General features: G+C 46.8%; 1 protein-coding gene and 1 long non-coding RNA gene across 4 annotated transcripts; both read right to left on the bottom strand.

Moving 5' to 3' along the window:
* Window positions 1-51,291: 51,291 nt before the first annotated feature.
* LOC147737831 (uncharacterized) lies at window positions 51,292-56,506 on the bottom strand. Of its 2 annotated transcripts, none has more exons than XM_086947073.1 (3): window positions 55,276-56,506; window positions 55,020-55,190; window positions 51,292-52,801 (listed from the first exon to the last, which is right to left on the bottom strand). In XM_086947073.1, the coding sequence occupies exons 1-3, from the start codon at window positions 56,278-56,280 to the stop codon at window positions 52,670-52,672; spliced, it is 1,308 nt and encodes a 435-aa protein (XP_086803199.1). In that variant the 5' UTR covers window positions 56,281-56,506; the 3' UTR covers window positions 51,292-52,669. The 2 variants fall into 2 exon arrangements, with proteins under 2 accessions (XP_086803199.1, XP_086803278.1); XM_086947152.1 differs by lacking the exon at window positions 55,020-55,190 and having other exon boundaries at window positions 52,706-53,482; window positions 55,276-55,534; window positions 55,619-56,506.
* Window positions 56,507-56,714: 208 nt separating this feature from the next.
* On the bottom strand, window positions 56,715-138,336 carry LOC147737830 (uncharacterized). 2 transcript variants are annotated; one of them, XR_015302638.1, is made up of 3 exons: window positions 138,270-138,336; window positions 129,652-129,716; window positions 56,715-56,999 (listed from the first exon to the last, which is right to left on the bottom strand). It is a non-coding gene; the product is annotated as an uncharacterized LOC147737830 (long non-coding RNA). The 2 variants fall into 2 exon arrangements; XR_015302640.1 differs by lacking the exon at window positions 56,715-56,999 and adding an exon at window positions 89,211-89,338 and having other exon boundaries at window positions 138,270-138,334.
* Between the last annotated feature and the right edge of the window lie 5,843 nt (window positions 138,337-144,179).

Below are 144,179 nucleotides of genomic sequence, written 5' to 3'. Positions count from 1 at the left end.
CAGCCCTCGTGGCTAGGTAACTCGGCATTTCGGTGCCTGCATAGCCTCTTTACTCTAGGGTCCCGAGTCCCTCGCTTCCGACTTGCCTTATCGGGGCCGCCCGAGACCTTAAACTTTCCGTGTCCTCGGACACTTGTTTTAATTGTGCACTTGAAGTATTTTCCTAAGAGATTTGGTTTGTGCTAAGTACCCTGTCCTCATAAAGAGTACAGGGCTGTTGTGATTCTTAATAAATATCCTGTTTATTTTCATAACACTTGTGTGGTGTCCTTTCACTTGGTGTTCAAGGGGTACATGTGTGGTAAACAGCTGGCTTAACGCGCCCTCTCGAGTCTTTAGCCTTAGACTGCTCGTATCCACGCTACTAGGATAGCTGGTCTATAGGTTGACTTACAACCAAACACCATAAGGGTCGTTGGAACGATACATAGCGGTCGCTAGAATAGCGAACGTTGCATATCGGGCCAACTTCTCACAATTAACATTACATTTTCTTAAAAAGATTATGATAAAAAAACATTCATATTTCAATAAATATTTTAAAATACATATTAAACTTTTACCAGCTTTGTGAATTTTTAAAAAGATTCACCTAGGACTAAGAACCTCTAATAGCCTTCAATCTGATCAACCAGGCCCAACTAAGAAATGTGGCCACCCCACACACTAAGGTTGTACTAGTGTCAGCCTTGAGTATTCTGAGTGCAGAGGAGTGGTCCATGGTTCCAAGCAACAGACACACAGGTTTGAGCCATTTCTGCCTAGGTTTTGCATAGGCTGGGCATACAAAAAAGAGATGAGGGATGTTTTCAGTCACACCTTCATAGATTGGCCATACAGAAGAGGTTTGGTACGGTGGCTTCCATTTGCAGGTGTAATTGCGGAGGGGGAGTGTTCCCAGCCTGAACTGGATAAAAAGGGACCTATCTCTGGGTTTCTTGATAAAGTCCAGGTATGACTCCAGGCGAGGCTTTAGTTTATGCTGTCTGAATGCCTCCGTGAGCCTACCTTGGTTTGGGTCCCTTTGTTCTTGATCATCAACCCATGTCCAGTAGGCTCGCTTAGTTTCGGTCTTGGATAAAGAAACCCCAGGCTCCCAATCAGTTGGCAAGCCAGATTCGCGCAAGAGCTTCTTAATATTATGAATCCAGCTAATTTTATGAGCACCATAAAGATTCATAACTTCTCTCAGACCATCTAAATACCTTGAGAGCTCCGGTGTCCGCCATAACCGAGCCCAATATAAGAGAGGGCGTAATCTGGCTAATTCCTTGATAGAGCGGCGACCCAAATCACTCAATAGTGGTTTGATGGGAGTACCCTTTGGAAGCGATACCAGCTCCCTAAGAAACTTATTCTCAGAAGTAACCAGGGCATCAACACACTCAAAACCCCACATCTTTGCACCATAAAGGGCGCATCCAACAGCTTTTGCAGCGTAGATATCCAATGTGGGAGCAATGGGCTTAGAGATGGATGTACGATGTTCCCGCCCTAGAGCTCCAACAACCCTTTTATGGTTTAATACCATTTTATCAATGTGAGGTCGCCACTTTAAATTATCCGAAATTCTGATTCCCAAGTAGTCAAATTCTTTTACACGTTCCAGTGACTTCCCGTCTAAGGAGAGGGTGGATCTGGATGACTTACTAGGATTAAAATAAAGGAGCTTAGTTTTTGAGGTGTTTATAACAAGACCCCTAAGCTTGCAGAACAGGCAGAAGCGGTCCAGCAACTTCTGTAATCCTGCAAGAGTTTTTGATACCAACAGCGTATCGTCTGCAAAAAGAAGAGCGGGGACTTTATCACCCACCAGGACTGGGGCATCAGCATTTATTCCTAGCAAAAAAGAGACTACACCATTCACAAATAACGTGAAAAGTGTCGGGGCTAGCATGCAGCCCTGACGTACCCCTCGAATCACAGGTATTCTATCAGTTTTTTGCTCTTGTGATCCCCATCTAATACGTGCGTACGTATCGTCATGCATGCATGCCAGAAGATTCAACATTGGTAAAGGAATACCCATCTCCTCCAAGATCGGCCAGAGGCGGTCTCGGGGAACCAGGTCAAAGGCGGTCTTCAAGTCAATGAATGCCAAATAAAGACCGCCTTTGCCAATGCTAACCACCTTCCAGTGTAAAAGCACTAGCCTGAACACTTGATCTACCGTGCCTGTGCAAGCCCTAAAGCCTGCCTGAAAGGGTGAGATGATGTTATTGTCCCCAGCTGCCCAGCAAGTAGTGGGCAGCTGCTACGTTTAGGTATTGGCGCAGTGGCGCAACCTGGACTTTAAAAGTGATTTATGTGCTATTATGATTTCTGGGGAAACATCCTTAACAATGCGGGCATTACCCCGCGCTGCTATTACGACGCTGCCTTTACAACACAAGTCGTTACGACGACTTGCACTGGAGGGCGCTATTGGATAGGGAATAGTTAATTTTCTATTCCAACACCTTCCCTACTGTAACGTGGGCTGGAGTTGGAATAGAAAATTAAACTATTCCACAATCCAGCCCTTACAGCGCAAGTCGTTGTAACGACTTGAGTTGTAAAAACAGCGTTGTAACGGCACGCAGTGAAAAAGCCTGTGTTGTAATGCCGTACATCCTGATTTCTACGGTAACTGTGGTTTAGGTATTATTATGATCTATGTCCTATTGCTTTTGGGTGCTAGGAAATGTACTGTCTGTTGTATGTTTTGCGCACCCTGTGTTCTGGTACCTCTGAATGTGTTTTTATGCATCATGCACAAAGTTGCTTTCCTACACCGCTGAATGTGTTTTATGCATCATGTGTTCATCTACACCGCTGAATGTGTTTTATGCGTCATGTGTCTTCCTTACACCGCTGAATGTGTTCTTATGCATCATGTGTCCTCCTGACACCGCTGAATATGTTTTTATACGTCATGTGTTTTTCCTACACCGCTAAATGTTTTCTTATGCATCATGTGTCCTCCTGACACCGCTGAATGTGTTTTTATGCATCATGTGTGAAGCTTCTAATTGTTCTAAGTGTTATTCCTACAAAGTGCAAATTCTACCAAGTACTAGTTCTAAAGGTGCATTTTCCTGAAAGTCGTCCACGTGGCCCTGTCCCATGTATATAATCCCTTGTAAATTCTGCCCGTGCCTATGGCACATTGTAAAGTGTGTTTTCCCTATCTAATGTGTTTGGCATAATACAAAGGCTATTTTTGATATAACCTCGTGTGGAGTTCCTTTTGTGGCGGGCCGGGGATGTTGTTGCTGGGGGGTGCGTGCGCAAATGCTTTACACATCGCCTCTGAGATAAGCCTGACTGCTCGTGCCAAGCTACCAAGTGGGTGAGCTGGGGTTATCTTGGCGGGTGACTTCCTTGCCCTGACTTAGAATGGTGGTTTCTGCCTGGCTTTGGAGCAAACCTCAGCCAACCAGAAATCCCATTTCTAACAATATGAGCTATTGTTTCTGACTGTGTCGGGCAAAATGGACATTCCGTGCAGGAACCTGTACCCCATTTACCAGTAAATGATTTAATAGGAAGGGTACCTATCCTAAATTGGTGGTACCATTTCCTTTCACTGGGTACCGTAATAAGGTCCCAGTACCCTTCATAGTCAGATACATGTTTGGTCTCTAGAAAGTCTCTTGACAGTGAGGGACTCGTCAGAGACAAAGTGTTTCATAGTGACCAGGTTCTAGTATAGCCCCCTCAAATCCTTTCGAGATGGAAATGCACTATTTGTGGGATTTTGCCACAGCCAATTAAGGCCCATGTCAGTATAAGTGGCCTTTACCTGCCTCAACCATGAAATTTTGCCCACACTATCGCCGTCCCTGATCTCAAGTAGGGTTTGTGCATACTGGGTGAGCTTGGGGGTAACCCAGAGCCTCCTCCAGTATGCCACTTGTCTGAAGCTTGCCACATCCTCTAAAAACTGGCTTCCCAAATCATAATAGAGCGGTATTAGTGCAGTAGATTGAGGCAAACCTGATATATACCCCTCATACATTTATTTTGCGACGTTGTAAGTGCCGCTAGGTTGCTAAAACCCTATAATTCAGACCCGTACAAAACGGAAGCTGCAATTTTTGTATTACAGATTTTTAGCACAGGGGCAATCGGCTTCGTAAAGGATAAACGGTGTTCTTTCAGCAGAGCAGCAGATAGTTGTGCATGTTTAAGTAACAGCTGATCCAAGTGTAGATTCCAATTTAGCCTAGTGTGATGCCAAGATACGTAAAAACATGAGTCTGCTCAAGTATAACATCGTTCATGCTGACTCTCCCTCTTACAGTTTTTTGTTTGTGTAGCACCATGAACTTGGTCTTGTCTACGTTAATTTTGAGACCATAATCCTGACAGAACATCTCAAATCTCCCTATCGCCTTCTCAGGCCTTGTTGGGTTTTTTAAATTAACAGGGTGTCGTCGGCAAACATTAACAGGGGAATCTTCCTGCCATCTAAAGTCGGAGCATCAGTAGGATGGTCCATGAAGTACTGGGTCACCCTGTTAATATAAAGAGAAAAAAGAGTTGGTGCCAGTACACACCTGTGTCGAACCTCTCTAGCGATCGGGAATCTATCTGTCACTTGACCTTGCTGACCCCAGCGAACTTGAGCAAAGTTTGCATCGTGAAGTTTGATTAAAAAAGCCAGCAGGTCCAAGGGCATTCCCTGTTCTGCAAGGACACTCCACAACTTGGCTCGCGGTACTAGATCAAAAGCCGACTTTTAGTCTACAAAAGCGGCATATATTCTACCTCCATTAAGTATCGCCTCGCGCCAATAAATTAAAACAAATCTAAAAACCTGGTCTATTGTGCTCTGATGTGAGCGAAACCTGGCCAGTAAAGGTGAGAGGATGTCAAACTCGTCACTCCACACAAGCCTGGCTGTCACCTTCTGGATGCAGTCGATTAAACTAATAGGCCTATAATTACCAGGATCCGATCTGTCCCCCTTTTGAAAAATCTGTATAATCTCCGCACCCATCCATGACTCAGGGATTGGCGAACCCTTTGAAATGGCATTCACTAAGATCTGTATGTATGTTACCCACAGAGCCTTATTATACAAGAACAGGTCGGCAGGAACACAATCGAGTTCGGGCGCTCTGCCACTCGGTACAATATTAAGTGCAGCTTCAACTTTCTGCTTGGTAAAGTGCAGCGCAGGATTACCAACTTGGGTAACCAAAGGACCTTGGGATAATTCACATTCTCGGGCATCATTGGCAAACTGTGTCTTAAAGTGCGAAACCCAGAGTTCGGGAGCTACGTGGTTGTTTGGAGGTTGGCTCGGCTTTCCCTTACCCCACTAAACCAAGTGCCGAAATCCAACCATGTTCCTGTCTTGGCTAGTACAATACAGCTCTTTCCAATGTCCCTCGTCCCATTCCTTTTTCGCTTTGTGTTGCGCTAACTTATACTCCACCCGTGCATCGTGGATCCTGTCCCTGTTCTTGGATCTTATCGCCATAGCTAATGCTTTAAATGCCACCCTACATGTTTTCCCATACCATGAGTCAGCCGATGCCTTATGCTAGGTTTTTAGTTTTTCGTATTTTAGATGTATAAAAAGCCCTTGAGCTTATTAAAAAGTTCAATATGAGCAGAAGTAACACTGGACTTATTTTCCTGTTACTCAAGACAATTTTGGAGGTCTGTGGTCGCCTTTGTCACCAAATTATTGATGGCCTCCAACTGATCCTCTTTCTTTAGTAGGTTCGACCATTTTACTCTTCTGGTGTCGTTACTTAGATGTAATTCTACACCCGCAGGAAAACCAACTTTTATGCGATTGCCTACTGGTACAACTGCTAACAACAGGGGATTATGATCACTTTCCACCCTCTCCTGGACAATCATATCTAATAGACTAGGTCAATATTGAATAGTTTCTTACCTGTCGGTGTAGTTTTGCAGCTTGAAGATCTTTCTGGATTCACTATGCTGTGCATTATTCCGCGGTCTAGTAGTTGGGTCCGGAATCGTAGTCTTTTCTTTGTTTTTTGGGTTTTTTTTCATAGCCCAGGTGGGCGTCAACGTCCCACCTTTTGGTGTCCTTCTGTGACGTTGGCATGCTTCCTGCGGAAGCTCCCACCCTTGGGCGCCATCTTCGGATTCTTTTTTTTTCGTTTTGTGTGTTTGCGAATCCTTGGCAATGTTCAAGTAAGTTATTATTTTTTTTTATCCGCTTTTTCATTAAAGGTATCTTGTTTCAGTATTCTCCTTGTTTTTTCACCACCTTATTCTCCAGTCTCATCTTTCTGGCGGAGGTGGGTGGGTTCGCTAGTGAATCAAGAAAGATCTTCAAGCTGCAAAACGACACCGACAGGTAAGAAACTATTCATTTTGCAGCATGAATCTTTCTGGATTCACTATGCTGTGCATAGACTTTGTAGCGGTTTGTCACTTTTGTGGCGGCTGGGTTGAAGATGAGCGTTGACTGTTGAATATATGTTGAAGCACTTTCTGCCCTACTTGTGCTTCCTTGTTCATTTGTATATCCACACAGTAGTGCTTTGTGAACGTGTGCACTGAAGCCCATGTTGCCGCCAGGCATATGTCCTGAATGGGTGTGTTAGCCAGGAAGGCTATTGTTTCTCCCTTTTTCCTAGTTGAGTGGGCCCGTACCCCTTGCACTAGTTCTTGGTCTGCCTGTTTGTGGCAGAACTGGATAGTTTGTGAGATCCATCGTGCGATGGTCCCCTTCGTTACTGGTCTACCCAGGGAACTGTTTGCGAAGGATACAAAGAACTGTTTTGTTTTCCTGTGTTCCTTCGTTCTTTCCATGTAGTGCATCACTGCCCTCTCTGTGCTTGTGGTTGGTTTTTGAAAGAAGCTTGGTATTTGAACTGTTTAGTTGATGTGAAACCTAGACAACACCTTTAGCATGAAGTGTGAGTCTGTTCTCATCACCACCCTATCATTGTGAATTTGTATGTAGGGTTCTTGTAGCGTTAACGCCTGTAGTTCGCTCACCCTTCGCAGTGAGGTGATACCCACCAAGAAGGCTGTTTACATTGTTAACATTTGTAGTGAAGCCTTATGAATTGGTTCAAAGGGCGCCTTCATGAGTTCCGTTAGGACTAGGTTAAGGTTCCATGCTGGTGGTGGCATCCTCTTAGGAGGTGCGATCCTTTTTGACCCTTCCATGAATCTCTTTACTATCTGTGACGTAAAGAAGCTTGTCCCAGTCTCTCCTCTTGTGTAGGCCACAATCTCTGTTAGGTGTACTCTCAGCGAGAATGAGCTTAGCTTTGCCTTCAGCAAGTGCGTGAGGTACCTCAGTGCTTTTGACTCTTTTGTCATTTTCCTGTGCAGTTTTTTCTTGCTGCACCATTGCGTGAACCTCTTCCATTTAGCCAAATAGCACTTTTGTGTGCTAGGCCTCCTTTCCTCTCGCAGTACCCGCAGGGTGCTTTCTGGTAATCTTAGATGTGGAAACTATGTCTTCAGGGGCCATGCTGCTAGGCTGAGGCTCTCAGGTTCTGGGTGAAGTACCTCTCCGTTTTGCATGGACAGTAGATCTTTTCTTTTCCCAAACTTGTGGGGTGCACCCTGTGCCATCTCCATTATCTGAGAGTACCACGTCTGCCTGGCCCATTTCGGTGCCACCAGGATCAGAGTCATGTTGCTGGTCCTGCACTTGTTGAGTACTCTGTGTATCAAAGGTATTGGGTGGAAAAGCGTAAGCTAATGTCCTCGACCAGTCTATCCATAGGGCATTCCCCAGGGAACCCTCCCCTGGTCACCTGGATGTGAAGCTTTGGCATTTTGCATTCTGGTGTGTTGCAAATAGGTCTATTGTTGGTGTCCCCCACCTTCTGAATAGCTTTAGTGTTTCCTGTGCATTCAGCTCCCACTCGTGGGATGCCGATGTCTGTCTGGTGAGCCAGACTGCTTCCACATTGTCTTTCCCTGGTAGGTGTATGGCTAGCAGGTCTATATTTAGTGGGATGGCCCATTTCCATATCTCCTGCGCTAGGTTCGACAGTGGCGGAGATTGTGTTCCTCCCTGTTTGTTGATGTAGAACATCGTCGTTGTGTTGTCCGTCTGGATTAAAACTCTCCGGTTGTACAGTTTCGTCTGGAAGGCTTTCAGGGCGAGGAACACGGTCTTTATTTCTAGTTAGTTGATGTGTTTGACCGCATCCGCTGGAGTCCACAGACCCCTCACTCTGAGCTTGCTCATGTGTGTCCCCCATCCTTTCTGCGATGCGTCTGTGGTGATGGTCACTGTTGGGGTTAGTGGTGTTAGAGGCTTCCCCTTTGTTATGTTCTCCAAGTTCCACCACGACATTTCTTCCTGCACTGTGTGCGTTACAACCACTAGATCTTCCCAACTCCCTGTAGCTTGTGACCATTGTTCTTGCAGCCATTCTTGGAATAGTCTCATGTGGAGGCGTACGTTTGGTACCAAATGTATGCATGAGGCTATCATGCCCATGACTTTGCTCGCTGTCCTCACTGTCAGAGCTCGCCCCTTCTGGTAGAGGTGCATCTCCTTGATTAGCGCCTGCGTCCTTTTGTCGCTGGGGAACACCTTGCACTGTATGAGGTTGATCTGTGAGAATCCCAGGTCCATCAGAGTGTTTGTCACGCGCTGGGCATGTTCCTTGCATGTCTTGTGATAACTTGCTTTTATTATCCAGTCGTCTAGGTAAGAGTATACATGGATCCCTTCCCTTTTTAGGTGCACTGCCACTGCTGCGAGGCACTTTGTGAACACCCTTGGTGCGGATTTTAGGCTGAACGCTAGGGCTGTGAATTGGTAGTGATGCTTGTTGATGGTATGTCTGAGCAGGTGTTTGTGTCTCCTGTTCATTGGTATGTGCAGGTAGGCGTCCTTTAGGTCTATGTTGGCTATGAAGTCTCCGAATCCTGTTTGTGGAATGACCTCTTGTAGAGATGTCATTTTGAACTTTTGTGTCTTTATGTATTTGTTTAGGAATCTGAGGTCCAGGATGGGCCTTAGTGTTCCGTCCACTTTTGGTACTAAGAAGTAAGTGGAGTACACCCCCTCGTTCCTTTCCTGGTATGGTACCGGTTCGATGGCCTCCTTTTGGAGCAGTTCCTCCACTGCCTTTTGAAGCAGTTCGATTTCTTTTCCTGACTGCATCCTCTTTTTTGGTCTTCTGTTTGGTGGAGTCCTTTCTAGTTCTATACAGTATCCGAACTGTATGATGTTCAGGATCCACTTGTCTGTTGTTATCTTCTTCCACTCTCTGAAGAAGAGACTTAGCCTACCTCCTACTGGTGTTACATGTTCTGTGATCTTTTGTCTGTATAACCCATCTTTTGTTTTCTTGTGCTCCACCCCGGGAGGTCTCGAGCGGGTGGACACGTGCTGTGTGACGGCGTCACTTAGAGGTCGCTTGGTGGCCCCCTCTTTTATTCTGACCACGTCCGTTTCCTCTCCCGTGAAAGGAGTGGCCTCTTTGCTGGTTGTGCCAGTTTTGTTTTTGGTGTCCCTGCTGTGTCTGGTTGTCACCCTGGCCGGACTGCTGGAAGGTCTGGTGTGATGTTCCCGGCTGGTTTCCCCCTCTGCCGTTCGGTCTCCGTGACGGGGTACCTTTTTTTCATCCCTTTGAATAGCAGGGCTCCCATGGACCTTGCAGTGTCATTCTCTTTTTTAAGCTGGGTGAGCATGTCATCTACCGGTGCTCCAAAAAGTGTCTCTCCAATAAAAGGGGTGCTAAGGATGTTGTGCTGAACTTCCTACTTGAATCCTGAGATTCTGAGCCAGGATTGCCTTCTTCCAGTGATTCTCATCATCAGCCTGCTGGATGTATCTGCTCCGTCTAAGGCAGTAAGGCATGCGTTCGCCACATTCTTCCCCTCTTCCACGGGGTGCGTTGCCCTCTACTGGTACTTCTCTGGGAGGTTCTTCACCAGCTGCCCAATTTGCCCCAGGATTTGGTACTGGTGCCTATTTAGTAGGGCGTTTGAATTTGCCATGCGCCAATGCATTGCTGCGGTCCTTTCAATTTTCCTCCCCCTCAGGTCCATCCTCCTGCTTTCCTTGTCTGGTGGTGGCCCTGATGTTGTCGGCACATTTGCCCTTTTCCTTGCAGTTGCAATGATAATGGAATCTGCTAGGACAGTCCCCTTGATGTAGGGGGGATCTTTTGTGGAGTGTTTGTATTTTTTCTCGGTTCTTGGCTTAACGGACCTGCATGTTGCTATGAAGGTGGATACCGGACTATGGTTACCCCCCAACTTTTTGCCTAGTGTTTAGCTGGTTTTTGACTTAGTTGGCCTGGGATCCTGCTTATCAGGACCCCAGGCTATCTGCTCTCTCTGTAAAATGGACACCATGTACTGTAGGTACATACCAAATTGGATATTGGGTCACCCTTTTGAGTCCCTGTATAGTGTACCCTAGGTACCCAGGGCATAGGTGCACCCAAGGCCTACCAGGGGCTGCAGCATATATTATGCTACCCATGGCTGGCCACCTAAATTGACACAACTGGCTGATCACTCAGCTGGGGCAAGGTCGTGTAATCACCCCTTGCTTAGGTATAGTATCCCTATACCTACCATATATATAGACACATAGTAACCTATAAGTCACTCCTATGGCAGGCCTTAACAATCCGGGAGGCAGAGTGCTTGGTTACGTGTGAGATGGCACTCTAGCATGAGCTGAGCCTGTCTGCAGCTTTCGGAACCATGTCCTTATAGCTGTTCTATGATATTGCCATACCATATACTTTTAAGTGCATTATAATCCTCGCGGTTAATGCTAACTTCGGTTTAGCTTTATCCAAACATGTTGTGTAAGGTGTCATACGCTTTGGAATACTACCCCCTCGTCAATTCTGGCGACGGGGGTAGCATTCCAACTTCTAGAGGGAGAAGACATGTTAAAACTACTGTACCCGGTTAAAGTTAACCAGAGCCACAGCATCACAAAATGGATGCTGCTGCCACAGACTGTAACTACTTATGGCCCGGCAAGTAACAAACTGAACAAAAATTGGGGAATCCTCACTTCAGCTAACATTAAGTGGCCAAAACCCAGATTTGCGAATAGAAGAACTCGCAACCTGAAGGACATACTGGTCCACACAAGACCGCCACCAAAAAACCATTAGCTGTTACCAATTCACTGTGGGATTCACGCCCGGTGGTTGGACATTACCCCCGTGGGTCATGTTCCGTGTGTCCTCTTACCAAAGTCACCAAAGAAATACAGTTATTGCCTGATTTCAGATGGAAACTCTCAAACCACACGAATTGCAATACAAGCCATGTGATCTACATGATCACATGCCCATGTGGAAAACGCTACATAGGCATGACGTGCAGAAAAGTTAAGCAGCGCCTGTGTGAACACCGTAGCAACGTCAAATGCAAGAAAATGACAACTAAAATGTCTAACCATTATCTAGAAGCAGGCCATACAATCAATGACCTCAATTGGGTAATTCTGGAGACTCTGAGTAACATAAACCACAATGCAGAAAGAATTCTCTATGAGAAAGAACAAAGGTGGGTGCACAGACTCAGAACTGACCAAGATGGACTCAATGACAACATTCAGTGGGGAAATATTTACAAATAAAGAGTCATTTGAATAGAACTTGCTAACCAACCAACAGTGAACAACTGTAACCTACCAATGATACGATTGAGAGAATTGTACTGTTAGTTGTCACAGAAAAACTGTAACACAAATGGATCCAAGAATTAAGACTACTTATTGTAGTGTTATGGCCTACTTTATTGATAGATCGAAATGGATTAATTTTCAAGAAGCCCTCTCAGAACAGGACTTATTCTGAAAATCTAAGAGATAAGTTAAGTCTCTATGAGAATTATGCACTTCATCTTAATTTAAACTTAATGCGAGGCTCTTACAGATTACGAATATATAATATATGTGCATAATTATTGTCAACTAAAAAACAGACTGCTAACAATCTCCGCAAGTCGGTTCACACTGGTAACTTAATTACATAAATGTGTGATCCCCTACTCATTGACCTTTTTCAAGACCCGTACATTTCTGAAATCTTAGTAGCATCCGGCTTTTACTATTAATATTTGATCACTGAAATTTAATAATTTAGAAAACAGACCGCCAATTCCAACAATAGTCTGTTCACACTCGCGTATTTCACCACATATATGCGTGAACTCGGAACAAGACGCGCTTCCGGGACCAACAGTGGCAGAGTCAGAACAAGTCGGAAGACGGAGTGCCGCAGCAGGCCTCCCTGACCCACTTGGATCCTGATGAGGTTTATTAAAGCCGCTAACTGAGGTATGTGAAATGCGCCATTTATGTGTTTGCCTCGGCGTGTAATGATCACAAAACTTGTAAGAGGGTTGAGATATACGAGCATTTTCTTTTTGTTAACACAAGGTGAATCGGGCGCCTGGGTTCCTTGCTGTTGTCTATAAGGGCGATACTAGAGGGACATAAGACTAAAGATGCCACGTATAAGTTCAATTGAGTTAGCCATATGCACATAGAACAGCCGCCATAACGACTAACAAACAGTTTAAAATACAAGTAATATAAAATCGATCTTGTCTAAATAAACAACGTTATGAGCCTGTGATATACAATTCCACTGAGAAGGAAAACGTATGTTTACATAATATTATGCGGGAGTCACGCTAGTTGTCACGCAACTTGACAAGGAATAGAGAAAACTTGCCATTCCTGATAACAACAAGGTATTGTACCTGAAATTTGCCATTAATGAGGAAGTTGAACCTGACCATGAGTTAGGGAGGTCAGTTTGGAAGTATTGCTATTTTCCAGTTGCTACGCCATTGTGCGTTTTATATGTTCCTGGTATTTGAAAACCAGTTGACTAGTCTTGTGTTAACCCAAAACACCAGTCCCTTTGTCTAGTTTGTCTTTTCTTTTCACAGGTACCCATTGACCTCATGAGAACACCACAGATTGATGTTCTTTTCAACACAGATACATTAGGTAATACCTAGATGTACTATTCACATATAGAGATATTAGAAGTCTCTATACACTTCACACCCTGGTCCTGAAGAAAGCCCACCTGACCGTTTGGCGATTAAGGGCTGAAACATGTCGACCTAGAGCACACCTAAGTGTGAGAGAGTCATTACCACTCTCAGTCACCTATATAGTTTTTACTGCCTCCAGAAACCAGAACTATTAAAATACTTCTCTGGCTTTGAGAGACTTTTAACAACCTTCACTAAACCCCATCACTGACCACTACTGTTTTTAACAAAGGGTATTACCTCCTGGTGGAGGCTGCATAACAACAAAACCCTATGATTATGCAGACACGTGTGAGGGCTAGCGGAGAATCAAGATATACCGCTTGACGTTACCATCCATTAACACGTGCTTGAGTTTTTTTAATTGGGACTAGAAAGAACAAATCCCGCATACCCAATGTTGTGCAGGACAAGTGATCCTTCCCATTTGATTAGATGATGGCCACCTAAATTGACACATCTGGCTGATCACTCAGCTGGGGCAAGGTCGTGTAATCACCCCTTGCTTAGGTATAGTATCCCTATACCTACTTTATATATAGACACATAGTAACCTATAAGTTACTCCTATGGCAGGCCTTAACAATCCTGGAGGCAGAGTGCTTGGTTACGTGTGAGATGGTGCTCTAGCATGAGCTGAGCCTGCTGCAGCTTTTGGAACCATGTCCTTATAGCTGTTCTATGATATTGCCATGCCATATACTTCTAAGTGCATTATAATCCTCGCGGATAATGCTAACTTTGGTTTGGCTTTATCCAAACATGTCGTGTAAGGTGTCATACACTTTGGAATACTACCCCCTCGCCAATTCTGGAGACGAGGTAGCATTCCACCCTTCTAGAGGGAGAAGACATGTTAAAACTACTGTACCCGGTTAAAGTTAACCAGAGCCACAGCATCACAAAATGGATGCTACTGCCACAGACACAAGTCTGACCTCCTGCTGCTGGGAGTCCTTCCAGTCAGGGAGGCTTGGACAATAGGTTTCCTGCCTGGGGAGGTGCGAGCACCACCCCAGACAGGACTTTGTGTATTGGGACAGGGAGGGCTGAATAGTTTGAGACACTGCCTGAGGCACACTAGGTGCTTCATGCACACCCCAGTTCAAACCGGTTGCTGGGGCACTCCAGCCCTAGCTCTGGCGCGAAACTGGACAAAGGAGAGGGGGTGTAACCACCCCCCTTCATGGTATATTTTTGTATATTTCTAAAGCGCAAACAATCGCTCCGAAAGGAGCATCCTGGCGCTGACTAAACAGTGTGCAAAGGATCGGAAACAGAGAGGAGACTATATGAAGGACATTACGTAATCGTCAGAAAGAGAATAAATCCACGTTTTGAGTTGTTTTCTAAATTGGTTTTCCTGGGTTAGGGATCTAAGATGGTTGGGAATAGAATTCCACGCTTTACCAGATAAAAAAGACAAAGACTTGCCTCCTTTAGTCTTAAGTTTGAATTTTAACGGCGTGATCAGGTTCTGACCTGAGGATCTTAAGGTCCTTGCGGGATTGTAGTGTGGTAACCATTTGATGAGATAAATCGGGCCAGTGCCATTGAATGCACGGAATGCTATAATTAAGATTTTAAACAGTATTCTTTTAGGGAGTGGTAACCAATGAAGGGTTTTAAGAGCGGCCGAGGCAGATGATCTCCTAGGTAACTTGAGAACAAGTCTAGCCGCTGCGTGCTGCACGCCTTAGAGTTTTCTGAGGGTGTTTTTCTTTTTAACCACTGTCATCAGACCGTTGCAATAAACAAGACGTGCAAGAATTAAGGCCACTGCCACTGCCTTTCTTGAGTCTATGGGAAGAAAGTCGAAGAACTTTTTCAGTGACTTAATGATATTAAAGCAGCTTCCTGCAACATTCCTGACATGTTGGTCGAAGGATAATTCGGCGTCAAATAGATTCCAAGATTCCTCGCTGATGCAACTACTTGCGGTGGCGCAGGGATGTCCTCAGGCCACCATTTGCTGGGACAGAATTGGGGATTTTTACCCATGGGCAGAATTTCCGTCTTACTGGTGTTGCATTTAAGATGGTTTTGATCCATCCAGCAGAAGACATCTCTTAAACACTTCTTAAAATTCAACTCAGCATCTGTAGAGTTGTTCTCCAAGGGAACAATAAGCTGAGTGTCATCGGCATATGATGTTACTAATATGCCGTATGACTCAATTAAAGAGATGAGAGGGACCATATATATATTGAACAATAAAGAGCTCAATATTGAGCCCTGAGGGACTCCAGAATGAACCTTTTTCTCTTTAGAAAGAAAAGTGCCCAGAGAGATGGTCTGGGACCTGTCTGCCAGGAAGGAGCTTATCCAATCCAGTGCAACATCCGTGATTCCTATATCCCTAAGTCTATTAATCAGTAGGGAATGGAAGATGGTATCGAACGCCGCCGTAAGATCTAATAAGATCAGGACGGCGTTCTTCCCCTGATTTTGTAATAGCTTTATTGAGTCAGTGAGTTCAATCAGGGCAGATTCCGTAGAATGGTGTGAACGGAAACTCGGTTGCTGAGGATGAAGGATATGATGTGTGTCTACATAATTAGGTCTCGTAGCGATACAGCGCGTCAGCGCTGTACTCGCCGAGATCTTATGTCAGGGAGCATGCTTCCCAGGAGACAGTCTGGGTCGCGCGCTTTGCCTTTTCCGCCGGCCGCGCGCGCGCGAACGCGCTCGCCGTGTCTGTCTCCTGGGAAGCATACATACACAGGCACCCTCTGCACGCATGCGCACACACAGACACACACACAAGCACACATCCACGCACGCACACATACAGAGACCCCCGTCGCGCACACACACACACGCTCCTCCGTTGCACACACACACACGCTCGCACACACAAGCGCACCGCCCCCCATCCCACTTACCGCCAGTCCGGTCTTTCCCCTCATCTCGTGCACAAGCTGCGCAGGACACCAGTTTATGCATCCCCTCTCCTCGCGCGCCACAGTCCACGTCATCACGTCATCACTTCGCCCGACAGAAAACGTGCCACGTGACGTCGCTGGTGGTGTTGTTATTCTGTCCCAATATGGCGTCTATCATGGAAGGTCCGCTAAGCAAATGGACGAACGTTATGAAAAGTTGGCAGTACCGCTGGTTCGTGCTGGATTACAACGCGGGTCTCTTGTCGTACTACACGGTAAGGGAGCGGCAAGTTCTACGTGACTTACTTTTTGGGGGTGTCTAATGCATGTGGGCGGGGCATCTAATTTACAGAGGATGACTTTTGGAGAGAAGCAGAGTGGAGGTCATGTGCGATAAAGTGCCTGGCAGCAGCAGAGAGCGCTGTGCTGACATCAGTGACAGTTCTGCCTTCGTAGCACCCTCACGCAGGCCCCGTGGTATGGACAGCGCCTTGCAGTAATGGCAGATGCACTCTCGGCGCTGCACAAAGCGTCACTACCTCAGTGTGCATTGGAAGCCGCAACACACACTAGACCGCGCCTAGAGGTAGTAATTAAGTGCAGTGTGCCCTGCCAGCTTACAAACACACTGCCGCCATCAAGGAGAGTCACCAGGCACTGCGCTGCTGCTCGCTTCAAGGCACCTAGGCGTGTGCACACAGCGTCACTCAGTCACGCTCTTCCTCTCATCCCATTCTTTGCCCAGTTGTCTTCTCTTCTTCTCCATTTCAACCTCTTCTTTCTCTATGCCTCCTGTCTCATGTGCTCCTCCCGTGTTTGTGTGGTTTCTCGTTTGTTTTTTTCCTCTCTCTCCACAGTGCTTGTATCCGTGTTCCACCTTTCTGCTCCTTCAGTGTTCTCCCTTTTCTGTTCTACTTTCCCCTCACCCCACCTTCTCTTTGCCCCTTACCACACCTAACCTTCTCTTCGCGGTCTTTCCACATCTTCCTTTTACATACTTTTCCCTTCTCCCCTGTCCCCAAGCTTAAGACAGTCAAGGGGGGTTGTAAATCCTGTATTTGTAAAGCACGAACAGTTACCCGGAGGCATCCCGGCGTTGGGGGCCGTCAGGAATATTACGCAATTTATTGCCCAGAGTCACATGGTGCTGGGCTGACTTGTTTCCGTTTCCCACCCGCTCCTACATTACGACCGCTCTACCTCACACCAGCTTTTTTATTTATTTATTTTAATTGGAGCTTTTGTGCTAAAAAATATTTATTTTTCTATTTGCCGTCTTCCAAACTGAATTGGAAAAAAAAGAAAACTGGAGCAAAACACACCTATGTAATGTCAGCGAAGTGCGCATACATTCTGATGCATGCTTTTGACAGTGGAATAACTGCACAGCCATTGTGTGGGCATTTTGTTATACATTTTTATTTTGATGATTGTGGGCAGCATCTCAATGCTTTGCAGCCCCACCAAAGGCAATTGGCAAAGCTAATACAGGCTTGAGCAAACTGGGAAACACCCAAGGCACAGGCAGAAGAGTCGATCAAATCCTCAAAACCCCCTGCTTCTGCTCCCACCCCAGCCTCTCTCCATGGAAAGTTCTGTCCTGACGTCCCTTTCCCCTTCAGATACAACTGCCCTCAGCCTGGTCTCCTGAGCCTCCATCTCTGCTCACCACCCATACTTCAATGGTACATTCTTAGACTTTGGTACATCAACAGATGTTAGATTTTTGCCTCACTCTTTAGGGTCTTGAACCTCAGTGACATCATCCAAAAGAATATAGCATCTCAGGGGCCACAAACACAAGCACAAAAACAAAGCAGGGAAAGAGGACTTCCGACCATTTATTGAGGGCCTCACCCTTACCCACCACTATCCGGTCCTACCCTCTTCAAGGGAAACTCACCTGATTTCCAAATCTCCTCAACAAAGACATTCTTTTGAAACCATATTAACGTATAATACTGATTGGCCCAATCCTTCTGCTATTAGTAACACCAATACAGACTTTGCTAAAAATTTAATGCAACCCATTGTCATATACAATGCCAAAAACTCAAACTTTAATGCTGCGAGACCTATTGCATTGCAAATGCTTGTTTTTTAATTCTTTATGGACCATTTGTTCAGTGATCTTACCCAGAACGGGGAGGAGTGAAATCGGGCGCAAATTAGCAAGGTCTGTAGGGGACTTATTTGCTTTTTTCATAAGAGGTCTCACGATTGCATGCTTCCATTCACCAGGCACAACGCCTGTCCTCAGGGAAGCATTAACAATCTTATTTATGATGGGATTGACAACCTCAATTAATTGATGGAGGATTCTAGGTGGATATGAATCCGAGGGGCACCCGATTTACATGACATGATTGCCTCCCGGGTCTGGAGAAGCGTGACCGGGGTGAAAGTTCTAAGACAGCCCTTCAGGTTCTTTCCACAGTCCGGTGGAGTAGCAAACAAGACTTGACAAGGAGCTTGGAAGTCCTTTTGTATTAGTGAGATTTTTTCTTCAAAGAAATCCGCAATCTGATTGCAGAATTCTAAGGAAGGTGGGATTTCTGGTTGTAGGGCTCTAGGATGGGTAAAAGACTGGTGGGTCACCCACCCATAGGAGGGGCCTAGAAAGTAATCAAGCCCCTTTTGGTTGTATAAAGGAAGGAGCGGAGTCCTTAGACTTTAGATTAATCCTGAACTGAAACTTGAAACGAAACTCTGGACCTTCGACATTCTGCTGAAACAGAAGACTGAAGAATCACCCTTGGGGCCAAGGAGTGACCACCCTGGGCAACCAGGCACCATCCAGCAAATTAACGGCTTGCTTTGTCGACGTTCCCGCCGGAACCCGAGCACACAGCCTGACAAGACCCAGACTTCCAGACCTCTCTGAGACCTCTCTTCACGACTGCAGCACAGCTGAGCTCCATGGAGGCGACGAGACACGTGGGACCGGACATCTTGAAAAGCCTGCAACTTGCTAACAGCGCAGCTCCTGAGGCATCCTCGAAGCTGTGCACTGGGGATTGAGAAACCCCGAAACCGATCTCCACCTGCACCGAAGACCAGCCCTCCACACTCCACGAGTTCTGCGTGTGGCCCTTCTGCTTGTGTTCTGCTCGACGCGTTGTCCGGTTGCTGGCCCGTTGGCTAGTGACCTCTGTGACGACAATCCTTTTTATCTACATCGCTAGTCTGGTTGCTCCAGACTGACCCTTGCTTACCTGCAAAGGTGATGTTCCTCAGACCTTGCTGGTCTGCACCAGAAGCCTTTTGTGTATCCTGTGTGGGTTGCCTTTGCCAAGGCTTGTTGACTCCAATCCGGCAGTCGACCCCTCCATCTGCGAGAACCTATGTGGGACAGCTCCTCTCCAGCACCTGGTCATCCTCGACGCCTCCTGGTCCGCGTGGCTGCAAAGACAAGCTTCAAGACAGCACCTGATTGCTCCTCGACATCGTCTGGTTCCTTCCTGGTTCAACCCGGTCACTGGCTAGTGACCTAGACTCTGTCCCCTCTGCTTTCAGGTCTTCTACATCTTTGATCCACCCGGACATCTTCCTCCTGGTCGCCTGCAGCATCTTTCTTCAAGGCCCCATAGGAATCAACGACGAAACCAGACACATCTTCACACCTATGCACCCGCCGTCCGTGGGTGAGGTAACGCGAGTACTTCGGTGCTCCCAAGGGTATTGATTATCCAAGTGTCTAGGTTTTTAGTTGTTTCCTCCTATCTAGACCGGAAGTGTCCTAAATCCTTTTAAATCTAACTTCGAGATTCCCATTGACTTTGTATTTACTCCCGCGTGTGTGTAAAGACACTGCACGCGCCGCCTGTGGGCCTCCTACTTCTAAACTAAGGTTCAGATAGTGTAGCCCCAGCGATTCCCTAGGCCCTAGGCCTTTCCTTTTCTTGTGACGTGGTACTTATACCACTTTCTTAATATATGGTTTCACGTGCCCCTAGGGCCTAGCTGTAAATTGTGCTATTTAAAGTATTTCTTCTAAGTAACTTGTTATGTGCTTTGACCTCTGATCTCAAAGAGTTCAGAGGAGTGTGTTAGTAAATAAATACATATATATTTAATATATATATCCTGTGTGGTGTCATTTAATTTGGTATTCAAGGGGTTACATATGATAAAACAGATGGCTTTACACGCCCTCAAGAGTCTTTTAGCCTAAGACTGTTCTGTCTACACTACCACTAGGATAGCTGGTCTATAAGGTTGACTTACAACCATCACCATAATGGTTGTTTGGACTGGTGCAAGGTGATCACTAGAATAGTGAACATCAGTGTTTCCCAAACTGGGGTCCGTGACACATTCCCAGGGGGTCTGTGGGAAGCAGTTTTAAAAGCACAGAAACGTTTCTTGTATAATTAGCAGCTTTCGAACAACAATAAAAGTGTCAAGATAATGCCAGTGATTAATGTGCCTGCTGGAGAGAGATGAGAGTTTTGTTCAGTGGCAGCTTTGATTTAACTAATGTAGCACCGAGGGTTAATGTGCCTACTGCAAGGAACGTGAAAAATGCATTTTAAAAAGAAGTATTTTATGTGCATAGGTCTGTGGTTACTGCTTTTGTCACAGAGATTCTTTTGTTACTATGCGCTTCATAAGTGACAATCGTAATCTAGCAGAGGGGCCTATAAACTGTCATCAAAGAGCTGCTTACAAACTGCATGGTACCAGTTAGTAACTTATGTTGTTCCCAGTCATTCATTATCGTGATGCTGCTAAATATATTTATTTGGTTGGAAATACATTTGTAATACTAAAGTCAGTGCTAGCCACTGTGTTATTTTCTGCATCCTGAGTTTGTGCTTCTCCAGACCAAGCACTATTTAAAAATGCCTACCAGTATGAATGACATGTGAATACTACACCTTGTAGTACCCTTTACCTTATGTAAATTTTCTATACACTGTATGATTCATTGTCTCTATATATGTGTGATGTAAATTGCTCTGACATCCTACAATGGTATGAGAGATGCTATAAAACAAATGAAATACATGTGACAGAGGGGCTATTCCTTCAAAATAAAATACTAAGGGCCAGATGTTCGACCCATTTTATATGCGCAACGGGTTGCCGAACCCGTTTGAGCATGCAAAAACCTATTGGGTCATGTACATAGCCTATAGCGCGAGTCGCAATTTTTTTGTGACTCGCTAAATAAGTTTCGCAACTTGCTACTTGCAAGGGGCATTCCCTTCCAAATAGCGAGTCTCAAAACCACTTACACATTTTTTGCAACTACAACTGCGGTAGCAAAACACTTTCAATTACCACACACTTCAAGTAGATGGTAATGCATTCACAAATGGGAAGGGGTCCCCAGGGAACCCCCTTCCCCTTTGCAAATGCATGCAAAATTATTTTTTAAGGGCAGGAAGTGGTCCCAGGAACCACTGCCTGCCCTTAAAAAATGAAACAAAAACATTTAATTTTCTTTTTAAATGCATGCATGCATGGAAAAGAGCTGCAATTTTAAAAAGAAAACTGCTTTATTTAAAAGCAGTCCCAGACATGGTGGTCTGTTGAGCCTAGCAAGCCACCATCCCTGGGAGGGCTGGCATTCCCAATGGGCTCGCAAATTGCAAGGGATTCAATAATATTTATGAGCCTCGCAATTTGCGACCCCATTGGAAATCCCAAACAGTGTTAAACACACTGTTGTACATTTCATTAAGCGACTCGCAATTTACCACTCGCAATGTGTCGCCAATTGCGAGGCGTTAAATGAAATGGTCGTACATCTGGCCCCAAAATCCTTAGTACTTTGAGTATTTGTTTTGTGAGCACACATGTTTTTTTCGAATTACTGTTTTAATATTTGAAATTTAACTTGTACAAATTGCCTGGGGGTCCCCGGCTTCCAGGTGTGACTCAATGGGGTCACAAAAAAGATAGGGAGATAGAGGGGAAATGCTTAGGCTCACCCTCCAAGGTCAGATAAGTCACAAAAAATCTCTAGGACAGAGATCAGGAGCCTAGCTGTTAATAGTTGTCCTATTCACAACGCTCACTGGGGTTGGAATAGTGTATACAATGAGAGAAAAAGAGAAAATGCTTTTTTTCTTAGTTTATACACTATTCCAACCCCAGTGAGCGTTGTGAATAGGACAACAGTTAACAGCTAGGTTCCTGATCTCTGTCCTAGAGATTTTTTGTTACTCAATGGGGGTCCTCAGGAGTCAAAAGTTTGGGAACCACTGGTGAACATCATATACCAGGCCAACTTCTCACATTGGTGTGCAGCGGTTGGGATTAGAGCTTGCTGCTGTTTTACCACTTGTAATCTTGAGATATCATTTGAAAGATCACATGGGTACCTGTAGGTACATATAAAAACAAGTCTTAGTATACTTAAGTTCTACTGAACTTAGCTGTTGTAGAGCAAAGAGCCTAGCACACCCTGACTACAACTCCTAGATAGGTTCTGTAAGAAAACATATAGTGTAGGTAGGTGCAACACCACACCTCACTAGAAACCATGTCTCAGACATTGAACCCCAGTGGTTCTCTGGCTGTAGAGGTAGATCCCTTAGGGACTCCATCGAGATATGAAGCCATAGCCTTCCAAGAATTGAGAGAATTGTGCACTTCTAGAAGGCTAAAACGGGGTTCAAACCCTACCCTCAAATTCCTGATTAAGCTATTAGAAGAGAATGATGCTCAACAAGCACCTAAGTCGGGTGATTCAGGTAGCACAGATGAAGTCCAACCCTCAGCAGAAGATTCCACTGATACTTTTGGTACCAGAGGATGAAGATGAGGGAGAAGAGGTAGATTCTGATATTGAGGTAGGCAGCCAGGTCCCAGTCAGAAGACTTAGCCAGGCTAACCTAAGCATGCATGGGAGTCAGTATGGGCTGCCCCCATACAGACCCCCAAGTGGGCTTAACGAAAGGCTGAGAAGAGGAAGATCCCACTCCAGGGAATCTCTCCAATCTCATGCCTCAAATGGCTCTCATGGCCCTGCTCAGAGAGAGATGACCTCTCCTCAGACTTGAATTTGACCTAATCAAGCAGGACATTGGGAGAAAATATGCGATAATTAAAACTTGGTATAAACTATGGCAAAATAGATCCAATCTGCTAAATGATGCCCTGTGGCAAGCCCAGGAGGATCCAAATTCAAGTTACGGTAAATACTTAAAAAAGGCATTAGATGATACTAAGATGAAGGAGTTGTGGTCTAAGAACCCGTCATTTCAAATCTTCCGTGGCTTAGCAAACAAGGCGTCAAAACTGCAATCATTATTGGCAGACAAAGCCACCTTAGCAAAAAGATCGCACGGATGGATGGTTCTCCAATCATATACTACACTTCGACCGGCGGAATACCTCGGCGCAACATACTCGCCGCACTTAAAACTCAAATGAATGCATCTAGATTTGGGGTATTGCCAAGCACAGTGGAACAACCATTATGGAAATATAGTGGCATCAAATCTAGTTGTTTATGTGGGGAAGCCTGGCAAGACATCATCCATCTAATATGCGTTTGTCCTAATTTAAAAATGCAACGTATGCGATTACTGAAAAAGGCATTTAATGACAGAGGTATTCGAACATGTAGAGGGGCAATAATTAAAGGACTCAGCACGACTGACCCTCAGCTGGCTTGTAAAATAATGACATTTTTGCTGTATTATGAGACAAATTTTAAATTGGCATAATGAGAAAGACATTGCTGTTGTTTACTAAGATAATGTTTAATTCATAAGTGGGTTCATGCTTTAAAAAATATATATATATATAATTCTTTTAAATAATATTTTATATTGACCTTATATTTGTATTATGACATTGTTATGGTTTTAACTAACTTAAACAACAAAGATACTCATTCATTCATTCATTCACTCTCTTCAGAGAAGGGAACATGAGGCAAGAATGAGAGAGGCTAATCTGAGGATTGAGAGGCAAGAACTTGAAGTTGCCTTGGCCAAAGAGAAGCTTGCTCGTGCCAGAGGGCACAGAGAGAGTGGGTTAGAACCCACTGGTGGCAGCAATATCCCTAAGGATAAAGACAGGTCCTATGATACTAGAAACCTGAGTAAAATTGTGCCCCCCTACAAGTGTGGGGATGACATCCACAAATGGATAACTGCTTTGGAGAGAGCCTGCAAAGTGCAGCAGGAACCCCAAAGTCAGTGGGCAGCTATCTTGTGGCTCTCATTTTCTGAAAAAGGTAGAGATAAGCTCCTCACAGTTAGTGATGAGGATGCTAACAACTACTCTGTCCTGAAGAGTGCTCTGATTGATGGGTCTGGCGTAACCACTGAGCAATACAGGTTGTTGTTCAGGGATACCCTGAAGACACAGACTCAGGACTGGACTGATTTTGTAGATTGTGCTACTAAGGCTCTGGAGGGCTAGTTATTGGGCAGCAAAGTACATGACTATACAGGATTGTATAATTTGATTATGAGGGAGCAGATCCTTAGTAATTGTCAAAACCAGCTTCTACACCAGCACCTGGTGGGCTCTGACCTGACCTCTCCACAAGAATTGGGTAAGAAGGCAGACAAATGGGTCAGAACCAGGATTAGGCCTAAAAATCAGGGTGGTGGCCAGAAGAAAGATTCTACCAAGCCTCAAGAGAAGGGTAGGGATACATCTAAAGACAAATCCACTACAGGGCCCCAAAAATCCTTTTAGGGGTGGTGGGTCCCAAAATCCTTCCTCTACAGTTAAGAAACCTTATTGCCATGCCTGTAAACAGCCAGGCCATTGGAAAACTGACAGCAGTTGCCCCAAGGCCAGCAATAAGGAAAATGTTCCTCCAGGTAATACTCCAATGCCTCCTGATACTACTAGTAGTAATGCCCCAGGTGGTGGGAGTGCCCCCAAGAATTTGGCTGGGTTTTCTTGGAGAACTCAGGTGGACTCTGGCCTAACCAGGTCCCCTACCACAGCTACTCTTGTCTGTGAAAATGGCATGGGGTTTGCCAACTTCACTGCTTTTCCCAACACTTTGGGAAAGTACAGACAAGAGCCCCTCATCAATGGCCAGAAAGTTGTAGACTATAGCGACACAGGGGCTAGCATCACTATGGTGACTAACAGTCTAGTCCCCTCAGGACAACTTTTACCTGGGTTCACCTATCAGGTGACCAATATTGATGGAGTGCAGACAGATCATCCCATAGCAGTAGTAAATCTCAGCTGGGGAGGTGTCACTGGCCCCAAGAGAGTGGCAGTGTCTACAAACTTGTCTGTAGATTGTCTACTGGGAAATGATCTAGAGATCTCAGCCTGGGATGAGGTAGAACAGGAAACCCATTCCAAAATGGTAGGCCTTCCCCAAAAGGTTAGTGGGGCTGTGATAGTCGCTGCCCCTGCTCAAGCAGATTTCCTCACTGAAAAGGTTGGAAGGGCTGTGATGGCCACAGCCCACACCCAGACAGAGTTCCTTCCTGAAAAGATTGGTATGGCTGTGATGGCCACAGTTCAAACTCAAACAGATTTCAGTGTTGTGAAGCCTGAAACTATGGATCACTCCACTCAGACAGAGAGCATTGGGGAGGAAGAAAAGTCTCCCTGCCACCAGCCATTAGGTGAGAGTCAGCCTAATCAGGGAACTGACCCTACCCCTTGTGAAGGAACTGCCCCAGAGGTAGTCAGGCCTAGCCTGGCAGAGCCCCTGATGTCAGTGGACCCTTCCAAAGTGGGACCCAGTCTGAAGCAGGTAACCTGCCCATCTCTACCCTGCCTCAGTCAGCCCAGGGCTGTAGAGGTCAGGGAGGCCAGTGGACCCCAAAGGGCCCCCTGTCCACAGGAACCCCCCATCAGCAGATAGGGGCACCAAAGCTAGAAACCCTAGCCAGGTGAAAATTCCAAGAACTCCTGAGGGATCTCCATTACACCTAGTTAGGAACCTTCCCCAGATGGACTCTGTTGGGCACAGCCAAACCTGGGACCTAAGGGCCCCAAACCTGACCTGTCCCTCCAGTGAGCCAACAGAAGGGACACAGCCTCCAGCTGTAGGTAGCCAGAGGTTGACCCTGAGAACACAGTGCAACTCAGTCATAGAAAGGCATGGTGGATAGTGATTGGAGTAAGTTGAGCCCAACATTAGTGGACCCTCACTTCAGTACTCCAACCCAGCACCAGCCTTTTACTTTGCCAAAACACCCCACAGGTAGAGATTCCTTATGGTGGAGACCCTCTGATACCCGTAGGGTGAGGGATTGCTTAGTGGACCATGAGACAGGGGGTAACCATGCCAGTGCAGGTACTTCCTTATAGGGCCACTTAGGCAATATAGGCTTACCTGGTCAAAGATAGCCTTATCTCCTTTTGTTTGGGGAGGGGGGGCGGGGGGGTTGCGTCGGAAGGTGGATACCCGACTATGGTTACCCCCAACTTTTTGCCTAGTGTTTAGCTGGTTTTCGACTTAGTTGGCCTGGGATCCTGCTATTCAGGACCCCAGGCTATCTGCTCTCTCTGTAAAATGGACTCCATGTACTGTAGGTACATACCAAATTGGATATTGGGTCACCCCTGCGAGTCCCTGTATAGTGTACCATAGGTACCCAGGGCATAGGTGCACCCAAGGCCTACCAGGGGCTGCAGCATATATTATTCCACCCCTGGCAGGCCACCTAAATTGACACAACTGGCTGATCACTCAGCTGGGGCAAGGTCGTGTAATCACCCCTTGCTTAGGTATAGTATCCCTATACCTACCTTATATATAGACACATAGTAACCTATAAGTCACTCCTATGGCAGGCCTTAACAATCCTGGAGGCAGAGTGCTTGGTTACGTGTGAGATGGTGCTCTAGCATGAGCTGAGCCTGTGTGCAGCTTTCGGAACCATGTCCTTATAGCGGTTTTATGATATTGCCATACCATATACTTTTAAGTGCATTATAATCTTCGCGGTTAATGCTAACTTCGGTTTGGATTTATCCAAACATGTCGTGTAAGGTGTCATACGCTTTGGAATACTACCCCCTCGTCAATTCTGGCGACGGGGGTAGCATTCCAACCTTCTAGAGGGAGAAGACATGTTAAAACTACTGTACCCGGTTAAAGTTAACCAGAGACACAGCATCACAAAATGGATGCTGCTGCCACAGACACAAGTCTGACCTCCTGTTGCTGGAAGTCCTTCCAGTCAGGGAGGCTTGGACAATAGGTTTCCTGCCTGGGGAGGTGCGAGATTGAAGAACACTGCCCTAGGCGCTAGGCCTTTCCTTTTCTCATGACGTGGTACTTATACCACTTTCTTAATATATGGTTTCACGTGCCCCTAGGGCCTAGCTGTAAATTGTGCTATTTAAAGTATTTCTTCTAAGTAACTTGTTGTGTGCTTTGACCTCTGATCTCATAAAGAGTTCAGAGGAGTGTGTTAGTAAATAAATACATATATATTTTATATATATCCTGTGTGGTGTCCTTTCATTTGGTATTCAAGGGGTTATATATGGTAAAACAGCTGGCTTTACACGCCCTCAAGAGTCTTTTAGCCTAAGACTGTTCTGTCCACGCTACCACTAGGATAGCTGGTCTATAAGGTTGACTTACCACCATCACCATAAGGGTTGTTTGGACTGGTGCAAGGTGATCACTAGAATAGTGAACATCATATACCAGGCCAACTTTTCACACTGGCTCCATCCCCTGAGTCATGACACTCTCTAGCATTGGGAGATACTGGCTCCTAGTCTGTGTGGGGAGTAGTTTCTCGAATAAAAAGTCAGATTTCTGTTTTTCCTGGTCCAGCTTGACCCCAAATGCTGTTGCCGCGTTCTTCACGACTATATTGTATGCCCCAATGTCGTCTGGCGGCGAAGGCCTCGAAGGGTACGTGTCTACGCCCTCTTCTGGACTTTCAGTGTCGAGGTCCTGCCATTCCAGGTCCTGTGTCCCGAGGATGCTGACCCAAGGATTGTCCGTTGGTCGTCGTCACCCTCCTCCTCATAGTAGAACTCCTCATCCTCCTGGTGTTCTTGAGCTTCAGGGCTTTTCGGCGGCTCTTCTGCCTCGAAATCCTCCTCCTCTTATTCCACTTCGATGATTACTGTTGGTGTTTTCGACGGAATCGTGAATTGTTTGAGCCTTTCGTCGAACTCCCTTTTCCTTTGTAGGATGTTATCCATTTCATCACAACAAATAATACCTGGGGGTCAAAAAATAGTTAGTCAAACAGAATGGATCACAACACCAATACTACGCAAAAAACACCAGTGAGAACGTCGTGCATGCTAGTAAATGCAGGCCAAGTCAAGGCTCAGGAGCATATGGAGAAATAGTTCCCATCAGAAGCCACACTGTATCGCCCTCTTTCTCATCATTTGGGTTCTCCTTACCCAGGAGACAAAACGGCCGGTCAGATGTTACCGTGACCGATAGATGTGGTAAGTGGGTGGTGTATTATGTATAAAGATTAAAGTGGCTACTGAAAAAGCAGTGTTAAGGTGGTAGGAGTGAAAGAGTGAGGGAATTAGAATAAAATTAGGTGAATCGGGTGGACAAACAAAATTTATTAGTGTCTCCCAATCCCTAAGGTTAAAAAGCAAGTGCAAGTGCGGGTTTTAAATAATAACCGTACTTGATAGTGGTCGACATGTTTCTGCATTACATAGAACAGAGTTTCAAATGCATTCTTCAGGACCTTTTTATAAAAACACTGCTGCTTGTAGTAATGAAAAATTAAGAAAAATATCATCTGAACTTCCAGGTACGTACTCAACCGTATACTGTTAATGCGTTGCATCGCACGGTATTGGATCCACACAGAGAGACAAACAAACAAATAAAGAACATGAAGATATCATATTCCCGTGGTTTACATACTGTAATGAGTACACATTCACATGTATTAGGACAAACTATCCAATATGCAGACTCACCCATATATGATGGTTGAGAGGCTCCACCCCACCTGGCTGCAGCGCAGGTATGAGGAGCACCGCTCTAAAAACAATTCACAAATAATTTTTAGAGCTGAAAATTAAAATTAAAAGGGAGTTCACATGGAGGCAGATTACTTAATTATTCCTTCAGAATCTACGTAGGTATTATGCGAGTCACCCCGCCTGTACTGTACCCCATCGGTCCGACTAGGACGCGGAAAATAGTCCGCTGATCATGTTTTAGATATATAGCCAAACTAAGATGGAAGAATTGGCATCAATAATGAAAAGCGGAATAGCTTTGAAGGCTGCGCATTACAGCGCGCTAGTCCGCTGATCGTGTTTTAAATATATAGCCAAACTCGGGTAGAAGCATTGCCATCAGTAATGGAAGCGGGATCGCTTTCAAGGCAGCGCGTTTGTATTGTCAAGTTTCAGCGCGCTTGTGTATATCAGACTGCCAGCGTGCGCGTTAGGAAGCGAACGCTCGCTTACCTGTCCGTCGGTGTCTCCTGGCAGTCATCCGTACTGTCTGGGGGGGCACCGGCGCTCCTAAGAGGGAACTGTTTTGTACGTTCGCGTTCAGCACGGCAGAGTAGAAGTCACGTGATGTGATTCGGTCACGTGATGCCGGGCATGCTGGGACATGTAGTCCCAAACGGATATTAACGAACGATGTGCTGTCAACAAGGCGCATTAATCTATGGGCAGGTTGCGCATACAAGTGAGGGCAGTATATTAGATAGAGGAACGTGTAGTTCCAGACAGATGTCAACAAGGCATATTGTCAGTCAGATAATGCCTGCAATGGCAAAAACCATTGGTGGTATTTCAGGGGTACTGAGAGGTGGGTCAGAGAAACTAGCGAAAACCCATGCAATTAGTTGCATTAAAGCGTCTTATCTGCCAGGTAAGGGTTCATAGTATCAGTCATATGGCATATAGTGAAATTGATTAGAGGGACATCCAAGGTATTGGCTCATTGAGTCCCTCTTTGTCGCTGTTCAAGCGGTAAACCCACTTTTGTTCAATTTTGAACAAGAAACGGCTGATGTCAGTACAAGAATCAGGGATCTGTGGTTGTTCCAGGACTGTCCAACAAAAGTCATCAGGGCCATGTCCCTTCTCCAAAAAATGTGCGGTGAGACGGGTGGCCTGTTTTCGGCATCGCACTGTACTTTTATGTTCTTGTATCCGCGTCCTAATTTTCCGGGTCGTCATGCCAACATATCGTAGTGGGCATGGGCACGTTATCAGATATATGAGATTACTGCTGTTGCAGTTTGTAAATCTGTTTTGTGTCCAAGGGCGGTTAGTCCCTATGTCGACCACAGTGGATTTACAGGTTTGGGGACAAACAGTGCAAGCCCCACAAGGGTGATGTCCGACGACAGGAGGTAAGTCCCACAGCGTGCCCACTTGTCTTGGTTCTTTATTGCGTGGGCGTGTGTGGACCAACTGGTCTTTTAAATTTTGTCCTCTTTTAAAGGCAAAGATGGGTAAAGCGATGTCGTCATTGCCAGTCTTTAAGATCAACCAATGTTTCTTTATAATTTTCTGCACTTGATTTGATCGGCTGTTAAATGTGTTAACAAAGGCAATGCGGTTGGTCTTATCTTTGGGTGGGTGTATCTCTAGTAGGGACTCTCTGTTATTGTTAGACGCCCTCTTTTTTGACTGGCGAATAATTTTCTTCGGATAGTTTTTTTCACTCAGTTGGGTTTCCAGATTCTTCGAATGGGTTTTGAAGGCTTCTTTGCTGGAGCAGTTTCTTTGTACCCTAAGAAATTGGCCGAAAGGCAAATTGTCCCTCAGGGCTCGCGGATGACAACTGTCGTACCTCAATGGTGCGTTTCTAGCCATCGGCTTCCGATAGAGCTCCGATTCAATACCATTAGTGGTTGCATGTAACCTCAGGTCAAGGAAAGCTAAAGATGTTCTGCTATATTCGATGGTAAATTTGAGGTAAGCATTCTTACTATTCAACCAACCATGAAATGACACTAGGTCTTCTTCCGTGCCTCGCCACACCACCAGAATATCGTCAATATAACGTTTCGATACATGTAGTGATGGTAAGTATGGGTTGGCGGGCGTTAGGACTTCCTGCTGTTCAAAATTATGGACGTAAAGATTCGCCAGACTCGGCGCGAAAACACTGCCCATACTGGTCCCGGATGTTTGCAGGTAAATGGTGTCCTCAAAGCGAAAGTAGTTTTCTTTCATGGTAATTTCAGCTAAATGCATAATGAAGCTCGTTGGCGTGATGGATTGGGGATTGCTCTGCTCTAGCAAAACACCTACTACCTCCAGGGGTACAGTTTGCGGGATTGACGTATATAAAGACTCTACGTCAAATGATACAAGGATATCCGTATCGATGTCGTATTGTACTTTAGGAAGGAGTCTTAGGACATCTTTCGTATCCTGCAGGAACGTGGTCATTGCCTTGACCATAGGGTTTAAGAAATGGTCAACAAAGGTCGATAGAGGTTCTAGGACCGAACCAATACCTGAAATGATCGGCCTACTGGGTGGCGGCCTCTGAGGTTTGTGCACTTTAGGAAGGCAGTAGAAGTACGGGATTGTAGGATGTTTTGTAATTAGATATTGTCCTTCTTGTGGCATTATCCAACCCTCAGTGGTTGCTTCCTCTACCTAATTACTGATTTTAGTTTGCAATTTCTCTGTTGGATCTTCTTTCAGCGGGAGGTATGATTTCCGGTCACTCAATTGCCGAAGGCACTCATTTCGGTATGTCTCAGTGTCTAAGATGACTGTAGCACCGCCTTTATCAGCAGGCTTGATAATGATCCTGTCATTAGATGATAATGAACATAGGGCCAGCTGTTCGTCTCTCGAGTGATTCATGAACGGTCTAGTCTCTGTTTCATAGAGGCGTGTAATGTCATTTTCCACTGCCGCTTCGAAAGTCAGAACCTTTGGAGGTAGAACAGCAATCGGTGGATTGAAAGTGGAAGGCTTTTTCAGTCCAGTATTTTTATCTTCAGCGACAGTGCCGATGTGTTCTGGTTTAGAAAAGAAATAGTGTAGTCTTATTTTTCTGAATAGCTTAGCTAATTCAATTTGTGCTATAAAGGGATCCCCTTTCTGGGTTGCCACAAAACCCAGGCCTTTGTTCAAAAGTCGCTCTTCAGTGGGAGAGAGTGTGTGTGAACTAAGGTTCATCACGAGGCAGGCTGGTTGCTGGTCCCTGCAGTGTCTTGTGGGACTTTCTTCCCGCTGCGGAGATCCATTCTCGATTGTTGCGGAGTATTCGTGTTCCAGTGGACCTGCGGTGTTGTGGTTCCTTGTCTCCTCCTGCCCCTGCCTCGTCTCGGGCCAAATCCTAAAAAAGGAAAAGATCCTGGACCCTGTTGCATTGGAGGGGGACCAAAAGGACCCATTTGAGGGGGACAGTTGGGTCCAAACATCCAAGGGTTAGCCGGCCACCAAGGTTGAAAGTTGTTGAAGTTCTGTGGTTGGTGTCCATTTCTCCAATTTCTTCTGTTTCCTCGGCCTCTGGAAGTTTGATCAGCAGACCCATTTTGTGAGGTGTCTGAATCACTGGAAGCTCCATCCGAACTTGATGTGCCATACGTAGAGCCACCTTTTTTGCCACTTCGGTTGAATGTTGGTGCTGTGTATGTATCGCTCGTGTATGGATATACTCTTTCCATAGAGAATTTAGCTAAGTCTTTTTTAAACTTTTCTAATTTGGTGAAAAGAATAGATTCTTTAAAGTCTTTATTGTTCTTATCACTGTCTTCCTGTCCCTTTTTAAACAATCCACTTTTTAGTGTAGTTTTAATCTGGCCCTCTAGAACCTGAATCTCAATTAGTATCTTGTCCGCTACTCTTTTTGCGGTTTTGATGATAAGAACTAGCCAGTCCCTTGTACACCTCCAGGCTATCATCGTCCAGTCTTTAAGGAAATCTTTATCATCAAGAAATAGACGTGGTGCATTGTTAACAATGAGGCCTGAGGGTGCACAGTTGTCTCGGAGGTATTGTGCCATAATTATTCCATGGACAGATGTCCTGGAATGGGATTTTTTAAGGACTAGAATCTTTGCCCATCCATCATCGTTGTTTACTGTTTGGGCCGAGACTGGAATACTGTCTAAAAGACTAGGGTTTTCGTCTAGAATACTCTGAACCTCTGCACTCTCAAAAGTTAAACCCCAGTTGGTAGCCATGTCGGGGACGAAGGGGAGAAGTACAGAATAAGGGACCCACTATGATGGAGGAAAATTAATGAAGAGAAGCCTCACAGTAAACTCAGTTGTGCTGGAGACCTAGTGGTCAACCAGTATTTAAAAAGACCCACAGCCTAAGCTGTACTGTTCACACACACAACAAACAATGGGAGGAGGGTCTAAGGGCGAGTTTACCGACCAACCAGGTACATGCCCCGGAACACAATCTTATCACAACAAATAATACCTAGGGGTCAAAAAATAGTTAGTCAAACAGAATGGATCACAACACCAATACTACGCAAAAAACACCAGTGAGAACGTCGTGCATGCTAGTAAATGCAGGCCAAGTCAAGGCTCAGGAGCATATGGAGAAATAGTTCCCATCAGAAGCCACACTGTACCGCCCTCTTTCTCATCATTTGGGTTCTCCTTACCCAGGAGACAAAACGGCCGGTCAGATGTTACCGTGACCGATAGATGTGGTAAGTGGGTGGTGTATTATGTATAAAGATTAAAGTGGCTACTGAAAAAGCAGTGTTAAGGTGGTAGGAGTGAAAGAGTGAGGGAATTAGAATAAAATTAGGTGAATCGGGTGGACAAACAAAATTTATTAGTGTCTCCCAATCCCTAAGGTTAAAAAGCAAGTGCAAGTGCGGGTTTTAAATAATAACCGTACTTGATAGTGGTCGACATGTTTCTGCATTACATAGAACAGAGTTTCAAATGCATTCTTCAGGACCTTTTTATAAAAACACTGCTGCTTGTAGTAATGAAAAATTAAGAAAAATATCACCTGAACTTCCAGGTACATACTCAACCGTATACTGTTAATGCGTTGCATCGCACGGTATTGGATCCACACAGAGAGACAAACAAACAAATAAAGAACATGAAGATATCATATTCCCGTGGTTTACATACTGTAATGAGTACACATTCACATGTATTAGGACAAACTATCCAATATGCAGACTCACCCATATATGATGGTTGAGAGGCTTCACCCCACCTGGCTGCAGCGCAGGTATGAGGAGCACCGCTCTAAAAACAAATCACAAATAATTTTTAGAGCTGAAAATTAAAATTAAAAGGGAGTTCACATGGAGGCAGATTACTTAATTATTCCTTCAGAATCTACGTAGGTATTATGCGAGTCACCCCGCCTGTACTGTACCCCATCGGTCCGACTAGGACGCGGAAAATAGTCCGCTGATCATGTTTTAGATATATAGCCAAACTAAGATGGAAGAATTGGCATCAATAATGAAAAGCGGAATAGCTTTGAAGGCTGCGCATTTCAGCGCGCTAGTCCGCTGATCGTGTTTTAAATATATAGCCAAACTCGGGTAGAAGCATTGCCATCAGTAATGGAAGCGGGATCGCTTTCAAGGCAGCGCGTTTGTATTGTCAAGTTTCAGCGCGCTTATGTATATCAGACTGCCAGCGTGCACGTTAGGAAGCGAACGCTCGCTTACCTGTCCGTCGGTGTCTCCTGGCAGTCATCCGTACTGTCTGGGGGGGCACCGGCGCTCCTAAGAGGGAACTGTTTTGTACGTTCACGTTCAGCACGGCAGAGTAGAAGTCACGTGGTGTGATTCGGTCACGTGATGCCGGGCATGCTGGGACATGTAGTCCCAAACGGATATTAACGAACAATGTGCTGTCAACAAGGCGCATTAATCTATGGGCAGGTTGCGCATACAAGTGAGGGCAGTATATTAGATAGAGGAACGTGTAGTTCCAGACAGATGTCAACAAGGCATATTGTCAGTCAGATAATGCCTGCAATGGCAAAAACCATTCGTGGTATTTCAGGGGTACTGAGAGGTGGGTCAGAGAAACTAGCGAAAACCCATGCAATTAGTTGCATTAAAGCGTCTTATCTGCCAGGTAAGGGTTCATAGTATCAGTCATATGGCATATAGTGAAATTGATTAGAGGGACATCCAAGGTATTGGCTCATTGAGTCCCTCTTTGTCGCTGTTCAAGCGGTAAACCCACTTTTGTTCAATTTTGAACAAGAAACGGCTGATGTCAGTACAAGAATCAGGGATCTGTGGTTGTTCCAGGACTGTCCAACAAAAGTCATCAGGGCCATGTCCCTTCTCCAAAAAATGTGCGGTGAGACGGGTGGCCTGTTTTCGGCATCGCACTGTACTTTTATGTTCTTGTATCCGCGTCCTAATTTTCCGGGTCGTCATGCCAACATATCGTAGTGGGCATGGGCACGTTATCAGATATATGAGATTACTGCTGTTGCAGTTTGTAAATCTGTTTTGTGTCCAAGGGCGGTTAGTCCCTATGTCGACCACAGTGGATTTACAGGTTTGGGGACAAACAGTGCAAGCCCCACAAGGGTGATGTCCGACGACAGGAGGTAAGTCCCACAGCGTGCCCACTTGTCTTGGTTCTTTATTGCGTGGGCGTGTGTGGACCAACTGGTCTTTTAAATTTTGTCCTCTTTTAAAGGCAAAGATGGGTAAAGCGATGTCGTCATTGCCAGTCTTTAAGATCGACCAATGTTTCTTTATAATTTTCTGCACTTGATTTGATCGGCTGTTAAATGTGTTAACAAAGGCAATGCGGTTGGTCTTATCTTTGGGTGGGTGTATCTCTAGTAGGGACTCTCTGTTATTGTTAGACTCCCTCTTTTTTGACTGGCGAATAATTTTCTTCGGATAGTTTTTTTCACTCAGTTGGGTTTCCAGATTGCAACGCATTAACAGTATACGGTGGAGTACGTACCTGGAAGTCCAGGTGATATTTTTCTTAATTTTTCATTACTACAAGCAGCAGTTTTTTTATAAAAAGGTCCTGAAGAATGCATTTGAAACTCTGTTCTATGTAATGCAGAAACATGTCGACCACTATCAAGTACGGTTATTATTTAAAACCCGCACTTGCACTTGCTTTTTAACCTTAGGGATTGGGAGACACTAATAAATTTTGTTTGTCCACCCGATTCACCTAATTTTATTCTAATTCCCTCACTCTTTCACTCCTACCACCTTAACACTGCTTTTTCAGTAGCCACTTTAATCTTTATACATAATACACCACCCACTTACCACATCTATCGGTCACGGTAACATCTGACCGGCCGTTTTGTCTCCTGGGTAAGGAGAACCCAAATGATGAAAGAGGGCGGTACAGTGTGGCTTCTGATGGGAACTATTTCTCCATATGCTCCTGAGCCTTGACTTGGCCTGCATTTACTAGCATGCACGACGTTCTCACTGGTGTTTTTTGCGTAGTATTGGTGTTGTGATCCATTCTGTTTGACTAACTATTTTTTGACCCCCAGGTATTATTTGTTGTGATAAGATTGTGTTCCGGGGCATGTACCTGGTTGGTCGGTAAACTCGCCCTTAGACCCTCCTCCCATTGTTTGTTGTGTGTGTGAACAGTACAGTTTAGGCTGTGGGTCTTTTTAAATACTGGTTGACCACTAGGTCTCCAGCACAACTGAGTTTACTGTGAGGCTTCTCTTCATTAATTTTCCTCCATCATAGTGGGTCCCTTATTCTGTACTTCTCCCCTTCGTCCCCGACATGGCTACCAACTGGGGTTTAGCTTTTGAGAGTGCAGAGGTTCAGAGTATTCTAGACGAAAACCCTAGTCTTTTAGACAGTATTCCAGTCTCGGCCCAAACAGTAAACAACGATGATGGATGGGCAAAGATTCTAGTCCTTAAAAAATCCCATTCCAGGACATCTGTCCATGGAATAATTATGGCACAATACCTCCGAGACAACTGTGCACCCTCAGGCCTCATTGTTAACAATGCACCACGTCTATTTCTTGATGATAAAGATTTCCTTAAAGACTGGTCGATGATAGCCTGGAGGTGTACAAGGGACTGGCTAGTTCTTATCATCAAAACCGCAAAAAGAGTAGCGGACAAGATACTAATTGAGATTCAGGTTCTAGAGGGCCAGATTAAAACTACACTAAAAAGTGGATTGTTTAAAAAGGGACAGGAAGACAGTGATAAGAACAATAAAGACTTTAAAGAATCTATTCTTTTCACCAAATTAGAAAAGTTTAAAAAAGACTTAGCTAAATTCTCTATGGAAAGAGTATATCCATACACGAGCGATACATACACAGCACCAACATTCAACCGAAGTGGCAAAAAAGGTGGCTCTACGTATGGCACATCAAGTTCGGATGGAGCTTCCAGTGATTCAGACACCTCACAAAATGGGTCTGCTGATCAAACTTCCAGAGGCCGAGGAAACAGAAGAAATTGGAGAAATGGACACCAACCACAGAACTTCAACAACTTTCAACCTTGGTGGCCGGCTAACCCTTGGATGTTTGGACCCAACTGTCCCCCTCAAATGGGTCCTTTTGGTCCCCCTCCAATGCAACAGGTTCCAGGATCTTTTCCTTTTTTAGGATTTGGCCCGAGACGAGGCAGGGGCAGGAGGAGACAAGGAACCACGACACCGCAGGTCCACTGGAACACGAATACTCCGCAACAATCGAGAATGGATCTCCGCAGCGGGAAGAAAGTCCCACAAGACACTGCAGGGACCAGCAACCAGCCAGCCTCGTGATGAACCTTAGTTCACACACACTCTCTCCCACTGAAGAGCGACTTTTGAACAAAGGCCTGGGTTTTGTGGCAACCCAGAAAGGGGATCCCTTTATAGCACAAATTGAATTAGCTAAGCTATTCAGAAAAATAAGACTACACTATTTCTTTTCTAAACCAGAACACATCGGCACTGTCGCTGAAGATAAAAATACTGGACTGAAAAAGCCTTCCACTTTCAATCCACCGATTGCTGTTCTACCTCCAAAGGTTCTGACTTTCGAAGCGGCAGTGGAAAATGACATTACACGCCTCTATGAAACAGAGACTAGACCGTTCATGAATCGCTCGAGAGACGAACAGCTGGCCCTACGTTCATTATCATCTAATGACAGGATCATTATCAAGCCTGCTGATAAAGGCGGTGCTACAGTCATCTTAGACACTGAGACATACCGAAATGAGTGCCTTCGGCAATTGAGTGACCGGAAATCATACCTCCCGCTGAAAGAAGATCCAACAGAGAAATTGCAAACTAAAATCAGTAATTTGGTAGAGGAAGCAACCACTGAGGGTTGGATAACGCCACAAGAAGGACAATATCTAATTACAAAACATCCTACAATCCCGTACTTCTACTGCCTTCCTAAAGTGCACAAACCTCAGAGGCCGCCACCCGGTAGGCCGATCATTTCAGGTATTGGTTCGGTCCTAGAACCTCTATCGACCTTTGTTGACCATTTCTTAAACCCTATGGTCAAGGCAATGCCCACGTTCCTGCAGGATACGAAAGATGTCCTAAGACTCCTTCCTACAGTACAATATGACATCGATACGGATATCCTTGTATCATTTGACGTAGAGTCTTTATATACGTCAATCCCGCAAACTGAAACCCTGGAGGTAGTAGGTGTTTTGCTAGAGCAGAGCAATCCCCAATCCATCACGCCAACGAGCTTCATTATGCATTTAGCTGAAATTGCCATGAAAGAAAACTACTTTCGCTTTGAGGACACCATTTACCTGCAAACATCCGGGACCAGTATGGGCAGTGTTTTCGCGCCGAGTCTGGCGAATCTTTACGTCCATAACTTTGAACAGCAGGAAGTCCTAACGCCTGCCAACCCATACTTACCATCACTACATGTATGGAAACGTTATATTGACGATATTCTGGTGGTGTGGCGAGGCACGGAAGAAGACCTAGTGTCATTTCATGGTTGGTTGAATAGTAAGAATGCTTACCTCAAATTTACCATCGAATATAGCAGAACATCTTTAGCTTTCCTTGACCTGAGGTTACATGCAACCACTAATGGTAGTGAATCGGAGCTCTATCGGAAGCCGATGGCTAGAAACGCACTATTGAGGTACGACAGTTGTCATCCGCGAGCCCTGAGGGACAATTTGCCTTTCGGCCAATTTCTTAGGGTACAAAGAAACTGCTCCAGCAAAGAAGCCTTCAAAACCCATTCGAAGAATCTGGAAACCCAACTGAGTGAAAAAAACTATCCGAAGAAAATTATTCGCCAGTCAAAAAAGAGGGAGTCTAACAATAACAGAGAGTCCCTACAAGAGATACACCCACCCAAAGATAAGACCAACCGCATTGCCTTTGTTAACACATTTAACAGCCGATCAAATCAAGTGCAGAAAATTATAAAGAAACATTGGTCGATCTTAAAGACTGGCAATGACGACATCGCTTTACCCATCTTTGCTTTTAAAAGAGGACAAAATTTAAAAGACCAGTTGGTCCACACACGCCCACGCAATAAAGAACCAAGACAAGTGGGCACGCTGTGGGACTTACCTCCTGTCGTCGGACATCACCCTTGTGGGGCTTGCACTGTTTGTCCCCAAACCTGTAAATCCACTGTGGTCGACATAGGGACTAACCGCCCTTGGACACAAAACAGATTTACAAACTGCAACAGCAGTAATCTCATATATCTGATAACGTGCCCATGCCCACTACGATATGTTGGCATGACGACCCGGAAAATTAGGACGCGGATAGAAGAACATAAAAGTACAGTGCAATGCCGAAAACAGGCCACCCGTCTCACCGCACATTTTTTGGAGAAGGGACATGGCCCTGATGACTTTTGTTGGACAGTCCTGGAACAACCACAGATCCCTGATTCTTGTACTGACATCAGCCGTTTCTTGTTCAAAATTGAACAAAAGTGGGTTTACCGCTTGAACAGCGACAAAGAGGGACTCAATGAGCCAATACCTTGGATGTCCCTCTAATCAATTTCACTATATGCCATATGACTGATACTATGAACCCTTACCTGGCAGATAAGACGCTTTAATGCAACTAATTGCATGGGTTTTCGCTAGTTTCTCTGACCCACCTCTCAGTACCCCTGAAATACCACCAATGGTTTTTGCCATTGCAGGCATTATCTGACTGACAATATGCCTTGTTGACATCTGTCTGGAACTACACGTTCCTCTATCTAATATACTGCCCTCACTTGTATGCGCAACCTGCCCATAGATTAATGCGCCTTGTTGACAGCACATCGTTCGTTAATATCCGTTTGGGACTACATGTCCCAGCATGCCCGGCATCACGTGACCGAATCACATCACGTGACTTCTACTCTGCCGTGCTGAACGCGAACGTACAAAACAGTTCCCTCTTAGGAGCGCCGGTGCCCCCCCAGACAGTACGGATGACTGCCAGGAGACACCGACGGACAGGTAAGCGAGCGTTCGCTTCCTAACGCGCACGCTGGCAGTCTGATATACACAAGCGCGCTGAAACTTGACAATACAAACGCGCTGCCTTGAAAGCGATCCCGCTTCCATTACTGATGGCAATGCTTCTACCCGAGTTTGGCTATATATTTAAAACACGATCAGCGGACTAGCGCGCTGAAATGCGCAACCTTCAAAGCTATTCCGCTTTTCATTATTGATGCCAATTCTTCCATCTTAGTTTGGCTATATATCTAAAACATGATCAGCGGACTATTTTCCGCGTCCTAGTCGGACCGATGGGGTACAGTACAGACGGGGTGACTCGCATAATACCTACGTAGATTCTGAAGGAATAATTAAGTAATCTGCCTCCATGTGAACTCCCTTTTAATTTTAATTTTCAGCTCTAAAAATTATTTGTGAATTGTTTTTAGAGCGGTGCTCCTCATACCTGCGCTGCAGCCAGGTGGGGTGAAGCCTCTCAACCATCATATATGGGTGAGTCTGCATATTGGATAGTTTGTCCTAATACATGTGAATGTGTACTCATTACAGTATGTAAACCACGGGAATATGATATCTTCATGTTCTTTATTTGTTTGTTTGTCTCTCTGTGTGGATCCAATACCGTGCGATGCAACGCATTAACAGTATACGGTTGAGTACGTACCTGGAAGTTCAGGTGATATTTTTCTTAATTTTTCATTACTACAAGCAGCAGTGTTTTTATAAAAAGGTCCTGAAGAATGCATTTGAAACTCTGTTCTATGTAATGCAGAAACATGTCGACCACTATCAAGTACGGTTATTATTTAAAACCCGCACTTGCACTTGCTTTTTAACCTTAGGGATTGGGAGACACTAATAAATTTTGTTTGTCCACCCGATTCACCTAATTTTATTCTAATTCCCTCACTCTTTCACTCCTACCACCTTAACACTGCTTTTTCAGTAGCCACTTTAATCTTTATACATAATACACCACCCACTTACCACATCTATCGGTCATGGTAACATCTGACCGGCCGTTTTGTCTCCTGGGTAAGGAGAACCCAAATGATGAAAGAGGGCGGTACAGTGTGGCTTCTGATGGGAACTATTTCTCCATATGCTCCTGAGCCTTGACTTGGCCTGCATTTACTAGCATGCACGACGTTCTCACTGGTGTTTTTTGCGTAGTATTGGTGTTGTGATCCATTCTGTTTGACTAACTATTTTTTGACCCCCAGGTATTATTTGTTGTGATAAGATTGTGTTCCGGGGCATGTACCTGGTTGGTCGGTAAACTCGCCCTTAGACCCTCCTCCCATTGTTTGTTGTGTGTGTGAACAGTACAGCTTAGGCTGTGGGTCTTTTTAAATACTGGTTGACCACTAGGTCTCCAGCACAACTGAGTTTACTGTGAGGCTTCTCTTCATTAATTTTCCTCCATCATAGTGGGTCCCTTATTCTGTACTTCTCCCCTTCGTCCCCGACATGGCTACCAACTGGGGTTTAGCTTTTGAGAGTGCAGAGGTTCAGAGTATTCTAGACGAAAACCCTAGTCTTTTAGACAGTATTCCAGTCTCGGCCCAAACAGTAAACAACGATGATGGATGGGCAAAGATTCTAGTCCTTAAAAAATCCCATTCCAGGACATCTGTCCATGGAATAATTATGGCACAATACCTCCGAGACAACTGTGCACCCTCAGGCCTCATTGTTAACAATGCACCACGTCTATTTCTTGATGATAAAGATTTCCTTAAAGACTGGTCGATGATAGCCTGGAGGTGTACAAGGGACTGGCTAGTTCTTATCATCAAAACCGCAAAAAGAGTAGCGGACAAGATACTAATTGAGATTCAGGTTCTAGAGGGCCAGATTAAAACTACACTAAAAAGTGGATTGTTTAAAAAGGGACAGGAAGACAGTGATAAGAACAATAAAGACTTTAAAGAATCTATTCTTTTCACCAAATTAGAAAAGTTTAAAAAAGACTTAGCTAAATTCTCTATGGAAAGAGTATATCCATACACGAGCGATACATACACAGCACCAACATTCAACCGAAGTGGCAAAAAAGGTGGCTCTACGTATGGCACATCAAGTTCGGATGGAGCTTCCAGTGATTCAGACACCTCACAAAATGGGTCTGCTGATCAAACTTCCAGAGGCCGAGGAAACAGAAGAAATTGGAGAAATGGACACCAACCACAGAACTTCAACAACTTTCAACCTTGGTGGCCGGCTAACCCTTGGATGTTTGGACCCAACTGTCCCCCTCAAATGGGTCCTTTTGGTCCCCCTCCAATGCAACAGGGTCCAGGATCTTTTCCTTTTTTAGGATTTGGCCCGAGACGAGGCAGGGGCAGGAGGAGACAAGGAACCACGACACCGCAGGTCCACTGGAACACGAATACTCCGCAACAATCGAGAATGGATCTCCGCAGCGGGAAGAAAGTCCCACAAGACACTGCAGGGACCAGCAACCAGCCAGCCTCGTGATGAACCTTAGTTCACACACACTCTCTCCCACTGAAGAGCGACTTTTGAACAAAGGCCTGGGTTTTGTGGCAACCCAGAAAGGGGATCCCTTTATAGCACAAATTGAATTAGCTAAGCTATTCAGAAAAATAAGACTACACTATTTCTTTTCTAAACCAGAACACATCGGCACTGTCGCTGAAGATAAAAATACTGGACTGAAAAAGCCTTCCACTTTCAATCCACCGATTGCTGTTCTACCTCCAAAGGTTCTGACTTTCGAAGCGGCAGTGGAAAATGACATTACACGCCTCTATGAAACAGAGACTAGACCGTTCATGAATCGCTCGAGAGACGAACAGCTGGCCCTACGTTCATTATCATCTAATGACAGGATCATTATCAAGCCTGCTGATAAAGGCGGTGCTACAGTCATCTTAGACACTGAGACATACCGAAATGAGTGCCTTCGGCAATTGAGTGACCGGAAATCATACCTCCCGCTGAAAGAAGATCCAACAGAGAAATTGCAAACTAAAATCAGTAATTTGGTAGAGGAAGCAACCACTGAGGGTTGGATAACGCCACAAGAAGGACAATATCTAATTACAAAACATCCTACAATCCCGTACTTCTACTGCCTTCCTAAAGTGCACAAACCTCAGAGGCCGCCACCCGGTAGGCCGATCATTTCAGGTATTGGTTCGGTCCTAGAACCTCTATCGACCTTTGTTGACCATTTCTTAAACCCTATGGTCAAGGCAATGCCCACGTTCCTGCAGGATACGAAAGATGTCCTAAGACTCCTTCCTACAGTACAATACGACATCGATACGGATATCCTTGTATCATTTGACGTAGAGTCTTTATATACGTCAATCCCGCAAACTGAAACCCTGGAGGTAGTAGGTGTTTTGCTAGAGCAGAGCAATCCCCAATCCATCACGCCAACGAGCTTCATTATGCATTTAGCTGAAATTGCCATGAAAGAAAACTACTTTCGCTTTGAGGACACCATTTACCTGCAAACATCCGGGACCAGTATGGGCAGTGTTTTCGCGCCGAGTCTAGCGAATCTTTACGTCCATTACTTTGAACAGCAGGAAGTCCTAACGCCCGCCAACCCATACTTACCATCACTACATGTATGCAAACGTTATATTGACGATATTCTGGTGGTGTGGCGAGGCACGGAAGAAGACCTAGTGTCATTTCATGGTTGGTTGAATAGTAAGAATCCTTACCTCAAATTTACCATCGAATATAGCAGAACATCTTTAGCTTTCCTTGACCTGAGGTTACATGCAACCACTAATGGTAGTGAATCGGAGCTCTATCGGAAGCCGATGGCTAGAAACGCACTATTGAGGTACGACAGTTGTCATCCGCGAGCCCTGAGGGACAATTTGCCTTTCGGCCAATTTCTTAGGGTACAAAGAAACTGCTCCAGCAAAGAAGCCTTCAAAACCCATTCGAAGAATCTGGAAACCCAACTGAGTGAAAAAAACTATCCGAAGAAAATTATTCGCCAGTCAAAAAAGAGGGCGTCTAACAATAACAGAGAGTCCCTACTAGAGATACACCCACCCAAAGATAAGACCAACCGCATTGCCTTTGTTAACACATTTAACAGCCGATCCAATCAAGTGCAGAAAATTATAAAGAAACATTGGTCGATCTTAAAGACTGGCAATGACGACATCGCTTTACCCATCTTTGCTTTTAAAAGAGGACAAAATTTAAAAGACCAGTTGGTCCACACACGCCCACGCAATAAAGAACCAAGACAAGTGGGCACGCTGTGGGACTTACCTCCTGTCGTCGGACATCACCCTTGTGGGGCTTGCACTGTTTGTCCCCAAACCTGTAAATCCACTGTGGTCGACATAGGGACTAACCGCCCTTGGACACAAAACAGATTTACAAACTGCAACAGCAGTAATCTCATATATCTGATAACGTGCCCATGCCCACTACGATATGTTGGCATGACGACCCGGAAAATTAGGACGCGGATACAAGAACATAAAAGTACAGTGCGATGCCGAAAACAGGCCACCCGTCTCACCGCACTTTTTTTGGAGAAGGGACATGGCCCTGATGACTTTTGTTGGACAGTCCTGGAACAACCACAGATCCCTGATTCTTGTACTGACATCAGCCGTTTCTTGTTCAAAATTGAACAAAAGTGGGTTTACCGCTTGAACAGCGACAAAGAGGGACTCAATGAGCCAATACCTTGGATGTCCCTCTAATCAATTTCACTATATGCCATATGACTGATACTATGAACCCTTACCTGGCAGATAAGACGCTTTAATGCAACTAATTGCATGGGTTTTCGCTAGTTTCTCTGACCCACCTCTCAGTACCCCTTAAATACCACCAATGGTTTTTGCCATTGCAGGCATTATCTGACTGACAATATGCCTTGTTGACATCTGTCTGGAACTACACGTTCCTCTATCTAATATACTGCCCTCACTTGTATGCGCAACCTGCCCATAGATTAATGCGCCTTGTTGACAGCACATTGTTCGTTAATATCCGTTTGGGACTACATGTCCCAGCATGCCCGGCATCACGTGACCGAATCACATCACGTGACTTCTACTCTGCCGTGCTGAACGCGAACGTACAAAACAGTTCCCTCTTAGGAGCGCCGGTGCCCCCCAGACAGTACGGATGACTGCCAGGAGACACCGACGGACAGGTAAGCGAGCGTTCGCTTCCTAACGCGCACGCTGGCAGTCTGATATACACAAGCGCGCTGAAACTTGACAATACAAACGCGCTGCCTTGAAAGCGATCCCGCTTCCATTACTGATGGCAATGCTTCTACCCGAGTTTGGCTATATATTTAAAACACGATCAGCGGACTAGCGCGCTGAAATGCGCAGCCTTCAAAGCTATTCCGCTTTTCATTATTGATGCCAATTCTTCCATCTTAGTTTGGCTATATATCTAAAACATGATCAGCGGACTATTTTCCGCGTCCTAGTCGGACCGATGGGGTACAGTACAGGCGGGGTGACTCGCATAATACCTACGTAGATTCTGAAGGAATAATTAAGTAATCTGCCTCCATGTGAACTCCCTTTTAATTTTAATTTTCAGCTCTAAAAATTATTTGTGAATTGTTTTTAGAGCGGTGCTCCTCATACCTGCGCTGCAGCCAGGTGGGGTGAAGCCTCTCAACCATCATATATGGGTGAGTCTGCATATTGGATAGTTTGTCCTAATACATGTGAATGTGTACTCATTACAGTATGTAAACCACGGAAATATGATATCTTCATGTTCTTTATTTGTTTGTTTGTCTCTCTGTGTGGATCCAATACCGTGCGATGCAACGCATTAACAGTATACGGTTGAGTACGTACCTGGAAGTTCAGGTGATATTTTTCTTAATTTTTCATTACTACAAGCAGCAGTGTTTTTATAAAAAGGTCCTGAAGAATGCATTTGAAACTCTGTTCTATGTAATGCAGAAACATGTCGACCACTATCAAGTACGGTTATTATTTAAAACCCGCACTTGCACTTGCTTTTTAACCTTAGGGATTGGGAGACACTAATAAATTTTGTTTGTCCACCCGATTCACCTAATTTTATTCTAATTCCCTCACTCTTTCACTCCTACCACCGTAACACTGCTTTTTCAGTAGCCACTTTAATCTTTATACATAATACACCACCCACTTACCACATCTATCGGTCACGGTAACATCTGACCGGCCGTTTTGTCTCCTGGGTAAGGAGAACCCAAATGATGAGAAAGAGGGCGATACAGTGTGGCTTCTGATGGGAACTATTTCTCCATATGCTCCTGAGCCTTGACTTGGCCTGCATTTACTAGCATGCACGACGTTCTCACTGGTGTTTTTTGCGTAGTATTGGTGTTGTGATCCATTCTGTTTGACTAACTATTTTTTGACCCCCAGGTATTATTTGTTGTGATAAGATTGTGTTCCGGGGCATGTACCTGGTTGGTCGGTAAACTCGCCCTTAGACCCTCCTCCCATTGTTTGTTGTGTGTGTTATCCATTTCAGCCTTGAGCCTTCTCTTCTTTCTTTCCAGTTCGGCGGCCTGTTCGGTGTCGGAGTGTTCGGCTGGTCTTTTCGTCGAAAATTTCAACGCCGACGTCGAAATGGGCTTCGGGTCCTGTGTCGATGCCGAGGTAGTCTTTGGGCCCTTTCTTTCAAAATCGAACGTTCCTTCTCGGGGACGTGCTTCGGCGACCTTGGCTTTTCGCTGGTCTTCGCCGACTGGGAGTCCTTCTCGAAGGATCCGCTGGGCTCTTTGTCCTTGGATGCAGCTGCGGCCGTGGAGGTTTTCGGCGCCAGTGCTCCCTCCGAGGACTTTGACTAATTTTTTCGAGAGTCTGATGCAGACCTTCGATGGTCTGTCGGGGTTTAGGGGTCGACGACTCCTACCTCTTTAGAAGTTTTCTTATCGTTCTCTACGACCATGTAGTCGGAGTCTTCTACGGTGACATTATCTTCTTCGTCGGTCGATAGTCCGAGGTCTCAAAGGGACGGAGGTTGGCCCTTCCCCTGCATGGTGTAGTTGGCCCTTCTCTGTCGTTCTCTGACGTGGAGGGTCTTCGGTGTGAAGGCAGAGCAAGCTTTACAATCCTTGCTCTCGTTGTCGACCGGTAGGCAGAGGTTGCAAACCGGGTGCTGGTCCTTCTGCGCGTACTTGTGGTGGCAGTTACAGCAGAATTTAAAAGGTGTGTTGTCCATTTCTTGCGTTCAGGGGGCCCCCTGAGTGCGCATTCTCCGTTGGACGTCAAAGTTTTCGAAGTTCTCCTTCCTCTTCGTCGTTCCGGCTTAAATTTGTTCGTTCCTCGTGGTCTTCTCAGTCTTTTCCTGCAAGTTCGACTCTTCTCTCGTCTTTTCCCGTCCAAAACTCTGGGGCCTCTCGGGAACGATCCAGACCCAACAGCGGAAAAAAGAATCTGAAGATGGCGCCCAAGGGTGGGAGCTTCCACAGGAAGCATGCCGAAGTCACGGAAGGACACCAAAAGGTGGGACGTCGACGCCCACCTGGGCTACGAAAGAAAAAAAAAAATTTTAAAAAGAAAAGACTACCATTCTGCACCCAACCACTAGACTGCGGAATAATGCACAGCATAGTGAATCCAGAAAGAGTCACGCTGCATAATCCTTGTTAATGAGTATGTAGTGTATGGGACTACACCTCAACCCGCTTCTATAAGTGGGGGAGCCATGCTTGTCAGATTTCGCCCTCCCATGGACCGCCCTTAATCCATGCTCCAAGCAGAGCACGGATTCGGACCGAGTAAGGAAGGCATCCAAAGTCCCTGCCACTCCCACCCCCTCTTTGCGTGTGTTCTTACTCATTTCCAAACTGAATATGTAGTGCCAATTATATTAAAAGAGTCTGCTTGTTTGCAAATATTGATGTTCTTTGACAAGTTATCACTCCCACTTAAGTGCAAAAACTCCTTAACAAATGCTTACTTAAAGTCCCGGAGTAAATGTTGGAGGGGTAGCTCAGCCCAGCCTCATCCGGTCGTGGACGGGCCCACCCTTGGCCCGGCCTTTGCCCGGCCAGCGCCCAGGCACGCCTGCGCGCGTCCCATGCTGGGGGAGGCACGAAGGTCTTTTAAACGCCTCCTGGCACTTTGTGGTGACGCTGGTGGCGTGCGCCACTGAGGGATGCCGGGAGATGTAGTTCTCGGCCGACCGCGTCTGGGCCAGCAGGGCCAGCGGTCTAGCCGCCAGGGGTGAGTGCCAAGTAAGTCAAGACCCAACAGTAATATGGCCAACAAGTGAAAAACACGTCCCGCGCTGCGGGAGGCACGAAGGTCTTTTAAACGCCTCCTGGCGCTTTGTAGTGAAGCTGGTGGCGTGCGCCACTGAGGGATGCTGGGAGACGTAGTTCTCGGCCGTCCTTGTCTTGGCCAGCAGTACAGCCGTCAGGTCCGGGTGATACAGGCAGCAGTACAGGATCCAGGGGTGAATGCCAAGTAAGTCAAGACCCAACAGTAATATGGCCAACAAGTGAAAAACACGCCCGTGCTGCGGGTGGCACGAACGTCTTTTAAACGCCTCCTGGCGCTTTGTAGTGACGCTGGTGGCGTGCGCCACTGAGGGATGCTGGGAGATGTAGTTCTCAACCGTCCGCGTCTGGGCCAGCAGGGCCAGCCGTACGGCCGCCAGGTCCAGGTGATACAGGCAGCAGTACGGGATCCAGGGGTGAGTGGCAAGTAAGTCAAGACCCATCAGTATTATGACCAACAAGTGAAAAAGACGTCCCGATATTTGTTTACATACAATATCATATATGTCTGATTTATTATTCCTATTACAGCGCCTTCTACCTTGAGAAGACCCATCCTAGACCAGTGTGTGGACAAAACCCATGCCGACAAATCAAGGACAAAGGGATTGGGACATGGTCTAGGTAAACTAACACAAATCCTACATCAAACCTCACATTTAACAGATGGAGAGCTATGAGCGACCTGAAGTGTAATACTGAGAAAAAAGTAACCTGTAGAATTGCTGCAAATTAAAGTAAATAAAAAAAAAGTAATAAAGAACTACATATCCACCGCTGTGTGACATGGAAGCCGATTATTTCTCAATACAGCCCTTGTTTGTGATTACCTTACAGTGCTCACATTATCATCCGCGCTGGAAGAGATGGGAGCCTGGGATGTCTGGTCACAGAAGCTCATTTACATACAAAGGGGGGGTGACAGCCTGTTCACAACGTACAGCACAACTTGTTTACGTAAAGTGCTTGTACACAGAACAGCGTAAAGTCTTGTGTCTCTTTTTTCATTTTCTTTAATATATCCTGCACCCCGCTCTCTTCTTCGCATTCTCTCATTTCAATTCATCATAAATTACTCAAATTCACTAGTGCTTTATCAGCACGGCACAAGTCGGGGGGTAGCCACAGTTTGAAGGGGTCCCCCCACTATTATCTAGAAACAGGACTCAGTTCCACCTAGCTCCTTAGCCTGCGACTGATAATTGTTACTTTGTGCCACAGCACTGCAGACACAGGCATATGAGTGTTTGTTTGGGTGAGTGATGCAAGAGAGGAACAGAGAACATGACAAAATTAGCCCTTCTATTGCTTAATACATTGTAAATGTGAAACAATCAAAACAGTATCTCTCTGAGCTCCACTAAATTAATCTTTAGGTTACAATTCACCAATCCGGTACAATGTCCAATAATATTTAGTGCAGAGGTGATATCTTCCTTGCCAAGTAAAGTCTTTAGTTAATGAAAATTCCACAATTCCAGTATTCCAATCTCCTTTATTGGTTTTTCTTTACTCCAATTCACAGTTTTGTCCTTAATTGACTTTCAGCCAACACGTGTTTCGTCTGATGCTAATCCTTGCATCAACAGACTTCATCAGGGCTGAAACCCAAACATATTTACATTATTAGTTGTACCAACTAATAGAGATATTATGTTACCCATAACCAATTCCACCAAGAAAAGTGTAAAAGAGCCAAACACGTCAATTCAAGAGGCTACCAAAATTAACCCATAAGCTTAAGAAAAGAAAGGAAAAATTATTCCAGTGAAACCAAGTATATCATACACTTGGTGCTCACAAGGCAGATTAGTCCCAAACGCACCATTCCATTAATAAAGATAGCAGAGTATTACCTCAGTCGTAATTAAGTCTTGCCAAAAACAAAGTTTCACAAATGCTTTTGTAATCTGTAGAAATCAGTTAGAAGAGCCTGGAACAAAGGTATACTTTCATAGTAAGTTTAATTAAAAATGTATATATGTGAGAGCTATTATTTTTAAACAAAGGTGCTTCCTATTCACAGTATTATCGATTTCTTAAGCTTATGGGTTAATTTTGGTAGCCTCTTGAATTGACGTGTTTGGCTCTTTTACACTTTTCTTGGTGGAATTGGTTATGGGTAACATAATATCTCTATTAGTTGGTACAACTAATAATGTAAATATGTTTGGGTTTCAGCCCTGATGAAGTCTGTTGATGCAAGGATTAGCATCAGACGAAACACGTGTTGGCTGAAAGTCAATTAAGGACAAAACTGTGAATTGGAGTAAAGAAAAACCAATAAAGGAGATTGGAATACTGGAATTGTGGAATTTTCATTAACTAAAGACTTTACTTGGCAAGGAAGATATCACCTCTGCACTAAATATTATTGGACATTGTACCGGATTGGTGAATTGTAACCTAAAGATTAATTTTGTGGAGCTCAGAGAGATACTGTTTTGATTGTTTAACTCCCTGGAGTTCCGGGGTTTCTTGGGTCACTGTTGGTAACCAGTACCTTTCTCTCTTGGAGTTCACTTTTCTGATTTTGTTGAATTTGTAATATATTCCTATACTTAGAGCTGTGCGCCTGATCTTTGACTTGGTTGCCAAATTAGCTTTAGTAAATGTGAAACACTTTGGGGCTTAGGGGCTGGATAAAGAATAACGTCAGGAAACAAACGCAAATTAAAAGCATATTTTATTTATTCGCTGAAAACCGTCTAAAAATTTAATTTATAAGTTCCACATATCTATTTAAAAATATTTATACTTTCAATCATTTCCGAGTTTAGTTACAAACTAATAGTGGGAAAACACATGATGTATAAAAACTGAAACCAAAAACTTATTTTTACATTATTTTATTTTTCTTGTTTTTAAAACAGTCCTCAACCTTTCACGTGAAAATTATTATAAGGGCCTGACATCACTTCTTGTGATATCACTACATGTGACGTCAATGTGATTTGCATATGATAATGGCCTCCTTCACTATTTTCCTTACTTGTGCCCTTTTATTGGCATAAAATGGGTCTATAGGTATTAAAAATAAACATATAAATTCATAGGTGTTCAGCCCATTTCTCTGGTGATGTCACACATTGACATGTATTCGGCTTCTTCTATTTTTAGGTAAGTACAAATAACGTGCCGTTCCCCCTCCTTACATTTCTCTCTTTTTCTCCCCCTTTCTTTGTCTATCTCGCTCTCTTTATCTCTCCCCCTCTCCATCTCAGACACACTCCTGTTAGCATTAGCTTCATGAATCTCACTGCCACTTCTGGCATTCATACGACAAATCCTTCAGAACATTTGAGAACAAGGGACAATCAGTGTGGAAGACGAGTTGCTGGGAGTGCAAATGATTGTCCTGGCACATATATTCTTTTGATGTGGGATTATTCTATTTCACCACCTTCTTCAAACAGTCTACTGCTTACAATGGCTCAATTCTGGTAAAAAGTAGAGTTTGGCAAGTCACATAATGAATAGGGATAGCCAAGTCGGGGAGGAGCCACGGGTTAATGTTTTATATCGAATAAAAGAAAAGAAAAATATATAATAAACACTAATAAAATAGAAATAAAAATGAAAACTTGTTTTTTATATTTCTGTCACTTGTTTTGAAGTAATAGGATGTACATCACTTTTGGATAATTAGGGCAATTGTTGGAACAACCTTCCTACTACACTTAGCTATAAGGCCCGAGGCACGAGCTGATCCAACAACCGATAACAGTGTGTAAAAGATGCAGCAAAAACAAGGTTTATGCTTTTATATCTAAAAATAGGTTATTTCTTGAACACTTGCGCTTCACTTTAGTTCATTATATATGCTGCTGTGGCATTTGTTAATAGTAATACATGCATTTTACCAATTAAGCTTCCCATCGCCAGAGCCCTGACGACATGTCCACTCTGGGTGTGTTGCGTTTATAGGTTTTATCACTAATCCGACAGGTTAGCTGAAAATACAGTTGTTAGTCCCAGTATTGTTCAGTGTTGCTTTTACAGGTAGTGTGGTCAGGTGTGATTGAATGTTTTTCTTTGTATCTCTTCTTCACCAAATAAAAATCAACAATATTTATTTTCTTTTAATCCACATTGTGCTTGTTTTCCACTGTGTATCCTGGTACATAATGTCACTTTGCTATGCTGTACAGAAGTGAACAATCACTGGACACAAATACTTTTATAATTCTGCAAATACTGTTATCTGTTTCTCTTTACTGCTATTAGGGTCTTCTATCATCTGGCATTTCAATGTCCCACATAGTTTGAATTTTATCTTTTTCCGTAATTCATTCGTCTCACAATAACTGCACTGTTTAGCTCGTCTATGTCCTCAGATGGGTCAATATCATTTTTGATGTTCTTAAATTCTTTCCGGAATCTCTGCATCTCTAGGATTATTTCCATGTGAGTTAAATGAAGGAGTGTATTCACTGAGGGCTGTGTGGGATTGAAAATTGACAAAAGCCTTTCTCACTTTCAGTGCCCTTCTATGTTTTCCCCGTGTGTTCGCTGATGACTTTGTAGCTCTAATCGTCGACTAAAGCTCTTCCCACATTCATTGCACTGGAGTGACTTTCCCCCTGTGTGTGTTTGTTGATGTTTTCGTAAGGTTGATAACTGACTAAAGCTCTTCAAACATTCACAGCAATCATATGGTTTTTCCCGTGTGTATTCGCTGATGTCTTTGTAGGTCTGATAATTGGTCTGATAATTGACTAAAGCCCTTCCCACGTTCATTGCACTTGAATGGTTTTTCTATTGTGTGTGTTCCCGGATGATAACAATGCTGAAGAGCTGCAAAAACTACTGTCATGTTCACTACAATGATAGGGTTTTTCCCCCGTTTGTGTTTGCTGATGACTTTTTAGGTCTGATAACTGACTAAAGCTCTTTACACATTAATTGCACTTGAATGGTTTTCCCCCGTGTGTGTTCGCCGATGTCTTTGAAGGTGTGATAACCGGCTAAAACACTTTGCACATTCACTGTTCTTGATTGGTTTTTCCACCGTCTGTGTTCAATGACATTGAAGGTGTGATAACCGACTAAAGCACTTTGCACATTCACTGTAATGAAACTCAGTGTGACACTGTGGCCAAATTTATTATTCAGAAGTTAGAAAAAATGTATACAGAACTTTCAATTAATAAGCGGGAACTCAAAATGAACACCGGAGTCTCTAACTTTGAAGATAAGAAAGCAGAGGAGACGTCTGATCTTGCGCCCTGCCATAAAATTATGAACTGGCTACCACTTGACTTGATGTCTTTTAATGAAATTCTGAACGGCCTTAAATCGAGCTCGCCGAAAGACCCACTACCTGTTCAGATTCTTAAAAAAATAAAGCATAGTTCCCTACAGCCCATGATGGAACTACTTAATGCCTCATTGAAAGAAGCTGTTCTGCCAGCAGAGTGGAAACATGCGATGGTAGTTCCCCTACTGAAAAAATCCAATGCAGATCCAGCAGAACCATCTAATTTCCGACCAATCTCTCTTCCCCCCGTTTTTTCTAAAATATTAGAAAAACATGTGAATTGACAGTTCAATTTGTGGAAACAAATGAGATCTTACATGGATCTCAATCAGGTTTCAGAGCCAAGTACTCGACAGAAACAACTCTTTTGGGGGTGACAGAAACTATCCGTCGACTACTGGATAAAGGAGAAACAGCTGCCCTTATTTTATTAGACCAAAGTGCGGCCTGTGATACAGTGTCCCACCATACTCTCCTTAAAAGTTCTAAATCACGAGGTATTGTGGGCCTTGTGCAGGATTTTATTGAGAACTTTCTTACTGGAAGAACCTTCCAGGTTTTCTCCACTTCAGCTTGCTCTAAGATTTATGAATCCCCTTTTGGTGTACCACAGGGATCCGTTCTGAGCCCCATGTTATTCAATCTCTATGTTGGCCCACTAGCCACTACAGCGGAGGAGCTGGGTTGTCTATTTTTTCGTACGCTGACGACACCCAGCTTCTTTTCTCTCTATCTGCCAATAAGACTTCTAAAACCTCCACCCTACAGACTGGACTATCCAAAATAGCCAGTTGGATGAATACCAATTGGCTAAAATTAAATAGTGAGAAAACAAAAGTCCTGATAATAGGAAAAAATAAAGATCTGTGGGGCCCCTGCCATTGGCCCCCAGAAATGGGTACAGTTCCCCAGCCTGTTCAATCCGCCCGTATTTGGGGATAATGATTTATGACCAACTTCCCATGAGGCAAAAAGCTAAAAAAAACGCTTCCACATGTTTTACCACATGCTTTACCATCCTGAGGTGGGATAATACTCAGTTCCAAGATTTAAATCTGTCCGCATGGGGGGCCACTCTTCTCTTATCTGGCACCCGTACTGTAGAACTCCCTCCTTATCTCTCTTCGTCATGAAACTAATCATGTTAGCGTCCGTAAAAGCCTTAAGACCTGGCTACTTAATCAGTAATTATTGACGCATCTGTCCTTGGCGCTGGGAAACCTCCGGGTAGCTGTGCGCCTTATAAGTCTAATTTAATAATAATAATAACTGCACATGAATGGTTTTCCCCTGTGTGTGTTTGTTGATGTTTTTGGAGATTTGATAAGTGACTGAAGCACTTTGCACGTTCGCTGCACTTGAATGGCTTTTCTCCTGTGTGTGTTCGCTGCTGTCTTTGTAGTTCTGATAACCTACTAAAGCTCTTGACACATTCAGTGCACTTGAATGTTTTTTCTCCTGTGCGAGTTTGCGGATGACTTTTTAGGTCTGATAACCAACTAAAGCTCTTTACACATTCATTGCACTTGGAATGGTTTTTCTCCTGTGTGTGTTCGCTGATGTCTTTGAAGGTGTGATAACTGACTAAAGCACTTTGCACATTCACTGCACTTGAATGGTTTTTCCCCTGTGTGTGTTCGCTGATGTCTTTGAAGGTGTGATAACTGACTAAAGCACTTTGCACATTCACTGCACTTGAATGGTTTTTCCCCTGTGTGTGTTTGTTGATGCTTTTGGAGGGTTGATAAGTGACTAAAGCACTTTGCACATTCACTGCACTTGAATGTTTTTTCTCCTGTGCGAGCTTGCTGATGACTTTTTAGGTCTGATAACCAACTAAAGCTCTTTAAACATTCATTGCACTTGAATGGTTTTTCTCCTGTGTGTGTTCGCTGATGTCTTTGAAGTTGTGATAACTGACTAAAGCACTTTGCACATTCACTGCACTTGAATGGTTTTTCCCCTGTGTGTGTTCGCTGATGACTTCTTAGGTTTGATAACTCACTAAAGCTCTTTTCACATTCACTGCACTTGAATGGTTTTTCTCCTGTGTGTGTTCGCTGATGACTTTTTAGGTGTGATAACTGACTAAAGCTCTTGACACATTCACTGCACTTGAATGGATTTTCCCCTGTGTGTGTTCGCTGATGTCTTTGAAGGCTTGATAACCGATTAAAGCACTTTTCACATTCACTGCACTTGAATGGTTTTTCCCCTGTGTGTATTCGCTTATGTTTTTGGAGGTTTGATAAGTGACTAAAGCACTTTGCACATTCAATGCAATGATATAGCTTTTCCCCTGTGTGTGTTCGCTGATGACTTTGAAGGCTTGATAAGTGACTAAAGCTCTTTACACATTCACTGCACTTGAATGGTTTTTCTCCTGTGTACATGTGCTGATGAAGCTTGAGTAGTGATGACAAACTAAAGCTCTTGCTGCATGTGTATGATTCTTTTTTCTTGGTTAGTGTCTGTGGGTCGGGTATATATTTGCCTACATCCCATGACTGCATTTCCTGATGGGCCAACATGGCTGATAAAGCGCTTGTGTTTTTTCTCACACACTTTATATGTGTGCAGTATTTTGCACGTTTGATTTCTGTTTTAACAACAAAATTCGATAGCCATCAAATATTTGCCACACTCCTAATATGTAGAAGGTGTCTATGTAGGCGATTGTGCCTTTAGATTGGATTATGGCAATGCACACTTGTGGGTAAAGATGTATCTTCCTTCTGGCCGGTGCAAATAGGGACAGTCTGTTGTATTTTAGATAGAAGAACTCCTCTTTCATTTACCTGTGAATTGTCTGGCTCCGCTCTGTTGTGCTTTTCTCTGGTTGCTGTGGTTTGGCCAGAAAGAGTTTAAAATACACCTAGAGCCCTGAATGATGGCTTGTCGTCATTTTAGAAAACAGAGCACTACGATAATCACACTATACCGATCCTGTGATCAAATCTGGCGTTGGACACTTGTTTATACAGGATCCGGTTTGGTATTGTTGTTGCCTTAATTTTCCGAAGGTCATTTCTTCATCTTGTGGCGTGGAGGTGCACAGCTCAGCCTCTTGCAATCACTGAACTGCCCTTGATGCTTCATCCGAGATCTGTCCGTTTGTGTGCAGGTTCCTCTGTCGCCCACTGCGCTGATGTTTTCCTTAATACTGTAGCTCAATATTTCTGCTATTATTGAAGATTTACAGCATTAGCTTTGTTATTGATGGTCATTTCATACATTCAAGGCTTGTTTTCTGTTGGATGTAAAGATATTGAAAATTACTAAATTGAAACATAATGGAACGAGAATTCACAATGTTTAACTGGGTATAAAAGACATTTCAGGGGAGATTTACCAAATCTCCACACAATGCAGCGCAGCCCTCCCCCCGCGAGGCTGCACTGCGCAACAAAGAGGGAACAGAAGAGCACCATATTTTCAAAGATATGGCTTTCTCCTTTCCTTTCCCTTGAGCCGGCACTGATTACAGTGGGCCTGGGCCATGCACACACCTTAGCACCAGAGCGCTAGGGTGTGTGTGTGTGAGTCCAGCATAGGTTTTGTACAGGAAGGACACCCTTCCTGTACAAATTACTATGCCTAGACACGAGGGAAAGCTTTTACCATATTGTACATGTGTTGCATAGTGCAGCACGCATGCAAAGCCAGAAAGGGAAGGAGAAATGAAAGCATTTCTCCTTCCTTACACCTAGTTTTGTGGTTGCACGGGAGCGCCCTTGCACCGCCCTTGGCAGGCACCCATGGCACAAAGTAATGCGAAACAATGCTATGCGCAGTGTCACATTACTTTAACGTTATTTTCAGCACTAAACAAGTTTAGCGCTGGAAAGTAAATTAGGAAAAAAAGATTTTGCGCCATTTTGTGCCACTTTTGTGCCGCAAATACAGCGCAAATTCTTAGTAAATCTCCCCCTTCTTCTTTATCGCTTTTGAAACTTAGCAAGGAATATTTCATCATACAAAGATATTTAACTAAAAGTTCGGTTGATCAGGTGACATCTTATTACATTTACAGAGTAAGGGCGATCACAGAGCACCCAAGTGCTTGAGGTATAGAGGTATAGCTTAAGATAGAGGCATATGGTGAAGATTTCATTTAAACAACAATAGAGTTTAGAAAAAGAGATGGATCAGGCTGGGCAGCAAAATATTCTGTAACTCTTCACGAAGTATACAACAAAAGTAACTCCATTCACACACTTCTTCTTGTTCTTCCCTATTCACTTAAGATCATCTCAAATACCAACTCCTGTCTTTACCTCACTTATTCTAACCTGGAAGATTGGAACATTATTGTGGGTTGAGGGGGGTTTCCAATCGCCATAACATCTGTCCATCGTCCTGAAACTAGTGCAGCTTACAGCACCCGGTTCTGGCCCTGAAAGATAACTCTAAAAAGCAAGTCTTTAGTTCTTCCTAAGGTGGATAAAGTTCTGTAAGATGCACCTCCTTCCAGAGCTTTTGTGTAAAACAGAGCGAGGGGTTCACTGTAAGGCCCGTCCTTTACATTATAAGCACAGATAAGGTAAACAAATATTGATTCATATAATTTAATATTCAACAATAGCAGTCATTGAGTAATTATAGAGAATCCATCACAACCAATAATTTACCGAACATATCCCTGCAGCAGATGTGCGCCTATTACTCTTTTCCCCCTTTTTCCAACATTACATGGCATCTGGCATGATGTTGTCCTTTTGGGGCCCAGGATGCCATTTGTGACCGGATGGGCATTTGGAAGAGTGGGAGGAGGTGTTAGTTATCCAAAGGTGATGCGGCATTTCTACCTTTCCATATTTCTCATATTCAAGTTTACCTAATTTCATGGCCTTCAGCCCCCCTACTGCCCTCTGGTTGTACACTCTGTGGGGTTCATCAGAAGTCAGATAACTGCCTCATGCTCACAAGGCCAAGGATCTCACTTCTTCTACAACACTTATTGCAGACATATGGTCTAGTTAGGAGTTTGTCCAACAGATTTTTGCCTCAAAACTAGGGGTGGGTGAAGAATTCCGCTCTGCCGGCGGAGTTTGTGAAGTTTTGCCCACTCTGGTCCAAAAAACTTTATGCAGAACGGAGTTTTTTTCTCCAGCGGTTCACCAACGGTAAAGTGGCGAGCACTTGTGAGAAAATATAACACGCTAGACCTCCTACTGGCGAGATTTCTCATTGCAGGAAATCACAGCAAGTTGCGACCACTCGGGTGTTAAAATCTGCCATTCTCGTTGATGAAGCTACCATTCGATTCGAATATCAATTAGAGCGGCAGAAAGCAGCATCGCCCTCTGACACAACGCGTAGTGCTGTTCGTGCTGATTTTACAGTGGGGGTTAAACTCCTGGCACTAAAAATCAGTGAGTGCAGTGCAACTTAAACTCTGCCACTTGTGGAAGTCTGCAGAGTGCGGCGGAGTTTCCCTGGCGCTTTGTGGAGTTCAGCCGAGTAAAACTCTGCAAACAGCACCAAGGCATTATCAAAACGTGACAGATATCCTGTCTGCTTTATTATAATTGCTATAGGATGCAATGCATTTTTAATGGGGCAGGCAGGATACCTGTCACATTTGTGATGGAATAAACCATCCGCTGAAATCTAAATTAGGCGTTTGGTGTACATTGCGTCCAGTGTGGCTAGCTGGGCTTGACGGATCTTGTGGTTTGTGGGTCTCTCACTGCTTTGAGGTCACCGCCAGGCAGACCTTCTGTCAGCTGTGCCCTGTGCAGATCTTCCTTCCAGGCAGGACCTCTGTCAGCTGCACCTTGTGCAGATCTTCCTTCCAGGCAGGGGCTTCAGTTAGCTGTGCCCTGTGAAGATCTTCCTTCCAGCAGGACCTCTGTCAGCTGCACCTTATGCAGTTCTTCCTTTCAGGCTGCGGCTTCTGCCCGCCGTGCCTTGTGCAGATCTTACTTCCAGGCAGGGGCTTCTTTCAGCTGCGCCTTGTGCAGATCTTCCTGCCCAGCTGAACTTCTGTCAGCTGTACATTGTGCTGATCTTCTTTCCAGGATGGACTTCTGTCAGAGGTGCCCTGTGCAGATCTTCCTTCGAGGCAGGACTTCTGTCAGCTGCACCTTGTGTAGATCTGCTTTCCTCAATGATCAGTTCAAAGGTCAGGAGAGGTAGAACTGGTCTAGGTCACCTTCTTTATTGCAGTTCTACTAGTCAAGCCACAGACCTCGTGCTCTGAGAGGACGGCGAGTCTGGATTTTCTGAGCTCCGTGAAACATGAATACAGTTCTACCGCATCCAGCACATACTACAAGACTCCAAGAGTCAACGCTACAAGTGCTGCTCCAAGGTTTAATTCAACCACTGTATCTGAACATGCCCTGGCAAATGCCAACTAGAGAATAAACATCCTTCCTGCACCAGCAGAGTGCAGAAAGCTTTTCAAGAATATCGATGTACCTTGACTTTCTCTGACAGTCATAACTGAAGATGTTAAATCTTGGTAACATCAATCCCCTTTGGACAAGGTCCTCCATTTTGCTATCAGAATGTAACTCATCCTGCGCAGACACAAATCCTCTTGTCCGTATTGCATGAAGCTGGGTGGTTCTCACCCAAAAGAAGGCCCTCCACAAATCGCTGACATTTCTTACACCCCCTGGACAGCCGTGGCAACACACATACTAACTACACCCCCTCAGGGAGCACCAGTCCATCTGCCAGGATCAAGACTCAGATCTTTCAACCTTCTCTGTTACCGTCTTTGGAACGGCCTGTCTCTGGGATTCGTGGAAGCTCCACACTCTGAGCTCAGAGTTGCCTTATAAAACCATCTCATGAGAGTGGAAGAAAAGAACATTAAGTGACAAGCTCTGCACAGAAGTGTAAATAAATCTACTATTATCGTTCCATGTACCGTTGTCCTACTGCTGTTTTGACATGGATGTTTTGCCATCTATCACAGCAGCTTCTTCGTTTAAAATCTTACTCAGTTTATTTTGCATCATACCTACTTACCTATGTACTGTTTCTGACCCTATGACATCTCTGGCTGACATGCTGTGCTGTCTGTTGCTACATAAATAGGAAGTAGATTGCTACTGCAGGGAGAGTGCAGTGTCCTTTCAGTCAGATGCACTTGATTGGGATAAAAGGTACCATGTTTGTTAGAAGAGCTGCAACTATTAGAAAAATAACATATCAAAAGCAGCACATATAATGCAATAACAGACCTGGTACTAGAAAAACGTGACGCAAACAATGCAATAACACAGGCCAGGCATTAGGAGAATCTGGTGCAAACAATGCAATAACACGGGCCAGACACTAGGAGAATCTGATGTAAACAATGCAATAACACCGGCCAGGCACGAGGAGAATCTGACGCAAACAATGCAATAACACGGGCAAGACACTAGGAGAATCTGATGTAAACAATGCAATAACACAGGCCAGGCACGAGGAGAATCTGACGCAAACAATGCAATAACACAAGCCGGGCACGAGGAGAACCTGATGTAAACAATGCAATTACAAAGGCGGGCGGAGCTAGCTTGCTACCAAGATGGCTGCTTGAGTCGTGAGCTCCCCCGTCTCGTGTAACTATCCTACATCAATCCTTCGTGCTATTCCACTATCAGCTGCCCTGACTAGACCGACCAAGCCCCAGGACTTCTGTGGTCCACGAACTGCGTGCGTCCGGATCCCGGCTTCCCCCCCTCCACGCTGAGCAAGCCGCGTGGGCTCGGCTCGCCGGCTGCGGCGGGAGCTGCAGGGCAGAATTAACTGCAAGGGGCGGATGCTCTGACTGGGCCGCTGTCCTGGCAGCTGTACAGCGGCGGTGGTCGATCCCGCGTTTGGCGGGAAACATGAGGAGCGATATCCCTCGCCTCTTGAGATCATGAGTCAGCGCGGGTGTTGTGTGGACTGAGGAGCGGTGCAGGAGGCGGCGCTACCAGGCGGGGAGGTGAGCACGCACCAGTGAGGCCTTCAGAGCGGCCACTGGCGCGGAGGCTGAGCCCGGGGCCGCGAGCGCCAACACCGTGACTGCGGGTGGCAGAGTGTGTTGTGTAGCGGCGGAGGTTGATTCCGCGGTCGGCAGGAAAAGTGAGGAGCGAGTGCCCCCCTTGCCGCTGGAGACCGCAAGTCTGCCCGGGTAGAGCGTGGTCCCGAGGAGCGGCGAGAGACAGCGGAACCAGGCAGGCAGGCAGGCAGGGAGGGAGGTGAGGATGGCCCAGTGGGGCCTAAAGAGCGGCCCCCGGCGGGGACTGGGCCCGGGCCGTGAGAGCCAACACAGAGACTGAGGGGGGCAGAGTGTGCTGTGCAGCGGCAGAGGTCAATTCCGCGGTCGGCAGGAAAAGTGAGGAGCGAGTGCCCCCCTTGCCGCTGGAGACCGCGCGTCTGCCCATGTAGAGCGTGGTCCCGAGGAGCGGCGCGGGAGACGGCGGAACCAGGCGGGGAGGTGATCACGGCCCAGTGGGGCCTAAAGCGCGGCCCCCGGTGGGGACTGGGCCCGGGCCGTGAGAGCCAACACAGAGACTGAGGGGGGCAGAGTGTGCTGTGTAGCGGCGGAGGTCAATTCCGCGGTCGGCAGGAAAAGTGAGGAGCGAGTGCCCCCCTTGCCGCTGGAGACCGCGCGTCTTCCTGGGTAGATCGTGGTCCCGAGGAGCGGCGGAGGAGACGGCGGAACCAGGCGGGGAGGTGAGCACGGCCCAGTGGGGCCTAAAGAGCGGCCCCCGGTGGGGACGGGGACTGGGCCCGGGCCGTGAGAGCCAACACAGAGACGGAGGGGGCGGTGCGTGCGGCCGGGAGAGGCCCCCGCGGTGTGCTGTGCCCCTGTGACGGGCTGGACTGGGATCCCCTTGTGGGGGGCTCCTCGGCCCCTTTCCCCCAACGGCAAATAGGAGCAGAGGTGCCCGCTGCAGGAGAGGAGGTGCGGCGGGGAGGTGGCCATAGAGCACTACGGCGGAGAAGGACAGCAGCTACGCGTGGAGGCAGGACTACATTGGGATGCAGAGGCCCCTCTAGACCCTAATCGGCTCCCCCAGCCTCCAGAGTGAAGTACTGCCAGCAGGGTTGAGGCGCGTAGGGGTGCGACAGCTGGGGCTACACATTGCGGGAAGCTGGTCGCCTCTCCTCACGGGCACAGAGGCGCCCAGGGGCCCTGCACTGCTGCCTTTGAGAGCATCCTAGCAGAGACTGAAGAGGGTCTAGAGCAGTGCTTTCCAAACTGTGTGGCGTGACACGTTACTGTGTCGCGCCCCACACGGAGGTGTGTCGCGAGATGCGAAGCAATGACGTCGTCCCGCCGGCCGATATTAGGCCGGGGAATGAGACTTGAGCCCTCTCACTCAAGTATTGTGAAGTGCACGCAACACAGGGGAAGGCGGAAGGCAGAGCAGCTGCAGAGTCTCGTGATCTATACAGCAGATAAGCTCCTTAGTCTGCCTGAAAGTAGTGACATCACCAGTACAAACTACAGAGCGCGCTCACATACCAATACAACCCCACCCCCCTCCAAACACACACGCACGTGAGGACACAGCATTACACGCTTCCTAGCACACATGTCGCCTGCTCGCAGCAGACCGATTCCATTTCCTCACCTTGGACCTTTGCATATGCGGTGAAACTAGCCTTTTTCTGCTCTCCTACCCCCACCCCCCTCCCCCCCCACATTGCTATATCTTCTCTCGCCCTTTAGTGCTGTGAGTATATTGTAAACATTTTTTTTTTATAGTGGTAGTTATATTTTTATTTGCATACGGAGGTTCCTGGTGACGTGGTAAATAATGAAAGTGGAGATAGTACTTTTTATGATGTTACTTGGATATTGTTTTCGAAATACTGAAGCACTACATTATCGTGACGTTTTCGTGGCAAGACCTGTAAACCTCCTGTGATGTTTGTATGTTTATTTTTTGTTGGAACCGGGCTTCCTCTTTCTGTTTGTAATTGATGTCGTATGGAAATCTGCGTAAACTGGAGTGACACGACCTTTAAATTGAAACTCGTGGGCAGATTATAGTGTCTTGAGGAAACACATGGAGATCGGCATGTTAAGGAAATCAGGCTTCGCGTGGGTCATTTTAGGAAGCAATTATAGTCATACCATTGAATGTTATTTCCTGATGCTGATTGTTAAACTTTTGTGTGGTCCTGCACTGTACTGAAATTAACTGGCACGGTTCGTTTTTAAAACCTACTAAACGAAACTGTGCAATTACTGCGTTGATATTTTTCATTTTTGATACTGCTAGTTAAAATAGTGAGGGCTGCATCATAGTTCAAATATAAATGCCCATTTGTACAACTTACATTGTGCGATATAAGACTAATGGAAGTGTTCATTTAATTAGTCTTTCCTATAATTGTTTGTTGAGCTTAAAATTAATTATAAACCCTTGAATTTTTGATGTGGTCAGTACCTAGCAAATGTTGTGGAAAGTACAGCAATTGTAAACAGGCTATCGTTCAGAGCTGCGTGCCGTGGAGCAGGCTGTGCCCGCACCGCAGCAGGACAGGCCATCTGCCAGCATGCCGCGGCTAGTGCCTGCTGCGTGTGGTGGAGCTCAGCCCATACTAACACATTTATCCAGCACACATAACGTTACCAGCCTACGTATACACACACATACAGAAACGTGAGCCCCGCCAGGAAAACGAAACATGCAGAGACGAGTACAGAGTTATGTTACGCTAGTTGACGCCATGGGGGTGGTGATACCGGGTATTACCAGTAGGGCAGCGCCCATAATGCACCAGTGTGGGGTCAGTCACTCGAAACAAGGAAAGCGGAGCCCAAATACGATCACCAACCGTCCGCTACTTAGGCGAATCAACCATGTATTTATCCACTCGTTATAGCTAATCTTCAACGGATGTCATTTGTCTGTAATTTTAGCAATTCCGGGTCACGTTTAACAGCAAATCTCAAGGCTCAACGTATTCCAGTAGTCGCCTGGGAGTGGGCGGTACTACTAATGTATAAAGTCATCTAGCATTGGAGTATTAGGAGCACCCCAGCTAATCCTAGTGCGTCGCACAGAATTCCTACCTGCTGATTGGCTCCTGAGTCCGAACGTGTTGTCTGCGTCCACCCTTCCTGGAGTGACTGGGGCTAACTAAGGCTTAGTTGGAATCTCAGCTGATCCGAGTTAATTAGTTAATTTACCGGTGCTGCAGGTGATAGAAGTAGCTGGACCCTCACTTGCCTACTTAACAACTCTCAACCGGGTATGTCCCTTACGCCTTTTTTGTGTGGCTCAAGCGGAGCGTGAGAGCCTTGCATTGTATGCCGCCGGGGTACGGGAGAGCGCGAGAGGTTGCTAAGTCAATGCACGATATAGAGTGAGAAAAGTTGTCCATTTGAAACTGTTTGGTCACGCTTAATATGGTTATGTCAGACCTGTTTTAATGGACATGGCAATGTTTTTATTCTACGGTCCGAGATCTTTTAAAAAAGGGCAAAAAGTAAGTGGTTTTATTTCTAACAAAGCAGCGTAGGAGTTTAGAACAAGCGGTACTTCAAACGATCGCAAAAGCGATCGAATTGTAAAAACAAGCATTAAGCACGGGCACACGGACAGCGGGAGGGGGGGGCCGGGAACGGGCAAACAGACAGCGGGATGGGGCGGGTTAACGGGCACACGGACAGCGGGAGGGGGGGCGGGAACGGCCACACGGACAGCTGGAGGGGGGGGGGCGGGAACGGGATAAAAAAAATTGTGAAAATGCAGATTACCTGCAAGGAAGTGAAATCGCGCAGCCCACCCCTGCTCGGAGTAGGGAGCGGGTCGGGTCTGCGTCCTCACAGGGAGAGCGAGCAGGCTGGTGTGACGAAGGATGCCGAGACAAAAAAAGAAAAAGCAACGCCCACCGCCGCATGACGTGGGCAAAAAGCAAAAAATTCTCGGGAACGCCCACGAATCTGCTCCTGCAATGTCGGACAGATGTCTGTTTCAAAGGCTAGCCTCCATTCATGGAGCTAGCCAATGGAACAGAGAGGCGGAACAAAGCCACACAGTGTAAAGACATAAGATTTCGCCTGCGACAGGCGAAACCTAAAAAGAAGTGAAATCACTCCTCTTAGCTAAACTCACCTGATTATAGACTAAAAAAATCTTGTGACTCATTTTTTTTCCTCGCATGACTATATCCAGCCTGACCACCTATGCACCGTTACTACCTTGCCTTGACTCTATTGTTAACCATTTGCTCATCTTTGCACTAATTGACTTGTTTAAGTATTATTCCTCAGTTCTTGGTATCCCATCTGTATGTAAAGCGCTCTGATATCCGTAAGGATCTTGTTCGCGCTCTATACAACTTTGCAAATAAATAAATAAAATAAATAAACAATGCAATAACAGGCCAGGAGTTGGGAGAATCTGACGCAAACAATGCAATAACAGGTCAGACACTAGCTGAATCTGATGCAAACAATGCAATAACACAGACCAGGCGTTGGGAGAATCTGACGCAAACAACGCAATAACACGGGCCAGATACTAGGAGATTCTGATGTAAACAATGCAATAACACAGGCCAGGAACGAGGAGAATCTGACGCAAACAATGCAATAACATAGGCCGGGCACAAGGAGAATCTTTTGTAAACAATGCAATTACATAGGCCAGGCTTTGGGAGAATCTGACGCAAGCAATGCTAATAACACAGGCCAGGTACAAGGAGAATCTGACGCAAACAATGCAATAACATAGGCCGGGCACGAGGAGAATCTGATGTAAACAATGCAATTACACAGGCCAGGCTTTGGGAGTATCTGACACAAGCAATGCTAATAACACAGGCCAGGTACAAAGACAATCTGACGCAAACAATGCAATAACGCAGGCAAGGCACTAGGAGAATCTGACACAAACAATACAAGAACACAGGCCAGGCACGAGGAGAATCTGATGCAAACAATGCATTAACACAGACCAGGCACAAAAAGAATCTGATGAAAAAAATGCAATACCAGAGACCAGGTACGAGGAGAATCTGATGCAAACAATGCAGTAACACAGGCCAGGCACTAGGAGAATCTGATGCAATCAATGCAAGAACGCACGAAAGGTGAGAATCTTGGACAAGGGCAAAGGTGCTCCTTGGTTCAATGATGCTCTTAGGTTACTGAAACGATCTCTCCACCAGAGCGAGAGCCTGGCGTAAAGATTATGAACCTAGCACCCAGACTGCCTACGCAATAGCGTTCAGCGTAGCGTTCACCGCCTATAAAAAGGCCATCATGTTACGGAAGGCTGAATTCTATGAGGACAGAATTGCTGCTGCTAGCAAACCCTAGAAAGAAACTTTTAAGGTCCTGAATGAGTTAAGGAAAAATAAGGGTCAAAAACCCTCCTTTACCCAGGAAGACTGCCACACATTTCAGTCTTTTTTGCTAAGAAAATAAAGGATCTCCTGTTGGAAGTTCATCCCACACACACACAACCCCACACACACACACAACCCCACACACACACACAACCCCACACACACAACCACACACACACACAACCCCACACACACACACAACCCCACACACACACACAACCCCCCCACACACACAACCCCCCCACACACACACACAATCCCACACACACACACAACCCCACACACACACACACACACCACCCACACACACACACACCCACACACACACACACACACCCACACACACACACCCCACCCAAACACACACACAACCCCACACACACACAACCACCCACACAACGTACACACCCAACACACACAAATCCCCACTCACACAACCCCCCCACACACACCACCCCCCACACACACAACCCCACACAACCCCACACACACAACCCCCCACACACACAACCCCCCACACACACAACCACACACAACCCCACACACACAACCCCACACACACACAACCCCAGACACACAACCCCACACACACACAACCCCACACACACACAACCCCACACACACATACAACCCCACACACACATCCACACACATATCCACAACCCACACACAATCCCACACACACACACAACCCCACACACACACAACCCCACACACACACACACACAACCCACACACAATCCCACACTCACACACACAACCCCACACACCCCCACCCCTACACACACCACCCACACAACCCCACACACACAAAACCACCCACACACACACAACGCACACACCCCACACACACAAATCCCCACTCACACACACAACCATCTACCTACACATCCCACAACCCACACACAATCCCACACACACACACAATCCCACACACAATCCCACACACACACACAAAACCCCCCCCACACACACAACCCCCCACACACACACACACAACCCCACACACACACACACACACAACCCCACACACACACACACAACCCCACACACACACACACACAACCCCACACACACACACAACTCCACACACACACACACACAACCCCACACCCACACACACACAACCCCACACACACACACACACACACACACCCAACCCCACACACACACACACACACACACACACACACACACAACCCCATAGGTTGCTAATTCTACCCACTATGCGTCTGAGATGCCACGGGGTGCTAATGCTACCCGTTATGCATAGCGGAAGTCAGGCAGCCTTCGTTGGGATGTGGGCGGACCCTGCAAAGAAACAGGAAGGAACTGCCGGGAGAACGTCCTGGAACCCTGCACGCTGAATGCTGACTGCCGAGGTACACGCGGAAAGAGCCCGGTGAGTGGGGGTGGGTGGGGGTGGTGTACACGAGTGTGTCTGTGTGTGTTTGAGTGTGTCTGTGTGTGCTCGAGTGTGTCTGTGTGTGCTCGAGTGTGTCTGTGTGTGCTCGAGTGTGTGTGTGTGTGTGCTCGAGTGTGTGTGTGTGTGTGCTCGAGTGTGTGTGTGTGTGTGCTCGAGTGTGTGTGTGTGTGTGCTCGAGTGTGTGTGTCTGTGCTCAAGAGTGTCTGTCTGTGCTCAAGTGTGTCTGTCTGTGCTCAAGTGTGTCTGTCTGTGCTCAAGTGTGTCTGTGTGTGCTCAAGTGTGTCTGTGTGTGCGTGTGTGTGTGTGTGTGTGTGTGTGCGCGCGTGTGTGTCTGTTTAAGGGGGTGTGTGTGTGTATGCAGTGTGTGTGTGTGTGTGTGTGCGTGCGTGTGTGCATGCCTGCGTGTGTGCATGTGTTTGCGCACTTCAGGGAATCTGAGGCAGGAGATGTGCACGGCGCTGGCCTGGACGTGCGAGTTCACAGATACCAATCGCTGCACGTGCCCGACCCCGGTCTCAGATTACCAGGAGGCGGGCAACATTAGATACTTCGCTGGACGCAATGCTTCGCATTGCTTTCTCCAGCTCGACCTAAAAAAACAAGATGGACGCTCGCCACACCCCTGCTATGCGATCTCCATTGACTCCTAATCAGGCAGAGACTTAAATTTAAGGGTCTCTGCATTACACACAAAACCCTGTACGGCAAAGCCCCAAGTTATATCAAGGACCGCATTGTCCCCTAGATCCCCAGTAGGACACTGCGGTCAGCAGAGGCCACCCTTCTGGTCTGCCCCCGCTTCAAACTGTCCTCCGTGGGAGGGCGAGCGTTCTCAACCGCAATCCCCCTGTCCTGGGATAGCCTTCCAGTGAGCCTACACAAGGAAGTGAATCTCCTTCCCTTCAGGAAGAAGCTCAAAACCGTGCTCTTCCTGGAAGCATGGGGTACTACTTAGCAGCCTTACCTCCCCTCTCTCCACCTAGTCCCTGTGTGCCCTCTGACAGCACTTCGAGACCTCTGGGTGATAATGCGCGTTACAAATTTAAATTACAATTACAATAACACAGGCCAGGCACAAGGAGAATCTGAGGCAAACACTGCAACAACACAGGCCAGGCACAAGGAGAATCTGAGGCAAACAATGCAATAACACAATGCATGCAAAAGGAGAATATGATGTAAACAATGCAATAACACAGGCCAGGCACTTGGATTGAAGCAAATAATGCAATAACACAGGCCAGGCATGAGGAGAATCTTATGCAAACAATGCAATAACACAGGCCAGGCACAAAAAGAATCTTATGCAAACAATGCAATAACACAGGCTAGGCACGAGGAGAATCTTATGCAAACAATGCAATAACACAGGCCAGGCACAAGGAAAATCTGACGCAAACAATGCAATAACACAGGCCAGGCACGAGGAGAATCTGACGCAAACAATGCAATAACACAGGCCGGGCACAAGGAGAATCTGAGGCAAACACTGCAACAACACAGGCCAGGCACAAGGAGAATCTGAGGCAAACAATGCAATAACACAATGCATGCAAAAGGAGAATATGATGTAAACAATGCAATAACACAGGCCAGGCACTTGGATTGAAGCAAATAATGCAATAACACAGGCCAGGCATGAGGAGAATCTTATGCAAACAATGCAATAACACAGGCCAGGCACAAAAAGAATCTTATGCAAACAATGCAATAACATAGGCCAGGCACTAAAAGAATCTTATGCAAACAATGCAATAAGACATGCCAGGTACTAAGAGAGTCTGACGAAACACTGCAATAACACAAGCCAGGCAAAAGGAGAATCTGATGCAAACAATGCAATAACACAGGTTAGGCACAAGGAGGAACTGATGAAAACAATGCAATAACACGAGCCAGGCACTGGGAGAATCTGATGCAAACAATGCAATAACACGAGCCAGGCACTGGGAGAATCTGATGCAAACAATGCAATAACACAGGCCAGGCACAAGGAAAATCTGACGCAAACAATGCAATAACACAGGCCAGGCACGAGGAGAATCTGACGCAAACAATGCAATAACACAGGCCAGGTACGAGGAGAATCTGTTGCAAACAATGCATTAACACAGGCCTGGCACAAGGAGAATCTGATGCAAACAATGCAATAACACAAGCCAGGCAAAAGGAGAATCTGATGCAAACAATGCAATAACACGAGCCAGGCACTGGGAGAATCTGATGCAAACAATGCAATAACACAGGCCAGGCACGAGGAAAATCTGACGCAAACAATGCAATAACACAGGCCAGGCACGAGGAGAATCGGACGCAAACAATGCAATAACACAGGCCAGGCATGAGGAGAATCTGTTGCAAACAATGCATTAACACAGGCCTGGCACAAGGAGAATCGGATGAAAACAATGCAATAATGCAGAGCAGGTACTAGGAGAGTCTGACGAAACACTGCAATAACACAGGCCAGGCACAGGAGAATCTGATGCAAACAATGCAATAACACAAGCCAGGCAAAAGGAGAATCTGATGCAAACAATGCATTAACACGGGCCAGGCACGGGGAGAATCTGATGCAAACAATTAAATAACTCAGGCCAGGCACTAGGAGAATCTGATGTAAACAATGCAATAACACGGGCCAGGCACGAGGAGAATCTGATGCAAACTATGCAATAACACAGGCCAGGCACGAGGAGACTGTTGCAAACAATGCAATAACACAGTCCAGGCGCAGGAGAATCTAAGTCGAGCAATGCAATAACACAGACCAGGCACAAGGAGAATCTGATGCAAACAATGCAATAACATAGGACAGGCACCAATGGGTTTGCACCCAGTGGAGTTACTAACAGAAAGTGTTCAGTGTCTACTAGCAGAAAAACTTCTATTCTGTCTGTAAGTCCTCTTGACAGGTGAGCTTCAACAGCTGGCGGGTTCCAAGGTACTGTGTGGACAAGAGGGTGGCAGGGCAAATACTAGTTTCATATGGACTGAAGCATGGGCAAAATTAGAAATATTCCAAGGAAGTATTACCATATAGTAAATCATGCAGTCATTTGTTTTTTTGGGGGTCCAAGTTTGGGATATTACGTACCAAGGAGTGTCAGAGAGATTACAATCTTCCCTACAAGGGTCATCGGCTTTACAAAGAATTTCAATATGAGGAGAGACTCTAAAAAGCAGCGGCGGGACATGCAGTGAGAGGAGAGAACGCAGATTGTCACTAACATTATGGAACAGCACACAACTTTAGAGGCTACGTAGATACAAGGGAGACACCTGAAATGGGCTCTGCACCTCACATGAATCCAGTACACGAAAGCACCTTTACACACAGACCAATCATCCTTGGTGGGTCCGAGGGGAGGAGGAGGGGCTCAGAACACAAACATAGAAGGAAGAGATAGTAGGCATTCAGGGACATGTTACTGGAAACTGACTACTCTAGTTAGTAGTGTCATGGACTGGTTGTGGAGACAGTATTCCTCTACAACAAGCAGCTTTGCTCCACGACGAAAGGAAAAGGTCTCAACCTTCTTACATGAAAATATTGGTAGACAGTCACTTATAAATATGCTCAATACATCTACCAAATGCTGTAAAAAAAAACCTTGACAACCCTTGTAATTGTAATTGTATGTGTCTTGTAAAGCGCACTGTTGCCCTGAGGCGTCGTGGCACTGTAGACCGCTGGGGAACCTGTCCTGGCTATCCCTGTGAGATGGTCCCTACTGGGTATCTCCAAGGTGAAACCAGGCATCCCCGGCGAATGTGGGGGGCCGTTGCAGAGATGAGGCAAGCTAATGCCCAGAGTTGCCGAGTGTGATCCCTGGTTAGAGTAGGCACCGAGGTGAGAATTATCGAGTCCGCTGACCCTGGTCCACGACCCTGCCGCGTCGGGAATTGAACCCTGGTCCCGGGCCGTTCTCTGCTTCCGGGTCTGCCACCTCCAACCAGTGAGCCACACCACTCTATGAGGTAGACAATTCACTGGTGTGTGCTTACACCACCACTAGACATAACATCTAATCCCGGCTTTACCACTTTACCTAAAGATGCTGGGAATAAAAATCAAATGGTACTTCTCAATAGGGCCACTGTACAGGCCATTATCCTGGGATAGTAGTCCCTCAGCTGCTCCCTCACAACCTTCACCACCCCACGTGTGGTTTACTGCACTAGGAAACTGTGCAACCAGGAGACTGTGTTTAAACCTGACCTACCATTTTGTGAAATAGTGCCCTTCGGGAATCACTAAGTAAATTTATGCTTCTCTTCACATTTTTGTCCAAGATCGGGGGTATTTACAACCATCCTAAAGTTGTAAGTAAAACTGTGCTTTTAAAAATGGACCCAGACTGTGGTGATGCATCTTTAACTAAAGATTCATTCCTGCGGCTCCTGGCTGTTGTCGATGCATTGCCAGGAGTGTTGTTGATGCGCTGCCAGGAGTGTTCCCGACAGTTATGTTCCTGGTGCAGTTGAGTGAGTGGTGAATAAATCTTACCCTTAGCCTACCTATTACACGAGTTTGATTACCACATAGACATTGCCTAGGGTGGGAGAGGGGGGGGGGTTGGGTACACATCGCCCACTCTCATGGACTATTCACCAGAATGTAACGTGTCCAAGTAATAACCTTTGGAAAAAGTAGTTCTGTGTTCATCCAACTTAAACTGTTTGGTACTAGGTGAATCCTACTCTCTGTGCCTCTGTCCCCTTAGCTGGATGGAAGAAAAACATGAAAGGCACGTTCCCAGCACAAACCACCAGCATGGATTTCATTCACTCATTCAGTGCTGCTTAACTGCAGGTCTCCACACTCCATATCAGCATCTCTAAAGGCAAACACTGTTGAAGCAAAGGGAGGGAGGGAGCCCGTATGATCCTATAGAGCCTACGCCGCTCACTAGAAAACGACGACGAAGGACAGGCCAACAGGATAAACCAATCCAACTCAAGTATGAGGTCAACGTATTATTTATCGCCTTAATGGTGCAAAAATCACTCTGGAATTAAATCAATACTATTCGAATAATCAAGGTTCGATTTAGAATAGAGACTTGGCTGTGCTGCATTAAAAGAAATCAGCGGCAACAATAGCTATTCTCACAACTAAGTGTACTAATTTCAAGTTTGGTTTGCATATTTTACAAGAAGGGGATAAAGTGACAACTGATAGACCACATTATAAAGCTTACCGACTTGCATCATAAAGGTTACTGGTACTTTTAGAACAACACAAAGGTTAAGGAAAAGCAGAAGTATCAATGTAGACAGTGTATCCACAATGACGACTTGACTGGACTGGACAGCATTCAAAGAACGACTGGACAACAACACCCACAACAGCAAGGAGTTTTTCAGCATCTTTAAAGAGCTCTCCAACCCCAGCGCCTGCAACACCGACATCACCCCCTCGCAAGACCTCTGCGACTCTCTCGCCTCATTCTTCCACCGCAAGATCGCAGACATACACAACAGCTTCGGCGCACTGACCACGCACCCAACCACCGAACCAGCGCCCCCCACCACCACCCTCTGCACCTGGACCCCTGTCAGCACCGAAGACACCACCCGCCTGATGAACACCATCCACTCCGGCTCCCCAACCGACCCCTGCCCACACTGTAGTGTAGTTCCTATATTCCCAATAGGCTCTGCGCATTGGAATAACATAAACATCAGTGTAGACGTAGGACTGAGGTCATCTAGGTCTCTACTGACTAGGTTAGACTTAATTAGGTTTGCCAACTAGCTCAGAGGTCACTAGAAACTTTCTCGAGTGAACAGGAATGAGTTAACTTTCCTGAATAGACAAGAAGGGATTAGTTTCTGACAACCGCATAAACATGACAACTTTGCTCCCTCAGAATAAAGAGTATATCTCTAGAGTTGTGTGAAAACAATAGACAGCTATTTCACTCAGTCAATCGTGCATGCTTAATTTCACCAGAGTGCAGAGAAATAGAGACGGGCGTTTTCAATAAAAGGTGTTATTTATTGAGCAGTCTTCTTTCTCATGCAAGAGAAATGAATTGCCACAATTGCAATACTTATCATAAAGTAAAGTGTGTACAGTAAAAGGAGTATTATGAAATAATACTGTAAAAACATTGATATGGTTTCTTAGCCATATGATACTTTAAAACGGATCAAATATATACATACATAAAAACATTGACTAACGTACTCAACTGGTGCTTCTAAGATACGCCTACCCTTGTGTACCTGACCTAAGCCTAATACGTGGGAAGGAGTAAGTAGGTTGCAGTTTTTAAGTTAAGTTGGTTTTTTGCCAAGAATCTGAATCAAGAATTCTCTTACGGTTTTAATCAGCTCCGTACCTTGGTTCTAAAATGAAGGAGGTCTTGTATCTCTCTCTCAGAACTTGATCTCCCAGCAAACCGCAAGGGTGACTGGAAACACCGGAGCTGGAATTTCTCGGCAGGAGAAAAGACAGCGTCTCTCTCAGTGCGTCAAATGGGAGGGTCGGCTTCCTTCGGCACTCCAGCTGGGCGTCGGGCAAGTAGATAGCCACTCTGCTCCAAACCACTGTGTGTTTGCTTAAGGCAACATTGGCATATTTATACCTGAAAGGTGCCGGGTTTGACGTAAGGTTTGACATAAGACGTCAATAAAAGATGTAACTAAGAACTGGCCGTTCTTTCAGTGCTCGCAGGAGTTCTAGGACAAATCAAAACAAAAGCATGGGGAATTCCCAGGTTGCTGGAGGTTTGGTTTGTTTAAAGAACGCATTGTACTTTCTAGGAGTAGCCTTGCCTTATTTGGACTGCATGGGCTATGACTAAATATGGATGTGATTCTTATGCTTTTATAAGGATATGTTTCGTTATAACCACATAAGGGCATGAATCGGGAATATTTAATTAGGGTCCTAGATAGAAACACAACAACACCACATCTTCAACAAGCCGACTCCATCATCGCACCTCAGCTCCGGCACATCATCAACAGCTCCTTCGCAACCACCACCTTCCCGGAGAGTTGGAAACATGCCGAGCTGAGCGCCCTCCTGAAGAAACTCACCGGGGACCCCACGGATCTCAAGAACTTCCGCCCCATCTTGCTCCTCCCCTTTCCATCCAAAGTCATCGAGAAGACCGTCAACAGACAACTCTCGGCCTTCCTCGAGACCAACGGATCCCTCGACCCCTCACAGTCCGGCTACCGAGCAAACCACAGCACCGAGACCGCCCTCATCGCAGCCACCGACGACATCAGGTCCCTGCTCGACAACGGGGAGATGGCTGCCCTCATACTCCTGGACCTCTCAGCAGCCTTCAACACCATATGCCACCGCACCCTGATACAACGCCTCCGCAACACCGGAATCCAAGGAGCGGCACAGGAGTGGATCATCTCGTTCCTCGCCGGAAGAACCCAGAGAGCCCGCCTCCCCCCGTTCCGCTCCGCGACCACCGAAGTCATCTGCGGCGTCCCGCAAGGGTCCTCACTCAGCCCCACCCTCTTCAACATCTACATGAGCCCTCTCGCATCCATCGCCCGCCAACACAACCTCAACATCATCTCCTACGCCGACGACACCCAGCTGATCCTCTCCCTCACCTACGACCCCGCCACCGCTAAAACCAACCTCCAGGAAGGAATGAGAGACATCGCAGAATGGATGAAGATCAGCCGTCTGAAACTGAACTCAGACAAGACGGAAGTCCTCATCCTCGGACCATCTCCCTCCGCCTGGGACGACTCCTGGTGGCCCCCTGCCCTGGGCAGCGCACCCAAACCAACGGACCACGCACGCAACCTGGGCTTCATCCTGGACTCCTCCCTCACGATGACCAAGCAAGTGAACGCCGTCTCATCATCCTGTTTCAACACCCTGCGCATGCTCCGAAAGATCTTCCGATGGATCCCCACCGAAACCAGGAAGACGGTCACACAGGCCGTCTGGACTACGGGAACACCCTCTACGCTGGAACCACAGCCAAACTTCAGAAAAGACTCCGGCGCATTCAGAACGCCTCAGCACGACTCATCCTGGACATCCCTCGCTGCAGCCACATCTCTGCCCACCTGAAAGACCTTCACTGGCTCCCCGTCAACAAGAGGATCACGTTCAGACTCCTCACCCACGCACACAAGGCTCTCCACGACATGGGCCCGAAGTACCTCAACAGCCGCCTCACATTCTACACACCCGCCCGCCAGCTCCGATCCGCCAGCCTCGCCCTCGAGTTCGGAAATCCACCGTCGGAGGAAGATCCTTCTACTACCTGGCAGCCTAGACATGGAACTCCCTCCCCACTCACCTACAGCTGACCCAGGACCACCTCTCCTTCAGGAAACAACTCAAGGCCTGGCTGTTCGAACAGTAGCGACCCCCCCCTCAGCGCCTTGAGACTCTCATGGGTGAGTAGCGCGCTATACAAATTTTGGTGATTGATTGATTGATTGAATGACTTACAATAAACCCTTATTAATAGTGACCACATAACAACCGTCTCCAGGTAGGAGAGCCTAATTACAAAAGACCTGATAATACGGTGAACGACTACAGCGTATCAAACTGTGACTATGACATTGGTCTATCAAAACATTTGAGTTCTGCGTTTGTTCTTCTCGTTAGGTGTTGATCCTGGAAGATATAGGTTGATGGGTTTCGGGCTTGTGCTTTACGCACGCTTCAGGAATTTGCTGAACGAATTTCACACAAACATCGCACCATTTGAGGAGGCCATTGGGGTGAGAGTTAGTTGCGTAAAATGGAGCGCTACGATAAAAACTGTTCGAAGAAGCACAGGGGTTACTAGCTTCTCAAAAGGGCATGTCCTCTGTTTAGATAGCTGTCCAGAGGGCCAGAGACCTGGGTGGGGCCATCAATGTAAGCAATGGCCCGGAGCCGCTGTTGCGTGTTTATCTAGGTTCCTGATCGATACTGTGACCTTATGCCCCTAGTCGGCTATAAATCCATTTATTCCCTATATTGGCATAACCGTTCAAGTGCGATTTTCTGAAAAGTCATCTCTGGCCTCACACGAACAGAGCCACATTCCAGCATAGTTCTCTCTGCCACTTCCTTTGCGACCAATTAGTGCAATGACAGAGCAGTAGTCACTATCTGATATTCCTAGATAACACTCCGAGTTCTTCAACAAGATAAAAACTCAGCAAACCTGGAAATCCCCGCTTGCTATGTTTTGATTAGTAATGGAACTATAATGAGCAACTGATAACGATCACTTCCTAGTGACATCTTTAATTGACGTCTTATGTCCAGCAAACTTGCGTCAAACCCGGCACCTGTCAGGTATAAATATTACCAACGTTGCCTTAAGCAATGCGAGCTACTGTTGCTGATGCCAGCTGCCTGCAAGACCCCGTGTTGGTAAATCTAGCACTCTGTCGCTGCAGCCTGCTGTCCCTGTGGTGGTGAAGCTGCTGATACCATTATCGCTGCTAAAGCGCGAACTATGGTGCAGTACGCTTAAGGAGCTGAACAGCCGTCCTCTGCGAAGACATCCAGCAGATTCCAGCTGCCCGCGGACGCTGTCCCCCATCCTTCCTCGACACGCTGAAGAGACCCGCTGCCTTTCTCGTGCAGAGAAATCCAGCTCCGGCGTTTCCGGTCTACCCTCGCGGGTGACTGGGATATCGAGAGAGACCCCTGAAGGAGATACCAATCCTCCATCATTCTATTCAGAGGTATGGTGTTGACTAAACCCTTAGACGAGAATTCTTGAAACAAACCTTGGCAAAACCAACTTAACTTAAAGCTACTTACTTGCTCCCCTTTCACGTGTTAGGCTTAGGTCAGGCACACTGGGGTAGGCTTAGTCAGAAGCACCAGTTGAGTATGTTAGCCTAATGTATATATGACTGTATATATGTTTTATTACTTTTAAACCATTGTATGGCTAAGAAACCATATCAATGCTTTTACAGTTCTATTTCGCAATACTTATCTTACTGTATGTACTTTTTATAATAACAATTATTGCAATTGTGGCAATACATTTCTCTTGTACGAGAAGAAAGACTGTTCAATAAATGTTAAACCTTTATTGACAAACGCCCGTCTCTCTATTCTCTACATCTCGTGAAAGTAAACTGCACTAGACTGACTGAGTGAAATACATGTCTATTGTTTCACACGACCCTAGAGATTGACTCTTGATCTGAGGAGCAAAGTTGTCATGTTGCACGGTTGTTGGAAAACTGAATCCCTTCTTGTCTGTGCCAAGGAAGCTGATCACTTCCTATGCAGAGAAGAAAGTTTCCAGTGACCTCTGAGCTAGTTGGTAACACAACCCAATTAAGTTTAGCATAGTCAGTGGAGGCCTGGAATATCCGCAGTTCCACGTCGATACTACTGTTTATGTTATTCCAATGCGCAGGGCCTAGTGGGAAACTAGGAACTACACTACATGGCGCCCTAACGTTTGGTAAGGCGATAAACTAACGCAAGACTTGTAGAGTAACTCAGTCGTGCATATTTCACACCCCTTTCTCCCGTAAATACTCCAATAGACGTCTGGAGTGGGTGAAAGGTTAAAATCCGCCCGACCTTAGTAGGAAGAGATTCCTATGTAAAGCTCTGGTTTATTCAACGTTGAAGGATACAGTGTTCCAAAATATTGTGCACCTAATCTTTGTCTCCTTCTTGGAGACCTACTCTGCAAACCTTGCATTTTCATAATGCCAGAAAACGGAACCCCTGGGGCCGCAGCAGATGCGACTCAGCAAGGTCCCGAATACACAGACCCGGATGCTATTATCATCCCGGTCCACTTAAGAAGATCTATAACTTTAAAACTTATAGAGAACGGACTGACACCTCAAGGTGGTACAGTAATTTTCGTGATAGAGGCTCACGAGTATCGGCAGACAGAGGTATTCTATTCATGGATAAACTTTCCAGCGGTAAACGCTAGAACAAAAGAGTTTCACTATTACAAAATAGAGAAACCTCCGGAAGAGTACGCTCCTTTCGAGGAGATTGAAATTCCACTTAAATTTCAAGAGCACCTGCTCTGGTTTAATGGCGCCCTAAAACATACTGATCACATTACCAGGCTCGGTCCACTAGGTAGACCAGGAGCCACGTGGCCGGTTCTAGCCAGCTACACACCACATCCTGACATTGCAAAAATGTCAAAAGAAGATCTCTTAGTTAACATAGGAGAGTTAACAAAAGCATATAGAGAGTTAGTAAAATTATTTAAAAATAATTTAAATACTCCTAAAAAGAGCTGGGATGGAAATAAACAATCCACTCCCAAGGAAAAAGTTTTCCAGTCCAGAGGAAGATCTCCTCGACGGAGGGAAAGAACTCCGACTCGAGAACGCCAGTCTCCCCAGAGGGAGCCCTCTGAGAAAAGATATAACCTTAGAAATAGGGATAATCTGAAAAAACCTGATAGATATCAAAGTATTGATACACGTCCCTCTCGATCTCTTCCACAGAATTCGGAAAGAAGAGGACGGTCAGACCCAGGAGAGCACACCAAGTCCAAAGACAAGGAACCTGCTCAAAATAAGAAATCTCAATTTCAGAAAAAGAAGGTAGCCAGTATTAGAGTAATCAACCATGCCGAGAATACTGAGGACACAGTTGAAAAACGGGGAGTGGGCATTGACAATGTTGGACAGTGCAGCAGAAATCAGTATAGCACGCAAGATCTTGATGAGTCATCTGGAGACAGTGGACACGAATGAATACATTCAAGTTGAAACTGCCGACGCCAGACTTAGCGAGCCCCATAAAATATACGAAATAACATTGCGTATAGAGGGTGATACCACTAGGAAAATTAAGGGTCTATTTTGGGATAAGCTCTCAAATGGCTATGATATTCTGTTAGCTGAAAAAGATTGGCCCCCAGAGTTTGTCAGGGAGTGCCCTCGTGGCGAAGAAGTGATTATGCCTGCCTTCTCGAATCACATACCGATTCACAAAAAATATACATATGCAAGGAAATGGGCAGTAGCCCAGGCACCTGCATTATATAAAAATCATGTAGGATGGGATGAGGATTCACCTCCTCACAAAATCCAATTAAAAAGTGAACCAACTGCCCAACGGTCGTATCCCATAAAGCAAGAAGCTAAAAAACAAGTCAGGGAGATCTTAGATCAACTTGAATACCAGGGGGTGATTGAAACATGCACCTCTCAAATGAACAATCCTTTGTTTCCTGTCTCCACGCCAGACAATTCATATCATCTAGTTTTGGACTACAGACACCTTAATACATGTTGCAAAACTTTTGCAGTACAAAACTCGCATAGTGCAGCCCTAATGAATAATATAGTTAGGAAAAAATATAAAACGACATTAGACATTTCTAATGGTTTCTTTTGTCAGAACATTGCACCAGAAAGCAGATATTTGACCGCTTTCTCTGCATTTGGGTCACAGAAAAAATTCTGTCGACTCCCACAGGGGTTCAAGAACAGCCCAGGACTATTCTCAGCTAGGGTAACAGAGTTACTACAAATCTATGATGATGAAGCATTATCTTGCGTAGATGATATTTATCTCACAGACGACGACTTGGATACTCACTTGAAAAGAGTGAACACCATTATACTTGGGTTCGCAGCAGAGGGTTACAAATTCAACTTTAAAAAGTCCTGAATTGCCCATCTGACAGTACTGTTTTTAGGGTACGAATTATCAAGTGAAGGGAAAAGCCTAGCAGACAACTTCTTAGAGAAGTGCGCTGTACTCCAAGCTCCAAAAACGCTGAAGAATTTACAATCCATACTAGGTTTTCTGAATTTCGGAAGAACTTACATTCTACATTACGCAGAGAAGGTTAAACCTCTCTACGAACTAATTAAACCTGATTTTAAACAAATCAATTGGACTCAAAAACACACAGAAATTTTGAGATCACTGCAAACAGACATGTTAGCAAAAACAAAATTAGATACACGTGACAACACACGTGATCTTGTAATCCGAGTCATCCCAGGAAGATGCGGATTCACGTACCTAACCTCTAATGAGGGAGAAAAGGTACCAATTTCAATTAAATCTCACTTGTACACACAAGCAGAAAAAGCATTCAGTCACACAGAAAGAACTGTGAAAGCAGTGCAAATCGCATTAGCAAATGAACGAGAACTAGCACACGGCAAACGGATTAATATCCTTACAGCGGAATCCGCCTTCGAGGCGCTATTCAGCCCAGTAAACTTGCCTACAGTGTCACTGGATCCGAAATGGATACAGTGCATAGATTCTCTAGGAGCGGAAGACGTGAAATACTATTTCGCCCCGCAATTTGAAGAACTGAATGATTTAGAATATGAAGAAGAATATCCTCTGCCAATCGAAATTCTGCCTCTCCCACAATACGCCTGTATAATCTATACAGATAGCTTTGTACAGCATTTCAACGTAGAGAGAAAATCCTACGATGCAGCATGTGCGATTATAAAAGGTCGTTGGCTGTGCGGTAAATTCAGACCGAAAGTAACAAAAACTGAATCTGTAAGAAACTGTTCGGTTCAGAGAACTGAAATCAGATCTTTAAAGATGGCGCTCGAAAATGCAGAACGTGAATTCCCGACACTTATAGTGTGCGATTCTCATTTTTGCGTCAACTCTTACAATAACAAACTGCAGAGTTGGATCGAAAACGACTACAAAGATGACACAGGTGCCACAATAAAGCATAAATTGCTCTGGAACGAGGTAGCTCTTTTACACAAAGAACTACAAAAGACTCACGTGATTCACGCACAGAGTCTTCAACGTGATGGCGTTCACGTTGCAGGGAATTCATTGGCTAATACAGCCACAGCGGAAGCAACTAACCCGGCTTCCGTAGCCACAAAAAAGCGTACAGATAGGTACATAGACGGGGAAACCATGCTGGCAGTAAAAACGACCGTAAAAGGCGACTGTGCAGCACTACCCGTGAACTATCCACTCAATTATGCATACATTATCGATGCAAACTCCGTTCCTTTTGCTCGAATCCCTGGAGTGGGGGACAGAGTAATTCCAAACAGGAGCAGGAGGGGCTTCCTCTTACTGGAAGCACACATGTGGTTGGGTCTGAAACACCAAACAATCAAAGCCTCTCTGAAAGAATTACAATCAGAGTACTGGTGGCCAGGAATGAGTATAGATATTCAATATTTTGCTCAAAATTGTGAAGACTGCAACAGAGATCGCAGTAATGAACAGGCCAGTGTAGTTTCAGGATCCCTTCTAGACAGCATAAGGCGGTCTATCTGCGCAATCAAAGAAGAGAAGCGCGTCCCAGTGTACACCATTAAGACGAAAAGCACTTAAAAAATGAGACCTCCAGCGCTCGGCTGACGCTAGAACGGTTATAAAAGATTTGCGAGTCAACATCGGCACATACGCAATTACCACGTTCCATTCTGACCAGGGTCCTGCTTTCAGCTCTCGAGCCTATAAGGAGGCCATGGCCAGCATGGGAATTGGGTTGCGGTATTCTTGTCCGTCGCACCCCGAAGGGAACAGTGTGGTAGAAAGAAAAAACCGTGACATAAAGCAATCTATAACAGCGAAGGTATTAGGTTCAGGCGCTGGGTGGGTCAAACATTTAATAAGTGTCCAGACTAGTCTTAACAACATGCCAAGAAATTCTCTAAAAGGTTTCAGCCCATACGAACTATTGTTCGGAATTAGAATGCGAGTTCAGGACCTCGATAGTCAGATGTCAGTGGTACAAGAAGAAACAACGCACTTTGATGGAAAAGATCGTTTGGCTGTTTTACAGGAACTGAATGAAACAAGAAAATCATTAAGCAACTGACGAGGCACCACCCGCAACAGCCCCAGCAAGGCCTGTCTGGATTCCAAAGATTGGGGATCTAGTCAGAGAAAAGATCGCGGTGAAGAAGGAATTTGGGCCTTCTTACAGAAAAGCAGTACCTGTCTTAGCAGTCACCGGAACAAGATCAGTTGTGCTACCGCCCCTTGCTGGTAAAAAGGAGAACAGAGTCGTGTCTATCGATCTGGTAAAACCACAAGCAGGTGGCCTATAATAAACAGTAGGCCCAGTGGACTCCCAAGAAACAACAGAATACCCAAACTTGCAACAATCCAAGAGGTTCAAACTGAAAGACTAATCACATTCGATCAGCCTGCAGTGCACAATGAAGGACTATGCAATAATGCCATGGAACTCGTGCCTCTTGAAACACAGATTGAAACAGTTCGTCAAGAAACAACACCAGTCTACACTAATGTGGCATCAGAAAGTGCTACGGAGAGACAGATTGAAAGAACAATCCCATCAATTGACAGAACTACCTCTGGTTATTTCATCAACTTCGACAACTTCTCTGAAGATTTAAATGACCTCGAAGTGATGCCAGAAACTAAAAAGATTTCTAAAGAAAATACAACAGGACTCCTTCAACAAATCAAAGAACTGTATCTGGATTCACCGTTGATTGAGCATTGGATTATCTCAGGGGTATTCATACTCCTACTATGCCTAATTTTAGTTTTAATTTTAGGAAAGTTTATTACAATTGAATGGACACAGCAAGTCGGAACATCAACCTAGTCCTGAAACCACACAGATCATCCCACGTGAAGAAAAGAGAACTGTCAACAGTAAATGTCACAGCAATTCCAATACCTGGTGGGGTAGTATGGGAGAAAACAGACTATGAGATATATGGTCCGGTCGAAATCCTGAAGTATCCTCATCAACTGAAGGTTTCCTTAAGTGACTTTGTGACACCAAGTACATTCTCTGATGATTGGGACTTTAACAGTATTAATGACATGATGTCTGATTTAGTAATGTCAGCTAGATTCACAGATCATGATTATTTACAAGGTTCATCTAGTTATGAGCAGCTATTCTGTTACACCCACTATGGGGATCACTACTTGCATAAATCTGCACAGCCTAGAAATGTTTTTATGTATAATCAATGGGAACATTGTTCTACACCACCTAAAAGCAGTTCGAAAGCATTTTTTGAGAAATTCAAATACTTCTCAGGGTTTAACACCAGTGATGCAGAAACGTTTTATTACAAACTGTTAGATAAAACAGGAATGAAAACAATGCTGACAAATTCTAAATTGATATATTCAGAAGCATTTTATGACAAAATGACGACATTTGGTTTTGATTATTGGAAAAATAATATTGAAACGAAAACAATTTGGGGTACAAAAGATTGGCAGGTGCAAGGCATAGAAGCACTATTTAGAACCTGCATGATACCAGAACAAATGTTATTTTTAAATGACACAATACACCAAACATCCTGTCTTGGCCTAGCTAAGATCAAATACCTTAAACAACCGTCTATACCAAAGCCAATACCTGAGAATACAACCACAGATATTGAGTTAGACGTGTCACAAATTTTACATTTCAACAGAACAAATCCTGATTGGAAAAAGTGGTTAATCCGGCCTACAGACACAAATAGCTGTCAAGATAGATTCCTGAATAAAACACAGGGGTTAAAAATGACCAGATTAGACCCTAGATACTCCCAGAGACAACATCCAGGGATTATAACAACATAAAGTGTAGGGAAACTCTGCCTTGAATGGCTAACTTCGTCCACACTGGCTGAAATTAAGCAACACTTGTCTTTACTAAAAGATGGTGCTGATTTGCGCGACTTCATTCTTGGACCACGCAAACAGCGTCAAAAGCGTTTCATAGCGACCAGTATCTATGCTGCTTACAACGAGGCTTGGAAAGTAAAGCAAATTGAAACTGCTGAAAAAATACGAGAAATTGATCGTATTAATTTGGAGAAATCACTTTCTGTAGTAGACAATGGGTTAACGACTCTGTCTTCCAGAATATATTCTTTGGACAATATTGTATCCTCTGCCTTTGATGTGATAGACAGAGATTTGCTAATGTTACAACATGGCCAGTCTCAATTACGCTCTATTATAGAATTAGGCTGGACGCTGCAAAATCTTCGTTCAGGCTATGTGCCTTGGCGTTTAATCAACACAACGTCATTATTTTCCAGTTTTAACCTTACTGATAAACAGATCAGTTTGGCACAGAAAGGAGCAGACTATACAATCCTGAGCATCGAAAAACTCGAGAGATTACCATTGACAATGTCAGAGAGTCCTGTCATTGAATGGATAATACACGGAATTATCACAATTCCGATAACAACTTTCCGATTTAAAAAGTGCCTTGAGTACATACCTGCTGGCCAGTATGAACAATTGGGTAAAGGATATGTAAAATCTGAATGGAAATTACCATACACTCATTCTTGCTATAGTGACAGCGACAAAAATGTATTTCTTAGTGGTGAAAATTGTAAACATTCACTAAGCGGTATACTTTTGTGTCAGGGTATTAATTTACACGGAGCATGTGATGGAAATTCAAACAACCTTTCATGCCACCAGCTAGTCACACCTGCAACTCAGATAGAGCCCTTCTTTATGCAACTCGCGAACGGGAGTTACATTCTTAGAACGGATCACAGATGTTGTGGCCTCGTGCCAGGGAAAAGTTATCTAGTAGAAGTAACATCCATGGTCAAATGCTGTATGCAAGCATTGTTTCCGAGTGGGCCTCCAGACATAGTGACTCCCATCTGGCCTCGTCTGAATCTCTATTCTATACGAATTGATACATTAAGCAAAATGAAATCTGTACTTTTACAGACAACAGTGCCTATAACGTCATCTAAAGAGACGTATGATCTTCTAGTTGCAAGGACAGCTACTGAAGTTCATGACCTTTTATCAACAAATTGCCCCGTGCATTTTGTAGAAATGTTCAGCCAACTCCTTAACATGTCTAGTGCAACAAGCATCCCAGGCATATTTAAGACAGTCTTTACGGGACTGCTAACACCCTTCCAGGCAATTTTGGGAATCTTTCCTAATTTTGTGCACTCCATTTTTGGCGGCATACCATTATTTTTGGGACTCGTCGCAGGGATTCTATTTTTGACCCTCCTGCTTCGTTATGGCAAGCCTCGGCTCAGACATAGCTCCCATGGGAATGGAAGAGACAATCCTAGCAATGCGCTACCGGGACAGGATAACTAACGTCCTTGGATTGGCCAGGCTGAGAGATCTAAACATGACCTGGTTCGTTTCATTCAGACCGATATGGCAAAATTGCATTTTACCTGTGCTACGGTGTATGCTTTGCGGCGATGAATGCGTGTTGGACATCTGTCTTTCACTTCCATCAGCAGTACCAATGGACGTCGATACTTTGCTCAGTCCAATAACGGCTCACGCATTGTGTTGTCCCCAGCGGCTACCAATCCTGATGACGGCATTCGTGGAGACTCCTGTACTACAGCCAAGTGGTAACAGTGGAGCGAGTGACAAAAGCAACATCATCCAGGTACAACATTCTGTGAACATTGCTGGTCCCGACTATGATGACAGCAATCATTCTCACACCTGCCAAGTTACAGCGCTATCTAATTTGGTTGAACTGTCACCTGAATTTGTAGACCAATTCTTTGAGAGCCTGTCTGATACGATGTTCTCACCCATAGAGAAACAATAACTTTTTGAGAAGTTTTCCGACACACAGTGTTCCCATGAACTGTGAATTCGGCCTTCAGTTTTGATCAACAAAAACTGCCAAGAGCTTTGGAAATCTATTTTCTTTGAATTGGACAATTTTTCTAATATTGACCTTTTTTGGCACGAACAATTCTTTGCTTAACGTAAAAACTATTCTTAGAGAACAGAAGCTTCACACTTCTATTTCTAAACACATCTAGAGACATAACAATATTACACCAGCCTCTAGCACACATGTTATTACAATGCATTTTTATGTGATGATTTATCTCGCTTTTCTTCTGTCAGAGATACTTCATGTGTAATTCCTTTTGCATAATCATTCATTGATTTCATATGCAATAATTTTTTGAATGATTTCTATGCTTTAAAAAACGTACAGTACCTTAATTCATGTATTAGAAGTACGCCTATTTCGAATGCATTTATGTATTTTGGGGTGGGCAATGTTACACATGCATCTAATTGCTTAGTTTTAGTAATTTTGATGGACATTAACCCGTGGAGTGGGTGTTGCGTGTTTATCTAGGTTCCTGATCGATACTGTGACCTTATGCCCCTATTCGGCTATAAATCCATTTATTCCCTATATTGGCATAACCGTACAAGTGCGATTTTCTGAAAAGTCATCTCTGGCCTCACACGAACAGAGCCACATTCCAGCATAGTTCTCTCTGCCACTTCCTTTGCGACCAATTAGTGCAATGACAGAGCAGTAGTCACTATCTGATATTCCTAGATAACACTCCGAGTTCTTCAACAAGATAAAAACTCAGCAAACCTGGAAATCCCCGCTTGCTATGTTTTGATTAGTAATGGAACTATAATGAGCAACTGATAACTATCACTTCCTAGTGACATCTTTAATTGACGTCTTATGTCCAGCAAACTTGCGTCAAACCCGGCACCTGTCAGGTATAAATATTACCAACGTTGCCTTAAGCAATGCGAGCTACTGTTGCTGATGCCAGCTGCCTGCAAGACCCCGTGTTGGTAAATCTAGCACTCTGTCGCTGCAGCCTGCTGTTCCTGTGGTGGTGAAGCTGCTGATACCATTATCGCTGCTAAAGCGCGAACTATGGTGCAGTACGCTTAAGGAGCTGAACAGCCGTCCTCTGCGAAGACATCCAGCAGATTCCAGCTGCCCGCGGACGCTGTCCCCCCTCCTTCCTCGACGCGCTGAAGAGACCCGCTGCCTTTCTCGTGCAGAGAAATCCAGCTCTGGCGTTTCCGGTCTACCCTCGCGGGTGACTGGGATATCGAGAGAGACCCCAGAAGGAGATACCAATCCTCCATCATTCTATTCAGAGGTATGGTGTTGACTAAACCCTTAGACGAGAATTCTTGAAACAAACCTTGGCAAAACCAACTTAACTTAAAGCTACTTACTTGCTCCCCTTTCACGTGTTAGGCTTAGGTCAGGCACACTGGGGTAGGCTTAGTCAGAAGCACCAGTTGAGTATGTTAGCCTAATGTATATATGACTGTATATATGTTTTATTACTTTTAAACCATTGTATGGCTAAGAAACCATATCAATGCTTTTACAGTTCTATTTCGCAATACTTATCTTACTGTACGTACTTTTTATAATAACAATTATTGCAATTGTGGCAATACATTTCTCTTGTACGAGAAGAAAGACTGTTCAATAAATGTTAAACCTTTATTGACAAACGCCCGTCTCTCTATTCTCTACATCTCCTGAAAGTAAACTGCACTAGACTGACTGAGTGAAATACATGTCTATTGTTTCACACGACCCTAGAGATTGACTCTTGATCTGAGGAGCAAAGTTGTCATGTTGCACGGTTGTTGGAAAACTGAATCCCTTCTTGTCTGTGCCAAGGAAGCTGATCACTTCCTATGCAGAGAAGAAAGTTTCCAGTGACCTCTGAGCTAGTTGGTAACACAACCCAATTAAGTTTAGCATAGTCAGTGGAGGCCTGGAATATCCGCAGTTCCACGTCGATACTACTGTTTATGTTATTCCAATGCGCAGGGCCTAGTGGGAAACTAGGAACTACACTACACCGCCATGGCTAACTTGTAACTCCTGGGTCAGTTTGTCTGTTTGGTGGCTGCAAAGAATCGTAGTATGCTGATATGAGGGGGTTGCTAACACAATCCACAAAACTGGCATGTGGACACTCACTACAGGATACTTACTGCCTGGCAGCTCCTGCCACCCAGCACCAAACAAGCAGGACTTGTATAGCTGAGCTGTGTGCGCCCTCCAGGCTGTTCCAGTTGTGCGCATCACTGAGCTGCACTAAATGAGTGCGGGCAATGGAGCAGACCACCCAAGGGCGCGACAAACCTGAAGAATCACAATAACAAAGAGTAATTATTTTTAAGATTAATATGAGGGTGTTCCCCGTACTTCTTTAATGCAGTATTTTCATGGAAACCTTAAAAAAAGGTTAACACTAGCTACAGTATGATTGTGTTTACTACAAATGTTACATCTAATAGCACAGTAAGCATTTACACATTCTCTCTTTTTACAAATTATGCTCGACTGATCTTATACTCTGTACAGCTCATCCTATAATTTGTGTAGCGTATTGTATATTTTGTTTAATTCTTTCTTTAAACTATTGGCATAATGCTCAGCCCAATGCCAACTGAAGGCCTCAGCCCACAGATTCCCAACATTCTCTTGCGCATCATAGCTGCAGCATTCCGCAGGCTTGGTTAGTGGTGGAGAAAGAATGTATATTATATAAACAAGGTACAAGGATACTACACTTTCATATTCAAAGTGCTGTCTCCCACGGGCAGGGACGTCATAGCACTGTAAATATACAAGTCACTATTCCCTAGTGCACCAACTAGGATTCAAATTAGAGAACCTCCAGTTGGAGACGAAGACATCAGAAATTATAACACTAAGTCCAGTGCCCCAGGCGATCTGAACGGCATCGGAGTTGAGCCCCTTTACGTAACGCAGGCCACAGGCTGTGTGTCCAGCAGCTTCATACGAGATCTCAAACTCCCAGGCGATCTGAACGGCATCGGAGTTGAGCCCATTTACGTAACGCAGGCCACAGGCTGTGTGTCCAGCAGCTTTATACGTGATCTCAAACTCCCAGGCGATCTGAACGGCATCGGAGTTGAGCCCATTTACGTAAACGCAGGCCACAGGCTGTGTGTCCAGCAGCTTCACACGAGATCTCAAACTCCCAGGCGATCTGAACGGCATGTGAGTTGAGCCCATTTAGGTGAATGCAGGCCACGGGCTGTGTGTCCACGAAAACATCAGAAATTATAACACTAAGTCCAGTGCCCCAGGCGATCTGAACGGCATCGGAGTTGAGCCCATTTACGTAAACGCAGGCCACAGGCTGTGTGTCCAGCAGCTTCATACGAGATCTCAACCTCCTAGGCGATCTGAACGGCATCGGAGTTGAGCCCATTTACGTAAACGCAGGCCACAGGCTGTGTGTCCAGCAGCTTCATACGAGATCTCAAACTCCCAGGCGATCTGAACGGCATCGGAGTTGAGCCCATTTACGTAAACGCAGGCCACAGGCTGTGTGTCCAGCAGCTTCATACGAGATCTCAAACTCCTAGGCGATCTGAACAGCATCGGAGTTGAGCCCATTTACGTAAACGCAGGCCACAGGCTGTGTGTCCAGCAGCTTCTTACGAGATCTCAAACTCCCAGGCGATCTGAACGGCATCGGAGTTGAGCCCATTTACGTGAATGCAGGCCACAGGCTGTGTGTCCAGCAGCGTCATACGAGATCTCAAACTCCTAGGCGATCTGAACGGCATCGGAGTTGAGCCCATTTACGTAAACGCAGGCCACAGGCTGTGTGTCCAGCAGCTTCATACGTGATCTCAAACTCCCTGACATAGCAAGCGGCCTAAACGTCTCGATCATAAAAGGCTACTCCAGGGAGTAAAACGCCTTATCGGCATCAGCTGACTTCATGTCTGGGTTTACCCGATGCAGCACTGCGAATACTGCAAATACGGTCTGTAGATGAACCGCTGTAGATCTACATCGGACAAATCCCGACTGTACAGGGGAGACTATTTTCTCTAGTAGGGGGGATAGCCGAGTCGCATCACCTCAGGCAGAAATTTACTGTCATTGTTACCCAATGGCAGAGGGCAATAAGATAATCACTTAAAGGGTCTTTTCCAGGCTTAGGGGGGACTGATATGACTGCATCACTTATAGGCATCAGCGACACACCGCCCTTCAATGCCTCGGCATACACCTCCAGCAGGTATGCGGCTGGTATTTGTTTGTAAAACTCTACACCAAACCTTCAGATCTTGGACACCCTGTTGCACCCCTGAGATATGTATATGTACACATGTGACGCACATACATGCCCCAAGGGCATGTATGTGCGCCACATGGCACTTTCAAAATTCAAAAAAGTGAATTTTTCAAAGAAATCGCAAATTACCACCAACTTGAAGTTGGTGGTAATTTGCGATTTCTTAAGGCCAAATTGCACTTTTACCATGCTTCATACATTGCATTTAAGGAATCGCAATTTGAGATTCCTTAAATGCAATTGCAAAATAGAGAATCGCAAATTTTGCAATTCTCTCATTTGCGATGCCCTTTTGGGATGATTGTGAGAAGTTGGCCTGATATGTAGTGTTTCCAATTCTGGAACCACTGGGTATCAGTCCAAACAAACCCCAAAGATGTCTGGTTGTAAGTCAACCTTGTTAGACAAGCTATCCTAGTGGTAGCATGGACTAAGCAGCCTAAAGGCTAAACTTAAGAGGTCGTGTTAAGCGAGCTGTTTTACCACATACAATCCTGTAATCAAATGAAAGGACACCACACAAGTATGTATTGTAAAAATATATGTATTTATTTCTAAATTACTCCCCAGTACTCTTTATGAGGAAAGGGGCACAAGCGTTAAATCAAAAAGCACTGTTAAACATATAAAGTTGCACAATTATGGATGAGGGCGGGTGGCCACTCAGACCATATACTAAAAAAGTGGTATAAGTAACACTTATCGAACAATGGTTAGGCCTAGGGCCTAGAGATTCGCTGGGAGCAGTCAGGACTAGCAATGATGAAGTCGGGAGTAGCCCACAGGAGACGGGTGCAGCACGGAAAGTGCGGCGCGCACCAATGCAAAGTCAATGGTGCGTAAAAGTCAGTTAAAGTGAATTAAAAGATACTTCCGCTGAACCTAGGAACACAAAACTTTAGACACAGACCCTAGAGGTGTGTACCAGTGTAAAGACACCGGCGTTGCAAAGTTACCTCACCCACAGGCCGTGGGTGCACAGGGTCGAAGTGGCGTCGGGTTCTGACACGCAGGTTCTTGGTGCTTGAAGCTGTTGCAGCTGCAGGCGCTGTGAAGCAGAAGTGTCCGGTGCGATCCAAGGGTGGATCGAAGTAGAAAAGTACCTGAAAGCAGAGGGGACAGAGTCTGGGTCACTCAGCAGTGACCAGGGTGGAACCAGGACGGAACCAGGCAATGTCGGGCGCAATCAGGCGGTTGTCGATAGGCTTCTCTCCGCTGTCACGTGGGCTCTGGGGCATCTGCGACGTCCAGGAGCAGGTCACGATCTGTCCCACGTAGGCTCTCGCCGTCAGCACCGTCGGCTTCAAGATTGCAGCAAACAGCACTTGGCAAAAGCAATCCACGCGGAACCGGGAGATTGCTTATCACTCGAACCAGGAGGGTCAGAGTGGGGGCTCCTTTTCACAGGAGCTGGTGCAGATCTGGAGCAACCAGAAAAGCAAGTCGTATTTCAAGTTTCGTCGGCACAGGGGCCACAAGCCAGCTGGCAAGTGACCGGGCCAACGCGTCGAGCACACACAGGCAGAAGGGCCCCACGCAGCACTCGTCGAGTGTGGAGGGATGAGCTTTGGTGCAAGTGGAGCTCGGGGCTGGGGCTTCTCAAACCCCGGTGCACAGCTTCGAGGGTCACTCGTGGGCTGCACGGTCAGCGTCTCGTGGCCTTTTCAAGATGGCGTGCCCCACGCTTCCGGTCGCCTCCACGGGTCTCAGCTCTGCAGGGACTGTGGATCGGGCAGGTAGAAGGCAGGCAGGCTTGATCTCGTCGATCTCTGTCGCTCGAGTTCCGGCGGGAACTGCAACAAAGCAAGGGTCGAGGGCTGGATGGTACCTGTTTGCACAGGGTGGTCACTCCTTGACCACAAGGGAGATTCTTCAGTCTTCTAGCGTCGTGCAGAAAGTCGAAGGGTCCAGATTTCGTTTCTTATGTTTCTTCAGGATGATCTGAGGTCCGTTGGGACTGCTCCCCCTCTTATTCGAATCTAGGGGGTTGGACATCCTGCTAGGTCCCCTCCTATGGGTGGGACCCAGGAAGGGGGTGGTTACACCCCTCTCCTTTGATCCTGGCCGCGCTGGGACAGGGGCTGGGAGGCCCCAGAACCGGTTTGGCCGGATCCTGCAAGGGGCAGCCTTGTGCTCCCCAGGCAGTGTCTGGTTTCTTTGAAACCTCCCTACTCCAATCCACTATCTCCTGTCTGGGGTGGTTTGACACCGCCCTGTGACAGGAAACTCTTTGTCCAGGCCTCCTCTGCCGGGTTTCGGTCAGCAGCAGGAGGCCAGACCCGTGTCTGTGGCAGGGGCATCCATTTTGTGGATCTGAGGCTCATTTTAAATCAACCGCGTTTCAGTAAAGTAACATGTCTTCTCCCTCTAGAAGGGTGGAATGCTACCCCCGTCGCCAGAACTGGCGAGGGGGTAGTATTCCAATTCGTATGACACCTTACACGACATGTTTTGATAAAGCCAAACCAAAGTTGCTATATAACCGCGAGGATTATAAGGCGCTTAAGAGTATATGGTATGGCATTATCCCGGATCAGCTTAGGGAGTTGTTCCCGACAGCTGCAGACAGGCTCAGCTCATGCCAGAGCACCATCTCACATAAAACCACGCACTCTGCCTCCAGGATTGATGAGGCCTTCCATAGGAGTGGCTTACAGGCTATATATGTGTCCAGATATAGGTTTAGACATAGGTATACTATATCTAAGCAAGGGGTGATTACACCTACTTGCCCCAGCTGAGTGATCAGCCAGTTGTGTCAATTTAAGAACCAGCCAGGGGTGGCAAAAGCTATGCTTCAGCCCCTGGTAGGCCTTGGTGGCACCTATGCCCTGAGCACCTATAGTGCATGGTACAGGGGCTGACAAGGAGTCCATTTCCAATTGTGGTATGTACCTATAGCACATGTATCATAAATTTAGAGAGAGAACAGCAGGCTGGGGGTCTGATTAGCAGGCCCACAGCCTCAGTAAGTCGAAAACCAGTGAAGCAAAAAGCAAAAATTGGGGTGACCATAGGATAGCAGACCCTACTCTCCTACATAACCCCCCCCCCCAAACGCAGGGACATTAAACTTAACCTTGACCAGATAAGTCTTCATGTTCTAAGTGGAAGTACCTGGAGAGACCATCTGCATTACCATGGTCAGTCCCTGGGCGGTGCTCCACTGTAAAGTCCATCCCCTGTAGGGAAATGGACCACCTGAGCAGTTTGGGATTTTCACCCTTCATCTGATTTAGCCACAAGAGGGGCTTATGGTCTGTCTGAATTAGGAAGTGAGTACCAAACAAGTATGGCCTCAACTTCTTCAGGGCCCAAACCACAGCAAAGGCCTCCCTCTCAATAGCTGACCAACGTTTCTCCCTGGGGGTCAGCCTTCTGCTAATAAAAGCAATGGGCTGGTCTTGACCATCTTGATTAAGTTGTGAAAGCACAGCCCCCACCCCCAACTCAGAAGCATCTGTCTGTACAATGAACTGTTTGGAGTAGTCAGGACTCTTCAGGATAGGTGCAGAGCACATGGCCTTCTTCAGGTCATCAAATGCCTTTTGACAGCTAACTGTCCACTGAACCTTTTTGGGCATCTTCTTGGATGTCAAGTCATTCAATGGTGTCACAATGGACCCATAGTTCTTTACAAATTTTCTGTAGTACCCAGTCAGGCCCAAGAAGGCTCTGACTTGTGTCTGGGTAGTTGGAGGAGCCCAGTCCTGTATGGTCTGGATCTTGCTCTCCAGTGGTTGAACTTGACCCCCACCTACTAGGTGGCCCAAGTACACAACCTTGCTCTGCCCTATCTGGCACTTAGTAGCCTTGATAGTCAGGCCTGCCTTTTGCAGGGCCTCCAGAACCTTCTTCAGGTGGATCAGGTGATCCTCCCAGGTGGAGCTAAAGACAGCAATATCATCTAGATATGCTGCACAAAAGTCATCCAACCCAGCAAGGACTTGGTTCACCAACCGTTGGAAAGTGGCAGGTGCATTCTTCAAGCCAAAGGGCATTACCACAAACTGATAATGTCCACTAGGGGTAGAGAATGCTGTTTTGGCTTTTGACTCTTCAGCTAGTCTGATTTGCCAGTAGCCAGCTGTCAAATCAAATGTGCTCAGAAACTTGGCAGAAGCCAATTTATCAATGAGCTCATCTGCTCTTGGAATGGGATGAGCATCTGTCCTAGTGACAGCATTGAGACCTCTGTAGTCCACACAAAACCTCATTTCTCTCTTCCCATCTTTGGTATGAGGTTTTGGCACAAGGACCACTGGGCTAGCCCATGGGCTCTCTGATGGCTCAATCACTCCAAGCTCCAACATCTTTTGCACCTCAGCCTTTATACAATCCCTGACATGGTCAGGTTGCCTGTAGATCTTATTCTTCACAGGCAGATTGTCACCAGTGTCCACCTCATGGGTGCACCAGTTAGTCTGACTGGGTGTGAGTGAAAACAAATGTCTGTGGGCCTGCAACACCTGTCTGCAGTCCACCTGTTGCTGCTCAGTGAGGCTGCCTGCCAAGGCTACTCCATCAACTGAACCATCATCAGGGTTCTGGGAAAGCAGGTCTGGGAGAGGATCACTCTCTTCCTCCTGTTCCCCATCTGTGGCCATGAGGAGACTCATGTCCTCCCTGTCAACAAATGCTTTCAATCTGTTCACATGGAGCACCCTGTGGGGGCTCCTAGGGGTCCCAAAGTCAACCAAGTAGGTGACTTCTCCCTTCTTTTCAATGATAGGGTAGGGTCCAGTCCATTGGTCCTGGAGAGCTGCTGGCCCCACTGGGTCCAACACCCACACCTTCTGCCCTGGCTGGTACTCAACCAGAACAGCCTTTTGGTCATGCCAAGCTTTCTGTAATTCTTGACTTGCCTCAAGGTTTTTGGATGCTCTCTCCATGTATTCAGCCATCCTGGAGCGGAGACCAAGTACATAGTCCACAATGTCTAGCTTAGGCTTTTTGAGAGGTAACTCCCATCCTTCCTTCACCAAACTCAATGGACCTCTTACAGGGTGGCCAAACAAAAGTTCAAAAGGGCTGCAGCCAACCCCCTTCTGTGGGACCTCTCTGTAAGCAAAGAGCAAGCAGGGTAAAAGGATGTCCCATTTCCGCCTAAGCTTCTCTGGTAAACCTTTTATCATTCCCTTTAGGGTCTTGTTGAACCTTTCCACAAGCCCATTGCACTGTGGATGGTAGGGTGTGGTAAACTTATAGTTTACTCCACACTCTTTCCACATTGCTTTTAAGTATCCAGACATAAAGTTAGTACCTCTGTCTGAAAGAACCTCCTTTGGAAAGCCCACTCTTGAGAAAACTGCAATGAGGGCTTTTGCCACCACAGGAGCTGTGGTGGTCCTCAGGGGAATTGCCTCTGGATACCTGGTGGCATGATCCACTACCACCAGTATAAATCTGTGCCCAGATGCTGTTGGAGGATCCATGGGACCCACAATGTCTATTCCAACTCTTTCAAAGGGTACCCCCACCACAGGTAGTGGTATCAGGGGGGCCTTTGTTGTGCCACCTGACTTACCACTGGCTTGGCAAGTGACACAGGAGCGACAAAACTCCTTGACATTTTCTGACATGTGAGGCCAGTGAAAGTGTGGAACAAGCCTGTCCCAAGTCTTATTCTGGCCTAAGTGTCCTGCAAGGGGAATATCATGGGCCAAGGTAAGAAGGAAGCCCCTAAACTTCAAAGGTATAACCAACCTCCTGGTTGTGCCAGGCTTGGGGTCTCTAGCCTCTGAATAAAGGAGTCCTTCATCCCAATACACTTTATGGGTACCTTGAGCATTCCCTGCAGCCTCAGCAGCAGCTTGCTGTCTGAGGGGTTCAAGTGAAGGGCAATCTAATTGGGCCTGCCCCAGGTCTGCCCTTGAGGGTCCCCCTGTCCCCAGAAACTCAACCTGATCAGGTTCAAGCTCCTCTGAGACAGTCTCCTCTTGGACTGCAGAATCAGTTTCCTGTGAAACTTGATCCTCAACCTGGGGCAAGTGGGAAGGCACAGCCTTAACCCTCTTGCTCCTTCTCTTGGGTTGTGGTTGGTCTATTGTTTCAAGATCCACCACTGGTTCAGGAAGGCACTTCTTAGCCTGAGACCTTGTCACTGCAAGGACATGAGCTGAAATCCCTAGCATTTCTGCATGAGTCCTGTACTCCACTTCTGACCAAACTGAGCTTTCAAGATCATTGCCTAACAGACAGTCTACTGGGAGGTCTGCACTCACAACAACTTTCTTTAGGCCATCTACCCCTCCCCAGGAGAAGTTCACAACAGCCACACTATGGGAAGTAGTGGAGTTGCTTGCATTGGTCACTAGGTAACTTTCACCTAGTACAATCTGACCAGGGTCCACAAAGCCAGGTGTCACCATAGTGACACTGGCACAAGTGTCCCTGTAGACCTGAGCCAGTTTCTCATTGATTAAGGGAGTCTGCCTATATTTGCCCAGGTTACTGGGGCTTACTGCAGTGGGCAAAGGTAAGTCCACATCATATAGGAGAACTGCCTGTGTGGGGATTCTGACTAGGCCAGATTCCACCTCAGTACCCAGGGTCAACCCTACTAAACCCTTTGGCTGTGTACCACCACTGTTAACTGTACTAGGGGGTGCAGGTGCTTTAGGAGCTGCAGTGGTGGGGACTGGATTTTTCTTAGTGCATTCACTGCCCCAGTGTGAAACTGATTTGCAGGTATTACACCAAGGTTTCTTTGGGCCATCATTCTTCTTTTTCTTGTTTCCATTTTGGGAACCCCCCTCCTTATTACTAGTTTGGGGGCCTGAAGACTTCTGGTCCTTTTCTTTATCTTTCTGATTCCCACCCTTCTGGTCCGTTTTCTTCTGGTCACCTTGGTTCTGGTTTTTCTGCTTAATCCTTGTTCTGACCCATTTGTCTGCCTTCTTTCCCAATTCTTGGGGAGAGGTCAAATCAGAGTCAACAAGGTATTGATGCAACAGCTGGTTCTGACAGTTATTAAGGATCTGCTCTCTCATCATAAGATTGTACAATCCTGTATAGTCTAAAACTTTACTTCCCTGCAGCCAACCCTCCAGAGCCTTAGTGGCACAATCTACAAAATCAGTCCAGTCCTGAGTCTGTGCTTTTTGGGTGTCTCTGAACAACAACCTGTATTGCTCAGTGGTTAGGCCAAACCCTTCAATAAGAGCACTCTTCAGAACAGTGTAGTTTTTGGCATCCTCAGGTCTAACAGTGAGGAGCCTGTCCCTCCCTTTCTCAGAAAAGGAGTATCATAAAATTGCTGCCCACTGATCCTCAGGGACCTGCTGTACCATGCAGGCCCTCTCAAGAGCAGTCATCCATTTGTGGATATCATCCCCTTCCTTGTAGGGGGGCACAATTTTTGTCAGGTTTCTATTGTCATAGGCCCTGTCTTTTTCTTTAGGAACTTTGCTGCCACCAGTGGCATCTAAGCCACTTAATTTCTGTTCCCTAGCCAAGGTAAGTTTAGCTTGAGCCAGGGTCAGTTTAGCTTGAGCCAGAGCTACCTCCTCCCTCTCTATCTGGAGTTGGACAGCCCTCATTCTGGCCCTATGCTCTTTCCTCTGGGAGGGAGTCATCCCTCTCTGAGATTCTCTTGAGGCACTAGAAAGGTGAGAGTCCCCTGATAGAGATCTCTCCCTTCTATTACCTGGGAGAATGTGGTTATGAGATCTGGGGAGGTGCTGGCCCCCTCCATTCCCATGTAGGTCTAGGTTGGCCTGGTTAAGGCTGGCAACCTGTACCTGGTTCACCCTCTGATCCTGATCTTCAGGCTCTTCTACATCAGAGCCCTCCTCTTCCTCTTCCTCCTCCTCTTCTTCTGGAAGATCCTCATTCTCAGGGGAGTTCATCCCTTCACCTGATTCTAAGGGAGCCTGACTCACCTTATCTAGGTCATCCTTTTCTAGGAGAGCTATTAGGGAAGGAATGGTAGGGCCTCTGCCCTTTTTTAGCCTCCTGGTGGTGCACAAGGCACTCAGGTCTTTGTGGCTAAGGTTGTCATATCTGGATGTTGTCCCTATAGGATCAACTTCTACAGGAGCAGAGCCTGAGGCTCTATCTGCATCAGACATGACTGCTAGTGAGGTGTAAGTGGTGCACTTACCTACACTAAGTGTTTTCCTACTGTACCTTGCTAGTGAGTTGTAGTCAGGGTGTGCTAGTCCCTTTTATCTACAACTACTAAGTTCAGTAGAACTTAATATGCTAAGCTTTTGATTTATATGTACCTAGAGGTACTTGATGTGATCTTTCAATTTGATAAAGATTGCAATGGTAAAACAAACAGCAAGCTCAAATCCGCACCGCTGCACACCAATGTGAGAAGTTGGCCTGATATGTAGTGTTTCCAATTCTGGAACCACTGGGTATCAGTCCAAACAAACCCCAAAGATGTCTGGTTGTAAGTCAACCTTGTTAGACAAGCTATCCTAGTGGTAGCATGGACTAAGCAGCCTAAAGGCTAAACTTAAGAGGTCGTGTTAAGCGAGCTGTTTTACCACATACAATCCTGTAATCAAATGAAAGGACACCACACAAGTATATATTGTAAAAATATATGTATTTATTTCTAAATTACTCCCCAGTACTCTTTATGAGGAAAGGGGCACAAGCGTTAAATCAAAAAGCACTGTTAAACATATAAAGTTGCACAATTATGGATGAGGGCGGGTGGCCACTCAGACCATATACTAAAAAAATGGTATAAGTAACACTTATCGAACAATGGTTAGGCCTAGGGCCTAGAGATTCGCTGGGAGCAGTCAGGACTAGCAATGATGAAGTCGGGAGTAGCCCACAGGAGACGGGTGCAGCACGGAAAGTGCGGCGCGCACCAATGCAAAGTCAATGGTGCGTAAAAGTCAGTTAAAGTGAATTAAAAGATACTTCCGCTGAACCTAGGAACACAAAACTTTAGACACAGACCCTAGAGGTGTGTACCAGTGTAAAGACACCGGCGTTGCAAAGTTACCTCACCCACAGGCCGTGGGTGCACAGGGTCGAAGTGGCGTCGGGTTCTGACACGCAGGTTCTTGGTGCTTGAAGCTGTTGCAGCTGCAGGCGCTGTGAAGCAGAAGTGTCCGGTGCGATCCAAGGGTGGATCGAAGTAGAAAAGTACCTGAAAGCAGAGGGGACAGAGTCTGGGTCACTCAGCAGTGACCAGGGTGGAACCAGGACGGAACCAGGCAATGTCGGGCGCAATCAGGCGGTTGTCGATAGGCTTCTCTCTGCTGTCACGTGGGCTCTGGGGCATCTGCGACGTCCAGGAGCAGGTCACGATCTGTCCCACGTAGGCTCTCGCCGTCAGCACCGTCGGCTTCAAGATTGCAGCAAACAGCACTTGGCAAAAGCAATCCACGCGGAACCGGGAGATTGCTTATCACTCGAACCAGGAGGGTCAGAGTGGGGGCTCCTTTTCACAGGAGCTGGTGCAGATCTGGAGCAACCAGAAAAGCAAGTCGTATTTCAAGTTTCGTCGGCACAGGGGCCACAAGCCAGCTGGCAAGTGACCGGGCCAACGCGTCGAGCACACACAGGCAGAAGGGCCCCACGCAGCACTCGTCGAGTGTGGAGGGATGAGCTTTGGTGCAAGTGGAGCTCGGGGCTGGGGCTTCTCAAACCCCGGTGCACAGCTTCGAGGGTCACTCGTGGGCTGCACGGTCAGCGTCTCGTGGCCTTTTCAAGATGGCGTGCCCCACGCTTCCGGTCGCCTCCACGGGTCTCAGCTCTGCAGGGACTGTGGATCGGGCAGGTAGAAGGCAGGCAGGCTTGATCTCGTCGATCTCTGTCGCTCGAGTTCCGGCGGGAACTGCAACAAAGCAAGGGTCGAGGGCTGGATGGTACCTGTTTGCACAGGGTGGTCACTCCTTGACCACAAGGGAGATTCTTCAGTCTTCTAGCGTCGTGCAGAAAGTCGAAGGGTCCAGATTTCGTTTCTTATGTTTCTTCAGGATGATCTGAGGTCCGTTGGGACTGCTCCCCCTCTTATTCGAATCTAGGGGGTTGGACATCCTGCTAGGTCCCCTCCTATGGGTGGGACCCAGGAAGGGGGTGGTTACACCCCTCTCCTTTGATCCTGGCCGCGCTGGGACAGGGGCTGGGAGGCCCCAGAACCGGTTTGGCCGGATCCTGCAAGGGGCAGCCTTGTGCTCCCCAGGCAGTGTCTGGTTTCTTTGAAACCTCCCTACTCCAATCCACTATCTCCTGTCTGGGGTGGTTTGACACCGCCCTGTGACAGGAAACTCTTTGTCCAGGCCTCCTCTGCCGGGTTTCGGTCAGCAGCAGGAGGCCAGACCCGTGTCTGTGGCAGGGGCATCCATTTTGTGGATCTGAGGCTCATTTTAAATCAACCGCGTTTCAGTAAAGTAACATGTCTTCTCCCTCTAGAAGGGTGGAATGCTACCCCCGTCGCCAGAACTGGCGAGGGGGTAGTATTCCAATTCGTATGACACCTTACACGACATGTTTTGATAAAGCCAAACCAAAGTTGCTATATAACCGCGAGGATTATAAGGCGCTTAAGAGTATATGGTATGGCATTATCCCGGATCAGCTTAGGGAGTTGTTCCCGACAGCTGCAGACAGGCTCAGCTCATGCCAGAGCACCATCTCACATAAAACCACGCACTCTGCCTCCAGGATTGATGAGGCCTTCCATAGGAGTGGCTTACAGGCTATATATGTGTCCAGATATAGGTTTAGACATAGGTATACTATATCTAAGCAAGGGGTGATTACACCTACTTGCCCCAGCTGAGTGATCAGCCAGTTGTGTCAATTTAAGAACCAGCCAGGGGTGGCAAAAGCTATGCTTCAGCCCCTGGTAGGCCTTGGTGGCACCTATGCCCTGAGCACCTATAGTGCATGGTACAGGGGCTGACAAGGAGTCCATTTCCAATTGTGGTATGTACCTATAGCACATGTATCATAAATTTAGAGAGAGAACAGCAGGCTGGGGGTCTGATTAGCAGGCCCACAGCCTCAGTAAGTCGAAAACCAGTGAAGCAAAAAGCAAAAATTGGGGTGACCATAGGATAGCAGACCCTACTCTCCTACAATGATACATCCCAAAAGGCCTTTTCCCGTTCACAAACGGGCCGGGAAAAGGCGAACGGGAAAAGGGCTTGATACATATGCCCCAAAGTGCTTTAAATTGACTTCTTTTCAGGACAGGAAGTCAGTACAATTTGACCAGTTTGTTGGAGATCGACGTTGATTTTTTTTACCTCAGAACCAGCCCAGCTGCTGTATTTGTAGCAGCAGCAATCTATGAAGGCGATATTTAGAAATGCCTACTTATAAAGAGATGCAGAAATTCCTTCTCAATAGAATCAGAACCAGGTCCTTTCTAGATGAAGCAGGGATGAACAGAAGTGTTTTTCTGATAACTTTCAGCATTCCGAAGCCTGTAGAGCAGGTGCATTTAATGTATCTTTTTAAGGACAGATGCGAATTCACCCAAACTCCCAGTTGCTGACCTGATAGAATGGGGTGGACAGAGCTCCCAACGACAACGGCCTCCACCCTTGTGCCATGAAGCTCTGGACCCAAATACCACTATGTCCATTTTTTTCACTGTTCAGCGCCAGGGATTTGAGCTCATCCAATCAGCGACTTCCTGGCGGCAGCTCCTGAAATTACTGGACATTTTATCTGTATTTAATTCTAATCTATTGATTTGTGTATCATCGAGTAGAGGTGATATCGAATGACTCGATCAGGCTGGCCAAGTGGGCCATGTAAAGATTCAAAAGATTGTGGCTCAGAACAAGTCCCTGGGGGGCTCCTGTGGTGATCGTCTGAAGTGAGCTGATGCCACCCCTTGGGTCAGATCTATCAAAAAGGATAAGAACCTAGCAGGCACTTTCCCCTAAGACCCACCATCTGTAATCTCTGTAGTAAAGTGGAGTGGGAGAATGTGTCAAAGGCTGCTGACAGATCTAATCAGATCAGAGCCCCACCTTCCCACCCCCATACATGAGGTCTCTAATATCCCATGTGGCTTTAGCTCTTTTGGAGCCCTGGGGGGGACTTTGTGCAGAAGTTGGTGGGACTTAAGGTATTTGGTGAGCTGCTTGTTCACAGTGGCCTCAGTTAGTTTGGTGAACATCAAGGAACAGAGAGACAGGCCAATCCTTAGAGTTAGAACTGCTGCGACTACTGGAGCAGACATCTGGAAGTAATGTTGGGTGAAAAGCTATAAATGGCTGCACGCTGAGGTGCGACGGAGGGCAGGAACAAGTAGGTTGGGCTGGGATGTGTCCAAGAGTAATACCAGAGCCTGGGATGAACTCAAACATTCCACCCATCATTTTGCTTATTCCTAAACACGACAGGTGTGCCCAGATGTGGGTCCCGTGCTGGCTGCATCGCTGAAATCAAGCCGCACCTTAGAGTCAAGGCCCAGATGTGGGTCCTGTGCTTGCTGCACCGTTGAAATCAAGCCGAACCCTACAGTCAGGGTCCAGAAGTGAGTCCCGAGCTCGCTGCACCACTGGACTCAGGCGGCACCCTACAGTTAGGGCCCAGATGTGGGTCCCGTGCGTGCTGCACCGCTGGAATAAAGTCGCACCCTACAGTCAAAGCCCAAATAGGCTAAAACCAGTCTTGGGTTGCTTCTGTTCCGGTTCAGAAAGAATCTGGGTGGACTGCTCCTATTGGGAGTAGTCTAAAGCTGATTTGCAAATGTCTCCTTCCTGTTTGAGGTGGTATTGTGGTTCAAAAACCAGTTGATCTCCCTCTCCGGCTTGGCCTGGTTGGGACCAGGATGTGAGCCGGAGTCTAGTGAGGACTAGCATGTGGGCAGGGCTTGTTATAGACCAGGATTTGAGCCAGAGTCTAGTGAGGACCAGGACGTGAGCCGGGGCCTGGTGGGGACCAGGACGTGAGCCGGGGCCTGGTGGGGACCAGGACGTGAGCCGGGGCCTGGTGGGGACCAGGACGTGAGCCGGGGCCTGGTGGGGACCAGGACGTGAGCCGGGGCCTGGTGGGGACCAGGACGTGAGCCAGGGCCTGGTGGACCAGGCCATGAGCCAGGGTCTTGTGAGGACCAGGACGTGAGCTCCGGCCTGGGGGACTAGGCCATGAGCCAGGGCCTTGTGAGGACCAGGACGTGAGCCAGGGCCTTGTGCGGACCAGGATGTGAGTCTGGGCCTTGTGAGGACCAGAATTTGAGCCGGGACTCGAGAGGACCAGGACGTGAGCCACGGCCTTGTGAGGACCAGAATTTGAGCCGGGGCCTTGTGAGGACCAGGACGTGAGCCGGGGCCTGGTGGACTAGGACGTGACATGGGGCCTTGTGAGGACCAGGATGTGAGCCAGGTGCTTGTGAGGACCAGGATGTGAGCTGGGGCCTTGTGATGACCAGGACGTGAGCCGGGGCCTGGTGGAACAGGATGGGAGCCAGGGGCTTGGTGGACCAGGACATGAGCCAGGGCCTTGTGAGGACCACGACGTGAGCCGGGGTCTGGTGGACCAGGATGTGAGCCGGGGTATGGTGAAGACAAGGATCGTAGCCGGGACCTTGTGAGGACCAGGACATGGGCCGGGGCCTTGTGAGGACTAGGACGTGAGCCAGAGTCAGGTGAGGACCAGGACATGAGCCGGAGTATGGTGAGGACCAGGATGCTGAGCTGGGGCTTGGTGGACCAGGATACTGAGCCCACTCTCGTTCTCTTTTGTTCAAATCTGTTTTTATTGTGAACACAGCGATAAGCCTACAACCCCATGTCGGGGCCGGCCGCGCATAAAGGAGTGCGTGTGCTTGTGTAACCAGGGGAGGATGAGGCATTAACTCAGCGCCCTGCCTACAACCCCTGGGAGGGGCCGGCCGCGTGGCTTAAGGGAAATGATGGTAAGAGGCGGTCGTGTGCTGGCGATGAATCGTTGTGCGGGGGAGGTGCGTATAAGAGGGAAAGCGGTGGTGTCACTTTTTCAAAAGGCCCAACGGGGCCCAAACTGCCCCATAGATGGGCGGAAGCCAGAGAGGCAAGTAGGAAAGAAGAAAAAGTCGGAAAAGGAGTGAGCAGTAGCGAGGTGGAGAGGAGTCTGGGGGGAGAGATCGCAGTCGCTGGACGGGAGTAAGAGGCGCAAGCCTATACCAGGGGAAGTGGCTAAGAGCCTAGTCTGCTCGGGTCGGCAGGGACGAGGGCGTCCTCAAATAGCTGCAGGGCGCGGAGTCTGGGAGGCATATGGCGGGCATAGCTGATGGAACACAGGTGGCGCACAAGAGGTTCCCACACTGCCTTGAAGCGCACCCCCCTCGATTGTATCCGCGCCGTGAGCAGTTCCATAGTCAGGACCTGCCAGAGGCGCACAAACCAGGAGGCTATCGGCGGCGCCTCAGCCCGCTTCCAGTACAGAGCAATGAGTTGCTTGGCAGCGCCTAACATGTGAAGGGTGAGGATCCAGTCGCTGCGCGTGAGGGCCCTAAGTGTGGGGGTCTAATGCCCAGCAGGAGTGTGCAAACCTCTTCAGGGAGGGGGAAACCCAGTACCCTCTTGATGTGACTAAGGACCTCCTTCCAAAAGACAGCTAGGGTAGGGCACGACCACAAGATGTGTACGAAGTCGCCAGTCGCAGTGCCACACCTCCAGCACAGCGGTGAGGAAGTGGGGAACATTTTGCTGAGTCGCAGGGGGGTGTAGTACCATTGTGTAAGCATCTTGTATGCGTTCTCCCTCTGCGGGGTGCTGCGATAGGCTTTGGGGATGTCAGTCCACAGCCGAGCCCATTGAGAAGGCCTTATGTCGGCGCCAGTCGCCGACTGCCACTGCCTTTGGTAGGGGTGTGCGGGCGGGGTGGTGGGATGTTGCAGGATGTTGTAGATCTGGGAGATTAGCCGCTTCAGTCCCCCTAGGGAGCGCGCCAACTTCTCGAATGGGGTGTATGCCCTGGTGGCAGCCCGGTATATGTCGTCACCCGAACTCCAGTGGCGCAATTGCGCATACTGTAAACTGGCGGTTAGAGGGAGGTTGAATTCTTCCCTGCAGTCTGGCCAAGACTTAGGCGACCCTCCAAGAAAGAGGTCTCCCACAACCCTGCAGTCCCCTTGTGTCCAGCTCTCAAAAGCCCGGGTCCGGGCAGCAGGTGGGAAATGCGGGTTACCTGCGATGGGGGTGTGTGGAGAAGGGAACGTGGTTAGACCCTTGGATACCGCCACTCTGTCCCACACGTCAAGAACCGTCTTCGTGGGGACCGCCATGTATGCACTCCTGGAGCGCGGCAGCCAGGGTAGATCCCATATGGTGCGCCCCGTGACTACTCGGTCCATGTGGAACCAGTGTTTGTCGCTTTCGCGTGCACCCCATTCTATCACGAACCGAAGATGCGCCGCCCAGTAGTAGTGGAGGAGATTCGGGCAGGCAAGACCGCCCCTGTCTCTTGGTTCCATGAGAACCTTCTGCGAGAACCGGGGTCGCTTGCCACCCCATATGAAGGACGTAAGGTCACGTTGGAGACTCTTGATGCAGTGGAGCGGGATCGGAGTGGGTAGGCACTGGAAGACATATAGAATACGGGGGAGGATCGACATCTTGACCGCATTGAGCCGCCCCAGCCAAGAGATCATCAAGGGCTTCCACTTCCGCAGGTCCGCCAGAACTTCCTTGCGGCAAGAGGCCCAGTTCCTCGAAGACCATGAGTCAAGGTGGGGCGTGAGGTCTAGACCCAGGTATTTAATGTGATCCTCCGCCCAGCGGTAGGGCGTGACCCCCTTCAGGAAAGAGACCTCCCCCTCGGGGATGGTAAGGTTAAGCGCCCAAGATTTGGAGTGGTTAATCTTGAGACCGGACGCCTGCTCGAACAGTGTGAGGGCGTTATGCACCGCTGGGAGGGAGTCCCGAGGGCGCGTAAGAGTAAGGATCAAGTCGTCCGCGAACAGTGCTACCTTGTTGGGGCGCCCCCCATGTGGGATCCCGTGAATGTCAGGTGTGCGCCTAATCAGCTCCGCCAGTGGTTCCACCGCTAGGGCGAACAGGAGCGGTGAAAGCGGACATCCTTGCCTCGTGCCCCTGTGGATCGAGATCGGCGATGTCAGTTGGCCGTTGACCCGAATCCTGGCCTGCGGCCCGAGGTATGGGGCCATGCACCTAGAGATCATGTTAGGGCCCAGACCTAGCTTCCGAAGAACCGTCCGCAGGAAGGACCAATCAACCCGGTCAAAGGCCTTCTCCGCGTCTAGGGAGAGGAGGCAGGCCGGGATATCCCAATGCCGCACCTTCCCCACCAAGTGTGCCAACCTGCGAACATTGTCAGCCCCCTGACGATCTCGTATAAAGCCCACCTGGTCCGGGTTTACCAACCCCGGCATGTACGGGTCCAGCCGTTTGGCCAGGATCTTGGTGTAGACCTTAAGATCAGTGTTCAGGAGGGCGATGGGGCGATAGGAGGCACATAGAGTGGGGTCCTTCCCAGGCTTGGGGATCAGGGCAATTTCTGCCAGGCCCATGTCAGGGGATGGGCCGGTGGTGTCAGAGAAGGAGCCGTATAGCCGCAGCAGGTGTGGGCGGAGCTGGGTCAGGAACAGGCGGTAGAAAGCCAACGGCAGGCCGTCCGGTCCCGGGGTTTTCCCAGTGGGAAGATCTTTAACAGCCTCTGTTATTTACTCCTCCTGCAGGGGACCCTCTAGTGCAGCTGCACACGCCGGAGACAGCGGAGACCCCTCGAAATCCGCAAGTACGGCCTCCTGTGCTCTCGTTCTCTTTGAGAGGCCTGACTAAACACCCGGTTCGTCCTCTCTTGCAGGACCAGGCAAGGGCCAGTACAGTGATCCAAGGACACCAGAGACTGGGGCGCTGGACTTGCACACCCTGTTTTTCATTGCATTTCTCCATGAAATTGATAAAACTGTGAAATCTCCTTGAGAGAGATTCAGATTATGCCAGATCTCACTGGACTCACAATCTGCAGAAAGAGGCTGAAAACTGAAAGTCCTTGCATATTAACTGTTCTACTCTTCTCTGCCACAATACCCTGGGAGGTACCAAATATTTCCGTAGAGTGATCCCCCGAATATTCATGCCTGTACTTTCATGTAATACGTAAATGCATTCTGGGAGTTGTAGTCTCCGTTACTTCACTAAAAAAAGTGGTTCAAAAAATAAACTCCTTGCTTGGAGGAGATGTGTGCCTTTGTCATGAGCCATCTGGGGCTCAATGGTAACTCCGGATACTTTTCAAAAACTCAGATTATGAGTGTTAGATTTGGGGGTCTCTAGTTGGCACAGGTAGGTACTAGTGACAAATAGGGACCCTCTCCTCTAGTCAGGATAAGGGGATTACACTCGCAAAATAACCCTTGCTCACCCACTTGGTAGCTTGGCACGAGCAGAAGGGCTTTACTTCAGAGGCGTTGTAAGTTAAGCAGTTGAGACCACATACAGTAACGCAGTGACAACACTTCAAATGGACACCACACAGGTTTTCTATCAAACATAAGTAGACTTTATATAGAGTTACCACAAGACCATCAATGACAAAAAAATACACACTATGATTGCTTTAAGATGGTAGATTTTAGACCTGGCACCTTGGCGTGAGTCTCCCTTCCACTTTTTGTTGCTGTGCCTCATGTGTTTTGCTATTGTTAGCTGCTCAGAGCACTGTACCACTGCCAACCAGTGCCACAGTACAAGTGCTCCCTGTATAAAATGTAGATATTGATTGGCTTATTTGGTTTACTGTCAGACCCTAGTACAGTGCACCAGGAGTGCCGAGGGCTTGTAAATCCAAATGCTGCTTGTGGGCTTGCTGCACGGGTGTGCCACCCACAGAAGCAGCCTTGTAAAATGTGTCTAAGGTTTGCCATTGCAGAACCTGCGTGCAGTCTGGTACTGTCAGGCTGACTGGGCAAGTGCACCCACTTGCCAGTCCCTAAACCTTTCCTTTGCTTCATATCAGTCACCCCTATGATAGGCCCAAGGGCAGGGTGCATTGTAAGAATAAGGTGGGACAAGCCCTGATGTGTGTGGCATGTCCTAATAGTGAATTACAGCCATTTTCGGGTTTCACTATTGCAAGGGTACCTGTTCTCATAGGCCAGAATGGGCTGTTGGAATTGTTACATTATATGATCCTAACAGACTCCGGGAACACGGTAGAAATTAGAGTTTAGTATGCCTGAACTCAGAATAATAAAATACATCTTTTAGTAAAGTTTATTTTGATATTCTGTGTTTGCAAATACCACTTTTAGAAAGTAGGTATTTGCTTGCCTAACCATTTCAGCCCGCCTCTGCTAGGATGTGTATCTGCTGTCTGGTTTCTGTGAGTGACAGGGCTGGGGGATTCCAGGAGACAGGCTGGGGCAGCCCGGTGGTGAATAGAGAGATTTACATCCAGATGGGTGGGAGGAGTGCACCTGGACTCTGAATAGGACTGTGCCTTTCCACCACAATGTTGGCTCCACCTCCTGTGGAGCGTCTAATGTCTCAGCCCTGCTCCGTGAATGAAAAGTCAGAGTCATGTCAACAAAGTGCTCAAGAACTGGTTCTGGCTAGGCAAAGGCCCCTCAACCCCAGAGGAACAAAGGAATTAGGGATATAAGTATTGGGACCCTGCTCCCAAGAAATTAGATCCTGCTTTGACAAAAAGAAACCTCTGCCCGACGAGAAGGAACTGGGAAACTGAAGGAGTACTGTCCCTGACCTGGGGGGTTGGCCTGCAGTGGTTGCCTTGCTGCTGAAGGAGAGGAGAAAGACTACAAAGACTTTATTTTCCAACTTGTGCAAAAGATCTCCAAGGGCTTGTGAGTGAGATTGCCCCCTGAACGAAGTCCCAGGACCATTGGACTTCATCCACCTCGCAAACCACCACTGGAAACGCTGTTTTCAGTCGCCGCCGAGGCCGGGACCTGTGTACGCCTCGTACGATCGAGTCGAAGCCTGACCGCAACGTACAAAGCATCGCCAACCACAAGCAACGCAACTCTGTGTTCACCGACCCGCACAAGCGCAGTCAACGAGCCGCCGCTCGCTCCGTGACTGGGAAGCACTGCTGCGTACAACACTCCACGCATCGACTCGCAACAGGTCAGGACGACGCGCACACTACTGCTGAGGTAGAGTCCGAGGATCGCACAGAGTTGGGTACGCATCGCAAGGCCCGACTCACACCGCTTTCAAGGACTGTACGACTCCAGCTCCCAAAGTACGGCTCGTACGTCGCAACGGAATAGTTCGCACCGCACAAGGCACCGCCCCCTCAAGCAACGCAACTCTGCGTTCACTGGCCTGCACAGGCGCCGTCAACGAGCCGCAACTCACACTGCGACAGGAGGACATCGCCGTGCAAAACGCTTTCTTTTTCAACTCATCGTCCGTGACAAACTCATCAAAGCAAGGTACTATGTACGACTCGCACCGCATTTTGATATGCATCGGACCGGAGTGTCCCTCCCATCTAGATGCAGATCTCTCTATGCACCACTGGGTGACTCAGCCTGTCTCATGGAATTCCCCAGCCCTGTCACTCACAAAACCAGACATAGGAATACACAACCTAGCAGAGGCAGGTTTGAATGGTTAGACAAGCAAACACCTACTTTCTAAAAGTGGTATTTGCAAACCAGAATATTAAAATAAACTTCACAAAAATATGTATTTTATTATTCTGAGTTCAGGCATACCAAACTCAAATTTCTACCATGTTCTCTGAGTCTGTTAGGATTATAAAATGTAATGACTCTAACAGCCCATTCTGGCCTATGGAGAACAGATAGCCTTGCAATTGTGAAAAACGAAAATGGCTGTAATTCACTATTAGGACATGCCATACACATCAAGGCTTGTCCTACCTTATACTTACAATGCACTCTGATCTTGGGCCTACCATAGGGGTGACTGAAATGAAGAAATGGGAAGGTTTAGGGACTGGGAAGTGGGTGCACTTGCCCAGTCAGCATGACAGTGCCAGACGGCACGCAGGCTCTGCAATGGCAGACATTAGACACATTTTACAAGGCTGCTTCTGTGGGTGGCACAACCAGTGCTGCAAGCCCACCAGCAGCATTTGAATGTACACTCCCTGGGCACACTCAGTGCACTAGATTAGGGTCTGACAAATAAACCAAATAGCCAAACATGGAACCACTGATTCATACATCAATTTACAATAGGGAGCACTTGCACTGTGGCACTGGACAGCAGTGGTACAGTGCCCAAAGCATCTAACACCAGCAAAAATACATGAGGCAACAGCAAAAATGGAAGGGAGACCAACACCAATGGTTCCAGGTCTGACAATGAACTCTTAAAATAAAATTATATGCCTCTAAAAGGAGCATCTCTGGGTGGTGAGAGCAGCGGCTGAGGTGGTCCACACTCCTCATGTTGTGGTGAGCCTCAGCTAGGCCTACCATTCCTAGGGGTTTGCCCTTCTCTGCACAAGTCCTCAAACCAATAGAATAGAAGTTGGCACGGAAACTGGAATATAAAACAAAAGCTTTATTAACCTCATGAGGTGGAACTACATTCACACAACACCCTTTGGTAGTGTTTGAAGTAGCACAAGGAGTAGAATGACCATGGGTCTTTTATACCCACACAAGGGCTCAAAAGGAGGCGGTAAACGTTCACAGTGGAGAGTTCACATACATAAATGGTCATACAGATATGCAAAGTCAACAGTAAGGAGGAGCTAGCAGTTTGCTGACTCCAGTAAAAATAACCAGACAGTTACAGACTAGAACATGTGTATGAACAGGTATAGTTTCTTCTGCGCATGTGCAGAGTAGCAAAGCTTAAATATAGCCAGTCCATAAGGAGAGTACAAGGGTCAATGACAGTAAAGAGGGACAGAGCACATGGTAAGAACATGGCAGATAAGATGAATGCCGGAAATAAGATGGCTTCAGCTAAATGCTAACATCGATTGCTGTTAAATTATAACACTCATACCCAGAGGACAAGCCTGGACAGGCATCTCCTCCGACCCCACCATGGCAGGTTTCATAACAGCACAGGTCAGGCCTCACCTCCTTTGCATCACCCCACCAAGACACGACAGGCATCTCCTCCTACCCGCGCAGGACAGGCTTCACCTCCTCTGCATTCCCCTGGACAAGCCTCACCGCCTCTGCACCCCTGGACAGGATTCACCTCCTCTGCACCCCTGGACAGGCTTCATCTCCTCTGCGCCCCCTGGACAGGCCTCACCTCCTCTGCACCCCCTTGGACAGGCCTTACCTCCACTGTAACCCCTGGACAGGCCTCACCTTATGTGCACCCCTGAACAGGCCTCACCTCATGTGCACCCCTGGACAGACCTCACCTCCTCTGCATCCCTTGGACAGGCCTCACCTCCACTGTATCCCCTGGACAGGCCTCACCTCCACTGTAACCCCAGGATAGGCCTCACCTCCTTTGCATCACCCCCAGCCTGTTCTGCACTCCCCCCCCCCACCCCGAACAGGCTTTACCTACTATGTACCCCCTGGACATGCCTCACCTTCTCTGCACCCACTGGAAGGCCTCACTTCCTCTGACCACCTCAGTACAGGCCTCACTTCCTTGCACACACCCTGTCAGGCCTCCCCTCCTCAGCACCCCCCTACATAACATAACATAACATGTGTATTTGTAAAGCGCACATTCACCAATAGGTCTCTTGGCGCTGAAACAGATGTTCATTGTTACCCAACTCAATGGTACTCATTTTATCGACTTCAGATGTATGAAAGGCTGAGTGGACCCGCCGAGATTTGAACCTGTGATCATGAGGTCGAACACAGACCCCTGCAATGGACGCATTAGTCACCTGAGCCACCAGACCCCTGGGCAGGCCTCACCTGCTCTGCACCCCTTGGACAGACCTCATTTCAACTGCACCCCCTATATACACCTCATCTCCTCTACAACCCCCTGGACAGGCCTGAACTCCTCTGCACACCCTGGATAGACCTCACCTCTGCACCCCTTGTACAGGTCTCACCTCCTCAGCACAGTACAGGCCTTACCTCTTCTGCATCCCCTGGACAGGCCTCACCTCTTCTGCACTCCCTGGACAGGCCTCACCTCCTCTGCACCCCTCCTGGTGTTGTAATTTGACAGCGATTAGATTAAGCATTAGCAGAAGACATGCTCTATTTGGCAACTATCGTAACAATTCAGTCGACTCCATTTTGTATTTGCGGCAGCCATTTTGTCTGTCTTATGCTGCCATGTGCTCACCGTGTGTTTTGTCCTACTTCCTTGTTAACTGTGCTCGAAATCTGCCCAGCAACAGGCTATATTTAGTATCTCCTGTTTTAACGTTAGTAATTAGTTCCACATAGGAATGTGTTTTCGAAGGTCTCAAGAACCGTTAACTTCGCCCACTCATCGATTGTGCTTCTAAAATGTCCTTATATGTACATAAAACTCATTCTTGCATTTTGTACCTGTTGGACGTGGCCCATCTGGCAGGTCCGCCCCTGAAGTTTTTATGGTATATGTAACCTGGGGAGGGTGATTTCCCCTCTGAGTGAGTGTGAGGAGAGAGCGACCTACCCTTCCATAGGAATGCATGGGGAATGGATGAGTCCTCGGTAGTTCCCGGTGCGTAGGGTGTGCAGGGTCAAGTCTGGTATGTATGAACTCGTGAGATTGAATGCTGCGCAACGGTATATGAGGTATGAGTGTGTCTAGTGTAGAAGTCCCCCTTTTGGAAGTTGGCATATTTGTGGAATATGTGCCTGGCGTATGATTGGCCGGGGCTGGCTGGTGAGCCTGGCTCCCAGGATCTGGGAGGGTCTGCCCCGGTGGTGAATGGAGTGTTTAGCATGCTGATGTGAGGGGAGGAGTGAGCCTGGGTCTGCTTGTGGATTGACTGTCTGGTTTGAGTGTCATGAATGAGGCTGGGTTTTCCCCAGACAATGCTGGCTCCACCCCCTGGGGTGCGGCTGATGTTCCTAGCCTGGCCAGTGTAAAGAATCCCCCCATAACCAGTTCCAGCTGGTTCTCCCCCTGCCTACCCCTTCAGACCAAGAATGTGTGTATAAAAAGGGTGCTGTGACACTCTGGACTTGTTCTTGTTCTCAACTTGAATCTACCCGGAGCTGTTGCTGCTGGGGCTCAGGGGTGGCGTGCCTCCCTGGGCCCTGCCCTACTCCTGGACTGAGGATGGCCCTTTCCCCCTTCTTGGCGCTGCTGGGCCCCCCCTGAGGTCCTGGACTACCGATGGACTTTGATAACCCGCATCTAGCGCTGGGGGAGCGCTGTCCCTTCTGCCCAGCGCCTGGAAGCGCTGTTCCCTGCCCCCTACCGCTTTGGGGTGCTTCCCTCCTGCACGATCGCTGGTAGCGCTATATTCAACAAGCCAGGCTCACCCGGCGTCTGCACCGCGCTACCAGGATTCGACACCCCCCAGCGAGTGCCTACCTCGCTTTATTCTCTGCCCTTGTGCCTTACGAGGGAGCCCACTCCTCGTCGATTTCCCCCGAGTTCACCGCCGCCGCCCGGGACTCTAGTGATGTCATCCCCGGGCCGCGCTGGTATTGGCTGCCGGCCCGGGATTCCCCACTAGCGTCATCCCCCAGGCCGCGCCGTGATTGGCTGCCGGCCCGAGAGAAGGAGAGAGGCCGGCCGAAGAAGGACGACGAAGCAGGAGCGGCGGGAGCCCACTCCGCGCTCCTGCGATACCCCCGTAAAGCTGCTGACCTCCCCCGGGGCCCCCGAGAGAGAGAGAGCCCCGGAGCACAAGGAGAAGGCTGGCGCAGCAAAGGAGACCGGCGCACCTGACCCGGTGAGTGCTGCGGCCAGCAATGGAGAGGAGGGGCGTCGGGACACGTTGTCGGTGTCCGCCCCTCCCCTCGAGTGAATCCCTGGGTGTGCCCTGAGGCCCGTGGGGCCTCCCACGAAGCCGAATCCCCCGAGGGGGGACTCCACCTGCCCTACTAATGGCCTGAGCCCGGCGAGGCTCCCCCTGGGGCCCCCCTTACCTCTGAGCCCGGCGAGGCTCCCCCTTGGGCCCCCCTTTCCTCTGAGCCCGGCGAGGCTCCCCCTTGGGCCCCCCCTTTCCTCTGAGCCCGGCGAGGCTCCCCCTCTGGCCCCCTTTACTCCCGAGCCCGGCGAGGCTCCGCCTTGGGCCCCCTTCCTCTCTCAAGCCCTGCGGGGCTCCACCGTGCCAATGCCCCCCTCGTTCTCGAGCCCGAGTGGCTCCTCCAGTTGGCACTCCTTGTCCCCAGGGTCGGCGAGGCCCACACGACGTCCCTCAGTTGCCCAGCACTTAGTGGGCAACTGCTACGTTTAGGTTTGCCCTGGGCTCCCTGCCATGAACATTGAGACTCTGGGCCCCTTGCCCTAGAAAGGCCCGCTGGCCTGTAGATGGCTATGGACTCAGACTAGAGTGATCCCTACAAGTATTCTATGTTGCACCTCTACCGGTGCTCCTGTATGTTGTGTACCTTGACCTCCTTCGCCCCCCTCTGAATACCAGATGCCCCCTGTATGTGATTCCTAGCAGTGGTCCCTTGGCCCTGCGCTGTACCTTCTTCCCTGCAGCCCCTGCCCGTGCCCCTGGCACCTTGTACAATGTATGTTCCTATGTGTCCTGCTTAATACAGAAACTATTTTTATATATATATGGTGTGGAGTTCCTTTTGTGGGAGGCCGGGGATGTTGTTGTTGGTGGGTGCGTGCGCAAATGCTTCACATGTCCTCCGAGTTAGGCCTGGCTGCCCGCGCCGCGTTACCTAGAGGGCGAGCAGGGGTCGATTTTACATAGGAGTGGTGGTCTCTGACTGGCTGGGGTGCAAGTCCTGGCCGGCCGGGGGTCTCATTTCCTACACTGGTGGCTAGCGGTGGGATCCGGACTTGTGTTTGCGCAGTACCACAATGATAACTGGCCTCCCTACAAAACTCTGTATTGTAAATGGTCGCAAAGAAAAGAGATTATTGTTTTAAGAGTTTACGAAAATGTCCGTCCTATGAAAGATGTGTTCTGGTTAGATGGCCCTAGCTAGGGAGGGTAGATCAACTCCCTAGTACAATGTGTTTTCTGGACTCACCGGAAGGGTGGGATCCAGTGGTGGCAGCATAATTATGTTCAATGTATATGGTCCCTGTCCATTCCTTAGAATAATGATACCTGTGCCACATAGGGTCAGGTCAGGTTGCTAAAAAATGTCTGTGAAAAATGTTAAAGATTGTTAGAAATACCCGTCCTGTTGAAAGTTTTAAGGGTTACTTAAATATCTGTTCTGTAGAAAAAAATGTACATGTATGCTGAGAGTTAGGTGTCCCTAGCTTGGAAGGGTAAATCATCTCCCTAGTGTAATATGGTTTTCTGGATTCACCAGAAGGGTGGGATCCAGTGGTGGTTGCAAAATTGAGTTCAAATATGTATGGTCCTTGTCCCTGCCCTAGAGTAATGGTACCTGTGCCCCGAGGGTCAGGCTGAGGAATCAGGGGCGGTGGAAAACTGTCCTACCAGTCTAGGGAACGGTATGTGCATGAATGTTGAGGTATGCTGAGTAATGGAGTATAAGTTCTCTGGGATGGGGAGCTTGCTGAATCAACGTTAATCTTGTCCTTCCTTATCCTGATGAATGTGTTGGAGGCAGCATGTGTTCCGTGCACCGCTGAATGTGGTTGATGCGTCAGGTGTCCCCCCCCCTTTTTGCCCTGCTAATTGTGTTTGATGCATCATGCGTTCCGTACCCCACTGAATGTGGTTTAGGCGTCAGGTGTCGCCCTGGCTGAATTTATGTTAAGTTGTATCCCGGACAAGGAAGACCTGCTGGCTCGGCCGCGGCTTGCCTTGGGGAGAGCTGAACCTTGAGACCTGCTGGCACTGCTGCAGCTCGTTTTGTTAAAGTTATGGTAGTTGTATCCCGGACAAGGAAGACCTGCTGGCTCGGCCGCGGCTTGCCTTGGGGAGAGCTGAACCTCGAGACCTGCTGGCACGGCCGCGGCTCGTTTTGTTGAATTCATGTTAGTTGTATCCCAGACAAGGAAGACCTGCTGGCTCGGCCGCGGCTTGCCTTGGGGAGAGCTGAACCTTGAGACCGGCTAGTACTGCCGCGGCTCGTTTTGTCGAATTTATGTTGAGTTGTATCCCGGACAAGGAAGACCTGCTGGCTCGGCCGCGGCTTGCCTTGGGGAGAGCTGAACGCTTAGTTCCCAGGTGGAAGGCCAGTGGAGGAAGGAAGTTCCAAGACTGTTAGGAAAGTGTGTTCTGAGGGTGTTTCTCCTGGGAGAACGCGGAACCTCAGAAGTAGAGGTAGGGTGGGGCATTCTTGCCCGTGACCTCTGGCAAGCCTGAGGGTGTGGACCCTAGGTGGAAGGAACAGTGGTAGTCATGGCTACCCTGAGAAAGGGAGTGGAGAAGGGCTATTGTGGGCCCGGGGTTACCACCCCCCACTTCGGATTTGCAGGGACCAGTGGTATCTGGGTGGCCTAGGGCCTGGTCCTAGTCACGGACAACTAAGGCGTGCCAGGGGGGTGGCCTGGTTGGACCTATGTCTTTCTTATTTTTTTTTTATTTATTTTTTTTTTTATTTATTTTATTTTTCTTGATTTTTAGCCTGTGTGTGTCTATCGGCCCAGGTAGGCGTCGAACTGGAGGGTGTCTCGGTAGCGCGAGCCACGTCCATGTTCTACCGCCCTGCAGCAGGGAAGTCCATCACGGTAGTGATTGGTCTACCCGGCGTTTGGGCTGGGAGGGGCATGTGTTGGACGTGGCCCATCTGGCAGGTCCGCCCCTGAAGTTTTTATGGTATATGTAACCTGGGGAGGGTGATTTCCCCTCTGAGTGAGTGTGAGGAGAGAGCGACCTACCCTTCCATAGGAATGCATGGGGAATGGATGAGTCCTCGGTAGTTCCCGGTGCGTAGGGTGTGCAGGGTCAAGTCTGGTATGTATGAACTCGTGAGATTGAATGCTGCGCAACGGTATATGAGGTATGAGTGTGTCTAGTGTAGAAGTCCCCCTTTTGGAAGTTGGCATATTTGTGGAATATGTGCCTGGCGTATGATTGGCCGGGGCTGGCTGGTGAGCCTGGCTCCCAGGATCTGGGAGGGTCTGCCCCGGTGGTGAATGGAGTGTTTAGCATGCTGATGTGAGGGGAGGAGTGAGCCTGGGTCTGCTTGTGGATTGACTGTCTGGTTTGAGTGTCATGAATGAGGCTGGGTTTTCCCCAGACAATGCTGGCTCCACCCCCTGGGGTGCGGCTGATGTTCCTAGCCTGGCCAGTGTAAAGAATCCCCCCATAACCAGTTCCAGCTGGTTCTCCCCCTGCCTACCCCTTCAGACCAAGAATGTGTGTATAAAAAGGGTGCTGTGACACTCTGGACTTGTTCTTGTTCTCAACTTGAATCTACCCGGAGCTGTTGCTGCTGGGGCTCAGGGGTGGCGTGCCTCCCTGGGCCCTGCCCTACTCCTGGACTGAGGATGGCCCTTTCCCCCTTCTTGGCGCTGCTGGGCCCCCCCTGAGGTCCTGGACTACCGATGGACTTTGATAACCCGCATCTAGCGCTGGGGGAGCGCTGTCCCTTCTGCCCAGCGCCTGGAAGCGCTGTTCCCTGCCCCCTACCGCTTTGGGGTGCTTCCCTCCTGCACGATCGCTGGTAGCGCTATATTCAACAAGCCGGGCTCACCCGGCGTCTGCACCGCGCTACCAGGATTCGACACCCCCCAGCGAGTGCCTACCTCGCTTTATTCTCTGCCCTTGTGCCTTACGAGGGAGCCCACTCCTCGTCGATTTCCCCCGAGTTCACCGCCGCCGCCCGGGACTCTAGTGATGTCATCCCCGGGCCGCGCTGGTATTGGCTGCCGGCCCGGGATTCCCCACTAGCGTCATCCCCCAGGCCGCGCCGTGATTGGCTGCCGGCCCGAGAGAAGGAGAGAGGCCGGCCGAAGAAGGACGACGAAGCAGGAGCGGCGGGAGCCCACTCCGCGCTCCTGCGATACCCCCGTAAAGCTGCTGACCTCCCCCGGGGCCCCCGAGAGAGAGAGAGCCCCGGAGCACAAGGAGAAGGCTGGCGCAGCAAAGGAGACCGGCGCACCTGACCCGGTGAGTGCTGCGGCCAGCAATGGAGAGGAGGGGCGTCGGGACACGTTGTCGGTGTCCGCCCCTCCCCTCGAGTGAATCCCTGGGTGTGCCCTGAGGCCCGTGGGGCCTCCCACGAAGCCGAATCCCCCGAGGGGGGACTCCACCTGCCCTACTAATGGCCTGAGCCCGGCGAGGCTCCCCCTGGGGCCCCCCTTACCTCTGAGCCCGGCGAGGCTCCCCCTTGGGCCCCCCTTTCCTCTGAGCCCGGCGAGGCTCCCCCTTGGGCCCCCCCTTTCCTCTGAGCCCGGCGAGGCTCCCCCTCTGGCCCCCTTTACTCCCGAGCCCGGCGAGGCTCCGCCTTGGGCCCCCTTCCTCTCTCAAGCCCTGCGGGGCTCCACCGTGCCAATGCCCCCCTCGTTCTCGAGCCCGAGTGGCTCCTCCAGTTGGCACTCCTTGTCCCCAGGGTCGGCGAGGCCCACACGACGTCCCTCAGTTGCCCAGCACTTAGTGGGCAACTGCTACGTTTAGGTTTGCCCTGGGCTCCCTGCCATGAACATTGAGACTCTGGGCCCCTTGCCCTAGAAAGGCCCGCTGGCCTGTAGATGGCTATGGACTCAGACTAGAGTGGTCCCTACAAGTATTCTATGTTGCACCTCTACCGGTGCTCCTGTATGTTGTGTACCTTGACCTCCTTCGCCCCCCTCTGAATACCAGATGCCCCCTGTATGTGATTCCTAGCAGTGGTCCCTTGGCCCTGCGCTGTACCTTCTTCCCTGCAGCCCCTGCCCGTGCCCCTGGCACCTTGTACAATGTATGTTCCTATGTGTCCTGCTTAATACAGAAACTATTTTTATATATATATGGTGTGGAGTTCCTTTTGTGGGAGGCCGGGGATGTTGTTGTTGGTGGGTGCGTGCGCAAATGCTTCACATGTCCTCCGAGTTAGGCCTGGCTGCCCGCGCCGCGTTACCTAGAGGGCGAGCAGGGGTCGATTTTACATAGGAGTGGTGGTCTCTGACTGGCTGGGGTGCAAGTCCTGGCCGGCCGGGGGTCTCATTTCCTACAGTACCGCATTCTTTGAGCCCCCTCTTTGTGTAGAAAAGGGGCCATGTGCTTTAGTTCGGTGTGCTACTCCATACAATACTGAAGGGTGTTGTGTGGACTGTAGTACCACCTCTGGAGGTTAATAAGCTATACTTTTCTATTTTCCAGTTTCTGTGCCAACTTCTTCCTATGGTCTGAGGACTTTGTGCAGAGAAGGGCGAACCCCTTGCACTGGTAGGCCTTGATGAGGTTTACTTCTTTAAATTGGCGCCCGACACGTGGGGCTCATCGGCGACTCGGATGCCCGAAGGAGTGGTCGTGATGAAGGATTGGAATCTCGCGTCGGACGCGATCGCATGCCAGAAGAGACCAGAGTCTTGGCACCCACGGCGTTTTTCCTTTCTTTCCGATCTGACCATCCAGGTGGCGCCGGTCCTCGACTGAGATTTCTTCTGTTGACTCGCCGTGCAGTGACCGTTTGGTCGAATTTAGAACTTGGCAGTTGGAATCTGGACGCCCTGTGATTGGTAAGAACCGTTGTGCGGTACTTGCTGTGGGTTTTGGAAGCCTGGGAGTGGCAAGGCAGTTTTAGGAACGCTTGCTGTGGCAATTTGATTTGGAAGACTAGTCATGATTGGTATGATTTGGAATTGGATATATGCATTACAACCCATATATGCAGGTAATGAGGAGACTTTTCTCCAAATTGCGATTTTGATTTGAACGGCACAATGTATTAAAGATACCTTAAGTGCTACTTTGATTATAATACTGCATGTTTTGCACGATTTTTGGCATGCCTGCTTTTAGCGCACTTCGTAGGATGTGCTGCTTTTGTAGTGATAACCGGTTAAGACTTGAGGAATCGCAACCGGCTCCACCAGAGGGGACGCCTACTAGGGATATGTATATTAAATATGGTATTTCTTCTATAATGTACAGCACATTATGGAATAAATACACTTGTGCGGATCCAGAGTTACGTTGGCCAATGCATGGGTCATTTGATTCGCGAAAGATTGAGTACGTGGAACAGTGTATGTTTGAGCCGAAATCCAGACAAGATATGTTTGAATGGATACGAATGTGGGTGAAAGAAGTACGTGAACGAGAGAGGCGTGAGCAAGCGTTGATTGAGAAAGAGCAGCGGAAGAGTGTGAATGAGAAAGCACAGGAGTTGAGAAAGAAAGAAGTGAAAGAATTGGAAGAGAGACAGGAGAAGGAATGCAGATTACAGATATCTGGCCAATATGCTGTACGGCAACCTCTCTATCCTGTCCTTAATAAACCACAAGATGATTTTTTGTTATTAGATTGTTCTCCGCCTCCGTATGCCGTTCCGTCCGCTCCGTCTGGCGAAGATGAGGATTCCGATTCGGACCAAAAGAAACTAGGCACTCGCTCTATGCTGTTGGTCGATTGTGCGTCCGAGCTCAGAAAGATCGCTCGTCAAGCACTTCGTGATACTATTTCTGTTTCTAACATTTTAGACAGCTTAAAGGGGTGGCAGGAAAAGGAACAGATATATTTTACTGAGTCCCTTGATGGAGAAGTTGTTGAGATGTTTCGGAAAGTTTCTGGTATTTTAGAACCTGATGATGTAGCAGCCGATTGTAAGCAAATGCGTGATTGTCTTTTTACTCTCCTCCATGTGGCTGATGCGATAAGGCGGTTGCTCAAAGTACGAACTGTTGCGATCCGTATGCGAGAGGAGAAAATGAAAGCAGATGCAGCTGCACGGACGGTTTCGGCTGACGGAAAGCAATCATCTATCTTTGAAACAGATAAGACCATGATAGTGCATGCGAAGCCTATGCGAGAGGCAGCGCCTTTATATGTTCCTCCAAAAGGAATGGGTACAAGTGATTATAAGAGTTCTGCTGATGCTAAAGGCTATTTTATTTATAATTGGGTATACACTCCCTGGAATAGGGCAGAGGTAATGGCACTTAAAGCAGCATTACCTGACCCGCGGAAAAATCCAGCCGCTTTCCATGAGGAAGTTGAGGGTGCTATTAACTCTTATACTATGACTTTGGCTGACATTGATTTATTTTTCGGGTTCATATTACCGCTTGAAATGTGGAGGAAAGGGAACCTGCGAAAAAGCTGTGTCGATTAATATTAGATCTTCCCGCCGCGATGTTAACTAAGTTAAAAACGATTATCCCCCCATAAAAGATTGATTGGACTGTTCTAGCATCGTGTAAGCAGAAGGTAGATGAATCAGTTTCAGATTTCTTTACGCGCTTTGAGGAACCCTTTCAAGATTTTAGCGGCCAGTTGCTAACGGACGATACGGGCCGACATTGGTTTGTAGATAAATATGTCGCAAATTTATTACCGGGAGTGGCTAGTCGTTTGAAAGCTAGTGAAAGCTCTTGGACTACCTCTTCACCGGCATCTCTCTCGACGATGGCTCAATATTATGACCACCAGGAATAAGAAGCGAAGGGTAGTGAGGATAAGAAGTCTAAGGAGTTAAAAACAAAGGTCATGTTAGCCCAAGTATATGGTCCGACTCCTAGGGTCCATGGTTCTTCTTACGCTCGAATTTGGCTGTTGATCAATGTGCGTATTGTAGGAAATTTGGGCATTGGGCAGCTGAGTGTCCAGCATTGCGCTTACAGCAGTATACACGTGGTCGGGGACAAATGAGAAATCGCGCGGGATATTCAGGGCCATGGGGAAATACGAATGATCGCGCTAGATTTGATTCTAATGCATGAATACAGAACGGGTTCAATACTTTTGACAGACGTAATCAATATTAAATGTTTGATTATGCGCAGGCTGATTTACATGATTCTGCTTATGCATAGGATTGCCTAGGATGGGGTAAGGAATTAGTTGAAGTTCCAGTAGATCAGAGGGGTACTTATGTTACAGCACATGTTTTGGGTTCTACTGATCAGTTACTGGTCGATACAGAAGCTACTCGTAGTGATCTGTCTAAACAATTGTTTCCAAGGGCTCCCCTGTCTGGCTTAACGATCACATCGATAAGGTTCGATGGAACACCTTCCCTTAGCCCATTGTCGCAACCACTTGCATTTCATGTTGATAAATTCATTGCTCCATGTCTGTTTTTGCTTTCCCTGAATACACCAGATAATATTGTGGGTCTTGATATGCTCAAGTATTTCAGAGCTACAATACGATGTTCCCCTGAAGGAGTACGTGAGATTTTGAATGATAAATTACCCTGTAATGGAAAGAGCTTGCCTTGTTAAAGAAGATACTGCATTAGCTTCCCTCCCTGAAACTTTGTGGGCTACTTAAATACTGATGTGGGACAGATGGTTATTCCACCGGTGCATTAGTGTAAAGGAGGGAGTTGTGTAACCACGTTTGCCTCAATATAGAATTTCACAGGAGGGTGAGGAAGCACTCACACAAATTGTACAGGATCTTATTGAAGTTGGGGTTGTTGAGGAGGTTCCATTTAATGTCTGCAACAGTCCGATTCTCCCTATTTTGAAAAAAGATACTGACACTAGAATTTATAGATTCATAATTGATTTGCGAGAAGTGAATAAGATAGTAGTACCACAATACACAGTGGTTCCTGACATCACGACACTTCTTACTCTAGTTCCTCCAACTGCAACTACGTTCTCTGTTATAGACTTGAAGAACACTTTCTTTTCGATCCCTATTCATCCTAAAAGCGGATATTTGTTCGGTTTCACTTTGAATAATCGATCGTATAGATTTTGCAGAGTTCCTCAAGGCTATACCGAGAGTCCTAGTATTTACAGCCAAGCATTGAAATGACAACTAGATTCTTTTGTTCTGCCTGAAGGTGTGGCGCTCATACAATATGTCGATGATATCTTGTTGGCAGCCGATACCCCTGAGCAATGTGAAAAATGCACTCTGCCTTTGCTTTCCTTCCTTGCTTCACATCATCATAAAGTATCACGAAAGAAATTGCAATATTATGGACCAAAGGTAACCTATTTAGGTCACCTTTTGTCTAAGGAGGGACGTGCACTCACATCAGATCGTATTCAGGCAATTTTAGACACACCAGTACCTTCTACACTTAAAGAAGTTTGTGCATTTCTTGGTCTTACTTCCTTTTGTAGGCAATGGATATTAGGATTTTCATACATTGTTAAGCCTTTGTTAGCACTCTTGACAAAAGATACTCCAATACCCCTTCAATGGACAGATGAATGTGAGAATGCTTTTCGACAGTTACGACAAGCCCTTTGTTCAGCACCAGTGTTAGGTACTCCAGATTACACAAAGCCTTTTACATTGTACGTACACAAGAGAGATGGATGTGCATTGTCAGTTTTAGTGCAGACACATGGCGATAAGCAACGTCCTTGTGCATATTTTTCAGCAGTACTTGATCCTGTTGCTCGAGCATTGCCTGGATGTTTTCGCTCAGTAGCGGCAACATCTGTGTCAATACGCCAGAGTGAAGGGATAGTTTTGACACATAAACTGTTGGTGCTGGTACCCCATGCTGTTGATGCCCTTTTGAATCAAACAAAGACGCAGCATTTAACTAGTGCTCATATGACAGGATATGAGCTGACGCTGTTAGCTCCTCACATTACACTGAAGAGATGTGCAAAACTAAACCTAGCCACGTTGTTGCCATTTCTGGTGACTCAGCCTGAGGCACAAGAAACACATGATTGTATTTTTCTGACTGAAGAACAGACAAAGGGTCGTATTGATTTGCAAGGTACGCCCCTTCTAGAAGTAGATGGAGAACTGTGGGTTGATGGGTCTTGTCTGAAGTTGCCAGATGGTACAACTTCAGCCGCATACCCAATTACCACACTTCACACGATAGTAGAGACAGCTCGCATACCACAGAAGTCAGCTCAAGCAGCGGAACTAATAGCTTTGACACGAGCATGTGAGCTTAGTACTGATTTGTGTGTGAACATTTATACAGATAGCCGCTATGCTTTTGGAGTGGCGCATGATTTTGGCCTGCTCTTTAAGGAAAGAGGCTTTCTGACATGGGATGCAGATAATGCACGGAGAATTAGTGCATAACCTTTTGACTGCGTTGACATACCCAAAAAGAATAGCTATTGTGAAATGTAGTGCTCACAAGAAAGTTACAGATAAGGTGGGACAAGGAAATGCCTTTGCAGATCGAGTGGCACGTGAGACTGCGATGCAGCCCAGCACTACTTTTATGTATGTAGTGAAGTCGCAAGCTGAGCGGTGGCACGATGCTAGGCAAGAAGTATTAGAGATACAGCGAGACGCTTCTGAGAAAGAACGGGAGCAATGGTCTAAAGATGGAGAGTTGGATGATGAAGGTTGTTGGCGAAATAAGCAAATGGATAAATGGAAGTTGCCCATAGCTTTTGTACAACCTATGGTTCAGATGACACATGGGCTGGCACATGTTGGAGCTTCAGCAATAGTGAAATTGCTAACGCAAGTTTGGGAGCATCCAGAAATTGCTAGCACAGCTAAGAGAGCAGTACAATCATGTATGATTTGTTTGCAATTTAATCCTGGAAAAGGGACACAATCTGCTGTAGGATGTTTTGCTACACCAAGTGCACCTTTTGAAGTTTTGTAAATGGATTATATTCAGCTTGAACGCTGCAATAATCTGAAGTATGTCTTGGTGGTGGTATGTGCCTTTAGTAAGTGGATTGAGGCGTACCCCACAAAGGACAACACTGCTATTACTACGGCAAAGGTGCTTTTGAAGGAATTCTTTCCTAGATATGGTGTTTGTAGACTTTTGTGGGGTGATAACGGACCTCACTTTATAGGGAATGTTATCAAGTATGTCCTGAAAGGATTAGGGATCAAACAAAAGTTCCATGCGGTGTTCCACCCGCAATTAGCAGGATTAGTGGAAAGATACAATGCTACTTTGAAGTTGAAATTAGTGAAAATACAGGCTTCTACTTCTTTGACTTGGCCAGATGCGTTGCCACTGGCATTGTTGTCTATTAGATCAGTGCCGCATTCCCAGACAGGTTTCACTCCCTACGAGATTGTGTTCGGGAAGGCCAATGAATGTCTGGGGAGTTCCTAAACCAAGTTCTGTATATGATGTACCTTGTGTCTTAAAGAAGGACTATTTGGCACAATTAACTGATAGCTTGGTTTCTATTCATCAACAGGTTCAAGAAGCACTTCCTGATAGATCTACAGGTGAAGGCCATGAACTCCGACCGGGTGACTTCGTCATGGTGAAGTCATTCGAGAGGTCGAGCAGTCTGGAGCCGAGGTGGCGCGAACCGGAGCAAGTATTACTTGCTACGAGGACAGCGGTTCGGGTCACAAATCGGAAGAACTGGGTCCACAGTACTCACTGCCGGAGAGTACTTCCTGCCTTGGTGGAGCCTGCTGTGTTGACAGACCATCAAGAAGTTTTGACTGCGGAGAAAGGCCATGCCGTGACACCTGACGGATCGGAGGAGTTCTTCCCGGACCCGACAATCCACGGAGCATAGAGATATAATTTGAGGCCGAGGAAGAAGTTTGCAGTACCTGTGAAAGTTGTCTGAGCATTCCCTGGGTCAGTGAAACAGAGAGCCGATGTGGCAAGGGGGGGGGCTGATCAGCCATGCATTAGAGTAGTGACACCCGTCTTGGCCCGTGGTGAAGAAATCAACGGCTACCCAGGGGTAAGAGCTCTGACGACTACTTTAGTTTCTGCAAGAATTGTCTAGTGCTGTTATTGAAATGGAGAGAAAAAAGATTTTTTGTGCTGTAAGGTTTATTGCTGCTTGGTGATTATGGCGATAATCACTTGGTCTGCTCGTGAGTTGTTTGTTACTACTACGCCAATACCGGAGGAGCACTTCTTCTTTACGCTCCCCTATCTGGAGCAGAAGAATCGTCAATCTTATCTCAACAACACTTTTATTCAGATGCTGCATCATACTCATAATGCTACAAACACAACCAATTGTTGGGTATGTGGGATGATGCCTGCTCATCAAAAGAAAGGAGGAACACCTTTTATACCTCTTCCTTTCTCACATAATGGCTCTTGTCGAGCCTGGTTCACTCTCTTGTTTGCAACCAGAAAGCCTACAGTAGGTGGACTTATTTTCCGTTTGAATAAAGAGTGTTATCAAGACAAAGATGGGTATCCTCAAGATAATGGAACTAAATGGGAATGGGAGGAATACCGACCGGACAATATTTCAACGCCATATGCCTTCACCAACACAAGAGACTCTGCCGAAAGTGAACGCTTTGTGATTTTTGTTACAAAGACTAAAGCAAACTTATGTGTACAAAGTGTTGGACAGATTCATGTTGGAATAAGTGACTGCATTACCGTTTTGAATATAGATGGAATAAATGATAGTTCTTTCCTAGCTTCACATAACACATACTTTGTATGTGGCAGTTATGGGTATTACCGACTACCAGCTGGGTGGTCGGGTGTATGTAATGTATCGTTTTTATTGCCCCCTGTATTTTTAGCACCTGCATCATATCTTCAAGATCTTAAATTGTTTATATTACTATGAATCGGTATAAAAGGACATTAAGTACAGATGATGTAGATCAAACAGATACTAGTTTACAGCAATATGTGGACTTTAACCTAGGACTGTTCTTTTTTGTAGGTGCTGCATTAAATAGTAGGAAAGTGCGACGATTGACTAGAGTTGTGGAAGCTGTTACAAATCAGGCAGCTATAGCACTTGGAAATATTACTGAATAACTGAAAATTGCTAGAGCTGTTGCACTCCAGAACCGGATGGTGCTAGATGTTATGCTTGCTGACCGAGGTGGTGCATGTCGCATCATTGGTAGTAGTTGTTGTGTGTTCATCCCTGATCACACACCGTCAGTGTATAATGCGATAAATAAACTCCATAAGATTGCTGCAGAAATTCATACAGAAAATGGTACTTGGACTTTTGCCAGATGGTTTTGGACTCTAGTTTCTGCTTGGCGCTGGAAAATATTGACTGACCTGTGTATCATAATTGCGATAATCTTTACATGTTGTATATGTGTGCAATGTGGTCCAATATTATGCTCTATGTGCATTACTGCTTGTATACCAGCTAGGAGAAATAATGCAGATATGAAAGTACAAAGTATTTTAGACAAAGAAGTAGCTGAAATGAGGAAAATTGATATACAGGATGAATATTTAGACTATCCCAGGAAGTCGAATGTCTTCAGCTAATGCTGAAAGGGTTGTCTGTTGTAATTTGACAGAGATTAGATTTAGCATTAGCAGAAGACATGCTGTATTTGGCAACTATCGTAACAATTCAGTCGACTCCATTTTGTATTTGCGGAAGCCTTTTGTCTGTCATATGCTGCCATGTGCTCACTGTGTGTTTTGTCCTAATTCCTTGTTAACTGCGCTCGAAATCTGCCCAGCAACAGGCTATATTTAGTATCTCCTGTTTTAGCGCATGCCCAGTAGAGTCTGCAGCGGTTAGTAATTAGTTCCAGATAGGAATGTGTCATCGAAGGTCTCGAGAACCGTTAACTCCGCCCACTCATCGATTGTGCTTCTAAAATGTCCTTATATGTACACAAAACTAATTCTTGTGTTTTGTACCGCCTTCTTTGAGCCCCCTCTTTGTGTATAAAAGGGGGCCATGTGCTTTAGTTCGATGTGCTACTCCATACAATACCGAAGGGTGTTGTGTGGACTGTAGTACCACCTCCGGAGGTTAATAAACTATACTTTTCTATTTTCCAGTGTCTGTGCCAACTTCTTCCTATGGTCTGAGGACTTTGTGCAGAGAAGGGCGAACCCCTTGCACTGGTAGGCCTTGCTGAGGTTTACTTCTACACTGGATAGGCCGGACCTCCACTGCACCCCCAGCCCAGGACAGGTCTCTCCTCCTTAGCACAGTACAGACCTCACCTCTTCTGCACCCCTGGACAGGTGTCAGGGTGCATCAAAAAGTATTTAAAGCTCTTCTTTGTCTCGCAGTATCTGCCATTGAACCGGCATTGCAAAGATCACCCGCTCGCAAAAGGTCGCGGGCCATTATAGCGCGGAACCGGGCATTCTCCCGTATACTACCAACAGGGAGGACCGCGGTGGAAGTTGCCGGTCTAGTCCTGAGTTCCTGGACACGGGTGCGAGGTCTAGACCAGCTGTGAAGTGCGCCGGTTGATTTTAGAACCGAGGCACCAATGGATTTTCAGAGATTAGTCATGTTCTTTCTGTAGTCTAGTTAGATAGAAATAGCGCAATTTTGTGCCAGGCTTAGGCGCGTGTTCGAGCGCTTCGGTGCGTCGGTTAGTTAGTTCGGTAATTTAGAACTAGAGAGAAATACCAATTTAAAGTAAATAGGAAAAAAGAAATATAAAGAGAAGAATTAACACTTACCCATTGAATACTTCAGTTCCTGATTTCTTCGTTGCTTGGTTGATGACGGAGGCTCCAGAAGGTTTCTAAGGGAGAAGTAAGAAGAATTCAGAAGATAAGAAAGTAAGGCATTGAGTGAATGAACTAATGAGTGAAAAAGAATAAATGAACTCACAGAGTTAAAGGGTGCGAAAATGTTGTTTATAATGCAGGTTACCAAAGAATACAATACTTATATTGAAGAATAGATTAGGAGCAAAAGCCATAGGCTCTCTGGGTAAGGAAATATATATATATATATATATATATATATATATATATATATAGTAAGAAAGTGGAGAAGGAATTGAAGGAAATTAGTAATGGTGTGCTTTTCTGTTACATCGATTTCCACTCATGCTTGAAGAGAGAGAGGGAGTGAGAAAGGCAAAAAAAGGAGTACGGCGGAAAGGAAGAAGTAGAGTGGAAGAGCCAGATGGTCAGGCAGTCTCTTCTCTGTTCCATTCCCCTTTTCCCCGGCTGGGTTCACACGGCCACTAGTAAACTCTTCAGTTGGTGGATGTGGGAAAACCAGTGGTGGAATTTGGAAAATCTCATAGTTCTGCTCCGGATTTGGAAAATCTCATAGTTCTGCTCTTGGGAGTGTTGGCACTGTGAGTAACCACGACCCTTAACAGAGTGAAGTGCCCATGTCAATAGTCACCTGAGCAGAATGGCTAAAGGGTTCAATTAAAAAAAAATTGGAAATATTCTTAAGGAGATTCAACAAGAGTTGATAGGAGTCAGGGAGAAAAATAAGGTAATCAAATTTTAAATGAAGGCCCACATTTCTTAACTGAGTGCTCATTGTACTTCATGTATCGGCCCACTGTCTTCCTAGATGCACAATCTTGTAGAGCTTCCATCTTGTCGTATCTCAATGGAGACGCAGCTTCGTGGTCAATGCCCTTGGTCACCCAAGACTCCCCAATTTTATATAACTTCGAGGAATTCAAGAAAGAGTTTTTGTGAATTTTTGATCGTCGGATAATGAATTACTGGAGTTGAGGCAAGGGAATCGAGAGCTTGTCACTTACCTGGCCCAATTTACCAAACTTGTTGTAGAAACTGAATAGCCGGAGGCCAAAAGGGCAGCCTTGTTCTATCGGGGTTTGAAAGATGACTTAAAGGATGCTGTGTCACAGATCCCAAATCGCCCTACAAAAGTTTCAGCTTTGATAGACTATCGACAATCTCAAAAACGAGATCAAACGGAAAAAAGGGGTGAAAGACAATGCAAATTTCAGCCCAGTGTACCACGCTTCGACCGGGTCAGCGCAGAGGTTGTTAAATCTGGTGATAAAGGACATGGAGTCGAACCTATGCAAATTGGAACTATTAGAGGCCCCCTTTGCAAAGAAGAGAAAGCAAAGCGGTGACAGAATAATCTATGGCTTTATTGTGGCATCAGTGAACATTTTGTAAAGAAATGTCTCAAGAAGCCAAAAACCTTCAAGAAGGAAAACTCTCTGCACCACTAGTAGGAGTTGGGCTGGTGGTTGCTAACAAGGATACAACTCCAATTTCTCATCAAGTGGCCAATATTCTACAATCTTCCGCTCCACACCTTATTCTGACGAGGACCCTAAGATTTCAAGACCGAGTTCTTTCAGGAGTGGCCATGATGTTGGACTCCGGTGCTACGGGGAACTTTTGTGACCTCAAATATGCCTCGAAAATTGGTCTGAGGCATTACCTAAAGAGAGAAGTGAGGCAGTTAGGGCTGTTGAGGGTACAAATGCATCTTCCAGCCCAATAACCAGTCACACAGAAGTTGTGGAACTTGTCTCTGTTGAAGGTCAGAAGGAAAAGATTCAATTTAACTTGATCGATGCTCCGCAGTTTGGAATCATCCTGGGTTTGCCCTGGTTAACTGAACACAACCAAGTTATTGGTTGGAGAATTGCTTCAGAGAAAAGCAGAAAGATCAAGATGGAAATCTAGCAGCTTTATTATGCAAGCAAAAGATGATGGTGTGCGAGGTGCAAACTGAGTCTTCCGGTAGAATAGCAATAGTTTGCTGAAGTTTTCAGTGAATTGGAATCAAAGAAGTTGCCCCCACATCATTGGTATGACTGCAAAATTTGATTTGGAACCTGGATCTAACCTTCCTTGTAGCGAATGTATGCGCTTACTGAAGCTGAAAACCGTCATCCTAAAGATTACATTCAGAAATACTTAGAAAACGGGTTCATACGACCATCACAGTCCCCCGTTTCTTCACCGTTATTTTTCATTCCGAAACGTGACGGAGATCTGAGAATGTGTATAGATTATCGTGCCTTGAACAAGATTACAATAAAGAATCGTAATCCTCTTCCCCTGATTTCAGTTCTTCTAGATCAACTAAAAGATGCCAAAATCTTCATGAAGTTAGATTTACACGGGGAGTGCCATTTAATTTGAGTGAGAAGTGGAGAGGAATGGAAAACAACATTCAGAACAAAGTATGGATTATATGAGTACCAAGTGATGCCCTACAGTTTGAGCAACGCTCCTGCAGCCTTCCAGTACTTCATTAATGATGTCCTGAAGGAGTTCATTGATCAATGCACTATTGTTCACATCAACAACATTTTCATTTATTCCTCATCAGAAGAAGATCAGCAACAAGTCAAAAGAGTTTTGCATTGCCTGAAGGAAAGCAAGCTTTACATAAAACTTGAAAAATGCGCTTTTGGAGTGAAACCTGTGGATTTCTTGGGAATTGTAATTGCTCCAGAAGGTCTTACCATGGATGTTAAAAACATTGAGGCGGTCTTAAATTGGCCTCCTCCAACCTCTGTGAAAGAAATACAGAGCTTCATCGGGTTTGCAAATTTCTATCCCAGATTCATTCAAGATTTTTCCCTGAAGGGTCCTCCAATTACTAAATTGCTATGGAAAGGAGTACCTTTTCAATTGTCTGCTGAGGCAGAAGATGCTTTCCAGTTCTTGAAGAAGAGTTTTACCACTGCACCAATTCTGCTGCATGCGCATCCTATTCAACCATTTTACCTGGAGACTGATGCTTCTGAACAGGCCATCGGAGAGGTACTTTCAGAGACAAAAAGAGACCGAACAGTTGCATCCGGTGGTATATTACTCTAGAAAATTGCAACCAGCGGAATTAACTTATATTATTTCAGATAAAGAACTCCTCGCTATCAAAGATGCCTTCCAAGAATGGCGACATTACCTTGTCAGAGCAAAACATGTGGCGACGGTACTCACCGATCACCGGAATCTTCAGTTTCTGAAGTCTGCCAGAACGCTCACACCATTCCAACTTAGGTGGTCCCTGTATTTCACCAATTATGACTTTGTAATAACTTATCGGCCAGGAAGAAATAATGGAAAGGTAGATGCCATGTCTCGCATTGGCATGGATGGAAGAAAGAGTCCCATCAGTGATCAAAAGATAATTCCCGAAACTAAGATCGTTGGAGCCACTAGTGAGAAAACTCTCGTAGACAAGGTCAGTCAGTCAAAAATTAACTTTATTTGGTTTGTCACAACCATAAAGTATACATATACAAATTTCAATTTAGTAGAAAAAAAATAAAATTCATTTTCTTAAAATAGATTTCTATTTTTTCGGTTCGTAAAAAGTAAAACATTATTTTACAGTCCCCACTTTTAAGTTAATTCGGTCTTTGAAAGCAAAGTCTCTACTTTCTTCATAAATTTCACCCCGCGGCATATTAAAATGTTCGAACCCGCTCCCATCCAGCTGGTAACAGCCTGCCTGCAGGTGCGGATATGAAGGGCATTTAGAACTGATTTCAGCAAAGTTCTTCTCTCATCTTTTATTGACTCGCACGTACACAATAGATGGCATTATGTTTCCGTATGGTACCCGCATAGTCTACATCTTGACTTTTGTTGTGTGTTTTTCCAAGATGGAATCAAATCTTTAGAAGAATGGTCGCCCAGTCTAAAAGCCATAAATTTCATTTTTAAAGATAGCCGAAAGTGTGCCACGAGGTAAGGTTGCGGTTTTAATCGTTTATATGAATTTAATACAGTCCATGCGTGTCGACATTTGGCCAAAGTATTTTTGTCTTCTATCAGAGATAGAGCTTTTGCGTTTAATTTACAAATCTTTTTAAAGGACGCTTCTTCCAGTTGGCTGTTCCAGATTTCCTCTATTTTAAGAGTTTCTAAGGTTGTGCGCAGATCACCACCCCAAGAGTTTGGTTCTTGTTGATCATATTGTTTCTTGATTTCTAGCCAACATAGGTTATTTAGTGATCCTGGTTCTGCTGATCTAAGCTTCCAGCACCATTTCGCTAAGACTGCTTTCCTTTGTTAGGTTTGATTTTGCAGGCCAAATTCCAATCTTATGTGTGCTGGAGCTGATCCTTTGTAAAGATTAAACACTGATTTATATATTTTTGTCTGGAATGTGTTTAATATATCAATTTCTTTCCCGTGCCATATTTCTAGCCCATAGGAGAGAGATGGTAATACTTGGGCTGCCATTACTTTTAGAAGGGCATTCAAGTTTATTTTGAAGTGTTCTGTAGGCGAAACTCAGTGACTAGGCTTTAGCAATGATGTTTCTTTTTTGATGTAATATGGACATGTTTTTACTTAGTGTGACCCCTAAGTATTTATATGAAGTTTCCTCAATATGTTTGTCCTTTGAATACCATTTAAATGACCGTCTACTTGAGCCAGCCAATCTCACCACTTTCGTTTTTTTGATGTTTAGTTCCAGACCTTCGCAGTCAAAGTACTCCGTTAATTTGGTTATTACTCTTTCAAGGCCTATCGGTGTTTGACTTAAAACCACAATGTCGTCTGCATATTGTAAGAACTGGATGCATTCGTTAGCCAATTTTGGTGGGTGTCTGTTCACATTCTGCAGATGACTTTCTAAATCTGCCAAGTATATGTTAAAAAGGCTTGGAGAGAGCACACAGCCCTGTTTGAGGCCATTTCTTATTTTTAGTTCTGCAGATATTCGTCTCCCATCGCCAAGCTTTACTTTTGCCCACGTTCCGCTATATAAATCTATTATAATATCAATTGAGGTCAGCGGGAGACCCCATGTTTCGAGTTTTTTCCACAGGCGGTCTCTTGGAACTCGGTCGAAAGCAGATTTCAAATCTATATAGCAGGCTAGTAGTCCGGTCTTCCTTTTTCCTGCTCCTTCGATTAGCAGTGCCAGTGCTGAAAGATTAGTTGTACAACCCGTGCCTTCCATAAAACCCGTTTGGAATTTTGGTACTATTTTGGTTTTATTCATCCATTGTCGGAGGTGAATCAATACACAAGATGCGAAGAGCTTTGCCTCTACGTCCATTAGGGCTATCAATCTGTAATTCCCGGGTTCCATTCTACACCCGTTTTTGTATATTGGGTGGAAGATGTTACCCTGCCAGGACTGCGGTATCTTTTTTCCATATATAGATGATTGAATAACGGTGTAAGGTAGTTTGCCCAAAAATCAGGATCGTATTTGAATAGCGCGTTTGGAAGCCCATTGGGGCCTGCTGCTCCTTCCGCTTTCAATTTTTTTTATCAAGGTGGTTGTTTGTGTAACTGTTGTCAGCAGAGTTAGATCTTCTAGATCTGTGCTTTCATGCTGATCATCTTTTCTGAGTCTGGTTGCTATTTCTCTCTGAACCATTCCTTTTTTAAAAGTCTTTATTTATTTCTTTGGGGGGTTGATTCCTGTGTGTGTTATACAGGCTTTCAATATAATGAACCCATGTTGTTTCTCTAATTCCAATGTTGTGCTGTCCACCCGTTCCTTTTGATAGTTTATTAATTATACTCCAGAATTCACTACTATTTGGTAGTTTGCTCGTCCGTAGCAAATCTTCCCAAATTGCCTACACGTGCGATTTTTTCGCTTTTCTACATTCCTCTTTATATTCTTTTCTCATTTTTAATATTTCGTTATTGTCGGCTTCTTTTCCCAGCCTCTTTTCTGCAGCCTTAATTCTTAGTTTTTTTGCAATTTCCCTTTTTTTATCTCTTAATTTAGTGGTGTACCATGGATCTTTGTTTGCTTCTTGTCCATATTTTACTGAAGTTTTTACCGAAAATTTTCCTAGCACAAGTTTATGTAAGTTCTCCCATTTCCTTTTAAGCGATTGGTTTCCAAGGGCCTCCATGGTTTTTACTTGTTCGAGCACCATTTCCATTATCTTGTTTTTTATGGGACCCCTCCATTTAAGTTTCTTCAGGTTGTATATTTCCGGAATAAAGGCTAAAGATTCTATCTTCATTTTTTCCTCGATGTTTATGCTCAGGGTGGTCTCTTGTGGAAAGTGATCACTCTCCGGTCGAGTTATTATTTCAAAATGGTCGACCATCTTTATTAGCTCTTTACTAATTAGTGTGAAGTCTAGTATGGAATTTCTCTTTCCACTCGAGAAGGTGGTTCTTGCAGGTCGATCTCCCTTCATATTTCCATTTAAGATCGTTAATCCTAGTGATTCCAGCTCGTTCCATATTTTTTGAATATTGTTTTTGTCCTGCATGGCTCTTATTAGATTACTATTAAAATCACCTGAGATAAACATCCCATGGAATTGGTAAGTTTTTAGTAAGGTTTTTATCAAATTTAGTAGCGTTAGTAGTTTTTTCACTTTTGTAGCCTTGTCTGGATGGATGTATATATTTATAATCAGTAACTTCCATCCTAAACTGTCTTTGTATGCTTTATTTTCTAATTTGATAACTTGTATCCAATTCACCCCTGGATCGAGTGATTCTGTTTTCCAGTTTAGGTCGTTTGTTATGAAAGTAGATAATCCTCCCCTTGGATGTCCGTACTTTGCAATTTTCGTAGACAAGGTCAAAGAAGCCTTACCTTCTGAAGAAATGCGGAGCTGGGCAGAGAAGGAGTCAACTCAAGAAATTGTCGATTGATTACCGTTTCATTCCAAGGCCTTGTACTTACCAATCAAAGAACTTCAACAACAAGCGTTGATCGACTTTCATGACAGTCCATTGGCTGGTCACCCTGGAATCCATTGAACGGAGGAGTTGTTAAGGAGACAGTTTTGGTGGCCATGGTTGTCCAAAGATATTCGAGTTTATGTGGAAGGCTGTGAGATTTGTACAATGAGGAAGACAAATAAGCTGGCTCCTCAGGGTTTATTGAGACCTTTGCCTACCCCTCCATTTTCCTGGCACACTGACCATGGATTTGATTGTTAAATTGCCTTATAGTCAGGGATTCAGTTCAGTATTACTCATGGAAGACTCCTTCTCAAAAATGGCGCATTTTGTTGCCCTGAAAGGGAAGTCATCTGCAAAACATAGAGCCACACAATTCAATTAACGTGTTATTAAGATACATGGTATTCCAAAGGTTTTGATCACAGATCGTGGATATCAATTTCTATCCCATTGTTGGAAGGCTTACACAAGGGGTTTGGGAATTGAGACACGTTACCCAACGAGTTTTCATCCACAAACAGATGGTCAAACTGAAAGGGCCAATCAAGAGTTAGAAAAGTATCTCAGACTGTTTCTTTTGGATCAAGAGGGAGAGTGGCTTGATCTTCCTTGGACTGCAGAGTTTGCACATAATAATGCTAAGAATGCCTCTACTGGTTTTCCCTCTTTCTACTTGAATTATGGAAGGCATCTGAATTCTGAGGTTTCTTCTCATGAAGTGTCGGTGCCTGCAGCACAAAACTTTGTACAGCATCTCAGCAAGGAAAACGAGTCTGCCACCAAGAACTTAATGAAAGTTAAAGAACGCTACAAGCAAAGTACAGATGAAAAAGAAGACCTGAACCAGATTTGAGTACAGGGGACAGGGTATGGTTAAGCACAAGAAACCTAAAGCTTAAAGGAAATAGAAAGTTTCAATCCCGATTTATAGGTCCATTTCCTGTGGAGCAAGTAGTGAATCCAGTCAGTGACTTTCAAACTAAAACCACCACCACAGCTAAAAATACACCCAGTGTTTTATGTTTCTCTTCTTAAAAAGGTTTCGCCCCATTTGAAAGAATTGAGAAACAGAGAACCTATTTTAGTGAAAGGACAAGAAGAATTTGAAGTTAAAAGAATCCTAGTTTCAAAGTCCATTTGATGGAAAATCTTCTATCTTGTAGACTGGATGGGTTTTGGCCCAGAGGATAGGTCGTGGGTGGAACAATCAGATGTTCATGCTCCCCGATTAACCAAGGGTTTTCACTTGCATAATCCTCACAAACCTCAGTCCGGAGGCTTAACCTTGCGAAGGGGTACTGTCAAGGTACAGGAAAAAGAAATCAAAGCTCTTATTTGTCCCGCCGTATCTGCCATTAAAAGGGCATTGCAAAGATTACCCGCTCGCAAAAGGTCGCGGGTGATTATACTGCGGAACTGGGCATTCTCCCCTGTACTACCAACAGGGAGGACAGCAGTAGAAGTTGTCGGTCTAGTCCTGCACTCCTGGACACGGGTGAAAGGTGTAAACAAGCTATGAAGTGCGCCGGCTGATTTTAGAACCACGCACTTCACCAACGGATTTTCAGAGATTAGTCACATTCTTTCTGTAGTCTCGTTAGAAAGAAAAAGTGTAGTTTTGTGCCAGGCGTAGGCTAGAGAGAAATACCAATTTAAAGTGAATAGGAAAAAAATATATAAAGAGAAGAATTAATACTTACCCATTAAATACTTCAGTTCCTGATTTCTCCGTCGCTTGGTTGACGGCAGAAGCTCCAGAAGGTTCCTAAGGGAGAAGTAAGAAGAATTCAGAAGATAAGAAAGTAAGGCAGAGAGTGAATGAACAAATGAGTGAAAAAGAATAAATGAACTCACAAGAGTTAAAGGGTGCTAAAAAGTAGTTTATAATGCAGGTTACCAAAGAATAGAATACTTATATTGTAGAATAGAAGAGGAGCCAAAGCAATAGGCACTTTGGGTAAGGAAATAGAGAGAGAGAGAGCGAGAGAGAAAGAGAGTAAGAAAGTGGAGAAGGAAATTAGTAATGGTGTGCTTTTCTGTTACAGCAATTTCCACTCATGCTTAAAGATAGAGAGGGAATAAGAAAGGCATAAAACGGAGTAAGGCAGAAAGGAAGAAGTAGAGTGGAAGAGCCAGAAGGTCAGATAGTCTCTTCTCTGTCCCATTCCCCTTTCCCCCGGCTGGTTTCGCTTACTACTCCACCTACATCCATTGCCTTGCTTTTACTACTGCCAGAGGCCCAAACATTAAAGATAATCCCTTTGGATAATGGGAACACTGGACAGCTTTTAAACTTCGCTTTCACATCACTATCACTGCACACTCAGTAAATATACCTGCTCCGCTGTTGATGATGATAATGAAGCATGCCACCAACTAGGTTGGTGGGTGGGGGCTTCATAAAAAGAAAGAAGCCTTTTCTTTTTATCACTAACAACATACAGTTTTGAGTCTCATATCACGTCTTGACAGACTAGTTCTCATTGATTTAACATGCCTTTGTCATGAGCCATCTGGGGCTCAATGGTAACTCCGGATACTTTTCAAAAACTCGGATTACAAGCTCTTACAATAAAATACATTGCCTGGAAAGAAGCATCTCTGGGCGGTGAGAGAAGCGGCTGAGGCGGTCCACACTCCTCATACACAGAGGAAATGATAGGCCGCAACTCCTATCCCTATAGAGCAGGTTTCATCCCAGCAGAGGACAGGTCTCCACTTCTCTGCATCTCCCTGGATAGGCCTCAACAACTCTGCATCCCCCCTGGACAGGCTTCACCTCCTCTGCACCTCTCCCGGATCAGCCTCACCTCCTCTGCACACCCAGCCCAGGCACCACCTCCTCTGCAACCCCTGTGCACGCCTGACCTCCTCTGCACCCCAGGACAGGCCTCACTTCCTCTGCACCCCTCAAGATGGGCCTCAACTCCTCTGCACCCCGGGGCCTCACCTCCTCTGCACCCCATGCACAGGCCTCACCTCCTCTGCACCCCTCCCAGATACGCCTCACCTCCTCTGCAATCCCAGCCCAGGACAGGCACCTCCTCCTCTTCATCCCTGAAAAGGCCTCACCTACTCTTACCCCCCTAGACAGGATATCACTCACCTCCTCTAAACCCTGGACAGGCCTCAGGAGCACTGCACCCCCTGTGCAAGCATGACATCCTATGCACCACTGGACAGGCCTCGCCTCCTCTGCTCCCCCTGGAAAGCATTCTCCTCTGCACCCCTCAGGACAGGCCTCCCCTCCTCTGTACCCCTGGACAGGCCTTGCCTCTTCTGCATCCCCCTGGACAGGCCTCAGCCACTCTGCATCCCCCTGGAGAGGCTTCACCTCCTCTGCACCACTCCCAGATATGCCGCACCTCCTCTGCACCCCCAGCCCACGACAGGCACCACCTCCTCTGCACCCCTGGACAGGCCTCACCTGCTCTTAACCCCCTGGACAGGACATGCCTCACCTCCTCTGTACCCCCGGACAGGCATCAGCTGCTGTTAACCCCCTGGACTGGACATGTCTCACCTCCTCTGAACCCTGGACAGGCCTCATCTGCTCTGTACCCCCATGGACAAGATATGCCTCACCTCCTCTGCACCCCCTGGATAGGCCTCGCCTCCTCTGCTCCCCCTGAACAGGCATCTTCTCTGCACCCCTCATGTCCCGTCTCACCTCCTCTTCTACCCCCGGAGAGGTCTCACCTGCTCTCCTCCCCATGGACAGGACTCACCTCCTCTGCACCCCTAGGACAGGCCTCACCTCCTTTGGAACCACCCCACCCCTGAAAAGGACATGCTTCACCTCCTTTGCACCCTTTGGACAAGCCTCAAATCCTCTGTACACCCCCCGGACAAGCCTCACCTCCTCTGTAACCCCTGGACATACCTCACCTCCTCTGACCCCTGGACAGGCCTCCCCTCCTCTGCACCCCTGACAGGCCTCCCTTCCTCTGCATCCCATGGACAGGCCTCACCTCCTCTGCACCCCATGGACAGGCCTCACCTCCTCTGCCCCCCTGGAGAGGCCCCACCTCCTCTGCCACCTGGACAGGCCTCACCTCCTCTGCACCCTTGGACAGGCCTCACCTGCTCTCCTCCCCATGGACAGGCCTCACCTCTACACCCCTGGACAGGCCTCACCTCCTCTGCCCCCTTGGAGAGGCTCCACCTCCTCTGCCACCTGGACATGCCTCGCCTCCTCTGCACCCCCTGGACAAGACATGCCTCGCCACCTCTGCACTCCCTGGATAGGCCTCGCCTCCTCTGCTCCCCCTGAACAGGCCTCTCCTCCGCACCCCTCAGGACAGGCCTCACCTCCTCTGCATCCCTGGACAGGCCATACCTCCTCCGCACCCCATGGACAGGCCTCACCTCCTCTGCACCCCTGGACAGGCCTCACCTGCTCTCCTCCCCATGGACAGGACTCACCTTCTCTGCACCCCGTGGACAGGACTCACCTCCTCTGCTCTTCCTGGACAGGCCTCACCTCTGCACCCCTGGACATGCCTCATCTCCTCTGCAACCCCTGGACAGGCCTCACCTCCTCTGCAACCCCTGGACAGGCCTCACCTCCTCTGCAATCCCTGGACAGGCCTCACCTCCTCTGCAATCCCTGGACAGGCCTCACCTCCTCTGCAATCCCTGGAACAGGCCACATTTCCTCTACACCCTCTGGACAGGCCTCACCTCCTCTGCCCCCCTGGAGAGGCTCCACCTCCTCTGACACGTGGACATGCCTCACCTCCTGTTCACCCCTCTGGACTGGCCTCACCTCCTCTGCACCCCCTAGACAGATCTCACCTACTCTGCACCACCTGGACAAGCCTCACCTCTTCTGCACCAGTGGAGAGGCCTCACCTCCCCTGCACCCCTCAGGACAGGCCTCCCATCTGCCACCTCGACATGCCTCACCTCCTCTTCACCCCTCCCGGATATGCCTCACCTCCTCTGCACCCCCTGGACACGCCTCTCCTCCTCTGCCCCTCCTCTGGACAGGCCTCACTTCCTCTGCACTCCTGGACAGGCCTCACTTCCTCTGCACTCCTGGACAGGCCTCACCTCCTCTGCACTCCCTTGGACAGGCCTCACCTCCTCTGCACTCCCTTGGACAGGCCTCACCTCCTCTGCACCACTGGACAGGCCTCACCTCCTCTGCACCCCCATGGACAGCCGTCCCCTCCTCTGCACCCCCTGGAGAGGCCTCACCTCCTCTGCACCCCTGAGAAAATCACGTCCCCAGCACACGTATTTAAGTAAGATATGGTTTCCCTCCAAGTTAAAAACAAGTACAGTAAATGAGTCACAGAATATACACATTTTTTTCTTTCTTTTGTCTGGTTGGCGTTTTATTCTGGTGTTCTCGGCCACAACCAACACGTGTTTCGTCGCTACAGGGTGTGATCCCGCGACTTTCTCAAGGCTGTGTAAAAAATAAAGGTACAGAACCATGGTCTAAATAGAAGTCCCATTCGTCTCAGTCATTGGTATTATTTTTTGTAAAATTAAATACTGCCACAGGGAATATAAACTAAGGGGGTTATCTATGTTGGGTATACAAACAATAGTAACCTAACCTTGTTGAGAAGATACATGTAAACAAAAGCATCTAAGATACAGTACACGATGGAGAGCGAATCTAGATAAAACTCCAATGGCAAAATTACCTCCTTATGGCCCTGGTGCACAAAATCCTTGGTAATTTCAAGTGTGAAAACCCAGTCTTGATTTGGTCCGAGTGAAGGCTCTCAAGGCGCGGGCTCTAGTCTGGGGGGTCATAAGTCCCAAACCTTAGAGCCCAAAGTCTATCAAGCATGAAGTTGAGAAATAAACACCTCTACTGTCCCAGTATAACTTTCTGTAAATAAAGAAGGGGTATTTTTGAACGTCTGAAAATCCATATCTGTAAAGTTCCAGAGTGATTGAGATTTCAAAGAAACCTACTTTCAAAGCCGAGTTTAACTAAGAGCTGCCACAAATTGTTGAAGTCTATCAAGGTATCATGCTGGCATGCGCCAGCTCTGTGTAAGGAAGGGTCCTTGGGTCTCTGGTCAGCGTGGATCTCCCTTCGGGAGTCTGATTGTACCCACAGAGAGCCGTTCTGGTATGAAACATAAATCAAAACGTTAATCCTCATGTCTCACTCGTGCTACCCTTGGAGCGTGAGGACCCGGAAGCTCTCAACCGACATGAAACCTGTGATCTCGGTCTTACCTTCCTATCGCGGCAGAGCTCAGCAGAGGAACCAAACATCAGCAAAGCGAGGGCGGCATCAGCACAGAAACCGGTGTAGAAGCGCTCAGCCCGTCGCTCTGGGTGACTTCCGGTATCCCGACATAACAATAAACGAAGGACTACGGGAATGGAAACGGGCGCCATCTTGGAATGGTGAATATGGCCAAAGCTCGTGTTCTATGCACTCGTCTACTTCTCATAAATGTAATCTCTAAAATACAATTTAGATCATTAAAAGGGCGGCGTGTATAAAAGATGCACGTTGGAGTACAGACATGTTATAATATAAATCAATTTTGCGTAATGTGTATTAACTATAACAGATATTCTTGTGAATTATCGTGGCTAGTTTCAAAATTGATCGTAAAACGTCACATAATTATGTCCTTGTGTAGAAAGTCTATCCAATCCTTAGCATAAGGTGATCTTTGCTACCGTAGTCTATTATTATAAAGTGCCCGTGAGGTCATTTATGGTAACTGTGTCTATAGTCGAATCAATATGATCACAAAAATTCGACTAAAGACACAGTAATTATGTGACGTTTTACGATCAATTTTGAAACTATCTGTAGTGTCCTGCTGGACACGGTCTAGTTGTTTAAATGTTGTAACCCACACTATACACCCACCCACCACCGGCGTCACGAGTCAGGTGACCCGGTCAATAAAAGAGGCGGAGCGCACGTGCTCTGGGCCAGTTACTGTACTTCACTAATCTGTCTCAGTGTCATTCATCACCGTCATGTGGGCCTGAGGCCTAACACGACATTGACAACGAGGCGGGTAGCTGATCCCGCGTGCCAGCTGCTCTGTGCGTTGTCTTTCCTCGTAGGGGAGGAAAGAAGCCCAGCAGGCGACACCCCGGCGAGTTGTGTCCTGAGACAAGTCCTGGCTGACGCCCGCACACAACAGCAGCTGCAACCCTGAGGCCGGCCAGCTTGGTCGTGGAAGGTCAGTGTTTCGGACGCAGGCAAACAAGAGGAAGGTTGCTGTTGCCAGCCCTGCACCAGGAGCGCCTGTAGTTCTGACCGTAGGAGTAGGCCCAATCAGGCCCGAGGCGTCCTCAGGCTGCCCCACGCATCAGTCCAGCACCGGGAGCAAAGAGGTACGAGACACGGCGCAACGCGTCTACCCCAGCAACTACCGAGTCCAGGAAGAGTGTGTATAACTGTCCCGAGGGGGTTGGAACGTTGGGACCTGTACGGGGTACTATCGGTTCTACAGCTGGAGCTGCTGAAAAGAGGAACACAGGCGCCTTCAGTAACGGTTTTAACGAAGGCTTTATTGGGATGTGAGTCTTTTTCATGAACACAGTCCTGGAAAGTTAAGCAAAGAAATGAGCTTGTCTCTGGCGTCGGTGCTTCTGCTTCGGTACGTCTT

Source organism: Lissotriton vulgaris, chromosome 1_1 (assembly GCF_964263255.1).
Source record: "Lissotriton vulgaris chromosome 1_1, aLisVul1.2, whole genome shotgun sequence".
NCBI lineage: Eukaryota > Metazoa > Chordata > Amphibia > Caudata > Salamandridae > Lissotriton > Lissotriton vulgaris.
The sequence above is the reverse complement of the archived record's forward strand: the minus strand, read 5'-3'. Positions and strand labels throughout refer to the sequence as shown.

What these genes read in the sequence shown, in the direction of transcription:
- LOC147737831 (XM_086947073.1), bottom strand. Translation starts at nt 56,280, where the DNA reads ATGTTGGCCCATCAGGAAATGCAGTCATGGGATGTAGGCAAATATATA. An exon ending in CAGGAGAAAAACCATTCCAA is followed by an intron (nt 55,191 to 55,275) that starts GTGCAATGAATG and finishes AAAACATTCAAG; the next exon opens with TGCACTGAATGTGTCAAGAG. An exon ending in GGGAAAACCATTCATGTGCA is followed by an intron (nt 52,802 to 55,019) that starts GTTATTATTATT and finishes CGAGCTAAACAG; the next exon opens with TGCAGTTATTGTGAGACGAA.